The sequence below is a fragment of the Ailuropoda melanoleuca genome, chromosome 8, assembly GCF_002007445.2.
Source record: "Ailuropoda melanoleuca isolate Jingjing chromosome 8, ASM200744v2, whole genome shotgun sequence".
NCBI lineage: Eukaryota > Metazoa > Chordata > Mammalia > Carnivora > Ursidae > Ailuropoda > Ailuropoda melanoleuca.
In genome coordinates, this window is record NC_048225.1 from 13,923,174 (window position 1) to 14,065,152 (window position 141,979).

General features: G+C 50.6%; 4 protein-coding genes across 15 annotated transcripts in view; 2 read left to right on the plus strand and 2 right to left on the minus strand.

Annotated features, from left to right (window-relative positions):
- The window catches only part of TMPRSS13 (transmembrane serine protease 13), a 30,515-nt gene extending 6,460 nt beyond the window's left edge, over window positions 1-24,055 (minus strand). For 2 of the 8 annotated variants that reach the window (XM_034665860.1, XM_019810150.2), the window contains exons 1-11: window positions 23,914-24,048; window positions 13,202-13,406; window positions 12,101-12,205; window positions 9,818-9,856; window positions 9,600-9,722; window positions 8,531-8,660; window positions 6,664-6,756; window positions 5,616-5,659; window positions 4,274-4,436; window positions 3,241-3,413; window positions 514-612 (exon numbers count right to left, since the gene is read on the minus strand). In XM_034665860.1, coding sequence (XP_034521751.1) covers window positions 514-612; window positions 3,241-3,413; window positions 4,274-4,436; window positions 5,616-5,659; window positions 6,664-6,756; window positions 8,531-8,660; window positions 9,600-9,722; window positions 9,818-9,856; window positions 12,101-12,205; window positions 13,202-13,406; window positions 23,914-23,934 — 1,195 coding nt within the window. In that variant the 5' untranslated portion in view covers window positions 23,935-24,048. Of the gene's footprint in view, window positions 1-513; window positions 613-3,240; window positions 3,414-4,273; window positions 4,437-5,615; window positions 5,660-6,663; window positions 6,757-8,530; window positions 8,661-9,599; window positions 9,723-9,817; window positions 9,857-12,100; window positions 12,206-13,201; window positions 13,407-23,913 lie in introns of all 8 variants that reach the window. The other 6 variants (XR_004627025.1, XM_034665858.1, XM_019810148.2 and 3 more) reach the window with 6 other exon arrangements.
- Window positions 24,056-26,180: 2,125 nt separating this feature from the next.
- On the minus strand, window positions 26,181-87,762 carry SMIM35 (small integral membrane protein 35). Of its 5 annotated transcripts, none has more exons than XM_034665865.1 (5): window positions 87,530-87,762; window positions 87,237-87,353; window positions 86,187-86,220; window positions 85,393-85,525; window positions 26,181-26,250 (listed from the first exon to the last, which is right to left on the minus strand). In XM_034665865.1, the coding sequence occupies exons 1-4, from the start codon at window positions 87,642-87,644 to the stop codon at window positions 85,426-85,428; spliced, it is 366 nt and encodes a 121-aa protein (XP_034521756.1). In that variant the 5' UTR covers window positions 87,645-87,762; the 3' UTR covers window positions 26,181-26,250; window positions 85,393-85,425. The 5 variants fall into 5 exon arrangements, with proteins under 5 accessions (XP_034521756.1, XP_034521754.1, XP_034521757.1 ...); XM_034665863.1 differs by lacking the exon at window positions 26,181-26,250 and adding an exon at window positions 74,915-75,186; XM_034665866.1 differs by lacking the exon at window positions 26,181-26,250 and adding an exon at window positions 75,930-76,592.
- Window positions 60,948-74,891, plus strand: IL10RA (interleukin 10 receptor subunit alpha). Its single transcript, XM_011237504.3, has 7 exons — window positions 60,948-61,120; window positions 63,171-63,285; window positions 63,880-64,064; window positions 64,940-65,109; window positions 65,710-65,860; window positions 67,183-67,304; window positions 70,579-74,891. The coding sequence occupies exons 1-7, from the start codon at window positions 61,054-61,056 to the stop codon at window positions 71,494-71,496; spliced, it is 1,728 nt and encodes a 575-aa protein (XP_011235806.1). The 5' UTR covers window positions 60,948-61,053; the 3' UTR covers window positions 71,497-74,891.
- Window positions 87,763-135,384: 47,622 nt separating the features above from the next.
- TMPRSS4 (transmembrane serine protease 4) overlaps window positions 135,385-141,979 on the plus strand; it is a 32,368-nt gene continuing 25,773 nt past the window's right edge. Inside the window, exon 1 of the mRNA XM_034665625.1 lies at window positions 135,385-135,643. Coding sequence (XP_034521516.1) covers window positions 135,641-135,643 — 3 coding nt within the window. The 5' untranslated portion in view covers window positions 135,385-135,640. The remainder of the gene's footprint in view (window positions 135,644-141,979) is intronic.

The following is a 141,979-nucleotide window of genomic DNA, read 5'->3' on the forward strand; positions in this document are numbered from 1 at the left end:
AGCCAAAGGCAGACGCTCAACCGCGGAGCCACCCAGGCGCCCCATAATGGGGGCTTTTTCAATGGAAGAGTTAGTCCAAAGTGCAAGAAACAACCAAGTCTCTGTGAGCAAATGGAGTATGATAGGGATAGCACCGGCTTGGCAGTTTCTACATTATTCTAGACTATTCTAGACTTAGTTCTGTCTATCAGAAATTACCAGGGTGACCCTGGGCAGGGACGGAGCCCCAAAGGTGTTCAGTTTCCTCATTTGTAAAATGGGGAGAATGGGTCAAGGGTGGAACTCGGGAGATTAAACGTTCCTAACAGGTGCTATGAGATATAATATAAACTGGTCCACTGTGTGTGGGGTGAGGTGAGCACACACATCCACACACAGGCCCATGAATCTCTGTGCCCAAACCCTCATCTACGTAGGCCCTCCTCTATACACCCCGACACATCACCCATACACACTCCATACAGACGCACATGTACACACACACAGACACAGCCTAGCATCTCTGCCTCTCACCATCGGTCTCCTTGGTCTTGCCAAAACCTGTGATCCAGCAGTTCTCATTGAGGCTGAAGGTCTGTCCGTGCATAGGGAGGCAGGCAGGGTGGATGTGAGCTACAATAAGACCACAAGACATCAGAGCAGGGACAAGGCTGGAGGTCTCAGCTGGGGTGGTAGTGTGGAGGGACAGGGGTACCCATTCCCTCCTTGCCCCCAATGTGGTTCTGAGTCTTCCAGGGCCTTGAACGGACCACACAAGAAACTCAGTCACTCTATCTTGACCCTCCAGCCTTCGGGTTGCTGCTGGAGTTCCATCAAGCATTCTGATCTCAGTGGACGCCATGTGCGCTGAAGCAAATCCCTCAGAAGCTCCCCTGTGCCACGCAGATCCCCGGGGGGTTATAAGGCTCTCCCTTCTAGGAGTGGCTTTCCTGGCTGAGCCTCCTCCACGCCCGTCCGACGAGGAAGGAGCAGCAGCAGACTAAGCCCCAGCCATTAGCACCATGGCATCTCAGTGGTGTGTCCAGCCTGCTTTGGGGAGAGCACTCACGGGTGGCTCAGGGCCTGAGGCACTTCTCCAGGTCAGACAACCTCCCCAAGTGGGAAAAGCACATCCCTAGAGGCACAGACCACAAAACCACTGCTCACTTGCTCTCATGCTCATTTAGAAGGTACTGCTGTATACTGCTGTATATCACGTCACAGTTCCCTCTGAGGACTAGGATCTTTAGACTAGGGCGTGGACGACCAAACTCCAATTTGCAAGACAAAAATATCAGCTGATAGAGTGTTTGCAGGGCTCTCCATTGTTTGTTATGCTCCCCGCAAGCACCTAGAACAGTGCCTGACACATACAAAGTACTCAGCAAACATAGAAAGGAAGAAAGAAGGAAAGACACACAGGAAGGGAGTATGGGAGAGGGAATGAATGCTTGATTCTTCTATAAATTGGGCTCTACATATCGGGGTCTAACACATTTGTCTGCTAGAGAGTAAACAAACAAAAAAAGATATGAAGGAATGGCATCAATTATTAACCAAAAAATGCAAAACATAATTTCTTAAAATATGCTCATTTTTAAGATGTAGGGTCTTAAAAACAGTGAACACGGTTCTATCCTCCACCCGTTTTTATGGGGGAATTAAACTTATCAGTGAGTTTTCACAAGTTTTCTCAGATAGTACTGTGACTTGAAAGGGCTCGGCCCACCAAAGGAGTTTAAGAAAGTCTACCCTGATTTCTAAACCAAAAATCAGGGCACATGGTCTGACCACAGGACTAGATAAATCTAAGCTGTGATTCTCAGACTCCAGGTGTGCTTCCTGCCCAGGGGCCTATCAGAGTCTTGAGAGGGACTGCCACAGTCTGAAAAGCATATGCAATGTAATAATAGCTTTTATTTGGTTTTACAGATTACTTAATTTGATTTGGAATTCCAAATAACATTAAGGGGGGGTTGGGTGGTGGGCAATCTGGATGGTTAGCCAAATGCAGTCTGGGTTTGGCAAGGCTGGAAAGACCTGTTCTGGTCCTGGAGACTGACTGCCCCCTCTTCGGTGGGCATGAGGGGTAAGCCATGCGCAGAGGACGGCTCCTCGGCTCCTCGCCTTGCAGACCCCAGACTCCACGAAATAAGCTGGTAGGAGAGAGCGGAGGAGGAGTGGCGGGGAGGCTGGTCTGCTGGTGGGCGTGGTCCTGGGCCAGCCCCGCCCAACCGAGCTCCCGCCGTTTCCTCCTCCTCACCCCACTCCGATGACCTAGTGTCTGACTCACGACCGACACCGCCTCTGTAATTAATGTGCCAGGAAAGACCAGCTCACAGGCTCAGAGCACGAGAAAGGCTGGACTAACCTGAGAGCCCTCCAAGGCTTCCGGAAAGCCCGGTCCACCTTAGCGATCCTTCTTCAGAGAAGCCCCATGTGTGCCCCCTCGGCTCCCCCAGCTGTCCCCACCATCGTGTCATTGGCCTCTCCTGGCTGTCTGCGTGTCACGGATTGTATTTGCGATCGCAACCGCAGCGCGCGCTGCAGAGCAGCAGACACACAGTTACGTATTTGAGAAGCGAGCTTGCATGAGTGAGTGAATTAATGGATGAAACCGTCTTTGATCTCCTGACAACTCCCCTAGCATTTCCGCCCTGTCGCCAACCTCATGGCAGTTCACTGTCTGAACGCGTCCTCGTTCTGTGCTCCCAAGTGCAGTGATCGCAATTTAGCATCAGAGAGCCCCGCGCCAAGAGCTTTGCTCGGGAGGCAGACCCACCTGGATCCCATCCTGGAGCGGCCACTTACTACTTCGTGGCCTTGGGTAATTTTCTCTCCCTGAGGCTCCATCTCCTCCAATGTAAAACGAAGCTAATAATAGCACCTGCTCTACAGGATTGGTTGGGAAGAGTAAATGATACCACAGCTATAAAATGCCGACCACAGTGCCCAGCCCCTGTTAAGTGCTCAATAAATATGAGTGAAGCAATTCAATCTATTTATATTGGTTAAAACCAGTATCCAAGCCTAATCTCTGTCACCAACTTGCAATGTAAGATGTGTCATTTGGGACAACATTATTTCCAGCCTCCAGGCCTCAGTTTCCCCAATAGTAAAGTAGAGGTGTTCCATTAAATGACCCCCAAGAGCCTTTGACTTCCACCGTGTGGAGGCTTTGGGACCCCAAGAGGGGTCTATGGACGCGCCAAGGCTGGGCCCCGAGGGCTGCCTGGAGGAGCTGGTGTGGCTATGACTCACCAGACAGCGTCAGGGGCTTGGAGAGCCGCAAGAGGGCGATGTCGTAGTCATCTTCCTCATCCGTGTAGTTGCCATTGATGATGATCTGGGAGATGGAGGCTGCCTCAGGCAGCTGGAGCAGGTTGCTGGTGCCTGCATAGACCTTCCAGCCCTCCAGAATCTTCTCCCGGGTCCTGCAAGAGCCACAGGGAGCATGGTCCAGCTCCTCGACCAGCAGAGCCCCCTGGCAGCGTCTGCTACACACAGGGAGCCGCAGCCGCAGCACCAGCTTACAGGCAAGGGGACGGACAAAATGACCTTGGAAGGGAGCCCTCCATCTTAGCCCAGGGCTCCAAAACCACCCCTTCTCCAAAAGCCCATCCTAAACTGGCCACCCAGCACCTCACAACAATAAGGAGGAACGATGGGCATGACCTCTGAGCGTTTACCCCCACTGTCTCCTCTGCACACCACCAAGCTTCCTGCCAGGTAGACAGGACACATCTCAGAAGTGTTGTCCTCTGCAGAAATAGAGCTTTAGACAGGACAAAATGACCTGCCAAAGACTCACTCACTACTGGGGAAGCCAGTGCCCCTGAGGCCTTGTCCTCAGAGCCTCTTCCTGCCCCCCCCCAGCTCAAAGGGACAAGGCTAGCTGGCAACAGTCAGAAGCTGACCCCGGGACAGCATTCCTGACGCCTCGGGCTCCTCTCCTGGAAGTTGCTGTTGCAGGAAGTGGTAAACCCGAAGCCTTTCTTTCAGCCGGGTCTTCGGTCTTCAGGGAAAGTCTCCCAAGCCCTTTTTTTCTGCCTGCCTCACCCTCCCTCCAGGCCATCCAGGTTCTTTTCTCATTCTGGGCGGTGCTCAGTTCAAGTAACTCCAACGCCCAGCCCCAGGACCAAACAGCAACTGCTGATTATGTCCCTGACCCCGGGGGTCCCGGGCTGACGACCAAAGGTCTCCTCCGAAGAGAGACAAGTCAGTCGGCCATCCTCCCTCCCTGGTGCTCCCTGGCCCCAGGCAGCATGACGTCACCCGCCCCTCGGGCACTTACACGAAGAAGCAGTGGGCGGCGGTGAGCACCCACTGGGCGTCGATCAGCGTGCCCCCGCAAATGTGAGTGGTGCCGTAGTGCAGGCTGATTTGCCAAGGCCACTTGCTCTCTGGGGCCAGCGCCCCTCCCACGATCCGCCCCATCATGGCCCTCAGTCCACAGTCTGCGGAGAAGCAGACGAGATGAACCGTGACCTCTGCTGCTCTCCGAGCCACCCCCATGCTCCCTGGGCCCGGGGCAGGCTCAGGCAACCCCATTCTGACAGCACCCACCCGCCCGTGGGCACAGCTTTGCTCCCTTAAGCTGATGTGGCCTGGCTGTTTGGAAATGCCAAAGCAGAGCTCCCATTTAGTGGGTTAGATTTCTGGGATTACCCAGTGAGAAGTTTTCATCCCAGGCAAGTTCTTCTTTTCTCCCACTCATTCATTCATTCCTTAACTTCGACAAATGCTCACTAAAGGGCCTGAAGTTGGAGGCCCTGTGCCAAGCATCAAGGTCATAAGGGCGAGTCCCAGGGCTGCCATGATGTGCAGGTGGGTCTGTGCCCGTATGGTTCCCCAGTGGGTCATTTAGTGCAACTGGGGACCCTGTGTGTACCTCCAAAGGAACATTTCCAAGCATGTTCTGGAGTTATCCCCATAAAATTGTGGATGAGGACAGTCCTTGGAGTTTGTTTAGACATGTCCTTTTTTCTTTGAAGAGGGGAGAGTGAAGAACCAGCAGTGGTTTGCGGAGTGGGCACTCTGTCCATAGCCCCATGCCCGCCCACTCAGGGGAGCACCCCCACCTGGTCATCACTGAGAGCACAGCACTGGCAGGCTGGTAACAGCTTGGGCTTGGGGGTCAGACCCAAGGTCAGATACCAGCCCCTCACCTACCAACAGTCTGACCTTAAGTGAGGCAAACATTTCAGTCTCTTATCAGGAAGTGGACAGTAATGGTACCTGCCTCATGAGAACCAAATGCGGTTGTTTATCCAGAGTCAGTAAGAGTAGAATGTACTCAGTAAATGTTGGCCCTGGACCTAGTTCCATATCTGTTGATATGGGAGCTTTAAGCTGATCCAGACCAGCCCTCCCAGCCCTCCCCACCACCCAGAATCCATGAGATGAACGGCTTCCCCCATATGAATGAGGTTGCTGGGCTGAGCAGAGTCAGGAGAAGGGGAACCCTGAGACTGTCCCAGGGCCTTACAGGGACCCCAGCCCTGAAGCAGACCTGCTGGTTAAGACCATCTTCCTGGCTGGGACCCCCAGGGTCTCCCCCAGAGGAGTCCCACACCTCTGCTCCCTGACTCCCACCCCACACAGGCCACAGTCCAGGAGGAAGAGCATCTCCTTACGGGAACACTGGAGAGAGACATACCGCTGGGAAGGGCATTCAGACCTGCACAAAGGGACACAGACGATGAGAAAAGGGCACATTAGATACCTCCTCCAGGTAGCTTTCCCTGATTGACTCCTTCTAACTTCCTATCCCATTTCCTTTGCATAAGATAAAGATTCTGATCTCCCTCCCAGAGAGACAGACCCTTCCAGTGCTTTCTCCAGGAATGGGGATGGTTCAGTGTAAACCATCCCCACTGTTGTCCCCAACCCCCAGTTGTCTCATGGTAGACTGCACACATTGGGTAGATCCATGTCCTTTGAACTCATGACTTCACTGTCCCAGCATCTTTCCATAGCTGAACAAGTGGCCTGACCCTCCTGGGCCAATTCCTCAATGCTCCACAAGCAATGTAGCTTGCAAAACACCTAGCACAAAGCAGGCATCCAGGCTACAGCTAATTTCCTTCTCTTCCCTCCCCTCCCTGTCCCTTTTTCTCTGGGAAACCGCTTCTTCTTTCCCTCCCCAAGTTAAACACTGCTAGGTGGAGGAGATCCCCTCAACCTCCCCCTCAGTGGGATTGGGACAAGGGCAGGGCTGCAGTGTAGAGATGACAGGTGGGGGGGCCCAGGAGGAGGCCAGGGCCTCCCAGCCAGGCTCCCTGTCTCTGACCACATGCACCTGGCCCTCCTTCCGCTGCTGCTTCCCCTCCCCCCCTGCTGACCCCAGTGATGTTTCTCCCTCCCCACCCCAAGCCCACTCCCTGCAGCAGCTCCCTGTCCAAACACCTGGCGGACTGGTGGCCCCAAGGTTTATTCATGGTCTCTGACAACCACATGAACGCTTGAGCCACCCCTGACCTTGAGGTTCTCTCTGCACCAAGCTTCAATAAGAACTTTCAAGTCAGGAGACAGGTGGCAACTGAGGACTGTTCTGGGATGCTCAGGACATTCGCAATGGACTTCTGAAGGCTGGGTCCCAACAAGGCCAAAGGAGAAGGACTCCCTGACTAAAGCCCTCCACCGTTTCCCTGCCCACAGGCAGCCTGGCCCACAACACCACACCTGTAGAGGCTTTCCTGGAGGGTGGAGTTGTATTTGGAGATTGAGAAGCTGCTGGCAAGATCCCTATGAGCCACCTCAGTTGTCCGGTAAGCACTGTAAGGGAGGGGAGGGAAAGAAGAATGAGCCCCCTTGAGACAGGCTGTCCCCCTTCCTCACGCCACAGCTGGCATTTGAGTCTTGCTGGCAGAGGCCCGAGGCAGTTAAGGTCCAATACACTCAGCCTGCACCCACGTATTCCATCACTGTCCCCGCTAGCCCTGTGCACGAGCCCAGGAGACAGCATTAATACCCCTGGGAACTTGTTAGAAATGTAAATTCTTGGGTCCTCTTAGCCCTAGACCTACTGAATCAGGAACACTGGTTCTATGTTTTAGCAGGCTTTCCGGGTGATTCTGGAATACACACGCAAGTTCAAGAAACACTAACCGGGCCCTTTTCCAGCCACGCTGTGATCCACAGGCCAGCAGCAGCACCCCGAACCTGCTGAGCCAGACTCTGCATTGTAAAGATCCCCACGTTGTGGCTTTGCCCGTGCAAGTCTGAGAACCTTGTACTCGCTTACTGACCTCAGACCACAGTGTACATAAAACTCACCTTGGGGCATTTGTTCAGCAGGTTTTAAAGCCTAATCCAGAGATTCCGATTTTGGGGTGCATTTTAACAAGCACCCCAGGCGATTCTGATATGGGTGATCCATGGGCCGCTGTGTGACATTTCTGCACATTTCTAGAACATGGTCCACCTTGCATGAGAGTGTGCCTTTTACACATGCTGTTCCTCTCCCCAGGGGCTCCTCTGTTCCCTGCTCTCCACCAGGTGCAGTCAGGTACCCTCTCCGTTGCATAACCATAGTGCTTTGCGCAGGTTCTTGTCATTACACATAGCATTGCTGTGGTTATTGTGTTAAGCCTCTCTCCCCCACACCATACCAGAGGTTCTCGAAGGGCAGGGATCTTGTCAGTGTGCCCATGGTCTCTGGCATATATCAAACCGCAATTATGTTTGTTCTTGGAATAAACGACACTATCTACTGAAGCCCAAGGGAGGTTCAGATTTGCATAAGGTCGTACAACTCAACAATTAAAGATGTCCGTCTTCTTCCAGTCAGATCCCCCCAGTTCCCCTCTCACAGATTGGAACTCTGAGGCTGAAGTGAGGGCACAGGACAGGCCCTAAGTCCTAGCCTCCGAGCCCTGGTTTTCAAGGTGCTTTTTTCTACAGAGAGTCCACGGTGACAGCCTAAACCTCACACACATTGGTGAACCCCAACACTCAGATCAAGAGGGGAGATGGAGACGGCTATGTGGCCTGGAAATAAAGGGAAGAATGGGGCACTCCCTCAAGCAGCAAGGCTGTCCTAACCCTACTTCCGGCTCCACCCGCCAGCATCTGCTTTGCTGTGAAATCTTTAGAGCCAAAGATTCTGAAGACTCTACCACACCTGCCCATCTCCTTCCCCCTTTGATGAGTTCCAGCTCCAGCCACAGCTGCTGCAGCTCAGAGCCCAAGCTTCTAGCTCCCGGCTGTGAGGAGAAGACGAGACTGGCTCAAAGCCTACCCCGTTCACAGGGCCACCGTGATCATGAACTGTGAGCAGGGACACAAGGCCACGTTGAGGCAAGAACGTGCAGGAGTGTCTGTTCCTACTGCAGAGTTCAGATCATGACTTTGGCTTCGTGGGAACAACCTGCCCCCAGACGGGGCTCCCAGGGCCTCTGTCCCTCTGAATAACTCAAGAGCGTCCCGACCTAGAGCCCTCAGCCCTGGTCCTCAAGAGTCCTTTTAATGAGTTGCCCACAGTGAGCCTGAGAGGCCCTTGCAAAGAGCCCGGGCGTCCCTGAAGCTGGGACCCCGGGGGGAGGTTTACCTCACGAAACCCAGCTGCTGGCACGTCTTCTCCGAGTAGGAGTCATTCCAGCTGTCACTGCAGATGGGAAGCCACTGATGGGAGGATCCGGAGTAGACTTTAAGCAGAGACGTGTCCCAGTCAAACCTCACTGCCGGGCAGGGAAAGGGTGGAGCAGGCTCTCAGCACCCAGCTCTGCAGGACTGTGCTGAGTTAGGCTCTGAACGCTCCTGTCCTGAGGCCCCTCGCTGAGGCCTGGGGAACGTCTGGGAGCCAGACGTGGGAGGTAACGATTCACAGCCAGGGCGCAGAAGCCCAGGACACTGCGAAAAGGGCAGAGCCAAGGCAGGGGCTGGGGCAGGGCTGAGAGCTCCCTATGCAACAGGACCCGAGGGACCAATGCTAGGAAAAGGGGTGAGCACTGCCAAGAGCCTTCACCCCAAGAGGGCAGAGACATGCCCGAACAAGACAGTGGCAAGGAGAATAAGGTCAGTGATGTGACTGCGTGGTCAGTCACAGAGTAATGTGGTCCTGGGCAATGACACACACAAACACACAGGGGAATGCTCCCACAGACACCTACACCAGGGTTGTACATCGGCAAGGCATCGAAAACCAGAGGATCAGAGAGCAGAAAGATCTTTGCGCTCATCTAGGCCGGCTGTTTACAAACTGACCTCTATGAAACGGTAGGAGTGCCAAGTCAGAGGTCATCTGCTGGGGCCTGGATGGACGGAGCATGTGGATGGGGCTCTGGACCCCACACCTGCCTCCAGCCAGAGTAGCTCTATTTTATGCGATACTCGGGTGTGGTCAGATTCTGAGAACCACTAATCTTATCCAGTTCACTCATTTCACAAATTAGGAAACTGAAGCCCAGGGAAGGTAAGTGACTTGCCTGGGTCACACAGCACTCAAAGCCAGGTTTCAGACCCCAGTCTACTATGACTGAACCCAGGTCCCAGGTCCTCTGACTCTCTGTGCTTTGCCTCCCATCCGAGCTGATATGCAGTTTGCAGTCACGAGAGTGGACGCGTGCACACACACACACACGTACACACACACGTGCACCCACACCCAGCATCCTTACCACAGCCCAGCTCATCACTCCTCAGCTTACAGTCCACGACCCCATCACAGCGCACAGCATGGGTGGGGCAGCTCTCCACTGGCTCCTTGTACTTGATCCCTGTGTGGCCCCGCCAGAAGTAGACTGGAAAACAACGAAGCAGACAGCCTGGTCACTGCCAGGCCCACAAAGACAAGACACTGAGCAGCCCGAGGCACTGGGGGTTCTGAGACACCGACCTGCAATCCCTCTTGGACTCTGGGGCTCTCTTCCCCCATCTGTATGGAGAGAAAGGCTGCTCAGGAATGCTCCAGAATGCTCCAAAAAGCCCCTGCAAGCAGGGCAGCACCAGGCAGGCTCGGGCAGCCACCCAGAGAGTGAGAAAGAGAGGGAGGGACTACGAGGGAGGGAGGTATGGAGGTGGGTACTATATTGGGAGCTCCCGCGCCCTATATGGGCTAGAGTGGCAACCAGAGAAAGCCCTCCTCCAGAATCCAGAGACCCCCTCAGAGCCCCTCTGGCATCCCTTCATCTCTATTCTCTGTGGGTGATAGCAGAGAAATTTCTGTCTCCACTGTCCAGACGCACAAGCACTACCCGTGCTGTCTTCTCAAAGGCTGTTCTTTCGGTCTTAGAAGCTCCTGGATTTTCCTTCTCCTCCCTCTCCCCTAAACAAGGGATGTCCCCTTTGCTCAGCTCTTGCCCCATTATTTGTCTTTATGCCTTTAAATGTCTTTCCTCTCAACGAGTAAATCTAGGTGGCTGATTCCCAAATGTACAAGCTTTACAAACCACGTGTGAAAGTCAGCCTCGTGACTCCCTGTCTCTAACACTAACCTCTTCTCAAACTAGGGATCCCATCCCTCCTGCCAGAGACACCTTCCCTTGGGTGCCCAAGAAACCTGAGTTCTAACCCTGGTCCTCATCCTCAGCTTGACACCCCGCTTCTCCCGCCAGCCCTCCCACATGTTCTGTTACCCAGGGTGAAGGTCACCGTTGTGTGTCTGCTCCTTCCAGACCCAGACACCAGTGCCCACAGGGCCACAGGTGGAGGGGCACGCTCGATGGTCAGCGGGCTTCAGGACACATGGTGAAACCACAATGGGACTCTAACTCTATCCGAGGTGCCACCCTTGGATGCCGACTCATCCCTCCATGGGTCATTCCCAGCTGCTCTCCCGTGACTGCCAGGCGTCCCCCGGACCAGTGCCCTGCGTGGGAGAGGCAGGAGCAGCAGGGCAGCACCGTGCTGAGGATGCCTTTACGTGCACTGTGACAGCGATGTCACCACCATGTCAGGCGGGTGGGGACACTGAGGCTTGGGAAGTTAATTTGCTGCAGCCTCACAGCTGGCAAGTGGCAGAGCCAGGATGCTACGGGGGGCCATGCCCTTAACCAGCACACTACTGCCTTCCGCGCCACCCTCTTCCTGGAGCTCCCGGCCAGCCCGGTTTCCGCTCCGTCATCCACCCGGCTCCTCCCCACACTGTGCCACCTCTTGAACAGAAGCCTTACCCTCCAGCCTGGCATTTAAAGCTCTCTACCATGTAGCTCAGCCATGCCCAGCCAAACAGACTGCCCCCCAGGTTCTCAAACACTCTCTTCCTCTCTGGCTAAGTGGGTCCCTCCTTCCCCCCACGCTGACCTTGCCCACCTGCCCCCGACATTTCCTGCAGCGGCTCATCCTGCTCAGATGCCCTGCCCACGTGCTCTCCCCTCCTCCGGGCTGTCACCTGACCCTTCGTAAGCTGGCCTCGGCTACCCCATCCCACACAGCTGGCACCTCTTAAGGTCGCATTTGGCCTCAATTATTTCCAGCTAGGTCCAGAGAGATTCCAGTCTCTCCGAGGACAGGGTGGCATGAGGTGTGCTCCCCTCCTGCTCCCTCCTAAGGTTCCCCGCTGTGCTGGTCTGTGCTGGACGCCCTCCCCCCAAGCAGAGAGCCCTGGGCCATGTCCTGAGTATCTTTGCCAAAGTATGTGTGTGTTTGGAGGTTGGGTGGGGGGGGGGAGGGGAGGAGGCCTGAACCCCGGAACACTTTATCCCATTGTCCAAAAATGCCCGAGAGATTTCCCTAACCAATGTTTATATGTTTTTTAAAATAATTAGCATATATAGATTGTGTGCCAGGCACTGCCATTATGTCATTTATGGCTCGTACATAACCCAGAGAAGGCGTTACGAGTGCTGACTGGGCACGTAGTAAGGCGAATGCACTGAAGGAATTGAATCCCACATGGAGATGCAGAAATGGAGCTCAGAGTAGTTAACTAACTCTCCCAAGCAAGATGCACAGGAAGTAGCCAGGATGAGCCCTGAGCCCAGTTCCTCCTAACCCAGCGGCTTCAAAGGGGGCTGTAGGCCTCGTGGTCCACGGCCTTTTGCAGGCGTGTCTGTGGGGCACAGTAGCCAGATGAGTGTGTGTTCCCCACTCCTATCTCCCTGTGGCGTGCCCCCATCCATGGACCCCATTCTGCTGGGCCATGACCAGTGCCCGCCCCTGCTCCCTGCATTAAACTCACGAAGAATGATGAGCGACACCACGAGGGCGATGAGGAGGAGGACACATCCGATGAGTGGCAGCCGCTTCTGGCCCTCCTGCCAGGTGAACTTGGGCAAGCTGCTACCTAGGAGCGGGGGGCAACAGCAGGTGAGGGTAAGGCTGTCGGAGAGGGGTCTGGTGCAGTGGAGGAGGGGGAAGGAAACAGGCTGGTGCCAGAGGGGGCCTCTGGGGACCTCTCCACTCCAGAATATAGCACCACCCCACCTGATAGCGACAGCTCCCTCTAACTGACCATATACGCCGGGCCAGCTAGGCATTTGCAAGTGTTCTCTTATGGAATTCTCAAAGCAACCATGTGAGCTGGGCATTACCATGCTCATTTTATAGATGGGGAAACTGAGGTTCACAAAAGTGAAAGAACTTGCTCGAGGTTACTTGGCTAGTGAACAGCGGAACACAGGGTCAAATGAAGTGTGTCTCGTTCCAAAGGCCACCACACCAGAGTGCCTCACCAGCCCCTGAGAGGGCAAGACTGTGAGAGGGGTCCCAAATATGGGCTGGTGGGAATAGTCTGAAGTCTAGGACAAGAGGAGGGCAACGTTGGGATGGGCAGACACACTGTTTCGTTACGGGCAGAGCCAGGCCCAAGGCCCATCTGGCAGCTCTGACTTCCAGCAGCTGAACCAGATAAGTCAGGTTGGAAAGATGGGGGTCGAGAGTGCCTGCCTGGTCAGAATCTCTCCATTGCCTCCTCACCCCACAGATGGGCCCATGATCAGGACCCTGCTCCAAGACAGATCCCCGCCTCCCAGCAGACCCCCGGAAAGGGCTCTAACCAGAGTTCTCGCTCAAGAACAATGTGCTCTGACCCGCAGCCTCCAAAGTTATAGCTGCTTTCTTCTCCCCTACCCCATTGGCCCCAATTTTCCACTCTCTTGGGTTTGCATGTAATGGCTCCTTTCTGCCCCCACCTCCCCAGGCCCCCCACTGCCTGCCTCTGCTTCCCACACGTGACTATCCAAGGAGGAGGGGGAGAGCAGAGAGTGCCAATTCTGAGATTTCCCCCTCGCCCATCATCTGCTTCCCACTCCTCTTGCCTTCCCTGCAGTGTCCCCCTTACCTGGACTCTCCCCGGTGGCCCTGGTGGCTGGCGGTGACCTGACAGGAGATGCCCGGATGGGCACGGCCCCCACTGGTGTCGCTCTAACGAGGTACACTCTCGTCGGAGAGGATGCCGTGGAGGCTGACCTGGCAGATGATGACCTGGAAGGGGATGACCGGGCCGGGGACGCCCGGGCTGGAGACGTCCTTGCCGGAGAAGCATTCTGAAAGCAGAGTGAAGGGCATCCCTCAGGCTGCTCCCCTGAGAGCCCACCCAGCTTTCAGCCCTGCTGAGCCAGGAGACATATGCGTGGGGCAAGCGGCTAGGTGGGGACCAACCCCCCCCCCATCACTACCACCACCACCTCCCCATCCCTGGCAGGGAAGCATCTGAGAAGAGAGTGTCCTGGGATGGAGCACAAGTTCAAAGAGCCTGCACTCCCCAACTCCCTATAGTCTCTCCCCATCACAGGTGCCTGCAGAGGTGGGCAGACGGCAGTGGGCCACCTGCCTGGTGCTTGGGGGTCCTTCCTTTGGTTACATGTGTCTAGGGACCCTCCCTCTGAGGGTCGCTCAAGGAGATGTGGTCCCCGGTGGGGTGATTGCCCTTTCCACCTTCTTCACTTCCACTCCCCCCCCACTCCTGCCCTTTCCTCTTGTGTACGCCATATAAAACCCCATTCTTACCATGAGCTGTCATCAAAAAGTATGAATAGCATGCTTAAGAAAAGCCCTGCCCTGCCTTGTAGCCCACCATTCTCAGTAACACCAGGCTTGTCCCGCTGGCTCACGCCCCTGCACACGCACGCACATGCACACACGCACCAATGCCCAAGGGCAACTGGAGAGGCAAAATCAGAAGAAGGTATAGGCTGGGGTAAGAGTCCGCCACTCTTGGACAAGATCCTTAACCCAGCTCAGCTGCTGGTGGAGTGGTTTGCTCATCCAGATTTAGCACTCTAATGGATGGTTACAGAGGACTTCACATGCTCTAAGAGCTTTATATGTATTTACTCACTTAATCCTCAGAACAGAATCACTCCCATTCTGCACAGGGGAAACAGAAGCAGGGAGACTAAGCAATGTGATCGAGCCATAGTAGCTGAAGAGGGGCAGGGCCAGAGCGTGAGCCCAGAAAGCCCGGCCTGGAGGCCCGCTCAACCATGAGGCTTTGCTGCCTCTCTGAGGAGGGACGCAGTTGAGAATGAGGCAGCGGCCCTTACTAGGCAATCAGTGAATGCTGGTCCTGTTCCTTCCTGGAAGGTGGAGCCTTTGGGGTGCTCTAAATCTAAGAGAGAGCAGGTGGGCAGTCAGGACGGACAGGAAGTCTGGCAGGGCCCCCACTCATTGTCAGCTCCCTCTCACCCCTTATACCATCTCCACCTCTTCAGCCCCCTCCAGAAGCCCCGGAGCCAGCAGGGCGCAGCTGGGAACGGATCTGGCCCAGGGGCCACATCTGACCCTTGTCATCACTTCAGCTGAGTGCCGACTGGCCCCTCAGGAGGGCAGTCCAGGGGCAGGAGCGGCCAGGATGGTGAGGGCCGCACACCTGTGCTGGGGGCACAGTCGGCAGGGCCATGTGGAGGAGACAGGCTCTGGACCCCCAGCACCAGTTTCCATCCCTCCCCTGCCACTGTGCTTAACACCGGACATCATTAGTAAGCAGACCGGTTAAGAAAAAGTCCTCCTCGTTAGAACATCGGCCCAATTCAACACCATCCTCCCTACCAGGCAGGGGGTTCTTGTTTGGTTTTGTTTCAATTGTTTTAAACTCCCTTTTCTAAGAGTCAGAGGTAATGGATTTGGTCACTTCCTCATTGTTCTGGAGGCTGCAAAATGAATTCAAGGAGGAATCTCGAGTACTGGACCACGCTCGGCTTACCACCAGCCAGGACCAGGAGCCATCATCCCAGGGAGTTGCTGGGGTTCCTTTATGGATGTGGGTAAATACACGTGGATCCAGGTGCCCCAGCCAGCCGAGCAGGGACACCCTTGTGAGTTTTTAGCAACCCGAAGGGCAGCTGCCGCTGCTGCAGACCCAGCTGAACCAGAGCTCGGATCCCCCTCTCCCCGCCATGGTCTAGAGACTACATTTCCATGAAGTGAAGACACGTGAGCCCCTAGATGCTTCCAGGGGAACAGGACTGGGGCTGGGGGCAAGGAGAGGCAGCGAGGATATGTTGAAATGTAGCACGCATCAGCTTCCAGCTTTGGCTCTGGCGTCAGGCAGACTGGGGCCCCCATCCCACGCCCAGCAGTGTGACCTCGGGCAAGACACTTAACCTTCCTTTTTCTTTTTCTTAGTCTGTAGAATGGGACCAATGACCCTGAGGATTCAATGAGATAAAATAGGAAATGTCTTGCCTATGTCTGGCACACCGCAGCTGGGCGGGAAACGATCATCTCTCTCCACCTTTCCATTGGCCCACACAGCGCCCACCTGAGATTTAACAGCCGGGGGGCGTGACCAAAGGACTGAAAGGTGGTGGGAGCTCATCTTAGGGAGAAAAGAGGGTGCTAGACAAAGGCCAGACTAAGGTCCTTCAATGACAGAGACAAACCCAGGCTGTGTAGACCCTGTGCTTCTCACCAACGGTGGTCCGAGGCTTGGCACTTGCCCGGGACCCTGGCACTGGGCACCTCAACTGGCCTGCCAGCCTTCCCTCCCTGCTCTGCTCACACTCTAAGCCTTCCCCACCCTTGGGGCACATTCTCACCACAGGATGCAATAAAATGACAATAGTTCACCGTGTACGGTACTTTAGAATTTATAATAAACTTCCACATCTGTGGTCTCATAAGGTCCTCACTCCAACCCTGAGAGTTTGGTGTTTTTAGAAGCCTATTTTACAGATGAGGAAACCAAGGCTCAGGGCTCAGATTGCCCAGAATCACACAGTTGGGATGCTGCCCCAAGCCTGTGTGTGTCTGAGTCCCCTGCCCTCTCCAGTCGGCAGCAAGGGCCCCCAGAACAGTCTTCTCCAGGCCCCTGTACACAGGATGCTTGTTCCGCAGTTGTGACGTGGTCTGAGAATGGGGACCTGGGGTCTTGTGGGCTGGGAGCGCCATGGGGAGCCTGGCAGTGGGGACAGTGGTCCTGCAGCTATCTTGGTCTTATGGAACTTTCTGGTGGGAATCACAGGTGGGTCCTGGGGCCTGCCGGGACCTGGTGGAGCCCAGGGGGGACAGGAGAGGCAGCATGCCAGGCATCACACACTCTATACCAGCAAGGGACTCTGGGCGGGTGACTCCACCTCATTATACCTCCATTTTCTTATCTGTACGGTGAGCCAATCACCCTGCTTCATAGCATTGTAGTGATATATGGTGTGTGTACAGTAAGGACTCGGGGACCGTGAGCTGTGACAGTGGGTGTTTATCTGTTAAAGACACTAGACTTGAAGTGAAGAATCCGTGTTCAAATACGACTGCATCCATCCTGAATGGGCTGCCCTGGGCAAGTGAGGGAACACGCTAGTCTATCCCCATGCGTGTAAGGTGGGAACAACCTTGCCTCCTTCCCCCGATAACTGCAGGATACACACAGAAGAGCCTGGGCTGTAAACGTGTGTCGCACTGTAATAAAGGCAGCAGCCACTAGGCACTCAGCTTGATCCTGTTTCAACCTCATCACAGCTCTCTACGGCTGGTTTTGTTAGCCCCATTTTATAGATTTTGAAACTGAGGTCCTGGGAGGTTAAGAACATGCCCCAAACTCACCTCTCAGGGCTGAGTGACAGGGCTCAGACCCAGACCAGGCCTACTAGGAGCAAGGAGAGTCTGGACCCACAGTAACACGAGTGTCCCCGGTCACTTCCTTCATTTCCTTGAGGCTGAGAGCACGCAAAGAGCTTCCACGCCCATTATTTCCTGTGATTCTCATAGGGCCTCGCTAGCAAGCTGGGCAGGGACTATGACCCCTAGTTTATCCTTAAGGAAACCGGGGTGCAGGGGACTAAAGAGCATGCCCAGATCCCCTGAACTGAGTGGCAGGCTTGTAGGGACTTATCACAACCTTCTGATTCACATTCAAGAGCTCAGGCTACGTCACCGTAGCAGGAGCAAAGGGGCCCACAGTTGGCGGAGGCCCCAAGGGAGATAGTGCGAAGGCTAGGGGATGCAGGAGCAGTGGGAGGGAGTTAGACCACAGGGGTAGCGGGGGGGGGGGGGCGGGGGCAGGCACAGTGGGAAGCTTGGGGCAACCAGAAAGATGAGGGGGCCTCCTGAGCCTTGCTCAGCCCTCTCCCCAGTCCTGGTTCCACCCCACCCGCATGTAGGACCCAACATGCCCACCCAAGGCCTCCGCCCATAGGAAGCAGGGAGGAGAGGCCCTAGGGAGGTGAGCTGGGGCCAGGCAGGAGACTGCCACCCTGGGTCTCTCTTCTCTGAGTCTAGAGGGAGCCGGGGCAATGTAAAATGGGACTCATCTTGGGCTTGGTACCCAAGGGGCAGGAGGGGGTGAAGAGGCCCCAGCCCTACAGCTGCTGCCTGTAAGCCTCAGCAGCGGTGTCAGGTCTCCCCAGGGCTGGGGCGTGGGGGAGAGGGCATGGAGGGGAAGCGGGGCCTTGCGGGTAGACAGGGCAAATCCAAGAAAGAGCTGGAGGCCATGGAGGGCCTGGTCTCAGTAGAGCGAGCACCCTGGTGTCAGAGTCGGTGGGAGGCACATGCAGAGATCTGGGCCCCAAAGACCAAAAGAGGAGAGGCCTGACCTCAAGGTCCACATGACAGCTGCTGTGTGGGGAACCATGGACCCCAGCAGGATGGACGGGCAGCCCCAAGACCAGAGGAAGGCAGCCTCCACAGTGAGGCCGTCTGCCCCATCCCGCTGACTGAACCTCAACCTGAACCATCACAGAATGCTGAAAAGAGCCCCCTTTTTCAGGGGCCACTAGAATAGATTCCACAGTCATTCTTTATCTGTTTCAAGGCCAGCCACCCCCACCTCCTGGAGGTTCTTCCTGATGTCTGACCTACTATAGCAGTAACTCATTTCCTCTCCTCAGTTCTTGGAGAGCAACTGCTGAGATTCCAGCCTCCCTCGTGGTGGCCTGGCCTCACCCTCAGGGCAGATGCCTTGAATAGGTGGGAAAGAGGGCAGGAGGACATCTTGCCCAGAGCCCCGAGATGCAAGGGTCTGAGGCCAGACCAGAACCAGCCCAAATCCGGGCCTTTGCCAGAGAGCAGAAGACCCTGCAATGGAACTCAGATGACCGACTCCAGGCTCCCCACGACCTGCCTGTGGGCGAGAGGCCCCTCTGCCCATCTGGGGGCAGGTGGGCAGGGCAGAGCCAGAGGGTGGGTGACTGGACCATTTCCCTGGCTAAGCACAGCCAATCATTCTTTCCTGGCCCTTCCTCTCCTCCCTGACAGCCCCTAGGGTGGTCTCTGGGGTTCACCTGTGGGGTAACACATTCCTGAGCCCTCACTGCATTGCAGACCAGGCCTATATGCCGGGTTGCCATGACTCCCACCTGCCTGTGCCTTTGCATTCCCCAGGGGATGCCACACACAACAGGCCCCCCCAAGGTGTTCTGGGGCAGGAGGCGGGCTGGCTGCAGGGCAGGCCGAGCAGGGCTCTGCAGGGAGGCAGGGAGGCAGTGAGCAATGAGCCAGAGAGGGGGGCTGAAAAGAGCAATCCCTGGTTCTGGGGTGCCTTCCAAGCACTTCCCTAAACAGGAGTCGATCAGAATTATTATTCCCATTTTACAGTCAAGGAAATAGAGGCCTAAAACATTCATGTGCTTTCCTCAGAGTCACTTCAGTACATCTTACACAGCAGAATAGAGACTAAAACCCCAAGCTCCTTGCACATAGGCCATGGCCCTCTATGCCACAGCTGCCAGGATAGATACCCCACCCCAGGCTGAATAGGACAACTTTATGGCTTCCTGTGGCAGACCCTGTCCTGTGGGCCTTTACCTGGTGGGGGATGGCAGTGAGTGAGCAAGGACCCCAGGGGTCCTGCCCTTGGCCTCTCTGCATCTCCTGCAGGCCCAGCCAGCCCTGCCAGGAAGATAGGGGTCCTCTGCCGTGCTGAGCCATGTGGCAGCCACCTCACAGATTGGTTTTGTGCGTGCTACCAAGAACTGAGCTCCAGGCATTGCTTAGAGACTGTTCTCCAACCATGGGAGGCGGCCTGAACTCCAGGGTAGTAGCACCATGCGCCGCTCAGAGCCCACGCAGGCAGGGAGAAGAACCTAGCAAAAGGGTCCTGCAGGAATGTCCACCTGGGCAGCAGCTGTGGTAACGTGACTTCGGGACCCAAGGGCAGGTCCACCGCGGCCCGTCTGAGACCAGTCAAAGCCGGCAGGGCCTCCCTCCTGTGCCCTGGGCCATCCCTTCTCGCAGTCTGCACCCAGGGCAGGCTGGGCAGATCACAGGCTGTCAGAGCTACAAGGAGCTTAAAAACCCTCTAGTTCTAGTTCCTTGATCCTACTAATAAGGTGATTAAGGCCCAGAAAGGCAATGCAACCTGTCTAAGGCCACACAGCCAGCTGGGGGCAGTGCCCGGACCCGAAATGTCAATCTTCTGGCTCCTGTCCTTAGGCTCCTGCCCATCACTGTGCTCTCCCAGTGCCCCTTACCAGGCTCCAATAGGGAAGGACTCCTCACCAGACTGAGGCCCCTTGGCAGCTTCTCTCTCCCAGCGTGAGTATCAAGGACATTCAGAGTTGGGGGGCATAGGAAGGACTCCAGCCTGGCCCCCCAGCATTCTGGGCTAGGCAGGAAGAGATGCCCCCAGGCCTCAGTGGAAGCACTAGAGGGTACCAAGAAAAATCAGGAGCTCCCATTGGTAGGACCTAAATGGCCTCCATGCCTGTCAGGACGCTGCGGAGCCCCTGGACCATGGCAGGGGAAGCCTGAACCCATTCTGCTATGGACCGGACTGGACTGAACTGGCCTCCGAGGAACTGGTCTGAACTGGGATGGAGTGGATCATGCTTGTTTTTCCTCCTTACTGCTCAACCCAGGCATCATTCTACCTCCAGGCACACAGGGTTCCCTCCTACTCCCCCCTCCCTGAACCCAAAGAAATTCCACAAATGCAGGCTCCCCCTCAGAGCACAGGCAGATTCCCCAGCACCTCCTTCCACCCTCCTTCCAAACTGGGGAAACCCTGGAATCCAAGTGGGCCCCGGACTAAGAAGCCGAGCGGAGGCCTCCCTTGCCGCAGGCTCGGGAGCCACAGGGGAGTCTTGCTTTTGCTCCTCACCGTGCAGGACCTTGGGTACAGTTGCAGCCCTCTCTGGGCCTCAGCGACCTGAGCTATAAAACGAAGGGAGCGGACAATCGGCTGTCTTCAAGTGGGGCTCCCGGAGCACGAGAGGTTCCATGGAAACGCCTCCGGGACCATTGTAGCAGGGAAAGGGTGTGGAGTGCTTCACCCCACTTCAAACCGAGAAGATCTCCTTGGCTGTGGTGGACAGTGGGCTCCACACACTGTTTCATTTGAACAAAAGAAGCTGCTGCTACAAAGAACTTGGAAATTACTGGCCTGGGCAAGCACTGAAGTTCCTTCTGGTTTACAATGCCTCCTGAAAAAGCCTCAGGGAATCCCCGGTAGACCAGCATCAAAACACCTCCTTGTCCATTCATTCATGTATTCATTCATTCATTCATTTGTTCAGTCATCAAAGAGTTTAAAGAACATTGAGGACCTACTGCTGCCAAGCAAATAATCTTTGATCACCCAGGGTCTTGTTGCCTCAGTTTCCCCCATGTGTCTTCTATGCCAACTCTGGGGCGGAGACACAATTCAGGGCTGGTGCCTCATGGAGGTGCCCTGGACAGTCCTATCAGAGGAGCCACACTCCATGTGGTCCTGCTGGGTCCTGACAAAGCCCCGGGTCCCCCGTGCTGGCTTCCTTCATGCCTCCCCCCAGCACCCTGGCCACCTGGCTGGGCACAGTCCACCCCGCTGTTGCTGTACCAAGAGGAAGCTGTTTTGCCAAAACAAGACACTTAAGCTAAGTGGCTATTGTTACATCAGCCGGCCTTCCCTCCCAGCAGCCCAGCCTGGAGCCCCGTATACACACTCCCACACATTCTCGTCCACATTTGCCAAGTCACAGGGACAATTCAGGGGGAGGCAGGGCAGGATCGGCCAGGTGGAAGGCTGCTTCACGTGACAACACGGAACAGAGAGGTCTCAGGGCACGGCAGCATGCCTGTAGGGCCAGAGGGCAGGTGCCAAGGGTCCTGAGGGAGTCTGCGCTATGGGGTCGATGGCACAGTGACCTGAGCCTACCGATCTGCTATCTTAGGAACCTGCCTAGCCCCCTCAGGGGAGGGCACCTCACCCTGAACCAGCCCTGGGACCGCCAGCCACTCTCAGATCCAGGACATCTGTGGTGTTGGACTGATTGCGAACCGGCTCTGTCACAAGAAGACCTGGTCTACAATGGATTGCTGCTTTAGCAGAGGGTCTGTTCAGTCTTTCCTTAGTAAACATGGCACTTCTGGAAGCATTAAGAATGTGATACCTTTTGAAAAAAACACAAAACACACACTATTGTTCAAGAGCAAAAGCACATATCCAGTGTGGCACACCTGTAATCCCATTCCGTGTAATTCCAAAGACTGTCGTGGAACCAGAAAGGGGTCTGGGGGCAGGGGAAGCAATTTGTCCAGCCCTCGTTTTTGGTAGGTGGAAACACTGAGGCACGGAGAGATTTGTCCACAGTGTTAGAGGAGCCAGAACTAGATCCTAGACGATGGTGATAGGAGGAGTAGGAGGGTAATCTGAATACTCTCTGAGTGTATCTCTTTCTCTCTGCCAAATGCTATTTAAAAAGTCCTGTTATGTGAAAGTCACTATTCTAAGACTCCTTGAAGTACACACTATCTTTATTCCATTTTACAGATGAAGAAACTGAGGTAGAACAAGGTTGATTTGCCCAAAGTCACAGCTGATCTGGAACTTGGTCAGGGCTCTGTCCACATCATGCAGCTTCTTTTGAAGACTGAGAAGCTGAGAACTTTCTGCACCTCCCATCCAAGGTCCCACCTGAAAACCCAACCAGCTCGCACAGGAGCTTCCTCGGGCTTCCGTCCCTTGGCCACCATCTTCCTCACTACTTTATGGAGCCGAAGGACCAAAACCACAGTGTGCATCTCTCTGCCTGGGAGAGAAGGCACGGCCATAGACAACCAGTTTCTCCCAGTCTGCTCCTCTTCGGTCTAACTGACCTGAAGAAATCTGCTGCAGGTAAAATTCAGAGCCCCAGGCAGCTCTCCCTGCCCCCACCCTAGGCTCACTATCTTAGACGTTCTACCTTAAACAAGGGGGTGAATTTAAGAACGTTAAATAAGGAAGTGGTGGTTCAGTTCTTCACTCCAAAGTAAGTTAGGATGGCCTCCGAGGACGAACATGGCACCTAGCACACCACTGAACACTTCTTCAATCAGGAATGAAAAGTCTGCTCTCCACTCTGCCCCTCCAGTGACCTTCCATGTTGGTCCCTAACTCTGGAAAGATAACCATCATAGGCAGGTGTCACCTCCATCACCCTGACCAGGGACTGGCCCTACCATCCTTCAAGACAAATCAGCCCTTCTCTCTATTTAGAGATCATCAAGTTTAGGTTCCCAGAAAGTCACCAACAAACACACCAGATGGCTGTGACTGTGGGTTCACCTTCTCCACACCACAGACAAAACTCCATTCTGCCCCATGCATTGCCCTTACTGCTCACCAGAGGCTCCAATGAGCCCAGGGGCCTAGGATCAAATGATCCTGGGGAGGTGGAGACAGGAACCGAGGAGAACAGTGCAGAGGTCAGGAGGGAAGCCTGAGAAAGAACAGTCAAGAGGGGGCTTGAAGAATGGCGGGAAAGATGATGGTAAAAGTGGCAGAAACGTATCTGGGGTTCAGAATGGACCACAAGCCTCCTATAAGCCAGAACATAGACTTAGCTGATCCTTCTCAAACCCAGAGCTGCCCCATCCTTCCCAGAGTCTCTGATTCCACTACTTCGGTAAAGAATAAAAGGCGGCAGAGAGAAGTAGAAAGCAAGACCTAAGAAGTCAGAGCACAAGAAGAATGTCCCTCAAGAAAAGAAAGCTGAGGCACAATTGAACAAAATCTTTGGAAGCCTTCACATGTATAATTGGCTTTTCCACAGAGGACATTCTAGCTGCTCTCTGCCACCACCAAGAACAGAAGAGGAGGAAAGAAAGAGGAGGGGGGAAAAAACCTGAGTTATGGCAGAAGGAATTATGGTTAGACATAAGGAAGCACTTTCCAAGCATGAATATTATAAAGCCTGAAAATAAGTGACCAAAGGAGATGGGAAAATCCCCTTGAAGATCTTACACATATAGAAAGTCACATTTTCTAAGATGGTTTATGAGTCTAGGGGGTTAGCCAAGATAACCTTGAAGGCCAGTTGGAATGCCAAGTTTCAGTGATTTCTCAAGCCAGCAGAAGTGATGATCTAACAGCCAGGGTGCTCACAGGCCACAGAGCAGGCACCCAAAACTCAGGCACAGCCCTGTGGTGCTTCCTGACCAGATCCCAAATCCCATCAGCTCCTCCCAGGCACCCCTCTTAGAAACTGGGATAAAAAGGGGGCCAAGCAATCTCAATCCCAAAGAGCTTCAAATGAGAAAAGGCATATTCGATTTCCCCCAAAACCTGAGGCATACTGGTGGCTGTGCCCCACCTCTCTCCCAGCCCTATCCCTGCTTCCCCGGCACTGAGAATCTGGCCTGAGGCCCATGGCCACTCACCTGGCTGCTGTCCCTTTCCATGGTCTCCTGAGAAGTGAAGCTTCCAGGCTCAGCTGATGTCCACAGGAAGATCCATGTTGGCCCCTATCTTCCCCGGCATGTGGGGAAAAAGGGGCTGGAAGGATGAGGGCCAGCCCCCACCAGATGGGGCGGGGAAGCGGGTTGGGACGTGTGAGGTAATCTCAAGTATAAACAACACCACAGAACTAGCCAGACCTGTCCCTCTTCCCTCCTCCGAGGCCATCCCTGTTACTCAGCGAATACCAAATACCAAATACTGGGAGTGTGAAGCTACCTTTATGCCTGAAACTGCCCCCACAGAGTCAGCTATGAGGAAATGAGGGGTTCCGGAATGCTTCATTCAGAGGGGCATTCTGAGAGAAGAAGTGCAGGCCCTGTGAAGACAGTCTTAGGCCTGTCAACCTGAACGCCTAAAACAGAAGTTCCCGGGCCCCCTGAGGCAAGACCCTGTTCCTAAAAGGAACGCCCAAGGCCAGGGACCAGAGCCCCACCCAGGGCAGGACGGTGTCAACCTTCATCTCCAAAGACCACGTGTACAAATCCCAAATCAAGGCACACGGCAAAATTTCCATTTTCTGAACTCTATTTCTATGAAAACTCTTACCAAAGAAATTAAAATCAAACAACCTCTAATTATACCCATAATGAATTTCCTCTACAGAAAACAATAAAACGTTATGAAACAACAACACATCAAAAGCCAATTAAAATAAAACATAGAAGTATCTGAATGGAAACCATTCTAAGAAATTGTGAGCTGACTCATAGTCCCCTAGCTATGCCCCATTCTGATCCTCAGAGTCGAAAGAAACAGAGGAAGAGCTGCCTGTCTCGGGGTGCTTAGCACCCCCAAACCCAGCAGAGCCGCTACTGAGGCATTTCAGGTGAGCTTCAGGATGAATTTGCGTGACTGAGCATTTGGGGGCATGGAGGCCATAGAACGGTGTATTTTTTACAGGTTGAAGGAAGCCCAGAGACCATCTAGTGCTTTGGTCCTCTCATTTTATGGATGGAGAGCCAGCCCGAGAGCCTGAGCGATCGCACACGTCACAGGAAACAGCAGCAGCAGGGATAAGGTGCTGGGTCTTCTGCCAAATGCTTTACATACAGCACTGCGTGTAATCTCCACAACGATGCTGTTCCTCTGTCCTTCACTCATTCACCAACAAACACTCCAGTGCTTCTGATGTGCCTGGCGCTGCTCTAGGTGCTGGGGACACGGGCAACAGAGCAGGCAGATACCCTGCCCCATGGCACTAGCATTGGGATAGAGTCAGGGCAGACAAAAATAAACAGGTAAGTGATGATAGATAGATAGATAGATAGATAGATAGATAGATAGATGATAGATAGATAGATAGATAGATAGATAGATAGATAGATATAATAGAACAGTATATAAGAAAACAAGAAGTGATATCGAGAAAAAGCAGGCAAGGGGAGCAAGAGGGCTGGGAGCAGACATACAGTCTGAAACAAGGAGGTCAAGCAGCACTTCACTGGGGTGACCTTTGAGCAAAGACTTAAGGGAAGTGACCACTATTCTCCCCATTTATATGCAAGAAAACAGAAACTTCTAGCTCAGAATAGAAGCCGTCAGCTCCAGCTTCAGGTGTCTTGAGGGAAACCTAATCCCGAGGCAGAGGGATGGAGGAGAGAACTTTCGGAGGACCCAGGTAACTCCAATCTTGAGTTATTTTCGATGTCACGTTCCTGGCTCTCCAAGAGAGCAGAACTTAGCCGCAGGCCGCATCCCCTTCCTGCTGTCTTGACCAGCCTGCCATGGCAGAGGGACCACTCCCACATGGTCATCCAGTCCTGAGGAGATGTCTCCTCTTCGCTTTCTCCGAGGGAGCGCCCAGCTCCCACCCCGGGCACCGGAAAGAGCTACGAGGCTGTTGCTCAGCCTTGGCATTTGTCACTCCATCCCCCAGGCAGACCACTGGCCTCCCAGGATCACCCTCCAATTTTTTTCCCCGAAGGTCCCAACAGCCTCTGGGAAGAACTCAGACTTGGGGTTCTGGGCCAATGGAAGCAGATGAAAACCCCGACTCGGAGGTGAAGGCCAGCTCCACGAACTTGGAGGTCTTCAGATTGAACATCTGGGAAGAGGCGATGACACATCAGACCAGAGAATATGTCCAGCACCAGGTAGGCCCTGAAGAAATCTCAGTTTTCTTTCTTGGTGTTTCATCAGAGACACAAGTTGGCCTGTCCCAGCGTCCTTGCTGCTCAAGCCATTGACCCATATGGAATCCCGCCATCCTCGGTTCAGTTCAGCAAGCATTGGCTGCTCGGCACCAGGCCCCATAGCAGCTATTGGACGAGGGGCAGCAAGGAACAGAAAGGCAGGGAGCCTGCATTAGAAGAACTCAGCATATGTGTTCAGGCTGGGGCAGGGGTGAAACACTGAGGAATCAAGTTCTCTGCTGATAGTTTTATTTCTGGAGGGAAGGGGCAAGAGTGGCGTAAGACCTGGACTCTTCCCCCAATAGAGCTGGCCTTGGAGGCCTGCCCCTGCCCTTGACTTTGGCACCCGAACTTGGCCAGGCTCTGCCTTCTCCTGCCTCCTCGGAAGGAAGGAGACCCCTGTCCACACCATCCTTGCCCCTTCCCTCTAGCTCCCTGGCCCACGACTACCCCCCAACCCAGAGGCTACCAGCAGCACCCTAGGCCCAGGAGTCGATTTACCCTTTTACCGATCCCCAGTGGGGACCTCAGGCGGGCCACCAGGCCCATTCATACCCATTCACTTCCCACTTCCTGCTTATTTCCATCTGAGGTGGAATTTTACATAAAAAATACATTTGCCATGCAAACGAGCACAGGCCTCAAGGCAGCCAGAGGAAGGGAGCCAGGAGTGACAGAAACCTCACTCTTATTTTGAGACTGAAGTCCCAACTCTCTGCTGTCATGACTGCTCCAGCTGCCACCACCAAACTCCTTCCTGGGGCTCCAGATGGAAATGGGGTTCTTGCACATTCCATTCCCACCACCTTGTAATCACTCCCAGATCACCTCCTGAGCTCCCTCCGTGGAATCCCTGAGGACCCTTTCTCCCCTTTGCACCCCACTTCTGAGCTGCCCCATCACTCAGAGCACACCAGAGGGCCTTCCCTCTGGGCCTGAGGGGGCCAGACATAGACCCCATGCTCAGAGGCCAGGCAGGGCAGAGAGGAGACACTGAACCCACCCTCAAGGAGGAGTCAGCAGGAGAAAGGCCCTGAGCCAGATCCCATTCCCCCGCCCCCCAGCCCCTTGTCATTGTGCCCCTCTCTGAGCTCAGAGTACTCCAGCCACTGGCCCGGACCCACACCAGACCTCTGTCAACGTGCTCCTGGAGACTGTAAAGGGAGGCCAGGCAAGGGGGAGGTATTTTTTTTCAAGCCAAGAGAAACTGCCCATAAGACTAAACCAAGTCCCTGGTCCCCAGCTGGCCTCCCAGCCAACCCTAAGAAAGGCTTACAGGGGCCTCTGCTGGTGAAGCAACTCTGTGGCTCCCTATTTCCAGCAGATACTGGGCCTCTCCTCTGGGTAATGGGGACAGGAGATGGAGGAACGACAGGCACAGCCAGGAGGGAAGCCAGAAAATAAACAGGGGCGGGAAGCCTGAGGTTGGCCAGAGGACCCCTGATGACCCCGCAGCAGGGTCTGCACCTCAGAGAGTCTAGAACCAGAAACCCAGGAGCCAGTGTTTCTCTTAGTTGTGGGCTTTACTGCCCCTTTGTGTCTTGTTGGGAAGCAGCAGGGGACAGAGAGGAACGAAGCCCTGCCCTTCTCCCTGTAATTGTCATTGTGCTCCTGGCATCATCAAAAATCCATGATTAGTTCGGATAAACTAGGTTAGAAGTCTCTGGCAGAACCACCAGCACCCTCAGCACACGCTAGTCCCTCCCTTCCCCACCGCCGAACAGTGGGCAGTGGGCACTGGACCCTGCCCCCCAGGGTCTCCCAGGCCAGTGCTGTGGCGGAGTCCTCGTGGGTGGCCCCCCTGGGACACCCCGACCAGGTAGCTGCCCAGCTGTACCAAGATGGTTCCCAGGAGTGGGAAATAACACCATCTGGGAACAACTCTGACTATTTAGATGCCACCTGCTTCCAAAGAAGAATTTGACACAGCTGGTCTTCCTCATGATTCACCCACACCCCTTTCTCTGTAGTTCCCAGTTCCCCTCCTTGGGGAACGTCTGCAAACGTCAAATCCCACTTCCTTGTGACTGCCTTCTCTCACTGAGGGTGACAGTTTGGTGAGCCGGAGAGACTGCTCTCTTCCACCTGAACACACCCCCTTCTTCACTTGATCCTGGCGTGAGGTGATTTCAAGTCCCCTCACCCCCGTGGATTTCTCCACGACCAGCCCCACAGACACTGGGTGCCCTCTGAAGTGTGGGCTCAGAGCCAGGGCCCCATAGCCATATTTACATGGGCTCCTCCTTCAGATAAAACCAACCAGTCGTTCACTGGAACTACCCATTGGGTTGCTCCTATTTCCACAGAACTGGAGCTGCTGCAGACAGACCAGCAATCCCGACAGCCATGTGGGGCTTGAGCCCCGCAGAGGCAAACACGAGCCCACCTGCACACAGCTGGAGTCAAACATTCACAGAGTGAGGATGAACCAGAAGCACACTACAGGGAGCAGGACTCCCACATTCAGACAGGAATGTCTTCACCCCCCCCCTCCAATCCATCTGAGAAGGCTTTCTGCAGGAGGGGGTGAGATTCCAGAAGGTTCTAGAGAGACAAGCAGTAAGACAGCCTGGCATTCTGGGGCTGTCACGGCGAGCTTGATAGGCCTGGAAGGAAAGGAACATTCAGAGCAGTGAGTGTGCAGTGGTCTGTGGAGTGGACTTTGAGATCAGATAGTCATGGATGCACAGCTCTTCCAGGTACATACCTTAGGATACGTCTTTGGGCAAGTTACTGTCTCAGCACCCCAGCTTCCTCATCCATAAAATGGGGATAATTGTTCCTCTCAAATAAAGTATTTATGTCCATTCAGTGACATCGTTTGTTTAAAACATTCGGCACAGGACCTGGTACATAGTGCCCACCGATAAATAAGTCCCCATTATGACATGACTATAATTTCTAAGTTTGGCTGAACAACAAATAGTGCTCTGAGCAGGTGTGGAGAGGATTAAGATGTGTTGTTTGAATCCAAAGCCCAAACAGAAGGGTCCTTCCCTGGCAGCTTGGAGGAGAAAGCCCGGGGCTAAGACTCAGGGCTGAGCTTCTGTTGCAGCTCTCTGACTTCTAAGCAACTTCTTCCCCAGGCCCCCAGAGCTCCGCTTTCTCATCTTTAGAAAGTGAGGTCCCTTTCAAGTCCAAGGAGCCTAGTAATCTCTAAGTAGAGGGATCTGGCACAAGAAAAGAAAGCCAAGACAGGTAATCAGGTGGTTTAGATCTCCTGGTGGAAGAGCAGAAAAACTGAGGATCTGACAGAAACAGGGTCACAGTTTGAGAAGGATGAAAATACCCTCAAATGTTGTCCAGACCAACAGGAGCAGAAAAACGATCAGAAACCAGGCAGAAAGCAAAAACACCTGCAGTGGGCAATAAATGAAAATTTTGAGTAGAAATTATATACATATATTCATGGTGAAAAATAACAAAGGCACCAGGAAATGAAAACTCACATTTTGCAAAGCACTTGAAACAGACAGGTATTATTTCACTTTATCCTCAGAACACAGTTGCACGCAGTTAGTATTACTCTCCCTTTTTGCAACAAAGCAGCAAAGACTCAAAGAAATAAGCTCCCCGGTGGCAACGGCTTATGAGGGATAGAACTAATGCTCAAAGCCCCGCTTTCAGCCACCACCTTTCTCTGCTGTTACCATTATACTTTTAAATGTTCTTGAATATCAATACGCTGTTTTAATAATAAAGTGGAACGTGTTAAGTTTGTGCATTCTTGTTAGAGCCTTCGCATTCTTTACAACCCAGGGTATTTTTAAAAAAATATTTTGATGCAATTCTTTTCCTAGCTTAATTTTTTTTTCAGCTGTTCCAGATGTGTTTTTATCAAAGCAGATGAAAAGTGGGAAGTCACTGAAGGTAAACGCTGGCAGGTCCCCAGATTAATCACATTGTGTTTTGCCAACTGTCACCGAGAGATAGGCGTTTATATTGTCTGCTCAGTGAAAGGGAAATTTATGTATTTTGAATTTTTTTTGCTTTTCAAACGTGAATCATTAAAAAAGATACAAAGTTATCCAGACTTTAAACCTAGTTAACATGAGAAACTTCAGCTCTCTGAGCAGGTGGCTGCATTATTCCATTTCTCCTACAGGCGATTCAAAGTTTAGAAAGAAAACATGAGCTTTTCTGCTTTTTGGCTCTCAAAAGACTTCTCAGTTTAGAGCAAATTAATCTAAAGGAATATGGGGTTTTTCCTATGCATACGGATGTTAAGACTTTGAATAATCACATTTGCAAAGTGCTTTCTCTTTATCTCATCTATCATCTAGCCCTTGGGATATCCAAGGTAGGAGGAATAGGTCAACAGTCTCAGGAAAGCCCAGAGAGGCTCCAAGTCCCGGTAGTGGCCTGGCGGAGACTGGCTGCGGCTGAAGGGCCTCCAAGACCCCACTTCAGAACGTTAATGGTCCATCCCAAACAGCCTGAGAGGCCCTTAGTAACTATGAGCAACATATAATTTGTCCTGATGTTCCTGGTAGTTCCTGTTAATGCCCCTCTAATCACAGAAACACTGAGGTAGGGCAGGATAAGGTTTCCAGAGGATCTCCAGAATCATCCCTGAAAACACCCAGATTCCACTAGCCTTTGGGCTGTGACTGCCCTTTGGACCACCCAGAAGAAAACTGCATTCCAAACTGGAGTAACTCCTAGATCCCTTTCTCGAGTAAAAAAGAAGACTCAGGCCCACTACTTAAGGTTAGTGCATGGATCATTTTGCTGGGATGTGTTCCCTTCCATTTAACAAATCAAAGCCCACTCACTCAGCCCCTAAAATCCTGCTTCATTTTTATAATGTGCAAGCATTTATTTACTGTGCGTCTGTCATGTTCCAAGGACTGCTAAGGCCACTAAAATAGAGCAGGAGAAGCTCAACATTGTAATGTCCTCGTGGACCTTCCCCTCTACCCTCATCCTCCTCATCTTAGGGCTTTGCTACCAGAAAAGAACAGCTAATGTATATTGAAACTTCTTTACGTGCAGCATCTTAGTTAATTGCCACACCAACCTTACGAATAGATATTTTTATTCCCATTTTACAGAGGAGGAAGCAATCGGGTCTCAAAAAGGATAATTTGCCTAAGACCACATAGCTAGTAAGTGCTGGAAATGGGGTTTGAATCCAATCTGTTTGACCTTCTGGAACTACTTTTAATGCTACTCGGTGCTCCCCCATACAGTCTCCCCATTCAGTGCCAACTTCATAGAAGTCTTACTGGTCATTCAGTCTTCCAGAAAATTCATGAAGTTTTAATTAGGTCTGTTCTCTAAGAGATTCTTGGAGAGTGTTACTTGACAAATCTTTGTATAAACAAGTTTGCAATGTTCTCTACGGTTGGTTTTCTGTTCTAAGCTAGCTTCCTTATCTATAAAGCAATATAACATCATGTTAAGAATGCAGAGTAGAATGGCGTGCCTGGGTGTTACACTTGGTTAAGTGTCCAATTCTCAGTTTAGGGTCAGGTTGTGATCCCAGGGTCGTGAGATTGAGCCCCACGTTGGGCTCCACACTCAGCGTGGAGTCTGCTTGGGATTCTCTCTCTCTCTCCCTCTCCCCTTACCCCCACCCCTGCCCCGTTCTCACTTTCTCTCTCTCAAATAAATAAATAAATCTTAAAAAAAAAAAAAAGAATGTAGACTATGGTTGAGAAAAAAAAAGATAACAGCCTAGGCTGGAAATCTGATGATATTACTTACAAATGTACTATCTGAATCTGTTCCTTCATCTGTAAAAGAGAGGTTATAATAATACCCATCGCACAGGTTGTAATGTCCCATTATTGTCCCATGGAGTTTTAATCCTTATAACTTATAACCACCACACTCATAACCCTCTGACACCAGATGTGTGGGTTTCTCCCCTCACACACACCAAGCAATTCTGTGACACCAGCTGGGTGTGCTACAATTTAACTCGATTCTGATGCTAGCTACCTGGAGGTAGCAACACATCCCACAGGTTGAAGGCTCGGTCCCACCAGAAGCCCCCACCCCCAGCTTCAGCTGCCGATCAGAAGTAGCGGGTCTCCAGGTTACACACAGCTTCTGTCCAATGTGGCTGCATATTGGAGGTTCCTGTGACCTCCTTCCCCTCAGATTGAATTATTTGCTAAAATGGCTCACAGAACTCAGGGATAACACTTACGTTTGCCAGTTTATGAAAGGATGCGGAAACGGATAGAGATGAACAGCCAGATGAAGAGATACATAGGGCGAGTCTAGGAGGGGGGAACTAAGCACAGAAGCTTCCGTCCTTATGGAGTTGGGGCACCTCAGCCTCCCAGCATGTGGATGTGCTCACCAAGCTGGAAGTTCCCTGAACCCCATGCAATTGGGATTTAAGGCGCAATCAATTAATACCTCCATTTCCAGCCTCTCCCTAGAGAATAGCAGACGTGTTCTAATCATAGCTTGGCCTTTCTGGCAACCAGCCCCCATCCAGGAGCCCATCCAGAATTGCCTCATTAGAACAAAAGACATTCTTATCACCCAGGAAATTTCAAGGGTCTGAGAAGCCCTGTGTCAGGAACCAGGGTCAAAGACTAAGTATCAGAACAAAAGATTCTCCTAGCACCCCTATTTACAAGGGTTTCAGGAGCCCTATGTCAGAAATTGGGGCCGAGACCAAGATACATATTTCTTACTATTTCCCAACGTATTTCATTCAATCTGGACAGTATGACTTTTATCTGAACTCATTGCCAACATCTAGAAATCCAAAAAAGTCTGGTCTCCCTTCCAAGATTGGCCAATACTTTGTCCATAATGTGCACTCAGTAAATACTCACTAATCAATTGATATAACTTTTCTGCATCCCCCTCACAACGTCTAATACAAGTCCAAGCAATCAGTTAGTCAGTCAGCAAGTCTTTGTCGAATCTCTACGATGTGCCAGTCAGGAATTACTGAATAGCTGAATTGCTCCCACTGATATCCCCATCACAAAACACATCACTGTGAGGAGCACCCACCCACAGGGCCAGCGGAGGATGAACCAGGATGACATGTGCAGAGCCACTGCATGGGCTCAGAGCTCAGTAGATGTTCACCATCAGACTTACAGAACATCAGAGCTAGAAAGAACCTCAGAAAGCCTCTTTTCTGAATCATTCATTTAAACTTCTGAGTCTGGGGTAACCCTCTGACACCTTGTGGTAGAGTCTTTGAGAAGCCAGGACTCAAAAGACCTGCTTCCTGTACCTGGCCTTCCCTCCCAGGCCTCAGCCCACACCTTGGAGTCTGCAGACTGCCCAAGGCTGCTTTGGTTCAACACCAAACCACAGGCCCTGGTATACCAAGATTAAAGCTTCAAGGCAAACCACAAGGTTAACCAGTCAGCTAGCCTCAGCCCTGGCTGGAACCAGCATGGCCCCATCTGCTCTGGGTCCCAGTTTTGGCGTGAGAAGTGTGGAAGGCCAGAGAGCCCTCCTGTGCAGCCACCGCCCCCTCCTCCCAGTGCTAGCTGCCCTGGCTTTCCACTCACCCCAGGCGTCTGGAGGATCTAGTTCTCCCAGTCTGCACTGGGGCCAAAGCCGATGTGACGCAATGCAGCTCCAGTCATCAGCCCCAAGTTCAGTTTAATTATCCACATGGGCAGATGACACAGAGGGGCTAAGGAGGGTAATTACCCGGGTGCGGTGACAGAGCCCAGGTGACTAAGAGAATGCTTTGCTCTAGCTGCAGAGAACTGCAGAGAAAATTGCCAGGAGCCCACCCTGTCTGGCCCTCCAGGACACCGTTCCCGTGAGGTCTTCCACGGCACCCCTGGGGCCTCCATGGGAATAGGATCCCCAAGGGGGCAGGGCCTGCACACAAATGTATGAGTTGCCTGCATCACTTGTGCCTTTCCAAAATAGAGTTCAGTCCAGACACACCAGCCCAGAGACCAGCCCATGGGTGTGTCTTCCCTGATTTGTCTTCCCTAAGAGGACATGCTAAGAAGGAGCATATCCATTCATTCGTTCGTCACACACACACACACACACACACACACACACACACACACACACACAATGTAACTACTTTATTGAGATAGAATTCACATTCCATACAATTCACCCACTTCAAGTGCACAACCCAATGCCGTCTGGTATATTCACAGTTATGCAACTATTACCACAATCAATTTTAGAACATTTTTCTCACCCCAAAAAGAAACACCCTACTCATTAGCGGTACTCTCCATTTCTCCCCAACTTCCTTCTCTCAGTCATAGGCAACCATCAGTCTTTCTGTCTCAGTCGATTTGTCTATTCTGGACATTTCCTATAAATGGAAACATACAATATGTGGCCTTCTGTGACTGGCTTCTTTCACTCATCATAGTATTTTCAAGACTCATTCACGCTATAGCTTGTATCAATACTTCTTCATTCCTGGGGCACCTGGCTGGCTCAGTCAGTAGAGTGTGGGACTCTTGATCTCAGGGCTGTGAGTTCGAGCCCCATGTTGGGTGTAAAGATCACTTAGAAATAAAATCTTAAAAAAAATACTTCATTTCTTTTTATTGCGGAATAATATTCCCTTGTATGATTATACCACCCCTAGTTGGTCTACTTGTCAATTGATGGGCATTTGGGTTGTAGTTATTGGGTTATTGTCCGTTGATGGGCACTTGTTGGCTATTACAAGTCATGCTGCTGTGCACATTTATATACAAGCATTTGTGTGGACTTATGCTTTCAGTTTTGTTGGGCATATACCCAGGAGTGGAATTGCTGGGGCATATGATAATTCCACATTTAACCTTTTATGAAACTTTTCCACAAAAGATTTTGAAGGACAATTTACCACTGTATTTGCGATGAAGGTCACACCCAGGTGGAAGTAAGTTGTATTTGAAGAGCATATTGTATGATGGATAATTTTGCTTTGTCTAACCTGGCGTAGTTAGGTAGGGTCTACTCAATTCCTTCATTTAAAATCTATCTAGAAATCTTTCACTTAAGACATTGTGGAAATGCCATTAAAAAAATGAGCTAAGGATTACTGAATCCACCATATGGAGTGAAAATGGGTAACATAGAACCAACTCCAAGAAGCCAGAAAACAGGAGTTAATATCAACAAGAAGTTCATCTTTCTCCAGGATTCCAGTTTGGATCCTCCATATTCTGTGGTGGTCCCTTCCCTGGGGGCCTCTTTCGAGTGTCTCAAACTACACGTCTCTTAGTTAGACTTCACTATGCAATCACTTACTTGTGTCTAGACTTTATTTTGCTAATCAATGTACATGCTTGATAAAAATCCAGATTTTATAAGAAAATCCACGTCATTTGTTTTGCTAAGGACTTGCTTCTAATCAATCCCTTCTCCAAAAATATTCGAAGCAATCAGTATTATCCCTAGGATATCTCTGCTAGGGTAAATTGGTGTGCAAGTAACAGAAAAACTCACTAGCTTAGGGAAAAAAAACAACAACAACTCCGTAGCATGAAAAAAAATTAAATGATTGAAGCTAGGTGCATGGAGATTGAGAGGTGTCCATGCTTCTATTTCTTGAACAGCATGGTAGTTGCAAGGATGTTCACCCCGGAATAGCTCATTAGGCTAAGTATTAGCTTTGTGAGGTTTCTCTGTATCTGTGTTATTTTTTTTTCCGAAAAAAAGGAATAAAAATAAAATTTATTACCTTACATCAAAGGAAGTCCTCAGTGAGCATAGGCTCCAGAACTGGTGGGTTCAGTTCAACAATGCCATCCTCAGAGTACATACCTTTCAGCCAATTCGCCCGGCCAACATCTCAGCCAGCCCAATAGCATTCTGGGAAACAGAAAGCATGGGCTCCTAAAGCTTGCTTTTAAGCCATCCAATTTGATTCTTCAGAATAGCAGCATGCTGAATAGCACCTCAGAACTTGTTAACAAAAATGTAGATTGTCTGGACTTATCCCAGACCTGCTGGACCAGGAACTCTGGCAATGGGACCTAAGATCCTCTATTTTTCCAAGCTCCATAACTGATTCTGATGGGCTCAGGTTGGAGAACCATGGCGGAGAGCTGGGAGACACTTCCAGGTCCCGAGACCGCCCAACCACTCAGCTTTCACATCTCCAGTAGGTTTTCTCTGTCCTATTAGCCATAATTTGGTCATACGTCTACTCCTGGACCCAATCCCAGTCAAGGGTGGTGGAATTACATTGACTGGCTTTAGACTAGTAATCTGGTATGGAGTAAGAGAATAATTGACTATGTTTCTTCTCTCTTCTCTCTCTCTCTCTTCTCTCTCTCTCTGTATCTCCTACCATTTTGATGGGTTATACTGCTCATCTTCCAGTCAAAGGAGTAACTTCCTAATGGGTTGAACTGATGCCAGAGTTCATTTTTGGAACGCAAAAATTAAGCTTTTGAAGTAACAATTAAACACACTTGTATTAAAAAAAAAAAAAAAAGATTATGAAGGCCTCCTATGTGCCAGGCCCAGGCTGGGTGCTGGGTATTCTGACCAAATCTGGTGAAAATACCTGATCAGACTCTAGTGAACAAAACAGATGTGATTCCTGTCTTCATGGAGTTCAAATTCTAAAAGGAAGACAGGCAGTAAGCAGGTAAAAGTAAGTAAGCAGAATCATTACTCATCAATGGAAGGAAAACCAATGAATCAGGGTGGAAAGAGGGAGTTGCTTTGGATAGGGCAGTCAGGCAGGGTCCCCGAGGAAGAGCCAGTCAGGCAAACTGAAGGCTTGTTTTAGGTAGAGGGAAGAGCTCAGTGAGTTTGAGGAACCAAAACAAGAGCATCATGGTGGGAGTGGGATGAGCAAGGACAAGAGTGGTTCTAGGGCCTACAGATCACAGGCAGCGCTCTGAATTTTATTCTGCGTGCAGTGAAAATCCATTGTGTCCTTTTCAGTAAGTGGCAGTGGGCAGTGCTAGTAGCATGAGCTGATACTTTTTTTTTCTTTTTTAATTTATTTTTATTTTTATTTATTTTTTAAATAAACTCTACACCCAACATGGGGCTCAGACTCACAACCCTGAGATCAAGCGTCACATGCTCTACTGACTGAGCCAGCCAGGCGTCTCCTTTTCTTTAAAAAAATCAGATTTAGTGAACTAGAATTTACACACAATAAACTTCACTTTTCTAGAACGTGAAGTTTGATGAGCTTTGACAAATACACCGCTGTGTAGCTACAACTGCAATCAAAATACACAGTATTTCCATCTCCCCACAATCAGTCCTCTGTCCACACCCCAGCCCCTGACAACCCCAGATTCATTTTTTTGTGCTTTTCTCAAATGTCACATAAATGTGTAATCATAAATATATACTACTTTGTGTGTGGCTTCATTCACTTGGCCTGATGTTTTTGAGATTAATCCGTGTTGGTAGATGGAAATAGTTTGTTTCTTCTTTATTGCTGGTGGTATTCCATTATATGGATATGCCACAATTTGTCCCTTGACTAGCTGATTGACATTTGGATCACTTTTAGTGGCTAACATGAATAGAACATCTATGAATATTCATGAACATCTTTGTATGAACATGTTTTCTTTTCTCTTGAGTAAATATCTAGGAGTGGAATCACTAGGTCAGATGGCAAGTTTATGTTTAAATTTATTTAAAAAAAAATACTAAACTGGGGTGCCTGGGTGGCTCAGTCGTTAAGTGTCCAACTCTTGATCTGGGCTCAGGTCATGAGCTCAGGGTCATGGGATTGAGCCCCGCACTGGGTTACACGCTCAGCGCAGAGTCTGCTTGGGATGCTTTCTCTCCCTCTGCCCCTCCCCCCAACCATGCTTTCTCTAAATAAATAAATAAATATAAAATCTTTTTTAAAAATACCAAACTGTTCTCTACAATGATTTTACCACTTTGCAGCCCCACCAGCAATGGATGAGAATTCCAGTTCTTCTGCATGCTCACCAACACTTGGTGAGGTCTGTCTTTTAATTCAGCTATTCTAGTGGGTGTGTGGTTGTATTTCAATGTGGTTTCAATTTGCATTTCTCTAATATCTGATGACGTTGAGCATCTTTTCATGTGCTGATTGGCATTTCCATGTTTTCTTTGGTGAAGTGTATGTTCAAATCTTTTTGTTCCACCTTCCTATTTTTACCGAGTTGTTTCTTTCTTCATTATTGAGCTGGTAGAGTCCTCTTACAGTCTGAATACAGGTTGACACTCTGGATATATGTTTTCAAGTGTTTTCTCCAATCTGTGGCTTATTTTTTCATTTTCTTGACGGCGTATTTTAAAGAGCAGTTTGTTTTTTTATTATATCCAGTATATGAATTTTTTCCTTTATGGTTTGTGTTTTGCATTACTTATCTAAAAATCTTTGCCTGACCCAAGAGATTTTCCCCCTATTTTCCTCTAGAATTTTTATAGTTTTAGCTTTCACATTTAGATCTATGATCCCTTTCAAGTTAATGTTTGCTTATGGTGTGAAGTAAGGGTCAAGGTCCATTTGATTTTCATTGTGGATGTCCGATTGTTCTAGTACCCTTTGTTGAAAAGATTATCTTTTTTTTTTATATTATGTTAATCACCATACAGTACATCCCCAGATTCCGATGTAAAGTTTGATGCTTCATTAGTTGCGTATAACACCCAGTGCACCATGCAATACGTGCCCTCCTTACTACCCATCACCAGTCTATCCCATTCCCCCACCCCCTCCCCTCTGAAGTCTTCAGTTTGTTTCTCATAGTCCATAGTCTCTCATGTTTCATTCCCCCTTCTGATTACCCCCCTTTTCTTTATCCCTTTCTTCCCCTACCGATCATCCTAGTTCTTATGTTCCATAGATGAGAGAAATCATATGATAATTGTCTTTCTCTGCTTGACTTATTTCACTTAGCATTATCTCCTCCAGTGCCGTCCATGTTGCAGCAAATGTTGAGAATTCGTTCTTTCTGATAGCTGAGTAATATTCCATTGTATATATGGACCACAGCTTCTTAATCCAGTCATCTGTTGAAGGGCATCTCGGCTCCTTCCATGATTTGGCTATTGTGGACAATGCAGCTATGAACATTGGGGTGCATATGGCCCTTCTCTTTACTACGTCTGTATCTTTGGGGTAAACACCCAGTAGTGCAATGGCTGGGTCATAGGGTAGTTCAATTTTTAACTTTTTAAGGGACCTCCACACTGTTTTCCAGAGTGGCTGTACCAACTTGCATTCCCACCAACAATGTAGGAGGGATCCCCTTTCTCCACATCCTCTCCAACAATTGTTGTTTCTTGCCTTGTCTATCTTTGCCATTCTAACTGGCGTAAGGTGGTATCTCAGTGTGGTTTTGATTTGAATTTCCCTGATGGCTAATGATTTTGAACATTTTTTCATGTGTCTGTTAGCCATTTGTATGTCTTCATTGGAAAAGTGTCTGTTCATATCTTCTGCCCATTTTATGATTTGTTTATTTGTTTCTCGTGTATTGAGTTTGAGAAGTTCTTTGTAGATCTTGGATACCAGTCCTTTATCTGTGGTGTCCTTTGCAAATATATTCTCCCATTCCGTGGGCTGTCTCTTAGTTTTTTTGACTGTTTCCTTGGCTGTGCAGAAGCTCTTTATCCTGATAAAGTCCCATAAGTTCATTTTATCTTTTATTTCTCTTGCCTTTGGAGATGTGTCATAAAAAGGTTGCTCTGGCCGATGTCATAGAAGTTGTTGCCTATGTTCTCCTCTAGAATTTTGATGGATTCCTGTCTCACATTGAGGTCTTTCAGAAAAGATTATCTTTTACCCATTGAATTACCTTAGCATCTTTGTCAAAAACTCAATTGACCATCTGAACCTAGAGATCTCTTTCAGCTTCTCTGGTGAGGAGTGAGAGAGGCTGGGAAAGGGAAAGGCCAAGACAGAGGTGGGACAGAGGAAGGGATACCATTGACTGAATCCACACCTAGTGGGTATGCCTGGATGGAATCAATTAGGAGCCCAGGGAGCCAGAGGTAGAAAGACCAAGAGAGCATCAAGGGAGGGAAAAGAGAAGAGAAAGGCACCCTTCTGTCATCGATAGGAACAACGACAGCGACACAGAACAGTGCTTGGAGCTTAGGGATAATTAATTAATGAGTCCAGGTAACTCACCACAGATGAGAATCAGAGCGCAGAAAAGACTTTAGATTACCTACAGCAATGGTTCTCAATCTCGGTCTCATACCAGCATCACTGATACTTAGGTCTCCCCCCAAATGAATCTCTGGAAGTGAATTCTGGGCATTGGTATTTTCAAAGCACTTCCTTGGTTTTAATTAACATCCAGGCCTGAGATCCCCTGTTCTAGTCCCACTTCATCTTACAGAGGAGGAAGTTGAGAAGCAAGAGTGGGGCAGAGGCTAGAACAGGAATTCCTGGGACTCAGGGGGTTCCCAGGATGCAGGATGTTCGGTTCTAAAGCCAGGGGAGTCCCAGCACATGGGACTTTTGGTGCCAAAACCGGGAAAGTCCTGGGTAAACCAGGAGAGTTGGTCATTCTACCTAAAATGTTCATCTCCCTATCTTCAGTAGCTCTTTCCACTTAAAATGATAGAATAGGTAATCAGCGAATCCTGGACAACCAACTAGGTATCTTGCTATTTGATCAAACCCATAATGTGGTAGAGCTTTTGTTTCTAGCTGCGCCTCAGGACGTGACATCTCCCTGATTCAAATACACACAGTCAGTCAATTAGCCTCTGAGCGGCCAGAAGTCAGTGTGGAAGTAGCTGGTCTCAGGAGAGGCCACACCTAGCTTTGCTCGGACATGTTTCCACACTGGCTTCCTGCCTCTGTTTGGGGAAGTAGGGGCTTCTCTCCCATCCCCCTAAGACAAGCTTTCACATTGCCATGTACCTCTCCTCTGAGGCACTTAACACAATCGTAAGCTCATATTTGTGTGATGACCTGTCTGATGTCTGTGGAGATTTTAGACTTGGTGAGGATGGGGCCATGTCCATTTCAGCTCATCACTGCCTCTCACTACTTAGCACACTATCTGGCACGTAGTAGGTGCTCAACAAATGGGTAAATGCAGCCATGCATGCATGAATGACTAATGAATAGCATGACCTATTATTACGCCCAACGAACAACACTGACATGTATCTGTGTATCACCAGGAAATTTCAAACCAGCAGGGGCTAAGTGTTAAGTCCTTGCCCAGTGGGGCCCACACTGTTAGGATAAATGTAATCCACATTCATCTGAAATATAGAGGAACAGGAATGATAATGAGGGTGGTGATGCTTCTCTTTGCTACCTGCTTCCTGAGACATGGCTGCTTCTGCTCAATCCATATTCAGCCCCTGCACCTCCCTAACTCCATGACCTCTGACACCTTTATTAGTATCTGTGACATTCAGGGCTTGCCAGGCAGGGTCACATTCCTAGTACCTCATTGCAGATGGCACACGGACTTATCATCATTATCATCAGATCTTCAGCGAACATCCCTGTGTTCTAGTCACCGTGCTGAAAGATGGAGAAGCAGGGGCTGTGCTGGGGGCCCTTGAGATAACAGTGACAAATAAGGCCAATTCCTGACTGAGCATGTTTTACCATTCTGCCGGTCGGAGAGATAAGATATGTACTTAGAAAAAGCTTATCAGACAGTGGGGTAGTTTATAATAAATGCCAGAGACGTGGTACAGTTGATAAGTGGTGCCCAGTTTAGGGGAGGGAGGGTAGAAGATAAAACTTTGGTTTGGGGGTGGGAGGGCTGGCGTAGTCTCCATCGTGTTGCCCCCATTCTCCATGCTCAGACACCCGTCCTTGGCCCTCATTCCCATCCTCCACTACATTGCCAACTCAAAGGGGACAGGAAAGCGGTATCTTGGAGGAAATGCTTGCCATGTCCCACTGATCAGATGCAACGCCTTGTGCCTTATAGGCATTCATTAGAATGAGTGAGTGAGTCAAGACCACCCCAACTGCACCCATCACCTCAGATATAATGAGGTGATGCAGTCCCCCTGGGGCTCACCCTCCTGAACCTAGTGAGGAACACCCAGGGGATGACTCATCGCGGTGAGTCCTTTCCTGGGAAGTGGCCTGGAGAGCAACCTCCCACGGTGCTCGCTCAGACTTCCAGTACTTGGCTTAGGGCGCCACCTGGTGACCCCTCTAGGCAAAGTGCTCCTGCTCATGCCACCTCCTTCCCCAACGCTGGCCAGCCTTGGAATCCTCCAGGCTGAGAACCATCAGAGACCAGGACCCCAAGGTCCCAGTTGCGCAAAAGAGCAGAATCAACCATCTTCCAACATCCCCTCCTATATTCCTGCTGTGTGGCCTTGGCCCTGAGCAAATTCTTAAGGAAAAATGACACCTGTATGTCAGGTTCTTAAATGTCCCTGAAGCATCCAGCTGTCTGGGGTTACCCTCTGCTTCCCAGGCCATGTATAGGGGGGTCCAGGGGCACTCTCCACATTTCCAAGGATTCTGGAGGAGGACTTACATTTCCCAGCATGACCTCCAGATCTGCACTTTCTTCTGCTGGTGTCAGAACTCACACTCCCTGCTCTGGGTATTACGTGCCGCTCCTTTTCTGTACCATGAACCCCAGTCCCTTTGCTCCCCAAAGTGCCACCTACCTAAGGCTGTGCGTGGAGCACACTTTACAGAAGGTTTAGAGTCAGAAAGGAGGAATCAAGCAGGAAGTTACATTGGCAAATAACTCAACGCTAACCAAGGGGAGGGGAGGGCTAAGGTCCACATGATGCCATACACAGACCTAAATTTGTCCTGGGAAGACAGACTCCAAGGCAGCCCAGGACCTTTCTGGACAAGAGCACTGCATGGACAGGACACCCTGCCCCCATGATGCTTCCAGTCTAGCAGAAGGAGATGGGCGATAAACAACTAGCTGGTAAATAATTACTTCTGTGGCCATAAATGTTAAAAAGAAAATAAAGTAATAGGGAGTGGCTAGTGGGCAAGGGGAGAGGCCTATATAAAATGACGTCAGGGATGACTTCTCCAAGAAGGTGACATGTGAGCCAAGAGCCAAACAGTGTCAAGGAGACAGGGAGGAGGACACTGAACAGTGAGGAAGATCAGAGAAAGGACTCAGAGAAATGGCCCTTCCCCGCTGAGGTGAAGCATCAAAAAGAGACCCCGAAAGCAAGGTAACCAAGGTGACTCTAAAGGACGAGAAAGTCAATGTTCCGTTTCAGCCGGGAGTGCGATGAGGGATACAGTGTGGTCCCTCATTTTTAGTAAATTGATCAAACAAATGATTTTTGCAAGGGTTTTTTTACTTTTTACTTTTGTTTCCATTCTGGTTTTGGTGGAAACCAAGGGAAGAACGGAGATTGCCACCCGTGGAGCAGAACAGAAAACACACGTCTGAAAAGAGAAGCTCAGAGCTGAAGGCAGGTGTGAGTGAGCTCACAGGCCCCTGGTGATTCCTCCCGAGCCGGGCTCCAGACCACACCAGAGCCCGGGGCGTGGGGCACGAGCTCATCTTAGCGAGGCCCCAGGGAGCAAGCAGGCATGGCTGATGTTTAGGATATAACTCCCACGTTTAATGTATATTTACAAGCACTTTACTCCCAACATCGCATTCCATCTTTGCCCCGAGACACACTGTTATTTCCACATTAGAGATGAGGAAGCCAAGGCTGGGAGAGGCTAAGTAACTTGCTGATAAGTGGGGGAGGTAGGATTTGAATTCGGGTGTGACTCTAACCCCATGCTCCGAGCTACGCTCTCTATATGCCACACAGGAATTTGTCTAAAAGTGAATGCTCCAGTCTGCTCGCCCCAACATACAGAGAAACAAGAAATTCCTCACTCCTTTAAATCCATCCAAGCAGTTGGTCTGGTGAAATTTCAGAGAAACCCCAACTACATAGAGCAGTGGTTCTCACCCAGGCCACAACTGGTGATGTCTGGAGGCATTTTTGGTTGTCACAACTGGTGGGGAGGCCAAACACCGCCACGCTTCTAGTGGGAAGATGCCAGGGTGTTTCTGAGCACCCTACAGTGCATGGGATAGGCCCCACCACCAAGAATTATCCAGATCAAAATGTCACTAGTGTGGAGGTTGAGAACTCTTACATAGAACATGTCATCAAGGAAAGGAGCTAGCTGCCCAGCATGACATTATGTTGATGGTTTAACCTCAGTCTGCTTCTCAGCTTGTAGAATGTGGAAACGAGTTTGTGTCTGAGATTCTCTGAGATCATGAGGTCCTGAAGAAATGATTCGCATCAGCACCACCTGCCCAGGGCTGCTGGGGTAGCACCCAGGGACAGATATCAGAAGCAGCCCTTCTAGAAAGATCCAGACCTGGAGATAGTCCAAGAGCCACAGGGACAAAGCCAAAGAGAAAGAGCCCAGGAGTGAGGCCAGACACCACCAGGTGAGACCACTGATTTCTCCAGAGCTGCGCTCTTTAATTAACCAGAGAGAAACCCAGGGGTCACACAGTCTAGAATTTTCTCATTGGCATAGAAGTGAATTCTCTCCCCAGAAGCAAACCCTCAGAAAACCAACTCTCATTTAATGTGGAGGGAATCCCCGCAGGGGAATGGACATAATAGGCTCTTCAAACTTTAAAAGTGCGTCCCTCTTCCCAGGACTGATCATGCCAGACCCTTCTAGAAAGATTCTACTACTGACTCTATGCTTACCTTCAAGATCTGCTTCTCAGTCCCAGGGAGACCTGGATTCCACACTGCCGACCTCCCTCCTCACCGACACGTTCCTCCCCCTGTTGACACACTGACACTCCTTCAGCCTGAAGCGAACAGGTCTCTTGATTTAGCCTGAGATGTGCAGATTTTCTGGTTTAGCCCGCAGAAGACCCTCTCATTTGCTTTGCTTAACAGCGCTAGTTCATGGGGGCGCCCCTCTCCCAGGCTCTGGCCCTGTGCCACTTTCTTTTTTCTTTTTTTTTAAAGATTTTATTTCTTTATTTGACAGAGAGAGACAGCCAGTGAGAGAGGGAACACAAGCAGGGGGAGTGGGAGAGGAAGAAGCAGGCTCCTAGCGGAGGAGCCTGATGTGGCTCGATCCCATAACGCCGGGATCACGCCCTGAGCCGAAGGCAGACGCTTAACCACTGTGCCACCCAGGCGCCCCCCTGTGCCACTTTCTACACCCTGAGTGTGTATGGTGACTTCGCCACTAAGTCTAGGGTTCTTGGCAAGGCAGGAGTCACGGCACAAACTTCCAGTTTGGGCAAAGTCGAGGTGGAGTTACACATTTAACCTTGATGAGGTTAAATCTGCACAGTTAAGGTGCAGATTTAACCTCATCAAGCCTCAGGCCCCTCGTGGGTAATCAGGGCTACTCACCACAGCCTTGTGCGTGGGTGTGAAGATTAAAGGAGGTGATGCATGGCAGGTGCCCAGCATGGCGCCTGGCTGGCGGTGAGCACTCAGCACGTGTAACCACCACCATTGCTGTCACTTTGAACGGAGCCCAGCAAGGGCAGTTGGTAGCTTACACCACACTTCCCACATCATACGTGCCCAGCATGTGTTTGAGACCCAGGGCATCGGCACAGAGCGCCTTGGCACGACTTGTTTCATGCACACGTGCTGGTCTGACCAGTGTGGACTCGAGATCGGAGGGCAGGAAGAAAAGCGGTGTGGTGAGGTGGAGCCTGAGGCCCGGGTGTCCGTGCTGCCCCTGCCGCCTCCCAGCTGCACACCCCCGCAGGCTACCTAACACCTGCCTTTCAGTTTCTTCCTCTGAAAAGTGAGGTGAGACAGAGTGATCCTCATGTCTTCTATTGAACCCAAGATATCCCAAAGCTTATCATTCCAGTGGGTAACCAATTCAAAAAATCGAAGGGGATGTTTTATATTCTTTTCTTGTAATACTAAGTCTTGGAAATCCCGTGTGCATTGCATACGTACAGCACATCTCAATTCAGACTAGCCAGACGTCAGCGCTCAGTAGGTGCAGGTGGGGAGAAGCTACCACCGTGGATGGTGTAGCTATAAAAATTCAGTGAGTTGATGGAGATAAGTTGGTCGCTTCCAAGTGAGTGCGTGGTAAATGTTGGTGTTAGCACTTTACTTGAAATGGACAGCACATGGGTGCTATTTGAATAATTGTGTCAAAGTATTTTTTAATCTTCATTTTTGGACATGAGGGCATAATACACAGTACAGTACAGAGGCTAGCCAACACACAGCCCGTGAGTCATACTGCCCGGGCTGGATCCTGTCCCACCTACTAGCTGTGCAGCCATCGGCAAATTACTGAACATGGCTATGCCTCAGTTTATTCCTCTGTAAAGGGGGTTAGAATAGGACTTGCATCACAGGGCAGTAGCAGAGATGAGATGAGGTCGATGAAGAAGACTGAGAAGACTGTCTGCCACTTGACAACATAATGGGAGGTACAAGCATTTGTGTTTGATGAAGAAAATCAGAGGACAGAGGAAAGTTGGAGGAAAAATGAATCTGTTGACCCCATAGAGTCTTTTCCACCCAAACAATCACAGTTGAAATTTTTCTACAGTGGTTTCTTGATAGCACATGGGGCCCCACCTAGTTCCTCTCTTGGTAAGATATAAAGTACATTTCCCATCCCCTCCAACTCCCCACTTCACCCTCCTCTTCTGCCCTTGAAATCTCTGCCCCCAAAAGCCAAGTGAAGATCAAAGAACATTCCCGTGAATGTGAAGAAAAAAGTGAAGAAATAGACTTAATGTTTCAGGGCAACCCTTCTCCAGTCTGCTGTCCAGTGACAGTCTTATGGGTGAGTGACAGCTTGCTTCCACCAAATGTCAATGGAGACGGGACCGTAGCCCCACAGGGTGGCTCTGTGTGTCCGAGATGGGACACCGCCACCTGTGCTAGGCCCTGGGCCCTCTCTCACCACGCTGGATGGTCCAAGTGCACCTGGGTGACCCAAATATGAACAGAGAATACGTGTCCCTGATTACAACCCCTCCTGCCGGGCCCGCCGCTCCCACCATGGGCTCTCCCTTGTAAGGCAGTGGTTCTCACACTCGAGAGTGTGCTTATGAGAATCATCCAGTAAAAGTGCTAAAATGCGGGTTCAACTGGGTTGACTCTGAAAGTCCAACTTAATAGCTCTGGGGTTACCCAGGAATCTGCATTTTTATACATGCTGCCGAGGATCCTGATGCTGGTGACTGCAGCCCACTCTTTGAGAAACCCTGTAATGTGAGGACAATAATTCTCTTTGCAGCTCACTGGCACTGCAGACACAAAGACTGAGCTAGATACAGTGATAGTGACAGCCACCGTGAGAGAGCGGGGGAGTAAGGGGGAGACAGCCCTGACCCTCTAAGTGTGTCACCCACAGTCCCCTCCTTCAAGGCTCAATGTCTGCCTTCAACCCCAGCATAGACCGCACCATTCACTCTTTTTAAAATGATGTGACTTGGGGCATCTGGGGGCCTCAGTCAGTTCAACGTTCAACTCTTGGTTTCAGCTCAGGTCATGATCTCAGGATTGTGAGATTGGGCCCTGTGTAGAGCTCTGTGCTAGACATGGAGCTTGCTTAAGATTCTCTTTCTCCATATCCCTCTGCCCCTTCCATCTCCCCTCTCTCTCTCTGTCTCTGTCTCTCTCCCCTCTCTAAAAACATAAAATGAAAATAAAAAAATAAAATGATGTGACTAACACATTACATTCCAATGATAATGGAAAGAAATATTATATCTGGAGTCAAATCTTGACTTGGCAACTTATTGGCCGTGTGACTTCAGGCAAGTGTCTTCCCTCTTTGAGTCTCAATTTATTCATCCATAAAGCAGAGATAATGAAGCCATTGTCTTTCAGGATTGCTATGGCTATTACATTGGATCATGCACGTGACCAAACTTAGAGCAACACCTCCTGCATCGTCGATGCTCCTTTTAGTTATTCAACAACTATTTATTGGGTACCGATATGTACCAGGCTCTGGGCCAGCTTTGGGGGCACAAAGTGAACTGGAGGAGATGTCTTTCTGCAAGGTGTCCTCCAGGTGCCAGGGAAGGAGAGCAATGGCTCCTCCACGAAAGAAAAGAAAAACCAAAGGTAATTTGCTACTCATCCACAAGTTGGGGAGTGGCCCTTTGAGACCCAGTTGTCCCCTCTCTGGGGTTGGCCATGGAAGGGACACGGTCATAACCCTCAGCCGCTGTCCCAACTAAAGCTAGTCTTCAGCAAAACTCAAATCTGCTAAGTGAGCCAGGGGTTAAGAGAAGCCTGGTCAGGGTGCAAAACTCTTGCCTTAATGCACGACCTTTAGTATGTTTACATGCTAATCTCCCAGTTCTTGAAATTTCCTCTAAGGAAATGATCTTAAAAAGAGGAAAACTACACATGAAAATGATACACCACCGATTCCCAGAAAAGTTATTTAACAGTTCTATGCCTCAACTTCCTGCCCATAAAGCGGAGATAATGATAGTTTTCACCTCATAGTTTTGCTGAGAAATTAAGCAGGATAATTAGTGAAAAAAAATTAACACAATGCTCTACACTCAGTGTTAGCTATTAATGTTAGCTATCATTTGATAATATGGAAAATACGTATAATATATATCATACCATGGAGGATATATATACGTATCATTTATCCATCTAATCACGTACAATGTATCATATGTATCTCACATATACATGTAGCTATACATATACATATAATCATATACACACAGATATTATACATATATATATATATATACACGGGATATTATATGAACTATAAAAGCCAAATACAAATTAAATCTGTGGTACAGATAAAACCATATGTATTTTTTATTTTTTATTTTTAAGATTTTATTTATTCATTTGACAGAGATAGAGACAGCCAGTGAGAGCGGAAACACAAGCAGGGGGAGTGGGAGAGGGAGAAGCAGGCTCCCAGCGGAGGAGCCTGACGTGGGGCTCGATCGCAGAACTCCAGGATCACGCCCTGAGCTGAAGGCAGACGCCCAACGACTGAGCCACTCAGGTGCCCCTCCATATGTATTTTTTAAAACAGTTCCTGCCAGCAGTGCCCACCCACGGCTTTGCTCATCTGCAGAGTCGAGACAGTGGCACAGTCTGACCAGGAGACTTGGCAGGGTCCCGGTCTGCCTGACTAGGAAGCTCGAAGAGCCTTGCTGGCCCTGGAACCTGCTCTGCCACTGCCCCTGGGCAGGAGAGCTGACTCAGAGTTCTGCCCGCTGTTGAAGCCAGCCTGCAACCCTGCCAGGCAGGAAACCCAATCAGAACTCCTGGGAATCTCGGCAGTCTGCCCTGCAGCCCGATCACAGTGGCACTGGAGTGGAGAACCGGCCAGAGGCTCTCTCCATCCACAGAGCAAAACCAGTGGCCCCATGTGCCCAGGGAGCTCAGTGCACAGTCTTCCTGATGCGGCCTCCTAAGCAACAAGCCGTACAGGTCTTGGGGCCATTCTGCCGTGCGTGCGGCCAGGACAGGGCAGCTCGTTCGCAGCCCCAGCTGCTGCTGAGCACGGCGCCCGGTGCCACGGGGCTAGGAAGCCTGACCAGAGAACCCACACAACCACAGAACCCATCCTACAGCCTCGCATGGGCAGGGACCCAAACCAGTAGTCTTACCCACCTGCTCTCAACCGGGCACACTCCCCCCATTGGAATTTGTTTAATGTTTTCCTCACGGCTATGCTGGGATTATAGGTTTGGGGAAGGTTAAGTGCTATTCTCATCACTCATATCAAGAGTAGGTATTACCAGTATGACTCACCACTATTTTTTTTTAAAGATTTTATTTATTTATCTGACAGAGAGAGAGACAGCCAGTGAGAGAGGGAACACAAGCAGGGGGAGTGGGAGAGGAAGAAGCAGGCTCATAGCAGAGGAGCCTGATGTGGGGCTCGATCCCATAACGCCAGGATCACGCCCTGAGCCGAAGGCAGACGCTTAACCGCTGTGCCACCCAGGTGCCCCAAACACCACTATTGATATCGATTTTGATCACCTGGCTGAGGTAGTGTTTGTCAGGTTTCTCCTCTGCAAAGTTACTCCTTCTCGCCCTTTCCATACTGTCCCTTTCAGAAGGAAGTCATTATGTGCAGCCCACACTCAACGGAGTGGGGAGTGATGCCCGCCCTTCAGCGAGGGTGAAGTGTTACATAAATGATTTGGAAATCTCCTCCGTGGGATTTCTCCTCCTCCTGGTTGGGATTTCTCACATTTTCTTCAGTGTTATCATTGTTACCAGCCAGAGGGTTACTCCCACACAAGCTAGTCCACCATGGCCTGCACTGGATCTTCCCGCAGCGAACACCTGTTGCACACTTACTCTGTACCAGGCACTACGCTGGACATCTTCTGCATACCCTATTTCACTTCATCCCTGCAAAACCCTTATGCAATGAATACTATTCACCCACTTCACAGACAAAGACACGGAGACTCAGAGAGTTTCTCTACTTGGGAAACCTGTTGTATTCCTGTGTATGCTTTGCACACCATACCCTAAAAATTGGAGTGAATTTCCATACCTTCTTTGCCCGCCCAGGTTCTGGGCTGCTAGGTGAGTCCTGGTTTAAATCCTCTCCTTCACACATTGCTCAGCCTCTCTCTGAGGTGACCTCCTCTCTTCCCTGCTGGGCCTGGTTATGTAGTAACTGGGTGCTCACGTCAGCTTGCCCCAGAGCCCACCCCAGAATCCAGTCCCATGATTCCCCATGGTTGCCTGAGTTCTGAAGCACAGATGGCAAGACCCTGACCATGAGAGCTCAGCCCCAGGGCATGAGGAGTCACGGTCCGACACCGTTGCTCACATGGAAAGTTCCCTCCCTGCCAAAGGACAAAAACAACACCTCACACCCATGAAGACCTGAGAGATCTAGAAGCCTGTTTCACACTCTGAACAAAATCCCCCACCCAGAGCAGGGAGGGAGTTGAACACGTAAAGGCCACTATGGTTGGAAAAGAAACCAAACAAGACATTTGAGCGGTTAACCCACCTGCCGCCATGACAGCCCCCGGAGGACGGCATCGCTCAATGCCAGACTCGGTCAGTTTGGGAGAGTTCACCCACTCAATGCTCAAGACTTAACTTCTCCTCACCCCCACCCCAGGTCTCAAATTGGGCACCACAATGGGGTAAAAAGAGGACTTGGGGGCAGAATCTTTTTTTTAAAGATTTTATGTATTTGAGGAGGGGTGAGAGAGAGAGAGCATGAGCAGGGAAGGGGGCAGAGGGAGGAGAAGCAGACTTCCCACTGAGCAGGGAGTCCCACGTGGGGCTCGATCCCAGGACCCCAGGTTCATGACCTAAGCGAAAGACGCTTAACCACCTAAACCACCCGAGCGCCCCAGGACTTGGGGGCAGAATCTCATCCAATTTTTACAGAAGCCCTCGAAGGATGGCGAGACAGGAATTTATATCCTCACTTCACCATAGGAATTGAGACTTAAAGATGGAAATTGATTTGCCAAACACAGTACAGTGAATTGGCAAGTAGTCTGACCCCACCTTGGGCTTTTCCACACATTTGGTTTGATCGAAGAGACCAGGATCACTGCCATTAGCAAAAATCCAGTAGAGGCAGCTGGTAATAGTGGCTGATAAAGATGTGGGTGCAAATTGTTAGCAAAAACAGTACACAAAGTTGGGGGTCGTTCAGGAAGACTAGAATGCCCCTCTGCAGGAGGGAAGAGGAGGCAGACAGAAGGCCAAATGGGTCCCCACTCCCAGGACACACATCTCCTCGAACTGCCATCATCTGGAGCTCTGTGCCTGGTGTGGGGCCCCACGGAGGAACCAGTTGGTGGCATGTGCCTGAGAACCCATTTTGATCAAGCACCACAGACAGCGGGAATAGAGCCGGAGTCCCAGGAGAGGAAACCAGAAATCTCAGTGGTCCACTTCCAGGCAGACACGTCTCTGAGGGTTGGGAGCACTTGGCCTATCCCCTAGCACAGAGCTGGAGCCACAGGAAATGTTTCTTGATTTGAGTTAGGTGCTCCTGAAAGGGACGGAGACAGAGAGGTGTCATTCTCCCAAGATCACACAGCCTGTAAGTGGCAGACATGAGATTGAACCCAGGTCCACAGAGGATTCAGCGCTTAAGCCCTAGTGGGCTTGCTCCTCTAGCCTACAGTCTCTTGCCTCAAGGACCAGAATAAGGTCATTTTCTCATCCTATTCCCCGTAACTTCTGGCACAATGTCGGCCACACAGTAGGCTTGATCAAAGCTTAGAGGTCTGCCCCAACACTGAGCTCAGGGGGTTTCCTTGCTAAACCACATGCCGCGCTGGGCAGGAAATGGAAGGATGGTGCCTGAGAGGGGAGCAGTGAGGAAGGGCCCCTGGATGCTGAGCATGGCCACGGTCTACGATTGGGGTAAAGTGTGGGGAGATGGCACATAATATGGACCCCTACACAGCCCCCAAAACCCAGACCCCTCTCCTCATGGGCTCAGCCCCAAGCCCAGCACATGCCACCCGTGCTGGTCATACCCAGTTCTGCCATCTGTTCCCTCTGCTAGAACACTCTAGAACCCTCCCCTCTTTACCACTTCCCCCAACTTGCCCCTCAGATTCCAATGCAAGCAGCACCTCCTCGTGGACGTTTTCTTGGGCCTTCCTCACCAGGTCAAGTCCCAATTACAGACCCTCCTAGCACTTACTGTGGTGGCGATTTTGCATTTTATTTTACATTCCCCGCATCCTGCAGTGGTCGTGAGTAAATGCTCAATAATCGTATGCTGAGTGAAGGAATGATTGAATGAGTACAGAAATCGACCACTCTCTGTGGTAGAATGAGAAATGGCTCCCCAGAAGATATCCAGGTCCAAATCCCTGGAACCTGTGAATGTTACCTTCTGTGGAAACAGGGTCTTTGCAGATGTGATTGAATAAAGGATCTTGAGGTGAGAAAAGTATTCTGGATTATCAGGGCAAGTCCTAAATGCCACCACATTTAGGTTCCTAAGAAATTTTTGTTATAAACTATAGGCAGAGGGAGATGTGGCCACAAGCCAAGGAATCCGGCCACCACCAAGAGCTGGAAGAGACAAGGAAGGATTCTCTCCTAGAGCCTTGAGAGGGAGGAAGGCCCCAACAGCACCTTGATTTCAACCTAGGGAACGTGATTTCAGGCTTCTGGTCTCCAGAACTGTGAGAGCATAAATTTCTGTTGTCATAAGCCACCAAACGTGTGGTCATTTGTTACAGCAGCCCCCAGAAACTGATACACCTCCCAGGCTTGACCTGCCTCCTCACTCTGATCCCCAACCCTCCTGCACCAACCTTCTCCATGACCAGACCCTTCAGATTTGGGGGGAGGGAGAGGAAAAAAAGAAAGGGGGGAACCAAGAAGAAGGAGGGGAGAGGGGAGGACAAAAAGCTGGAGTGTGAGAGGGTAGGGGGAGTGTATTTTACTCAGATGCTAGAGTCAGGGCCACGAACTGCAGTAAGAGGAGCCTCATATTCATGCCTCCCCTCCCCCTCCCCAGTGAATATTCTCAAGAGGACGTGGAAGAGGCTGAAAGTTCTCAAGTCCTTTGTTTGCCTGTTGGTCACTGGCCATGATCCCCCTAGAAGAGCCAACCTATAGCCAGGTGAACCTCACTCACTGGCTTCCAGCCCCACACTGGTCTTGCTAATCCCAAACATGCCAGGTATGCTCCTACCCCAGGGCCTTTGCACTTGCTGTCCTTCTGCCCAGAATGTTCTTCAACCACATATCCACATGGCTCATTCCCCACCTCTTTCGGGTCCTTGTTCAAGTTGTGAAACCTACCAAGTGAGGCCTTCCCTGACCCCCCTATTTAAACTGCAGCACGTTGGGGCACCTGGGTGGCTCAGTCAATTAAGGGTCTGCCTCAGCTAAGGTCATGATCCCAGGGTCCTGGGATCCAGCCCCACGTCAGGGTCTCTGCACAGTGGGGAGCCTGCTTCTTCCTCTCCCTCTGCCTGCTGTTCCGCCTGCTTGTATTCTCTCTGTCAAATAAATAAATAAATCTTTAAATAAAAAACAAATAAAAAATAAATTGCAACATATTACCCCATTCCCTGTACCCCTTTCTTACGTAATTGTTCCCTGTAGCACTTACCACCATCTGACAGACTACATATGTATCTAACTTATTACTTATTCACATGTCTCCTCCCAGCAGCACGAACCCTCTGTGTGGCAGGAGTTTTGGCTACTTTGCCTAAAATGAAGCCTGGTACATGGTAGGCAGTCAATAACCATTTGCCGAATGAATAAACATTCTCAGAGGGCCTTTCTCTGGGGGAAATGGAGCTGGGAGCTAGATGAGAAAGCCTTTGCTTTGGAAGCTGCCAGCCCAGCCCCTCTTCCGTAGGTCTCAGGGCCAAACACAGACCCCATTGGGGCCTTTCTCACCATTCCTATTCACTTTCATACCCAGGGGGCCAAGAGGCAGTGCAGAATCATCAAGGACCCAGCCCTGGCTTCTCCAGGTTCCAGGTCTCCCCCGGGGGCCACAGTTGCACCTGGACTCCTGCCAGCAGCCTCCACCCTAGCTCTTGGCCTGGCAGCCCTCCAACTGGCCCATATAGCCAGAATCGTCCTACCTGCTTCTTTTTGTCTGTGGCTGGCGGGGGGTGGGGGGAGCTGGGGAGGAGGAACCTGGTGTAGCAGAGTCAGACAGACCCAGGCCACACCATTTGCTGAGTAACCTTGGGGAAGTCACATAACCTCTTGAGATTCAGTTTTCTCCTTGCTAAAATAGGAAAGGCTACCTCATCTAGGACCAGATGATGTAATAGCATATTACCCAACACAATCATGAATGCCAGGCTTCCTTTCCTCCTTCCTTTCCAGCTAAACATCTTCCAAGGCAAACACAGTATCTTTTCCATCTTTGTACCCTGGTGCTTAGCATGGTGGCTGACACATAGCAAGTACTTGATGGATGTTAGCAGATTGACCCAAGACGGAGAAGGGACGAGAGGAAGATGTGGCAATTACGGACTCTGTCTCATTCAAATGGGATGTCAGCAGATCTGAGTTACTGACTTAGGTTTTAAAGTTGTTGGGTTTTTTTAAGATTTTATTTATTTATTTGACACACACAGAGAGAGAGAGAGAGAGAGCACAAGCAGGAGGAGATGCAGAGGGAGGGGGAGAAGAAGGCCCCCCGCCAAGCACGGAGCCCAACGTGGGGTTCCATCCCAGGACGCTGGGATCATGACCCAAGCCAAAGGCAGATGCTCAACCAACTGAGCCACCCAGGCATTAGGCTTTAATATGCGGTGACCAGAGTTGGCCCAGGGAGGAGAAGGGGAAAAATGAAGTATCCTGAGGTCAAGAACACGGGATAATAGAAAGGGACTACTGGACTGAAAGCCACAAGAAGTATCTCATTAGGTGGTTGGACAGGGAGCACCTCCTGGGACCGGTGGGTAGGCAAGCATCCAGCACTCTCATGGAAACCCTTCCGTTAATTTATAAATGTGGGCTCAAGTAGTGACCACCCATAAGACCGTCATGAACCTCAGAGCATTTGTTTACTCCAGCTTTCTAAAATTAGGCTTAGAATTTCTAAAATTTGCAACGTTAAACGTGAGTCACCCATCTGGAACTTCATACTGTCCCTCAAAGTGTCGATAAAAATGGTATATATTTCTGAACATCTGTTACTTAATCAAAGGATTCTTCTGTGTTAAAAATTGATTTACCAAAGTTCTACGAAGTGTAAAAAAATAGCTTCGCCATAGACAAGAACAAAAAAAGCTGCAGAAGACATGCCAGTTTTCCCCTCATGGGTCCTGAGAACTTTCATGTGGGTTCCTTCGGCGTCCTGGGAGTTGGGGCTGGGGCAGGAGGGAAGGGTTGGGTAGTGAAGGCAGGGAGGATGCTGGCTGCTGGACACCCGAGAGACCAGCAGGACGTCATGGCATCAGTTGCCCACTATCGGCTTATGAAAAATAGTTTGGAAGAAGGTATAAAGAGCATGAGCTCTCTTGTTCTCATGTCCTCAAGGTCAGATGGCCACAGAATGATTCTGAGGGTGAGGTGTGAATCTGCCATTGTCAAAATGGGCTCTTCCTCTCTGACTTTCATTTTCTCATAAATTATAAGAACCTCAACTCCAGCCTAGGAATGGAGCTTCCCTCTTCTGTGACCCCCTCCCACACACCCGGCGCCGGACACACGTGCACACTCAGCACTCGGCATCCCCAGCTGACCTCCAGTTACTGTTTCTTGTACTTGTTGTGAATTCTGTGAAAGGGAAAGGCCTTGTTTCCTGGGACAGAAGCAGGAGGACGGATGAACTGAGCTCCACACAAGGAGACCAGGATTCTATGGGGCCATCAGAGTCTCGTAAAGGGACAGGGGGAGCCGGTTTGGGGTTGTGAGCTGGTGAATGTATGCTTGGCCTGGCAGTGAATGAACAGGAGATCCGATCCAAAAAATACAAATAACGAGGGTACCAACATCCTGCATGTGTATTGTACCTTGGAGTTGACAGAACGCTTTCTATCTGAGCTGGTCCTTCTGATATTCTATCGGGGTTATTTATTACAGGTTTAAATCCCCTGAAAGTCCGTGCACCCGATAAGGACAAGTGACTAATTTTTGTACCCCACAGTGCTTAGTTGAGGGTACTTAACAAACACTTGCTTATATTATTCCTACTGGCAACTCGATGAAGAGGTGTCATCCTCATCTCACAGCTAAGAAACCTGAGACCCGAAACCCAGTCGCAGATGACAACAGCCAACTGGGACTTTGAGTGCCCGGCGTAGGTCTTCCCAGCCAGCACTGTCTCCCAGCAGAGCTACAGTGGAACCTCAACTCGAAACTACGAACTGAAGTTTGCCGGAGGGGCGGTGGGCAGGCAGATGGGAGAAGGAGGGCACTTGTGGTGAGAGCACCAGGTGATACATGGAAGTGACGAATCACAGTCCTACCCCTGAAACTATATTACACTGTAGGTTAGCTAACTGGAACTTAAAGAAAAACTTGGAGGAAAAAAAAGTAAAATAAATACTTGAAGCTACCTGTAATGCAAGAGATGACGAGCAGTTTCTACAACACGAAGTAGTAATTAAGATTTGTCTCTAGGTGGGAGACTCCCTCTGTCCTGGTGGCCCTCCTTAGTCATGTCAAAATAAAGTAAGTGCGTGGCCCTTGTCTTGGGCAAAGCCCTGGACATTCGTGCTGGTCCAACTCTGCTGACTCAAGGGAATTAGCTGGGGAGGACCCTCACCTGGGCTCAATATTTCTTCTCTTTCCTCTAGGTGGATGGGCAAGACACCCTCCCCATACTCTTCATAGTTTCACAAGTTTTGCTACTGTGGAATGTCAGGCAAAGAGAGTCGAACTTCAATCTAGAGACCAGGGTTTGGATTCTGCCATTAACTAGCAAATCTCGTCTCAGCTCCTCACCTCCACGCCCTGAGTTTCCTCTTCTGTTTAAAACACAAATCTGCCATGTCCCTCTCCTGTCCCAAACCCTCCAGGGAAGCCTATCGCCTGCCCAGTTGAAATCCAAACAACTCCCTCTTCCCGTCTGTGTCACCGTCTAAACCTATGCGAGAGGGGGCATTCAGAGAAGGGGGTTCTGTCCCTTCTGAGCTCTTTAACGTTCAGCCAGGAGTGAGTCAGGCAGACAATGAATGGAGGTGGACACTAATTAGGTTCTGTACAGAACAGGCAGAAGGCTCCTCCTGGAGCTGGGGCTGGCCTCTGGTGGCCCCCTCATCTTCCATCTATGGTTCTCCTTGATCCAATGACTGCCAAGTGCCCTCAGGCTGTCTCCTTCTCTCTGCCTCCTTCTCGAGGTCAGTTCCGTCTAGGGCTCTTTCCCTGTTATGTGTAGCTCTGACACAGTGATCACAAGGCCTGGAAGTTCCCCAATCACCAGTTCAGGGACAGAAACTACAAGTGTGCCTGTTACCACAATTGAGCACCGACTTCCTACCCTCCCAGATGTCCACCCTACCCCCAGGGATGCCTGTTTAGAAGCCTCATCCTGAGGACCAAGATGAAGTAAAGTGAAAATGAGACAATGCAACCATCCAGAACTCAAAATTTGCCCTAAAAATTTCCCAGTGTGGCCGTGGGGACAAAGCTGTCTACCCAGCTCCACCCACAGGTTCCCTGGGGTTCACCACATTCCCTCCACCCACCGCACTCAGCCCTGAGCTGTTCTTCCTCTCTCTCTCTCTCTCTCTCTCTCTCTCTCCCTCTCACTCTCTCTCTCTCTCAATTCACTACACATTTGTCTTTTCCAGGCGCTCTTCCAAGATGGGAAAGGGCCTTGTTTATATGGTAGTGAAAGCACGAGTTCTGGAGTCAGAGACCTGGGCTGGAATCTTCGCTCTGCCAGTCACCGGCTGAGTGATGCGGACAAGCGACTTAGTCTCTGACCTCACTACTCCATCTGTAAAACACTGGTAACAAAGCCAATCTCGTGGTGGCGGTGGCGGCGGGGGAGGGGTGCAATAGGATTAAATGAGACAACATCTGGGTGGCTCAGTCAGTTGAGTGCCTGCCTTGGGCTTGGGTCATTATCCCAGGGTCCTAGGATCAAGTCCCACAGCCGGTGCCTTGCTCAGGGAGGAGTCTGCTTCTCCCTCTGCCTGCGGTGGCCCCTGCTTGTGTGCTCTCTCTCTCTCTCTCTGAGACAAATAAATAAATAAAATCTTTAAAAAAAAATGAGACAATGTTTGCACCTTCATCAGGATACCTAATGCTAGCTGGTATAACAAAACTTCCCAAATCTCGGTAACTAGATACAACAAGATAACTAGATACAACTCCTCTCTCAAGCCACAGGCTCACACAGACTGGGTGTCTTTACAGAATAGCTCCCCTCCAAGAGGTGATTCGGGGACCCAGGCTCCTTCCATCCCCTTGGAGTCCTTCACTGGATCCCCTCCACCTAGCTCACAGAATAACAAAGACGGAGTTAGAGGACGGGCCAGGAAGTAGCACCCATCGATTCAACTTTACGTTGGTTAAAACCCAGTCACATATTCCACCGAGCTGCAAGGGAAGCAGGGAACATAGTTGTTACGAACACCAGAAATCACAGAACCTTAGCGTGGACTTTTTAGAACACAGAGAATACATAACTGAATTCAAACCAAAGCAAACATACGAATTTCTTTTTCACAAAAGGTATGGTAATCATGTGTTGGACATAATTCCTGTTCTGAGTGCTTTCTGTGAAGCAGCAGGCTACGTGAGGATAGCCTACATTCAAACGCAGGCTCTGCCCGAACAAAACATTAACCTAGGTCAGCCATGGTGACGTTCTCATCTTAAAACAGGAAGGCTAAATTATGCACTTGACAAGGTTCTTCAAAAGTGCCATGTTCCCTCATCTTTAAGTACCTACTTCTGTCTGGAACACCCTCCCTATCTGCTCGTCACCCCACTACCTCCTACTCATCCCTCACTATCAGCTTCGATGTCACCTCCTCCAAGAAGTCTTCTCTATCTTCTACCCCCATTGGGGTTGAGTGCCTGTTTCCTGTGTCCCCACGCTAGTCTGTACTTCCCTTCCCAGTACACTTCTCACAGCAAATTAAAATCTCTCTTTATGTTCTGTCTCTAGCTAAATTGTCAATTTCTTGGGGGAAGGGACCTTGTTCTGGTCACCGTTTTATCCTCTGGTTTAACACAGTATCTGGCCCAAACAGAGTGTGCAGAAAATGTTTGTCATATGAGTGAATTAACAAATCTGACCCTCCTTCAAAATGGCAATGGAGTAAGAATTTTAAACTCTTTTAACTCAACAACAAAAAAAGAAAGTACAGAGGCAAGTTCAGCAAGAAACTGCACAGCGTCCTCCTCCTTCAAAAGGTCAGTGGGAACTGAGAAGTCATTTCAAAAGGCAGCCCCACCCCTTGGGTCATGCCTGGATACCTCTGAGCAATTGGCCACACTCGTCTTCAGTTGAGCAACAGAGAGTGCAGAAAACATTCTCACACATTAAAAACCCTGGAACTCTTTCTCCAAGCTGATTGGAAGGTGTGGCAACAAGAGCTGTCCCCTTAGGGTGGCTCCACTGACCCTGTGTCCTGTTGGGCCTGCGTATACCACTCTCCACTATCCACGTAGCTGGGGCATCCCTGACCTTCACTCATCATCATCAAAAAGTGAGGCCTTCCTAGTCCTAAAGTAGACCCTTGGATCCCAAATAGGAACCCAACCTCAATACAGGCACATACTCTGTGGCAGGCGTCTCGGCGCAACCAAAGTGCGGTGGACAGAGTTTGTTCCCCCCATGCTCCCACATCTTTGGTGCACCTGGAGTGAAATCTCAGATGAGTCAAGTGATATCGAAGCATGAGTAACCGATGATCTGCTACCAGGTTCTCTAAGAATGCTATTACCCACCAGGGGAAAATAGCTCTAAACGTGAGATTTCAGGCAAGCGAGGGAAACCAAAAGGAGCTGAAGGAGGTTGTGGGCACCCATCCAAAACTATTAAGTCAGGGAGGGGACTGTCTATTCCACCGTTGGTTTGGCTCAGAGCCCTACACCGAGGTAGTAAGGCAACAGCAAGAGTCACGCACGTGTCCTAGCAATGTTCCCTGAGCGCCTGAGACAATCTCCTTCCCCAACTCTGAGTAAGCGTCAGGCCTTGGCCACAGCTCCAATCCCAACCCTATTCGCCCGGCAAAATCGTCTCTGACACCCTCAGCGCACCCTCTGCACCACCGCCACTCCCACCCAGGCAGCCCAGGCCTCATTGACGAGATCGCGGCGGGGGGCCTGGGAAGCCGGGAGGGAAGGATTGGTCAAAGCCCCGCCCCCGGCCCGGGACAGCCCAGCGCCCGCCGGGCCGCAGCATCCTCCCCATCCGCGGGGGTGGCCAGCGCTCCGCTGTGCGCAAGCGGCCCCGCACGGGCATCCGGACATTCGGCCTCGGGGGCGGGGCGTCCAGGGGCCCGCCCCCTCTGACGTCAGCCTCGCGGGGCGTGGGCGCGACTGCCAGCCAGCCCCAGCTTTCAGAGGCAGAGCCGCGGAGCCACGGCTGGAGGCGCGCAGCCTGCTCCTTGCGCTGGCTTCGGCTTCGACCCCAGATGATGCGGCGCGCCCAGGATGCTGCCGCGCCTGGTAGTGCTGCTGGTGGTGCTCCTCAGCGTGAACCTCGGCTCCTGCGCGCGCGGTAAGGATCCCAGCCCCCCCTGCCCTCTCCGCGCCCGCCTGGCGGGGCTGAGTCCCCGACTCCTGCTCTTCGTCGCCCCTACGTTAAAGTTGTACGTTCCACGGAGAACCCTGTCTCTGGCTGTCCCTCGCGGGGGGGGGGGGGGGGGGGGGGTCCATTGCCTACTCCCTCCCAGAAGCTCCCTTATTCCGGCAAGCCTGGGTCTCAGGCTCCCCACTGTGGAAGTGAAAGAGCATGAAATTGATTGGGGTGGGTGAACAGAGAAGTTCAATGACACCCACCCACGCACCTCCAGTTTATCTTCCATCCACCTCCAAGCGAGTCAGAAACTTAGTCCTGGCCTTTTTTTGTTGTTCTGGTTCAAGTGGTAAGAATGCTTTCCCCTCTGTGGAATAACTTTGATCCCCCATCTGATTCCACCTTCCCTTAGCCCTCCACTTAACCTGTTTCTTCCCCCATGCCATCCCCCCCAGCCCAGGTATTGCCCCCTACTATCACCTGTTGCTCCATCTAGTCATCCCTGCTCCTTCTTTAGCCCCTAAGTGCTCCCACTGCCACCTGCCTCCCTCTTCCTCCTGCTACCCCTTAGCTCAATCTTCTAACCCAGCCAGCTATCCTGGAAAATTTCTGCAAGGGAAAAAAGTAAAGTCTGGAGAGAGAATACTGGGGCAGGGAGGTGGAGACACGGAGAGTGGAGCCAGGGAGAGCAGGGACTGAAACTGCGTCTACACCAAAATACTAAGTAAAACCTGCAGTCAGGCTATTCACATGATCGAGAGCTGAGTCGGGGATATGGAGCCCCAACACCACAAAGACCCACTGCATTTCTCACTTTCTATCTAACGTTTTGAAATCGAAACACAGCCTTGAGGATCAAAGATAGTGTAAGAAAGAAAGCAAGGGACAGGGGAGATGTACTTTCTAAGTGCAAATGACAATTCTAGAAGAAGCATTACTAGAGAGATGGAGAGAAGTTAGAGAACAAAGGAAGCCCGAGAGAGTGGCTGGCAGATCGAGAGACATGAAGGGATTGAGGAGGAGAGAAGAGGAACAGACTGGCTATTGGCCTTGACCTACGTAATCACACTTGATTGGCAAGACTTTTAGAGTAGGTGTATTTATTACATTCTTACAAATGAGAGGTTCGGTGAGTTAAGTAATTTGCCCAAGTCACACTGGCAAGTGTTAGTTTGAAGCTTCTGAAGTTGGAGTGTCCCAACGGTGAAGGGGGGGGGGGCAGGAGATCGAGTTAGACGGTGGTATTTAGTATCTCACGGCGGAGCCAAGGGTGCTGGCTCTGTGTGGAAATGTCAGCACAGTCTACAACCAGACCTGCTTCGTTCTGTCGGTCCTCACCCAGCCTACAGCCCTTCTAGACGTGGGGGAATGTGGCAAGCATTCAGCTTGGGGTTGCCCAGGAGACCTATGAAGAGAAACAGGCAGATGCCAACAAGCAGGCTATTTGTGTACCCCAAGAACTCCAGAGAGGAGGCCTCAGGCTGGAGCCAAGGCTAGGGCCAGGGTAGGGACCAGGGATGGGGATGGGGGCCAGCCTTGGGATGAGGCTGGAGCAAAGACAGGGACAAGCTTATCTGAGGTGAGATCTCACTGCAGACAGACATAACTTAGCCCTGGCCCGTGCCTTCTCTCCGGGGATACATCAGACTCAGCTTGACTCCTCTTAGCCACCACTTCTATTACTGATCCCAGACAGCAATCTAAGGGATACAGCACTAGCTCTGCAATCAGACACATGTGGATTCACCCTGCCCCTTACTAGCTCCATTGGCCTTGGGCAAGTCATTCAACCTTTCTGAGTCTCCACTTCTTCTCCAGTAAAATTGGGGTCGTAAATGCCTACCTTGTAAGGCTGGTTGTGAGAATTAACTGAAACAACATATGTATTTAGCAGACAGTCCAGTTCATAGTAAAGTAGTCAATAAGTGGAAGCTGGTAGGAGCATGGCCACCACCATCATCACATCGTCACCGTCACTGCTGGGGGTGGGCTCTGCAAACTCTGATACTGACATTCTTCTCCCCGGGGACAGAACTGCCCAGCCCTCCATCTGTGTGGTTTGAAGCAGAATTTTTCTCCCACGTCCTCCGCTGGACTCCCATCCCCAAACCATCAAACAGCACCTGCTATGAAGTAGAGCTTCTGAGGTATGGAGAGGGGAGGATGGAGAAAGGAGGGAGGTGGGTGCGGGAGGGGGTGCACGCATCCCCTTCACTTCCCTGGCACGGGAGGACATACCCATCTTGTTATTGAGGTAACACCGGGAAAGACCCTGGCATATAGCCATCAGTTGACAAGGACTGGTTGAGCCCCATATGTGTTGAGCAGTGTGCTGGGAACTCTGGGATGAGAAAGCCAAGGTATTTCCCTTACCCTCAAGTTTTTTCCATCTTATTGGAAAAACAGGAAATGCACCCACAGTGTAATTAGAAAACAAGGAAACCCTAATAGACTACAAATGTTCATTGGGAGAAAGCCCGAGAAGTCAGGCTGTATTGCAGTGGGAAGCAGGTTTTCCTGGAGGAGTTGGAGATCTGTTAGATATTCCAATCTAAGAAAAATTGGTACGTGGTCCCAGAACCAAGACAGATCCTCTTGCAGCTAGATGCCCGGGATCAGAGAAAATACCCTGCGGGCTGTACCTCATGGGGGCTCTCTCCCTGGGCCCCTTGCTTTCCTCTTAAAGGAGGTAGGTTTGAACTTAAGTTCTTCTACCAGTGCCTTTCCTGATATCTCCCCAGGTATGGGATAGAACCCTGGAAGTCCATCCCCAGCTGCAGCCAGACCCCGGTGTCGTTCTGTGATCTCACTATGGTGACCCTGGACCTGTACCACAACAATGGCTACCGAGCCAAAGTCCGCACGGTGGATGGAAACCAGTACTCCAACTGGACCTTCACCAACACCCGCTTCTCCGTGGATGAAGGTGCTTTTCCTCCCCTGGGCCTAGACGATGGCTTTGGGGATTCTTTCCTGCCAGAAACTCCAGTCTAGAATGTGACTCTGTTCCTGTAGCTCGCTATCCCGCCAGGCTTCCTGGCCAAGGACCTAGTTGCCCAAACATCTAGTCAGGACTTTTGAGAAGACTTAGATGAAAATAGCCAAGTTGTTCAAGATTTAAAAGGGAACTGGAGTTGTTTATCCTACAGAAGAGAAGTCTTGGGGTGAGTTGGAGCAGCTGAGTCACAAGGGCCAGAACTGTGTACTTGTAGGGTTCTGGAAGAGGAAGTGAATCCATAAGCACTTAGCACAGGGCAGCAAACAGTAGGCAGAATTGGATCCAGTCCTCAGTCCCTTAGGGCCGAACTCCCAGTGATCAGGGTGGGAGGCTTTGAAACAGGGAGATGCTACTGAAGAAGGGCTGGGGGTCTCTCTCAGCAGAGGTAAGAGAAAAGGGTAAGCCCCAGACTTGATGGGATTTTTCCATTCTACAAACTGGAATTGACCATGCTCTATATGTGTGTGGTGAGCCAGCTCTGCAAAATTCAGAGTCAGAACCAATGTTCTTCCAGGTCTTTGGGCCAGTGCTCAGCTGGCTACAGAAACATTACATGAGGAATGTGTTTAAAAAATCAATGTTTCCAGGGCCCACCTTCAAAAATTCAAATTCCCTGTGTCTTGAGTGGACCCGGGGCATCTGTATTTACAAGGTACTCCCCAGGAAGTCCTTATGTGCTGCCAGGTTGGAAACTGGAGGCCCAGGTTTTAGGGTGGGTAAAGCTTGACTCTAGAGGCCCAGTGTGGACGGGGCACCCAGACCCTCCCCGGCCTGCAGGCCTCATCATTTTGCTTCCCCACCAGTGACTCTGACGGTTGGCGGCGTGAAGCTAGAGGTGCACAATGGCATCATCCTCGGGAAGATCCAGCCCCCCAGGCCCAAGCTAGCCCCTATGGGCGACACTTACGAAAGCATCTTCCAACACTTCCGCGAGTATGAGATTCAGATCCGCAAGGTGCCGGGGAACTATACGGTAAGGGCCTCCCCAGGGCCGCAGGACATCTGTGTTTATAATGCAGTGGGCTCCCTGGACCTCCCTGTCCCTGGGGCTGGCAGCAATTTGTGCATCCCTGGGGAACCTTGCAGGCAGAGTAGAGGGAGGTCATGGGGCAGGGGAAGGAGCTGAGATGACCTCAGCCCTCAAACCTATGTTCCTGCCAGGTGGCAGGGAAGACACTGCCCACTCGTGTCAGGCACCACGCAAAACATTTAATAGCTACTATTCCTGATCCCCTCACAGGTGGATATTTTATTCCATTTTATAAATGGGGAAATGAGGCTCCAAGAGGCTATGTAATTGCCCATGGACAACCCCCCCTAAGTGGGAGATCTGGAATCTGCCAGATCCATCCTCTTCCCACCATTTGGTTCCAGCCCCTTGGCATCAATAAAATGTTCCTTTTCTCTTTTGGTACAAAAAAGTCATGTCAATCACAGAGATCTTGGGCTGCGTTGATAATACCGGGTTTGTTATGTCAGGGAAAGGACACAGAGGGGGGTGGCCTGGAACATCTCTGATGGCTCTCCTGCTCTCAGCTCCCATGGTCCATGGTCTATGTTGTTTTTGTTTCAGTTCACAAAGGAGAAGGTGAAGCATGAAAACTTCAGCCTCTTACCCCCTGGAGAACTGGGAGAGTTCTGTGTCAAGGTGAAGCCGTCTGTGAGCTCCCGCATGAACAAGGGGGTATGGTCCAAGGAGGAATGCATCGTGCTCACCCGGCAGTGTGAGTCTGCTGTCGGGGTCTGCTGTCTGGGGGCGGGGAGGGAGGTAGCAAGGGCCTCATACGATCTGAAAAGCATCAGTTCAGGGCCACCGATGCCAGGGCCACGCCCCCACACAGCCCTATGAGAAAGCTGCTATTGTCTCCAGAGATGCAGGAACCGAGGCTCCGTGGGTATCAACAACTTTCTAGGGCATGGTGGCACAGCCAGGTCTCTTGATGCTGGTGTTCTGCATGAGCACAGCTGTGCTTCCCAAGAACCACCCCCACCCCCAGGCCCAGGCCCACTCTCCCAGCTTCAGTAGTTCCTATTTGTTACATCCCTCTGCTGTCCTGTCTCGGGGCTGGACACCGAAGGCCTTCTCCTTAGCCCCCCTCCCCATCGGAACTAAAGCCAGGCTCTGCACAGGTGCTGGGGAGGGGAGGGAGAGGAGGGAGGGGAGAGGTCCTGGGATGTGATGGCCATGGTCCTGTCCATGAGGATCTTACAGTCTGGCTGGGGAGACAGGGTGTGCCCAGAGGAAGCTCTAAATAGCAACTACTCAAGGCAGCCTATGTCCCACCAGTCCTGCCAGTCTGGTGTGGGCAAGGCCCGCAAAAACCAGAGTGACTCCCTACATTTCTACAGTCCGTTTCCGTTCATGAAGGACACTCACAAGTTCATTGTCATTTAGCCTCACTCTCATTTAAGCAGAGTTAAGGCACCATCCCTGTGTCAGGCTTTTTCAACATTTACTCACTGGTAGAAGAAATAGTTTGGTATACAGGTCAGGCTTCAAATGTCAGCTTTACCACTTAAGAGGTATATGACTTGGGTAAGTTACTTAAGCTCTCTGGGCTCCAGGATCGTGGTCTGTATAGGGACGATAGTAGTGTTCACCTCTTACTGTTGTTAGAAGGATCAGCTAACCTAAGTTAGGGGAGGTGGTGGACGATCAGTGCTGTGTACTTCTCAATCATGTTGTAGGCACTATTATTTTTCCCATTTTAGTGATGGGGCAACCGAGGCTCAAGAGAGGCTGAGTCAGCGGTGGAGCTGGGATTGGAGCCAGGCCTCCATTCTTACCTGCTATACCATCCAGCCCCCCTGTTCCACGTGCTGTGGTGTGAATTGTGTGCAGAGCTGAAGTAAAGCCAGTGTGTCTAGTGAGGGAATGCCTTTAGGACAGAGGTTAGAAGGCCAGGCAGGGATTTCCAAGGATCCAGAAGCATCTGGTTGTGGCCTAAAGGAGGCCTAGGGGATCACCTGGGCCACGGAGTGGCTCCTGAGAGTGGCTGTGGACTCCCAGGAGCCAGGCCGCAAACACATCTCTCTGGGCCCGCAGATTTCACCGCGACCAACCTCAGCATCTTCTTCATCTTCGTCCTGCTGCTGTGCGGAGCCCTGGCCTACTGCCTGGCCCTCCACCTGTACGTGAGGCGCCGCAAGAAGCTGCCCTCCGTCCTGGTGAGTCTCGGGGGAAGGCCGCTGGCCCACCCTTCCTTGCCGTGCCAGGACTCCAGGAGACGGGAGGCTTCCTCCCAGAAAGTCCCTTCCCTCAGTCCTGACATTATCAGGAGGCCCCTTCATCAAGGACTGTGACGACAGGGGGGGGCATAAATGCAAAGCCCAGTGCTGAGAACATTGCCTCCTAAGGGCCCCCAATAAGACACATACTGAGTGGTCCCAACCCCCCTCCCCCCGTGTCATTTTGTTACTATTTACTAATAATTGACCATGGGCCAGCCCCTATGCATTAGTACCTCTGAGGCAGGGGGGATTATCCTCATTTTACAAAGGAGGAAACTGAGGCATGGAGCAGCTGTGACACGCACGGGGGCCATGTAAAGAGCCAGGAAAAGACAGGACGAGCCTGGGCTTTCCCACCCCTGCCAGCTGGTAATGTTAAGTGCTCCAGAAGAAGTAGAACATGGGGCTGGAAGCCCAGGCCTACGGCTGCTGCCAGAATGGCAGAGAGCAGAATGGGGGGTACTGCCTGGGAGTTGGGGTCATGGAGGTGGCCAGAGTCTCCGCCCCCCTTCCCGAGTGTCTCCTCTCACCACGCAGTGCCAGCAACTGCTGCACTTATGCTAAGCCAGCTTCCAGAATTCAGCTTGCAGCACTGAGCAACATTGCCAAACCCCCACCTGTCCCACCTGGGATTCAGGCTGTTCCGAAGGTTGCCGCCACATCTCCACGGAGCCCATTATGGAGAGGGCCGCAGGCTCTGCTGGGAAGGACCGGCTCCATCAGGGAGGTGGGGGTCCCAGGAAAGGCCACAGCTGGGAAGGCACCCCCCCCCGAGGGATCCCAGGATTACTAGGAAAAATAAGGAGAGAGACAAAGACCCTCTTAGGGTCTTTGTCCAGGCAGCAAAGGACTGTGTTCCTAGCTCCAGTGCCCTGGGTAGAGTGGTATGGCAAGGAGACTGGGGACAGGCAGCCCCTACAGCCTTACAGGATTAAAAAGTTCTTCCTTGTGTCTAACTGAAGTATGTAACTCATTGTCCCTTCTCTGTGCTCCGAGGAGATTCCATCCACAAACACGTATGCATCGGCCTGTGTAACAGGTGCTCTGAGCTGGGCCTGGAGCCTGGATGGGGGCTGCCCTCAGGGATGGACGATGAAAAAGCAAAGGGGTGAGGGAGGGGTGGTCCTGGTAACTGGAGCGGGGATTCCTCATTGGGCATCAAGAAGAGCATCTAGGAAGAGACAGTGAAGTGGCAATCGAGCTACAGTTATTGAGCACCAATGACAGGCCAGATGTGGTCCAGGAAGAAGCTGATTCATGTGGCCCCTGGTCCCAAGGGGTTGATTACAGCCCGGTAGGGCAGCCGGCGTAGAGCCTAGTACTTCTAAAGCAAGCCAGAGAAAGAGGCACAGGTCCAAAATGCCAAAGAGACAACATGCAGTCTCTGGGTTTTCGTTCCTGTGTGCCATGTGGATCACAGAAGTGAGCTCTCCTTGAGAATGTTCTCCTCCTCAAGATAAATGCAGCCCGGTTGCCTTCATCTAATGACAGTGGTCATTACTAACTTAATGAGTAACTTCGAGGGCACAGAACACTTGTGCATTCATATGCTTATTCCCACTCATGAGCTGTTTTGATCAGATCTTTGAATAAATGGAGATTTCAGATCAGGATAGTGGAGTACAAATCACAGGTTTGTCCTTTGCTGCTGTGACTTTGTGCAAGTCATTTCACTTCTCTCCCTAGAGGCTGGAGAGTAAATTTCAATTTGCCCAGTATTTACCGAGTGCTTTCTCTGTACCAGGCACTGTTGTAAGCACTTGCCGTGCACTAACTACAACATGAGGAGGCAAGTACTATCACTATTTCCGTTTTATAGGCGAGGAACTAAAGCACACAGGACAAATAATTCAGCCAAGGTGACACAATAAAAGGCAGAGCTGGGATTTGAACCATGGAGTCTAGCTCCAGAAACAGATATCCTTAATCACCAACCTGTGTGATATTCATAGGAACTCAACCAGTAGGAGTTGTATTCGAGTCCAAACTTAAAAAAGGAATGAGGGCAGGTGTGCAACAGTGAGTAAGTCAGTCAACAAACCTTATGAGTGCCTCATATGTGCCAGCTCAGTTTAAGCTCCGAGAACAGAGTAGCAGACAAAACTAGACAGCTCCTGTCCTCAGGGAGCTTATAATCTGCTTGGTGTGGGGAGTAAATGTGGTTAGATAGCAGGCCACAGTGGGAGGCAGAAAATAAATTTTAAAAGAATTTCAGGAGCCAAGTGCTAAGAAGTAGTAAACCCGGTGAACGTAGAGAGTGTCGGAGCTCTGCTTTAGCCAGGGTGGTCAGGAAGGCCTCTCTGGGGAGGAACGTCTGAGCTGAGACCCAAATGATAGGACGACACAGCCAGGGAAAGTGCTGAGAGAAGAGTGTTCCCACCACAGGGCATAGCACGTGCAAAGGCCCTGAGAGCACTGAGCTGCTGCATGAGCAGAAAGAACCCCAGTGTGGCTGAGACGGAACAGCTAGGGGGAAAGGGATTAAATGACTTTCCCTGGGACTCTGGGCAGGTTGTGGGGAGCAGGTCCTCCCCCGCTGCTAGTTCTGTGCTCCATCCACTGCCCTACGTGGCAGCCACCCTGTGTTTGCACAAGTCACAGCTTGGGGGGTGGAGAACTTAATTTGGTGTCTCACAGCCAGCATTTTAAAAAATGAAATGGACGAGCGAGGATAACAGAGAGGATGGGATAGGACAGAGTAGGACAGACTAGAACAGGAGTAGAACAGAGGAGAGTAGTAGTGTAGATCACGGTACCCAGGTAGTAATGAGAAGTGTTATTTTGTGAAACCGCTTTCAGTTTATGGGATATTTATATACAAGTTATTATGTCACACATTTCTTATTTGGAATCATAGTCCAAAAAAGTTTGAAACACGCTTCTAGATCTATCTAGATGAGCGCAGCTTGCTCTCAGGTTTGGAAAGGACTGCTGCTAGAGCTGAGAACATTTCTCCATTCCTGGCCGGCTCCCGTTCTGCCTGCCATTCCATCTGAGCTGCGAGCACACAGACCTGAGCCAAACCGAGAACTGCGTTAAGAGGAAAGATCGATCCTGAAGCAAAACGAGAAGCACCAGTGGCTCTGTGGGTCCCTCGGTTAGAGCAGAACCCCCTTGAGCTCGCCTCCGGGCCCTGGGGCCTCACCTGCAACACCAGAGTGGGTTCCTGCAGCTGACCTTTGCTTCTCTCGCTCTGCCCTCTCCTCTCCAGGTCTTCGAGAAGCCTCAGCCCTCCAGTTTTGTCAGCCAGCTTCCCTGCCCCGAGCCCCAGGATGCCATCCACCTCCTGGACGAGGAGGCCTTCCCCAAAGTGTCCCCAGAGCTGAAGAACTCAGAACTACACGGCAGCACGGACAGTGGCTTTGGCAGTGCCAAGCCATCCCTGCAGAATGAAGAGCCCCAGTTCCTCCTCCCTGCCCCCCACCCACAGGCTGGGGGGACCGTGGGCAAGGGGGCACCCCTGGAGCTGGAGAGCAGCTGCAGTGGTGGCAGCAGCACAGACAGCGGGATCTGCTTGCAGGAACCCAGGCTGAGTCCTGGCACTGGCCCCAGCTGGAAGCAGCAGGTGGGGAACAGCAGCCAGGACCAGGACGACAGTGGCATTGGCCTCGTCCAGAACTCTGAAGGGCAGCCTGGGGACGGGCAGGGTGGCTCCGCCTTGGGCCATGTCAATCCTCCCGGGCCTGAGGCATCTGGGGAAGAAGACCCAGACTCAGTGGCATTCCGGGGCTACCTGAAGCAGACCAGATGCACAGAGGAGAAAGCAGCTAAGACAGGCTGCCTGGAGGAAGAGTCCTCCTCGACAGATAGCCTTGGCCCCAAGTTCAGGACATGCCTAGATGCCGAGGCAGGCTGGCCTCCACCAGTGCCAGCCAAGGGCTATTTGAAACAGGACCCAGGAATGACTGTCACTCCCTCAGGTACCTCAACTGGACAGTGGGACCAGCCAATGGAGGAATGGTCGCTCCTGGGCTTGACCAGCTGTGGTGACCTAGGAGAATCTGACTGGAGCTTGGCCCATGATCTTGCCTCTCTGGACTGTTTGGCAGCCCCAGGCAGTCTCCTGGGCAGCTTTGACTCAAACCTGGTCACCCTGCCACTAATCTCCAGCCTCCACTCGAATGAGTGACTGAGGCTAAGGGGCTGCTTTTGATTTCAGCCACAAGGGCCCCCTGGAGTCAGAAGTGATGCGTAGAGGCCAGTGTGGGCACTCTTCTGCAAGCCCAGTGGGGCCAGCCCTCGTCAGGCCCAGCAGGGCTGGCTAAGGGGCCCAGGGCAGAGCGAGATGCTCTTGCTCAACTATCGCAGACGCATGGGTGGCGTCGGCCTGCGCTGCAGGAGGGTTCCAGACTCTGGCAGAGCCAGGAAGGGCAGGGCAGACATCTCCCTCCTTGGGGCTCTTCCTGTACTGTAAAAGATTATTTGCTCAGGGGAATCACAGGGTTTTCTGGAATTGTGGGGAGGCCCAAGCTGAAGTCATTCAGACCCAGGCCTCCCCCTTAGACCAGCTAAGTGCCAGGGCCTCCAGCCGGATGGAGGCTTGGGAGGGTGGGGGCTTCCCTGCCAAGGTCATTTCTTGGAGAACAAAAGAGGGAGCAGAGACCAAGTTTGATCTCTGGATGGTCAGAGCTGGTCAGCCTGGGATGGTCACATGGAGAAGCTTCCTAGCTGGCAGTCCTCCCAGGCAGGGAGCTTGTCACGAAAGATCTTAAGATGTATCTGTCCTGGTCAGTCAGTCAGTCAGCCAACCATTGTTATGGAGCCACGGGGGGTTGAAGCCCCTTCCACGAAAAGCAGACTGACTTTTACTGACTACTCTTACTACCTCTACCCTGTTGCCCCCACCACCTTACTGATGGTACCAGAGTAACCAGGTTTCTTTGTACTGGGCAAAACTCAACCCTTCAGATGGTCTCTGGGCTTGGGCACGAGCTCACCTGCCCCAGAGGGTCAGGGTCGGGACCTATACTTGTGTTCACTGCTAGCATCCAGCTACAGACCCACAGGACACGGCCCTGGGCTCAGACCTCTGCGTGCTCAGGTCCGGCTGTCTGAGTTGGCCTAGCCACTTATTCTCAGTGGCCCGCTTATCCTCTGATAACATGGCTGGAGTAATGACTCAATCTCCACTCGGCCGTCCATGCTGGATGTTAACCAAGCTGGTGTCAGAGGTGACGTCTCCAGCCTGGTGTGACCCTGAGCAGGGAGGAAGTGGACTGCAGAACCCATGTCTGCACAGAGCCAGCTTCTTTCTCATGCTGGGGATTAACAGATGGAGCAGAAGTCCGTGTGTCATGCTAAGAGGACTACCCGACCCTGGGCCCAGGAAGGGGACAGGTGTGGGCCCTGCCTCCCTACAGTCCATTTGGATTCTATCTTCAAAGCCAGTTTACAGCCCTCGGGCAAGGAAGCTGGGGGGAGTGACAGGCCTGGGGTCTGTCCCCTTCCAGGGTCACCACTTGGCCTTGCAGTCTTCTGTGGCATTCTGAGAAGAGACACTCCCGCTCAGGGAATCCACCCAGAACCACCCCCAACTCCCCCACCACGTCCTCCCAGAGGCTCTGATGTGCCAGTGTGATAACTGAACTCCCTCGCGACACTCAGGGTTCCCCTGGAAGGGTTATTTATTCTGTTCCCCTATTTATTGAAGCAGCAGCACAGCACAGTGCAAGGGTCCCGGGTCTTTCAAGAACCTGGAGGTTCTTGTTCTGATCCCACCGTTTTAGCGTCTCATCTGTACACCGGAGGGTCTCAGTTTCTTCGTCTGTAAAACCACGCCTGACGCGTTCACAGACGGATGTGAGGCCCCCTCGAGGCAGTGGACCCGAATGTGCCCTGCATGCAAGGCTCTGTAAATCAGCGACGTATGCTTTTTACTTCAATAAACCATCAGGACCTCAGGAATCATGTGAAACCTGTCAAATTTCTGACGACAGGGTGGCTGGTGGAAGCCTCAAGTTGTTGATAATCGAGGTTGATAACGAGTAAGATGTGTGATGTCGCTTTAGCAGCAACGAAGACTTGGGCTCCAGTCAGACACAGGAGTCCTCACACTGACATGAAGTATGGAATGGAATGGAATGGAATGGAGGGTTCTTTCTGAAAGCTGAAAAGGGAACGTATAACACAGTGTTTGGAGTGTGGCGTCTGGCCAGTTGGAAGAGAGACCAGACCTCCCTGGAGCCCTGCCACCTGCTCCCCTCGATGTGGAGGCGCGTCCCAGGGGTGCTTCTCATAAGTGCGGAAGCCATCGGCAACCGATTCTGAGAGCAGCCTGCCCCTTCCACGAAAAGCCACACGTGGGTTTGAGTCTCTCCCCAAGCTCAGCTGTGCGGATGGGGCAAATTCAGGGCCCAGGCCAGTCACCAGGGCACGTTCCTCTTTGTCCCATCCTGGATCCTTGAGGAGGTGGATGGGGACACCTTATCCCCTTTCCTCTGTGTCATCTCCAACGATGCTTCTCCCAGTTTCACTCTGGGGAAACAAATCAGTTCTGGGGAAGCCCGAACCTATCATCTTCAGAGAACTTGACTAATATCATGCCATTTGGTACCGCTCAGACTTTTGCCCTGGAGGCCTCCCTGTCCTATTGGTAAGAGGTATGGGGTCTCCTGGAAATGGGTGTTAGAGATGGCCTCTGCCCCCAGGAAAAAGCCCTTAAGGCACGTTGGATGGAGAGCAGCAGACAGGTGAATACAAAGATGGAGAGAATAAGCGGAATCAGCACCCTAGGCGAGTGGGGCCAGAAGAGACCAAACGCGGAGCAGCTGGGAGAACGGAGTCCGAGGACATGGGCTGTGCTGCAGCCCTCGCCAGCTTTCCTTGGGAGGCATGAACAGGAGTTTGCGCTGGTCAGCCCAGCCCAGGCCCGGCTTGTGGGGGAACGGAGTCCTTCCTGCAGCTGGTGCTGAGACGCTCACGGGCTTCTTGGGAATTGGATTCAAGTCCCCCACAGAAGGTCTTTTGTTCTTAAACTGAGTAATCTCCCTCGAGGGCTTTTCCAGGCTGAGGAATGTGTGATTCTGCGTTTCTATGAGCTAACGGAACTTCCTCTTAGTAAGGAGAGAGGGGAAATGGACCAACGTAGACTGAAGAGGAAATTTCTGGTGAACTGTGTTTTCCCGGCTTTCTAAATAGCTGTATCAAAGAATCTGCCTTGTCTTCCCCGAAGATCTCTACCCCCTCCCCACCCCACCTGCAAGGCACACAACAACTATCCCAGAATACGTGTGGTCGCTGCAGGTGGTCACAGCCCCACGGCACACCGTGCCCTGCTGGGTAGGAGCTGTCGGAGCGCCACGTGGGGACAGGAGACGGGCACCGCAGGCCGTGCCCACCTGGGCAGCACGCTGGTGGCCACGAGAGGCAGGTTCAGGCAGCGAGGGCTGACTTTATGTAGCCCCGACCTAGAGGACACCAGATAGCGGGAGGGATGACTCATCCATTTCCTGTAGTGCTCACAGGTTTCAGGGTTACTTTTAAAGCACAGCCACAATTTGAAATTAAACGTGTTTTTATTAATGATTCACAGCACCTTTCCTCTCTTCGGGGTGGGGTGTTAGACCCAATAAACACTCTGACTAGGAAGGGTTGGGTCTGGTGGAATTTGTGTTTTAAAAGGATAACCCTGGCCAAAGCATAAGGTATGAGTCAGAAGGGACGAGGCAGGATGTAGGGAGACCTGGTTGGAGACGTGTGTAGTCAGCATTTCATTTCTTCAAGAAGCATTTTTAAGCGCCTACTGCATGCCAGATACGGTGCTCAGCCCTGGGTCCAGAGTGAACGAAAGAGGTGCAGCTTCCTAGAGGGAGCCATCTGGCTGTGAAGATAAACATCAAGCTAACAGACTAGCAGATATATCTTTACAATCAGTGGTAAGTGCCATGAAAGGAACTAAGATGGGAAAATAAGGAACGGAGACAAGAGGCAGAGAAACTGAAGAGGAAGCTGTCTTCCTTTGCTCAGGCTGCCATAACAAAATACCATCGACAAGAGACATCTCTCATCATTCTGGAGGTTGCAAGTCCAAGATCAAGGTGCCAGCCAATTTGGTTCTTGGTAAGGGCTCGCTTTCTGGCTTGCAGAAGGCCCCCTTCTCCTTTGTCCTCATGGGAGGAAGAGGGGAGCGGGGAGAGGAGAGAGGAGGAGGAGTGCAGCTAGGCAAGCACCCTGGTCTCTTTTTTTTTTTTTAATTTGAGAGAGAGAGAGAGAGAGAGAGCATGCCCTTGAGCAGGGGGAGAGGGACAGAGAATCCCCAAGCAGACTCCCTGCCTAAGCAAGGAGGCCCAACTCAAGGCTCGGTCCTGGGACCCCAAGATCATGACCTGAGCTGAGACCAAGAGCTGGCTGCCCAACCAACTGAGCCACCCAGGCGCCCCATCTTCCTCTTCCTATAGGGACACTCATCCCATCATGGGGACCCCGCCCTCATGACCTCATCTAACCCCTAACAGCCTCCCAAAGGCCCCACCTTCTGATACCATCACATTAGGAAGGGACATAAACATTCAGTCCATAACAGGCTTAAACAGTAATCCAATCCAATGACAATACTGAGCAGGGACAGCAGGAATGGAGAGCCACGTGACAGATTCAAAAGGCATTCTGCAGAGAGCACTGGCAAGACCCCATGGCAGGCTGCAGTAAAAGGGACAAAGATCCCACTCAAACGTTGAGAACGAAAGTGAAATATGCACATGGAAGGGAGACGTGGCATGGGGGAAGAGGGGAGCCGGCGAGTTCTGGATCCCTATGACAAGCCACCTAAGGAAAAAGTCCTCTGGCAATTGGCAAGCTGGGGGGTTCAGATGTGCTCGCGCTGACCCACCGGATGGGAGAGCCCACACCTGCGTGTGGAGATAAGGACACAGATCTGGCGACGGCCATGTGTCCTGCCCCCCACCTGCCATGAGAATACTCTCCTGTTGACCCCCACCTTGAGGAAAAGCAGGCTACCACCCCTGTAGAGTGACAGGAGCCATGCCTGGCATGCAGACCCCAGCCAGGGGCCTCATTAGTGCTGCAGCCCATCACGAAGGGGAGCTGATGTGTAGAGCTGGTAAGATGCGGAGTGGACATGGGTGGGGGTGGCTGGAGCAGACTGTATGTGATTGGCCAAGCTCTGCGTGTAGGGTAGCACACCCATATAGCCATATAGCTATACCCATATAGCTCTACCTACACAGGGAAGGAGGAGTCGATGGAGGTCCAGCCCTCATGATGGCCCTGGAGGAAGAGAAACATTCTTGAGGATCTTGCTGCCCGGTCACCATGGCCCTGGCAGTATCCCTTGCCTCCACTGCCCAACACTCCCACCTCCCCACCCGCAAGGGCAGCTCTCAAAGGACCACCTGCATCAGAGTCATCTGGGGGGACCTCTCTTCCTGAGCATCTCCCCAACGCCAGGCAGCTCTGAATGCTAATTCCAAGGATCCTGCTTTAGTAAACAGGTCACGGGTGATCAGGTATGAGTGACCCCCATGCACACTGATGTGTGAAGGTTACTCCTTTAGAGACGAACTTGATGATCTGATGTCTATTAAACTCTACCCTTTTCCCCACTGCCCCTAGATGGTCTCACCCAGTCCATGCCTTTAAATGCCTGTGGATGCTGATGACTGTCCCCTTACTGTCCCTTTGCTTCCACACCTGCTGCCCTAGTCTAGCAGGGTGTGATTCATACGGTATGCTTAGTCTAGTATAGCAGCCAGCAAGATTTTTATAAAATCAATTCAGGTCATGTTATTCCCCAGCTGAAAGCCCTCTCCTTTGCTCCCAGTCCAAATGAGAGGCAGAGTTCCAGTGAGTTAGTATCTGCCCCCACACACACACACCACACCCTGCAATCTCCACCTTGCCCACCCTGCTTCAAGCTCATTTCCACCTCGGGTCATTTATTCAAGTGTCTTCTCAAACACAGCCTCCTTGGGGAGGTCTTTGCTCACCACCCTACCCAAGTATCCTCCCCATGTCCATTCCATCCCTATGCCCAGCTTTCTTCCATCAAAGCACTTACTATCTGAAGTTATAGGATCTATTTACGTGTTTATTTGCTCATAGCCTCTCTCTCCCAATAAAGCAGAAGATCTATGAAGGCAGAGACTTTCTCTCTTTTGCTCACTCCTACCGTCCCACGACCAAGATCACATAGTAGATGATTTGTATTTGCTGAATGAATGAGCAAGTAAATAAATTTACAATGTAAGGTGGTAAGTGCAGTCTTAGCCTAGATTGTCCCCTCAGAAGTAAGAACCTGATTCAAGGAGTTGTGGGCAGGTGGTTTATTTGGAAGGTGGTCCCAGGAACAAGAGTGAGAAACTAGGAGAAGAAAAAGCCAAAACAAGACTATGTTATTAAGCTAGTCATGCTGGGATCAACCGGGCCTTGATCCCAGGAGCATGTAGAGGCCTCTTCCAGTGGTCCCCTGAGCACTGACAGGAGAAACCCTGATGCAGCAGCTTCTGAGCTGGCAGAGGCTACCCCCAGATGTGTTACACTCTCAGACTGCTGGTGCATGGGGCTGCATGCCCCCCCCCCCCAGAATACAAGGAGCCAGGGCGGTTAGCAAATGCTGAGCAGTGGGCACTGGAGACGAGATTTGTCAGCACGAAGTGGGAGCCCATTCAGAACTGTCTGGAATTGGGGGTGGGGCCGAGGATGCAAGGCGGGGCACTGGGGCACCTGCTGTTCATGCTTGTGAGGGAGATGTTCCCAGGGGTCACGGGGCCATATGACCCACCTAGGGAGTTCAATGCACATTTTTTGGACTGAATTGAAAGGAGTGAAGTGAGATTTATTAAATTATGCTAAGTGAGGTTGGGAGATGCTCCCCAAACTTGAGATATTATAAGATCTGAGCCCTCCATTCAAACCTGGGGCAACGAGAAGACCCATGTAATCTAGCAGGACTGAGCAGCAGAACGCACGGAAGGCCACAGGACCCTCACGTAAAGGGAGTGTTTGCCAGGCACTCAGACTAACAGACGAGTCCAGAGACAGGCTCACCTGGCAAGGCTGTTGGTCTGGAGATGCCCCACGGACAAAGAGAAAGAGGCGACGGACCCACAGAGTGAAAAGAGTGCTGGGCTGGCCCGGAACTCGGGACAGGTGGGTTCTCAGCTCACCCAGCTCACAGTCATGTCATGTCAACTCGGCCTCAGTCTTCCCAGCCAAATGCAGAGTACTCTTCAGTCTGACTTCTCTCTGTAATGCCCCGGGCATCCTGCTGTCACTGAATGTACCAATGAATGTATGCTTATTGCACCGTGAGCTCTAGAGTATGACTGACTCCCCTCTGTATCCCTGTATCCTTCACACCCAACCAATGCCTAACATACAGTAGAGGTGATCTGTAAATGTGATGAAGACTGAATGCATGAATGAATGGATTTTTCTCACAAGGAAAAGCATATGAAAGGGGTTGAAGAAGTAGGATATCCAAACGTGAGCATAGCAAGGCTGGCGATGGTAGCTTGAAACTGGGGGGTTCCTTGGGAGACATTAGATTGAGCCCCAAAGAAAGCAGGCTGAACACAAATTTGACTTTTTATCTTCAGGTCTGTCGTCGTCTTAGCTTAGCCGTATTATACCAAGGTCATTCCTTTCCCTGCAATATTTACCCTATAGCTCTTAGGTATTGTAGGGACTCGGGGCTAGAGACCAAACAGGAAGCCTAGAGCAAGGGGATGTGGTCAGGAAGCAAGGCAAAGGACCATGAAAATATTCAGCATGCAGTCATTCACTCCTTTAGCAGACAGTCATTGAGCATCTGCCATGGGCAGGCCCTCTGGGAATAGAGAAGGCAACAGTACAGATCCTTCTCCGTGGGTTACAGCTCTGCAGCGCGCATGCACACGCAGGCACACGCAGGCACACACAGGTGTCTCCACTACCTCCCCCCCACCCCCTCCCCCAGCTCTGTGGAGCTGGTCACCACTCTTTGCAACAGCCTCACAGCTGGAAGGGAACTCGCTGTCCTCAAGACCGATGGCAGGCTTACCCAAACAATGCACCTGTGCCCCACCAGCCACTGGGGCTACCACGGAACAGGAGGCTTCTTACATTTTTCCACCCATCTCCTCCCTAATGGCTTGCTGCTTCTATGTGAAAAAACTTATCCTAAGGCTTTGGGGGAGGGGAAGACAACCCCTATGGCTCTGCAGGTAAAATTCCAGGAGACAGGGACCCCACCAAGGCCTTGGCTTCCAGTGTCGCCCCACCTGTTGTTTTGTTGGTCTGTTGCTATCCGGGCAGACAGAACATTTTCACTTCTGGTCCCCAAATGTGAGAATTCACCAGGCCACTGGCTTCCTGTTTTGTACCAGATCTGCTTAAATCTCACTGCTTCTAGACAGCTTTTGATCACTAAGCAGTTTTTTAAATATAGTAATGATACGCCTATGTGCTCCCACTTTGAGGTTCTTGGACCCCTGGGGCAGAGAGCAGGCACCACAGACGCTGGCCCCTGCATGGCCACCATCATGAGGCAAGATCATTACTACACAGGGGAGCACCGCCCCCTCCTCACCAGCTCAGCCTCTTCCTGGGGCTGACCATTCCTTAAGGTAGCCTTTAAACAGAAAAAGTCACATCTGTGTGTGCTCTAGGTCAGGATCTGCATCTGATGACGGCCAGGGTTGCACACAATTGAGGACGGGCGGAGAAAAATCAAAAGCCTTCATTTTCAAAGCACCCAAGACTGGACCAGGGATAAAGTAAAGCCCAAGTTTCCTGAAGAGACTGAGAAATATTCAACATAATTTCCTGAGATATTCCTGGCTATGGCCAGAGCCAGATAAGCTACCGTAGATAACTCAGAAAAGGTAGAAGACCTGAATTTTGCCTGTAGAAAGTACCCATCAAACAGGAGAGAACACAGTTAATCTCAAGAGACACTGGGTGCCTCCACAGTGCCTAGGAGTTCCTGGCACATTATAGAAGCTGCATGAATGAATGAATGAATGAGTACAAGGGAATAATAATTCAGTTATGGGAGCCAGAGAGTATTTGTAATTAAAAGTCAGAAAACAACAGGGCTCCCGGGTGGCTCAGTCAGTTAGGCATTTGCCCCTGCTCATGCTCTCCTTCTTACCGTCTCGCTCTCTCACTCTCTCTCAAATAAACCAATAAAATCTTTAAAAAAAAAAAAAAGTGAGAAGACAACAAGATTTACCAGTCTTAAGGAAGTCTCCCTGCGGAAGTGAAAATTGAGCTGGTGTAAAGAAGGGGCAGAATTTGACAATTTGGAGGCTAAGGGAGGTATAAAAAAAATAAAAGGAAGTATAAGAAATGGACCAGCAAGAAGCTCAGAGCTGAGGACAGGGCTGTTCTCACCACACCAGGGGACCCGGAAAAGAGATTAGAGGCCAGCAGGAGGGGCCTGCTTCCTTGGGGGCCAGGAGCTCAGGGAAGTTGTGAACTTGGACAGAGGTTATAAGTGGCTCACAAGCCATTTTAAAAAAAATACATTCTTGACTGGCCTTCAGCAAATCATTTCACTGGACCCTGACCCCCTGTTCCCCCACCATGAGGATGAGGGGAGACTGCATACGGAGCCCCTGCCCTGCACTCTAATATGTGCTCAGCAAACGTCAGTTTGCTGGTAATGAAGGGTTTGATTGGAAATGGTCCGGTCTTGGATTCTGGTTAGAGTTATCCAAAGTCAAAGAAAAGGTGAGGAATATTTCAGATCCTAGACCATCGGAGTCTAAAGGAACTGCCGCAGTCACCGGTCACCTAAGTCAGAAAGTTATCACTATACTTCGTACTTGTATCTTTTGTTTAGTGAACACCTACTATGTTCCAGGTCCTATGCTAGACACTGAGAATAGAGAGATTTAAAAAAAGGTACGAGGGTTCAGTCGGTTAAGAGTCTGCCTTCAGCTCAGGTCATGATCTCAGGGTCCTGGAATCCAGCCCCGCATGAGGCTCCCTGCTCAGGGGGGGGATCTGCTTCTCCCTCTCCCTCTGCCCCTCACCCTGCTTGTGTTTCTCTCTCTCTCTGATAAATAAAATCTTAAAAAAAAAAAAACCATACAAACAAACAGATAAGATCCTTTTTCTCTTTCAGGTAAAAGAGAAGAGCCTTGGAGAAGTAGTCCAATCCTTCAATACCCAGATGCTAAAATATATGCCCATGGTGGTGAATGACTAACCCACGGCCACAGAGCACAGCAGGGCAGGTCAAGACCAGACCCTGTTCTCCCATGTTCCATCCTCATCCCACTAAGCCTGTGGTCAGGCTACACATGTGAGGCCTCACGCTCTACTCGGGCTCCAGGGCAGTCAGCAGCTGTGCAGCCTTAGGCAAAGCATGCTACCTCTCTGAGCCTCTCTCTCACCAGATGCAGTATGCAGCCAGTAACGATGCCCCACGTCACAAGGTTGCCACAAGGTTCAAGCCACAGTAACGTGCATGAAAATAATTTGTTCTCTGTGGACTGTGTGTTGTGCAAGCAGTTCCTGCTCCTTCTCCGGTCACCAGGGCATCTTTCTTCAGGACGAGGCAGCCTTCCATAGCCACAGTCGGTGTTTCTGCACTCAGCAGCATTTACTGAGTACCTCCTACGTGCTCTACTCTTAGCGGTTACTGAAGACCTATGGGACATAACCCTGCCCACAAAGGACTCACCCTGTTGTTGGTGGGGGCGGGGGGGAGGACAAACCGAGGAATCATGGTCTTTTGCCATCAGGATCAAATGGGTGGCAGCAGGTCTGGCACCCTGAGGAAAGCCACAGGGAAGGGGACACTTGAGCCAACCATGGAGACCAGCTGTGGCTGGGAAGGGTCAGCAGGGAGGGAAAAGGCATTCTGGGAAGCGCCGGCAAGGACACTAAAGAGGAACTGGCTGGCAGAGGGACCGGGAGTGGCCAGTCCATAGAAGTGCTGGCTCTCCGGACTGCCTTCTGGCTGGCCAGTGGAAAGAAGAACAGCTAAGAGGAGGGGGAGGCTCTATGGAAGGTGCTGGCATGGCCATGGGGCTGAATGCTCAACCCAACCAGACCCACAGCCAGATTTCCAGGCACCAGTTCCCCAGTCATCTCTGAACAAGCTGGAAGCTACTTTAGGGCTCTCAACGAAAATATGTTGCATCCTCGGGTGAGGCCTGGGGTGAAGGGTAACACTGTATTAGCCAGCGGGACCGAGTGCGGAAGTCAGGAAAACAAGAAGGAGGCACAGGGGACAGGGAACACGTCAGAGGACCCTAAAAGAGGAAGTAGCCCAGTCTCGGTTCCGCTCCCAAGGATGGGAAATACCCTCCATTCTCCCAGCCCTCAGCAGCTGTCCCTGTGTCCCTACCTGAAGCTACCAAATCCGGGGCGGGACCATCTGGGCCCTGGGCCCCATCCTTTCAAGTTTCCCGAAGGTCTCAGAGTCCTGAGCATATTTAGGGACCTAAGGCAGCCCGATATGGGCTGCAGTCCCAGGATCCACGCTGGACGGGGCATCACTGAGAGTTTCACTGAGGCTGGACACCCCATGGGTTAAGGAATGGAGCCCAGCCCTCAGCACTGAAATTCAAAGAAGGATGTCAAAGTCAGTCCATCCCCCCTCCTCACTGCTCTCCCAATAAAGCTTTCAAGAAAGGGAGGGATCCGAAAGCCACAGGGGGCTCTGCCCCACCCTCACCAACTCAGGGACAGAAACACTGGGGCCCAGATGAAGACCTTCAAATTTAGAGATTTGGTTTACTAAGTCAGAGCTTGGCTATGCAGGGAGAATGGCCCACCAGATCCTGGCAGGAAGTAAGGGGGTAGGGGCTGGTAAGGCCCCTTCTCTCTTTCTTTTCTTTTTTTTTTTAAGATTTTTTTATTTATTTGAGAGACAGCCAGCGAGAGAGGGAACACAGCGGGGGAGTGGGAGAGGAAGAAGCAGGCTCCCAGTGGAGGAGCCCGATGTGGGACTCGATCCCGGAACGCCGGGATCACACCCTGAGCCGAAGGCAGACGCTTAATGACTGCGCTACCCAGGTGCCTCTTTCTCTCTCTCTCTTTTTCCTTTTCTTTTCCTTTTTCTTTCTTTCCTTCCTTTCTTCCTTCCTTCCTTCCTTTCTTTCCTTTTCTTTCTTTCTTTCCTTCCTTCCTTTCTTTCTTTCCTTTTCTTTTTCTTTCCTTTCTCTCTTTCTTCCTTTCTTTCTTTCTTCCTTTCTTCCTTTCCTTCCTTCCTTCTTTGCAATTGGCTAGAACCCAAAGCAAGAAAGAATCCAGGCCCTGGGGAAGCGAGTACTGGAAGACAAATAATATGACTTCTCTCCTCCTCACCTATCACTGTCCCAGGCTCCTGCGTCTCATTGGCCTTGGTGCTGAGACATGCGCAGGTAGTTCTAACTGCAGGTTTCAGCAGTGGCTCGGCCCCTGTCAGGCCCTGTTCCATCCACAGCTGCCCCAGGAACGCAGTCTCTCTGGATGGAACGACTCTGCATTAAGGGCCTACTAAGACAACATCCGGGTGTGGATGCCACCTCGGGTCCAGCAGGGCAGACCAGAGGAAAGAACGATGACTCACAAGGCAAATAGTGCTGCTGTCCACCAACCTACATTTGGTTCATGATTTCCCTTGTGCATTAGCTAGCTGTTGGGTTTTTTTTAGCCTGGCCTGGGCCCCTCCCCAACTCCCACCATTTCTGGTCTGCCCTCCCCATCACAGGGCAAGCCTGGCACGGGAAATGCAGAACACAGGGAGACTGAGCTCTCTGTCCCCAACCCATGCCCACTCATCACGGGAGCCTAGAAAATAAGACCATGTTTCTAGACTGTTTTAAGCACTGACCTCCAAATGGTTTGGGAGGCACTGAGGCCGGTCAGCGGCAGGGAAAACAGAGCCAGGTGGTATAGACAGGGGTATGGGGAGGTTGAAAGTACGTAAGAACAAAGCAACAAGCCGGGCGGGGCAGAGCAAAGGCCAAGCTCAGTCTTCAGCTCTTAGGGGAAGTTGGCTTCTGGTAGGAAGGTTAAAAACAGCATCTGGAATCACCTCCACTCCCACATGACTTTGCCTATTGAAGATATGACTGGTTTTCCGGCCTCTGGAGTCGCCCTTCGAGGGTAAGCGTCTGGGGACGCCCCAGTTGAGCTGGGAGGCCTTTGCTCTCCAGGACACCTGGAACCTCTCCACAGGCTCAGGGGTCCCCTGGGAGCCAGTCTCTACCCCCCCCTCCCCCGGGTAATGCCTGCCTTTCTGTGTGTAGGAGAAAGCCACTGCTACTCTACCAGACTCTGTCAAGAGCCCAGACTCCTCCTGGGGGTTCTCCTGCTGCAGGCCCGTGGTGCAGCCAGAGTGACTCCTCATCATCCACAACGAGGGACCAGGCCAGGCCTTGAAGACCCCGGAGGGTGAAGGCAGCCCGGGGGGGAGGGGCGGGGGCAGGCGCCACAGCAGGAGCCTCCTCCTGCAGGCAAAGCAAAGGAAGGACAACTAAGAGAGGAGGGTTCTCCTAAACCATCGCACCTGGCCAGGCTGCTCCCAGGCCAGAGGAGAAGCTCGGAGAGAAATAGGGTGTCCATGAGGGATTGCTGGAGGGAGAAAGTAGATGGGAAAAAGCGACAGCCATGTTGAGGGGGGATGGGCTGGAAGGCAGGGGAAAGGAAGGTGTGACCCAAGGGTCAGCAGGCCACGAAGCAGGGATGGCTCCTGGGCCTTCAGTTCAAAAATGACACTCCGGAGTGTTGCTTCTTGGAGAGAGTGGCCATCTAGAACCTTCAAGTCAGAGCAAAGGGTTGAGATAGAAGCTGCCATCTGATTAGAAATAGAACACGCGCAGGAAAGAAAGGCAGGACGTGGACTAGGTGCACGGGTGGAAAGGAGCAGTCCGCTGCCAGCCAGTGGTGAGGACAGCATGACCCTGGGCCTTGGTGCCCGAGATCATCTCCCACAGACCCAACCCCCCAGAAGTGGGGGAGGGGGGGATGAACCGAATCATCTCTTGGGTTCCGAACAGTCCTTGGTGCTGGGCTTGAATGCCTGCGCCATCCGAGGACCTTACTAGGACATCAGATTTACTCGGGAGCTCACCAACCTTCCACTCACCTCTCTGGGACTCCAGAGGCTGATGCTCCCCCATCAGACTAGCCTGTTGGAGAACTTCATGTAGCTGCCATCCGAACTGCTGACATGGCCACTGATGGTGAAGGGTGGGCCCACCTCCAGCTCCTTCAGGTTCCTGAGAAAGATGATCCAATCAAGTCTTGGGAGCTGAGAACCTGGCCTCTCCTTGGGAGCCCGACTCCCTAGACCAGAGCATGGGAAGGACTTCCTGGCTGGGACTCCCAGACTGGCCCATCTTCCAGAACAGGAGTTGGCCCATGTCTCAGGGCCAGAGGAAGAGCAGGCCTGCCCTGGGACAGCGAGTGGATAAGATGGCTTACCGCAGCAGCCCTTCCTGACCCCCACTCCCTAAATCCCTGGTGGTCTCCATTTGCTCCTCTTTTTTGACACCACACTGTGCCCGGGATTATATTATTTGTAGTCGGGCCTGTGTCCACCACAGACAGTGAAATGCTTAAAGACAGAGACTATGCTCATCGTACCCCCTAGAAACTAATACCGCAACACCTGCAACGATAGATCCTTCCTGAATAAATGAGTAGATGATGAATGAATGCTTGGTCCCTGCCTGGGGACAAATGTTAAGAGGATCACCATCAGCAGGGTCTTACATAATCCTGTCCATGTTCAAGTTTTATTCATGGTACTTTGTAAACAGACCCCAGCTCCTTCCTTTGCTCTTGTTTGCCTGGAGCACAGGGAGGAGAAAAGGAAGAGAAACCATGTGTTTGGGTTCCTTACCTAACCCCACCCAGATCTGCTCTGAATCTACTCACCGGATCTGGTACAAGTTGAAGACAAAATTAGGCCCTAGAAAGACAATCAGAAAAGAGAGGGTTAGTACCTCCAGGGAGACCTGTCCATCACGCTACTGGGAACAATGGGGCTCCCTCACCCCATCTGGGAGGAGCAGGGTGGCTGGGCTGGACCTCAGGATGCTGGGGGAGGGCCCCAAGCACCTTCACTGCTGCCTGCCCCACGCCCATGGGCGTACCCCATCTTCCCAGACAGAACCACCAGCTTTTGGGGAGCAGATCCTTTGGCTAGGCATCCCCCTCTTTAAGGGCACTGATTACCCTGGGAAAGAGGCAGTCCTAGCGTAGAGCCCAAAAGAAGCTGACCTGGGCTTGAATCCAGACTATACCACTCTCTATCCCTGAGACTGCAGCCTGCCAGCTTCATCTATAAAAAACGGAAACTAAGAGTTCCAACCTTATGTGGAATTTTAAAGAAAATCCTATTAGGCAAAAGTACATTGGCACATAGTAGGTGCTCAGCAAACATTCATGGCAGCTGTGGACATCAACTACAGGTCTGAGAAATGCTCCCACATGCCCTGCCAGCTCTCCCGGGTCCCGTGGGAAGTGCAGATGTGACTCGACGCTGGGGGTGCTGCAGCAAATTCTGGGAGACTCCCAGGTAAGTGGAAGCTGAAGCAAGCTTGAGAGAGGGCCTCAAGACCCACAGGCAGGGGAAGAGATGCATAGGGAGCAACTTGTGGGGGATGCTGTCTAGCCTGCTGCCCCTGGCCTCAAGGCCCACACAGGCCTTGGGGATGGACTCCTATGGGCTCTGAGGGAAAAGAGAGACAGCCTCCGGCTGGGTAGAAGGAGCCCTCCGTGCCTCCGTGAAGGCCCAATACCCCAACCCCTCCTATTCGAGTGCTCCGCCACGCCCACTCAGGTCTTCAACCACTGCAGCCGCCACAGGAAATATTTTTGCATGATGCCATAATGAAGACTTCGCGGCCCCACCCGGCCTTGGCGACTGCTACAGGAGAGGAGGGGCGGGCCAGAGCTGGGCTGGTGGGTCTGGTGCTCACTCACCCTCCCAGCAGTACCCACGCTGGTACCACTTGGCCAGGCTGTAGCCCAGGACTGACACGAGCAGCAGCGAGAGCCCCACGCCGAGGATCAGGCCCAGGGTGCTGACGGAGTCCTCACCTGCAGAGACACACGGCCCCCTCTGTCAGCTGCCCAGGGCCCTCTCAGAGCCCTCCACCTTGTCCCGAGTCTCCTCCCCTCCCTCCCCACTGCCATCAACATGAGGGCTCCCCTGGGAATCATGATCTGAGCCAGCCAGTGGAGCTAAGTCACGCCAAGACAGCAGGGTCTGATACCTGAGTTTTCAGAGTTAATTTGTTTATCCAAAGGAACAGTACTTGACCACAGAGAGAGTATGGAGCTGGGAGGGCCTCCTGAAGCCACAGGCCTTCTGCTTATTGGAAAAGGCATGCAGTTTGGGGGAAGAGCACAGGAGGTCTCTCCTCAGCCTTGCTCGGTGGTCAAGAAGGGCAGCCTGGAGGCCCCAAGAGCAGAGATGAGATGGTAGGGTGTTTACTTTTAAACTCTGTTTGCTGCTTATACTTATCGCTTCTTCCCTTTTTGTGGTATTAGCTCTTAGCTAAATTTAAATTTTATCTGTAAAGCCAAACCAAGGGAGAAAGAGAAGGAGGGAAGGTGAGAGGGGGGGAGAGGGAGAGGGAGGAGGAGGAAGGAAAGGAGGGAGGAGGGAGGGAGGGGAAGGGGAAGAGGGAGGGAGGGGAAAGGAAAGAGGGAGGGAGGAGGAGTGGGGGGAGGAAAAAGGAGGGGAGGGAGCTTGGACTCCTCCAAGGAGATGAGATGGCCTGAAGCAAAAGCAGAGAGGGAAGCCAGCTTTGCAGAAAGAGGCTGGCAATGGGGGCACCATGGAGAGACCCACCTGGCCAGCCAGGGAAGGGAGAGGAAGGCCAGCGCCACTCCTGCTGGATGAGCACCAGGAATGTGGGAGACTCAACTGATCCCCATCTCCGTGGCCCAGGGTCCTGAGGCTCTGGGGGTGTTGCCAGGGGGCCAGGAGGTGTAGTGGTTAAGCACAGCCTTCAACACAGCAGACTCACTTCCAAAGCCCAGGTCCGTCGTTTGCAAAATGTGGGACCTGAGCAACTCCCTTTCCCTCACTATTCTTCAATGTGCTTTTATGGAAAATAAGCACGATAATAAATACAGGTAGAGGTGCTGCGCTGATTCCTGGAGGTGCGCTGCCGAGAGCAGCTAGGAGAACTGGCGTACACTAAGTGCACAAACGATGTGAACTACAACACTGTTGTTGTCATTATCAGCATCACACAGTGTGACTGTCTTTTAAAAATATTTCACCATCTGCCCTGCCCAAGGCTTTCCCTCCCCCATGTCCCCTGGCCCTTCTTCCCATGAAAGAATCCCAGCAAAGAGAAGGTGAGGGCGAAATGCAGAAAGAAAGGTTCTGTCCTAGTTTTCGATTTCAAAACCCCAGGCCCTTAGCAAAATGGAAAGGATTCACAGCTTAGACGAGAAATGAGCCAAAGCAAGACGGCCATCCTTGTCATACTAGGAAAAGATCTCCAGCCTGGGGGAGGAAAGGGGAAAAGCGAGATTAAGAGAAGTGGGGGGAAAAGCACTGGAAAACACTGGAAAGATGTCAGCGGGTCCCACAGAGAAAGTCCTTATTCCCTATCCGAAGCTGAGCNTCAACTACAGGTCTGAGAAATGCTCCCACATGCCCTGCCAGCTCTCCCGGGTCCCGTGGGAAGTGCAGATGTGACTCGACGCTGGGGGTGCTGCAGCAAATTCTGGGAGACTCCCAGGTAAGTGGAAGCTGAAGCAAGCTTGAGAGAGGGCCTCAAGACCCACAGGCAGGGGAAGAGATGCATAGGGAGCAACTTGTGGGGGATGCTGTCTAGCCTGCTGCCCCTGGCCTCAAGGCCCACACAGGCCTTGGGGATGGACTCCTATGGGCTCTGAGGGAAAAGAGAGACAGCCTCCGGCTGGGTAGAAGGAGCCCTCCGTGCCTCCGTGAAGGCCCAATACCCCAACCCCTCCTATTCGAGTGCTCCGCCACGCCCACTCAGGTCTTCAACCACTGCAGCCGCCACAGGAAATATTTTTGCATGATGCCATAATGAAGACTTCGCGGCCCCACCCGGCCTTGGCGACTGCTACAGGAGAGGAGGGGCGGGCCAGAGCTGGGCTGGTGGGTCTGGTGCTCACTCACCCTCCCAGCAGTACCCACGCTGGTACCACTTGGCCAGGCTGTAGCCCAGGACTGACACGAGCAGCAGCGAGAGCCCCACGCCGAGGATCAGGCCCAGGGTGCTGACGGAGTCCTCACCTGCAGAGACACACGGCCCCCTCTGTCAGCTGCCCAGGGCCCTCTCAGAGCCCTCCACCTTGTCCCGAGTCTCCTCCCCTCCCTCCCCACTGCCATCAACATGAGGGCTCCCCTGGGAATCATGATCTGAGCCAGCCAGTGGAGCTAAGTCACGCTAAGACAGCAGGGTCTGATACCTGAGTTTTCAGAGTTAATTTGTTTATCCAAAGGAACAGTACTTGACCACAGAGAGAGTATGGAGCTGGGAGGGCCTCCTGAAGCCACAGGCCTTCTGCTTATTGGAAAAGGCATGCAGTTTGGGGGAAGAGCACAGGAGGTCTCTCCTCAGCCTTGCTCGGTGGTCAAGAAGGGCAGCCTGGAGGCCCCAAGAGCAGAGATGAGATGGTAGGGTGTTTACTTTTAAACTCTGTTTGCTGCTTATACTTATCGCTTCTTCCCTTTTTGTGGTATTAGCTCTTAGCTAAATTTAAATTTTATCTGTAAAGCCAAACCAAGGGAGAAAGAGAAGGAGGGAAGGTGAGAGGGGGGGAGAGGGAGAGGGAGGAGGAGGAAGGAAAGGAGGGAGGAGGGAGGGAGGGGAAGGGGAAGAGGGAGGGAGGGGAAAGGAAAGAGGGAGGGAGGAGGAGGGGAGGGAGCTTGGACTCCTCCAAGGAGGTGAGATGGCCTGAAGCAAAAGCAGAGAGGGAAGCCAGCTTTGCAGAAGGAGGCTGGCAATGGGGGCACCATGGAGAGACCCACCTGGCCAGCCAGGGAAGGAAGAGGAAGGCCAGCGCCACTCCTGCTGGATGAGCACCAGGAATGTGGGAGACGCAACTGATCCCCATCTCCGTGGCCCAGGGTCCTGAGGCTCTGGGGGTGTTGCCAGGGGGCCAGGAGGTGTGGTGGTTAAGCACAGCCTTCAACACAGCAGACTCACTTCCAAAGCCCAGGTCCGTCGTTTGCAAAATGTGGGACCTGAGCAACTCCCTTTCCCTCACTATTCTTCAATGTGCTTTTATGGAAAATAAGCACGATAATAAATACAGGTAGAGGTGCTGCGCTGATTCCTGGAGGTGCGCTGCCGAGAGCAGCTAGGAGAACTGGCGTACACTAAGTGCACAAACGATGTGAACTACAACACTGTTGTTGTCATTATCAGCATCACACGGTGTGACTGTCTTTTAAAAATATTTCACCGTCTGCCCTGCCCAAGGCTTTCCCTCCCCCATGTCCCCTGGCCCTTCTTCCCATGAAAGAATCCCAGCAAAGAGAAGGTGAGGGCGAAATGCAGAAAGAAAGGTTCTGTCCTAGTTTTCGATTTCAAAACCCCAGGCCCTTAGCAAAATGGAAAGGATTCACAGCTTAGACGAGAAATGAGCCAAAGCAAGACGGCCATCCTTGTCATACTAGGAAAAGATCTCCAGCCTGGGGGAGGAAAGGGGAAAAGCGAGATTAAGAGAAGTGGGGGGAAAAGCACTGGAAAACACTGGAAAGATGTCAGCGGGTCCCACAGAGAAAGTCCTTATTCCCTATCCGAAGCTGAGCCCTGGGGAGGCAACAGAACTTCCAGACAGAGCTGTGGGATCTGAGAGCTGGACTGGGCCCCAGAAAGACCAGGAAGGAGTGCTGCATGGAGCACCTTGGTGGATGGAGCCTCAGACAGCCTTGGAGAGTAGCTGTGCTCTCTCATGGCGTGGGAGCAACCAAATGATTTCTATCCCCAGGAGAAGCAGGGAAGTCACAGAGAGACCCTCTAGAGCACAGTCACACAGCTGGGATCTCAGGACACCTCCATGGCCCCCTTCCTGGCTGAGGCTCAAAGCCCAGTCCAGATGATGGCCATTGCCCTGAGTGCCCCTGTGAGCATATGGCATCAGGGACTAGGCACCCTTCCCCAGCTCTTTACATCCCCAAGAAATGGGGGGGGGGAACAGGGATCCCCAAAGCTACTAATGGCATCTTCTCTGTGCCAGGCACTTATACTAGACACTTGCCTTATAGCAAGAAATAAAATGTAAAAAAATCCCTGTTCTCGTGGAAATTATACTCCAGTGGAGGGAGACAGACAATAAACAAAGTAAAGAAATAAATTATATAGCATCCTGGAAGGTGACACATGGAAGGGAGAAAGCAAGCAAGCAGAGGAAGAAATGAAAAGCTCCGTGGGGACGAGAGTACAGTTGCAAATAAAGCAGTCAGGGACGAGCTCACGAAGAAGGTGACAGGTGAGGAGAAGTGCCCACAGTAACTGAGGACACGCCATGCAGGCAGCTACAGTAGAAACGTGCTGGGCAGAGGGGGCGGTGGGTACATCGGAGGCAGGAGCACGCACAGAAGATTCCAGGATGCTGCAGCACCACCCGCAGCCGCAGCACCATTGATTCGGGAGAAGGACGAGGCACAGACAGGTTAGCTGGCGAAAGAGAGTGTGGGTGCAGCGGACGACCGCCACAAGTGATCGCCCCGAACAGCTGCAACCTCACATATTCATTGGCAACAATCAAAAATAATCACAATCCCAATCAAGGAGTAATCCTATTACATTCTAGTGAATAGTAGCGCATCACGGGTAAGGTCAGGGGATCAGATGATGTAATGTTTAGCAAGTGAGGCCTATTCTTAAACATGTTTCCATGGACCCTGCAGGCTATTGTCAAGAGCAATCAGGTTTCAGCAGTGTTCTGCCCTGAAACAGTTGGGCGTTCCCAACTGTTGGACAAGCCCGGCGTTCCTGGCCGCTTGGCTCTGACATTCACACTGAAGCCCGCAAGGTCAGAAACACGTTTTCCTATCATATCCTTGACATAAGTTCTCGGCCAGGGGCTGCTGCACGGGAGCGTCAAGGAGCCCAGAGTGACGGGCAGGGGATGAGGGACAGCAGCAGGAGATGGGCAGCAGAAGCTGGATACCATAGTTCCTCAAAGGCAATAATGGGACTTTGGGTTTTCCTCTGAGCAAGATGGAAAATTGTGCCTTGTCACAAGACAATTCTGAGCAGAGAAATGACATGATGCCATGTATTGAGAGGACACTCTGCTGGCTACTGTGTTAAGGACAGACATGGTAGGGGGTGATGATGAAGGGAAATCAGTCAGAAGGCTATGGTGAAGCTCCAAGCAAGAGATGGTCACTGAGGAAAGCAGTGCAAGAAACGGAGAGGCCGAAGTCCAAGAGACCATCTGTGGGTCACAGAGAGCATGACAAGAACCCAAGAGCTCGAGTCTCCACCAGCAAGGGGGGTGACCCAGGGGTGGTGGACAGATGACTCAACAAGGCATGGGAGGAATATCTGCAGTGTTTGTGGAAGCTAAGGTTTGAAGGGTTTCATCAAAGAAAAGTACCAGGGGGAAAGCACCAGCAGGGAAATCACCAACCTTCCGGAGATCCTGCTGATGAGGGTTGGAGGTGCACCAGCTCTGCTGGCTACCATTCTGTCCCCACCCCCAACAATGCCTTCTGCCCAGGCGGCTTTCAGACACAGGAATTACTCCATTTTACCTCCCTATCTTCCTAGGATGTTCTTTAACTAATACTCTTTTTTTAAAAGATTTTATTTATTTATTTATTTGAAGATTTTATTTATTCCCTTGAGAGAGAGAGAGAGAGAGAGAGAGAAAAAGCCAGGGGGGAGCAGAGGGAGAAGCAGACTCCTGGATGAGCAGGGAGCCTGATGCAGGGCCCCATTCCAGGACCCAAAGATCATGACCTGAGCTGAAGGCAAACAGTTAACCATCTGAGCCACCCAGGCGCCCCAAGATTTTATTTATTTGAGAGAGAGAGACCGAGAGCTAGGGGAGGAGCAGAAGGAAAGGGAGAGAATCTCAAGCAGACTCAGCACTGAGTGGAGAGCTCAACGTGGGGCTCGATCCCACAACTCCAAGATCAGGACCTCAGCCGAAACTAAGAGACAGACACTTAACCACTCAACTGACTAAGCCACCCAGGTGCCCCATCTTTAACCAATGCTTTCCTTATTCTCCCTTTTGTATACCTTTCTATTTTTCTTATAAAATATTTCATGTACACAAGAAGAACACAGAATAACATGATAAACGTTCACGTGCCTACCATTGAGCTTCGAAGAATTCCAAACTTTCACCCTCACTGCTTATTAACTTCAGAGTAGCCTTCTCCTACCTCTCCAAGTAACTGTCCTCTCAAATTTGATGTTTAGCTTCCCTCAGCGTGTTTTTTATACTATTTCATTTTTTTCCCATTATGTGTGTGTTTATGTAATTTTTTTTTGCTCATTTTCAAACTATAAAAATAATGGTAGAATTATTTCCACTTCTGGCGCTACATACATGGCCATATATATATGTACAGAGAGGTGGGACCCAATATATATAGCCATATATATATGTACAGAGAGGAGGGACCCAAAGAAAGTCCAGCAGTCTAGGTTGAGGAGAAAGAGTCTGGCACCCGGGAGACCAACACAGCTCAAATTTATGGGACAAGAACACCAGAGGGGAAGGCTGCACAGAGAGATTTCTAGAAATCTGCAGAAGAGTCCTCTGATATTGTGACTTTAAAACTCTTCTTTAAGAAATCCATCCTGGGGTGCATGGGTGGCTCAGTCGGTTAAGTGTCTGACTCCTGATTTCAGCTCAGGTCATGATCTCAGGGTCGTGAGATCCAGCCCTGTATCGGGCTCCGTGCTGGGCATAGGGCCTGCTTGGCATTCTCCCTCTCCCTCTGCTCCTCTCCCCTCACTTTCTCTCTCTCTCTCTAAAAAATAAAATAAAATAAAAATAAAATCACACACAAAAAAAATCCATCCCTACTCCAAGATATATCCTTTAGTTTTCTTTTAAAGTTTTAAAGTTCTGTTTTTTACAGTTAGAACACTCATCTACCTAGAATTCATTTTTTGGATGTGCTCTAAGGTAAGGATCTAATTTTTATATGGAAAATCATTTTTCCATACTTTGCCCTAATGATATTCATTGCTATCACTTTCACATAACAAGTTTTCCATATGTGTTTGTTTCTTTTCCTGGGCTCTCTATTGTCTTCTACTAGTCTAAATGTATATCACTAGAACACTCCTACATTATCTTAATTACTACAGTTTCATAATAAAAATTGAATCTTGATCACTGATAAAACAAATACTCCTCTTAATTCTCCCCCCAAAACATGTAAGTTATGATGGATACTTTGCCTTTCCCTGTGAATTTTAGAATCAGCTTTTTAAGATTACTGAAAACCTCTATTAGAACTTGGGATTGCCATGGATTTATGGGTTCATTTGGGTAAAACTGATGTGGAGTCTTCAAATTTATAAATATGGCATATATTTTCATTTATCTGTATCATCTTTTTTTAAAATTTTATTTATTTTGTCAGAGAGAGAGAGAGCGAGCACATAAGCAGGGGGAGCAGAGGGAGAAGCAGGCTCCCCGCTGAGCAAGAAGCCCAATGCAGGACTCGATTCCAGGACCCTGAGATCATGACCTGAGCCAAAGGCAGACGCTTAACTGACTGAGCCACCCAGGCATCCCCGTATCATCTTTTATAAGCTATCATATGTTTTGCAATTTCCCCTTTAAAGGTTTTCCATACCTTCTTGCTAGATTTATTCTTAGGATCCAAATCATAGCTCCAGAAACAAAAATTACAACATCCAAGAGAAAAAAAATATGTTGGATGGGATTAACAGCAGATTAGACATTACAGAAGAGTCAGAGCTGTGTACTTGAAGGCACAGCAACAGAATCTTACCCAAAATGAAATACAGAGAGGGAAGAAGAAGAAAAAAAGAATGGAAAGAGCACCAGTGAGGTGTGGGACAACTCCAAGCAAACTAGTATATGTGTAATTGCAGCCCTCAAGGGAGAAAAGGACAGAAGAAATATTTGAAGGGATTTAGCCAAACATTTTCTGAACTTAAAGAATCCAAGATTCCATCGATTATCTACTCAAATAATACCTTTCCTTCCCTATGAGCAGTTCTGGCACCCACGGTTGACATCAAAACCTATTTTCCTTTACATCAGAGAAACCCTGGACTATCTGTAGGAAGACAAGGATTCCATTTCCTTTCTACCAAGCCTCCATAAGAATCGCTATTTTCTTTTTTTTTTTTAAGATTTTATTTATTTATTCAACAGAGATAGAGACAGCCAGCAAGAGAGGGAACACAAGCGGGGGGGAGTGGGAGAGGAAGAAGCAGGCTCATAGCAGAGGAGCCTGATGTGGGGCTCGATCCCACAACGCCGGGATCAATCCCTGAGCAGACGCTTAACCGCTGTGCCACCCAGGCGCCCCAAGAATCGCTATTTTCAACTAGAGTATAGGTATAAGGTGGAAAGTACACTGGACAAGAACATGGTCTCTGATAAGACCTTGGGCAGGGGGTGTGTTTTCCGTGTTGCTTATAAAGGGCAACACCAAATATTTAGAACCACACAAAGCAGATGAATATGGTGGGGTATATTTTCTCAGTAGAAATAAAGAAGCTTCACCCTTCTCTCCTGCGTGATACCTGAGCTGAGGTGGAACCATCTTCAAGCACAGTCAGAGATCTCCTCAGAAATTATTTAGGATAGCTCTATTATAGGAATGATTCAAGATGAACAGGGGAAACCCTAGGATCTCATATAGGGAAGTCGTACATCTTCAAACTCTGATGTGTTGCACTGAAATGCAGGTTTCATGCAAGTCTCCATAACTGTGACATTATGTTAAACTAATAAACTGAATAAAAACTGTTTCTTCTCCATTAACTCTAGGTCTCGGGAAGGGTCAATAAAACAATGGTGGTCCTAATGACGGTGCTATAGGTGAGAATTCCCTCCAATTTTTCAAATAGGCTGTTAGATATGCAAGTCCAAAAAAAAAAATCTACATCACTTTTTTGTTTTAGCTTTTTTAGACTGCAATATTATTGCCTTTCTATATTTTAAGGAAACTGTAAGTAAGAGCTCATAGAAGCTAAATCGTTACCCAAATCTGAGGAGCTCTACACGTCAGAGCGACAGCAAGAACCCAGTTACTTCTGGCTCCAAAGTCCATATCCCTTTCATTATCCTTTATTGTGTAAAAGGACTTGCTCTGTAAGGCTATTAGAAATTTTTAAAATTTTAGATATATCCAAAACTATGATAACACTTTCTTGAATAGTTTATATGAAGCTTCTTTATGTCAGTAGTTAGGTAACAGTATTAACTAGTTACTGAAGCTATCCCCTAATTCAATACATCCACTACCATCAACTTAGAATAGGACTCATCCTTTCCTTATCTATAGCAGGGAGGCATATAGCCACAGGACCCAGAAACATCTTCAAATCACTAAGATGTTTGTTTAAAATGATGTTATTTAAAAAGGGAGTCCTGAGGCTCCTGGGTGGCTCGGTCAGTTGAGCTCTGTCTCTTGATTTTGGCTCAGGTCATGATCTCAGAGTCCTGGGATTGAGCCTTGCACTGGGCTCCATGCTCAGCAGAGAACCTGCTTAAGGATTCTCTCTCGCTCTCTGCCCCTCCCCCCTGTTCATTCTCTCTCTTTCTCTCTCAAATGAATAAATAAATCTTTTTTAAAAAAATTGGGAGTTCTATTTTGTACCACTCATGGCTGTTATTTGATTGGGGGGAGCATTTCTCTCAACCCCCCACTATTATCGTTAAGATGCAGATGTGCGTATGGCTCGGTTGCCATATGGCTAATAAGGAGTATTACTGTGATCTTTTATTATTTCTGATCCCACAAAGGGCCATGGGGCTCTAGGGGAAAAGATGCGTTCAAGACCACCCTCTACATCTCCTTTCCCAGCCTGCTTCACTACTCCCCTGAGTCATGCTGATTGGCTCAAGTTCACTAGTGGGCTGGGTCAGCGAATGTTAAAAGGTCATGGTCATGGCTGTTCTACTCCATTTCCTCCTTCCATGTGTCTGGAACAGTAAGCAACCAGTCTAGCCATCATAACACCCTCATTTATACTCAGGCACTCTCCTTAACGATAGTTCCCTGTCTTTGCAGGCCAGAGCATGGTAAGATTCAGGATTTGGATGTGGGTAGGGAGGACAGAAAAAAAATGCCCCAAGCATCTTCAGCCCTGGTCATTGTTCCAGCCAAGTTTGCAAGACAGATCTGTGGGGACTTGAGACACAAAACCTCTGTTATAATGTTACTTTATCTTACTCCCTCCCCCAGGGGCCAGAGGTTCTCCTCCAAGCTCTGTTTTAACACTTCCAAGTTTTTCCCTTTGCCCTCCCAGTCCTGAGGGTAGTGGCTGCCTCTTAGAATTGCTACCTCCATAACACCTTAAGTGTCCTCCATCTGCCTTTTCAGTTACCTACTTAACAATTCTCTATGATAACTTCTTTCTATTAAAATACTTGGTGTGGTTTCTGTTCCCTTACTGAACCCTGACCGTCCAGGCAGAAATATAAAAATCTCTTGGGGGAAGGGAAGGAGGATGCAACATCATTTAGGCAGACCTCAGGCTTCTTCAAAGAAACAATGTTTAAACAAATTAAACAAATATATTTATATATTTTATATTTCTCAAAAGAATATTTTGTTACATGCATATACTTTATACATATATTTGTACAAATATATTTAGGTATTTTATGTCTATTTTTCAAAAGAATATACATTTTGTTATATGTGTATACATAATTTTCCTGGACAGATACAGAAGAGAAATAATGCAGTGATCTGGCAGAGGCAGATGTGGGTGGTGGTGGGAAGGCGCTTTTATTTTTATTTCCCTTATGGTTTAAATTTTATTACCAGGTACATATATTAGTCTAATTAAAAAAAAAAGAGTTTTCTGTAAAGTGAGATTCTGTACCACTTTTGTTTTTTTTATTTTTATGCATTCAAATAAACGAGTCTGTTAAGCATATGCATGCGTACACGTTTAAAAATGTCTATAATTAGGGTAAAAGTTTAACAAGGGTCAGGTATCTTCAATTAAGTTTTGAACAATTTTGGTAGCAGGAAGACTTTACCCAATGTTTAATTTAATTTTGGCTTTTTAATTTAAAGATCTGAGGAATTTCTCTTGGCGACCAAATAGCAAGGATTCTGGAACGTGTAGACTTCAAGGCAGTTATCTCAGGACCGTGTTGCTGAGGAAAGCAGCTTCTCACTTATCCCTGTAGATCTGTGCTTCCACTTCTCTCATCCAAACTTCACCCTGTACATATGTCTTCAAATCTACCCTCCTACTGGGTTCTAAGACGTTTGACAAGCATTTTCCAAACTTAGATTTCAGACGTAGTAAGTTTAAATAGGGGTTAGATTTGATAAACCCCCGTGTGTTCTCTTCCATATTTGTTGATGTGCTGCCTAATCAGTAGTCAAGGGGCTTTTCCTATGGTTTTTGTTGTGTTTGGCTTCCTGATAATGTCCTCGGAAAATCAAGAAAGTCTACAGCAAGAGAGTCTACTCAAAGGCATAATGTGTTAGTTTTCGGTGATCTCTTGAAAACAGATGAAAGAGAAGTCTCCCTCTCTTGAGGCAATTACAGGTGTAAGTTTCAAAAAGCACTTCAGATGAAAGTTTACATTAAGTTTCGGAAGACCATCAGACAGCAAGAAATCACTTACAGAATTCTAGAATCCCTGGGCAACACAGAACAGAGGTCAAGGATTTGAGTGCTGGTACAAAATAGACATGAATTTGAATCTCAACTTTACTTCCAATGGGTCTTTGAGCAAGATACTTAATCTCTCCCAAACTCAGCTTATTTATCTATAAAAGGACCTACTGCTTCAGATTAATAGATTTCTTTGAAATAATGTAGTTCTACCACAAAGAAAGCACTTAATAAATATTAAACGTAGCAATTGTGGTTGTTGTTGATTGCTTTAAAAAAAAAAATCATCACTGTCTCAATCTATATTCCCAACCTCACAATTCCAAATATGGGTTAAAACAGGCTCAGGGACCACAGTGTCAAGGATAGAAGAAAGAGAGAAATGACTACTTTCTATATGTATCAAGATATTCTTCACAAGAATTGGAATATGTGTCCATTAGGCTGCCAGTTGATAAGACCAGGTCGTAGTTACGAATATTAAAAGGTGAGGAGTTTTCTTCTGAACTTTTCCTCTGGTTCCCTATCAGCTCCAAGTAGAGGCCCAGGACCAGCCTCCTATCCCTGGCATTCTATGCTCCACATAGCATTCATTCCCACACTCAACCGTGCCAGGTCCTGCACTAGATACTGGGCATAGAGTGGTCAAGGCAGACAGGATCCCTGCTTTCATGAGCTCATGCTCTATGGGGAAGAGGTATGTTATACAATCATCCTAGTAATCAGTTGACCAAAAACACACATTCTAGAAAGTATGGTGTGTCAGAGTGCCTTCAAAACAGGGGAACTTGAGCTATTCTGGGAGGTTAGGGAAGCCTCCTCAGAGGAGGTGACATTTAAATAAGGCCTGAATCAGAAGTTAAGAGCAGCATCAAAGGCAAACAGAATTGTGTGTGCAAAGGGCCTGAAATAGGACAGAGTATGGGACATGCACAATAAAAATTGCAAAGATTAGTGTGAGACCAGAGTATGTGTTGGTGTGGGGCAGGGGGAGGGAAGGAAAAGGAAGTGGGGCACAGAGAGAAAGGGGCACAGGAGGAAGTGGAAGAGATAAATGGGGTCTTACAGTACATGTTAAGGATTCTGAACTTTATTGTAAGAACAAGGGGAAACCAATCAAACATTTAAGCAGTGTAATTTTGTGACCACATGTATTCTCAGAACCACTCTGACTGATGTGTGTAGAATAAATTAGGGAAGAGCGAACAGATAGGCAGGGAGACCACTTGGGAGGCAAGAGAGAGTGACCTGAACTTGGGTAATTACCATCTCAGCTATGGAATACATGGAATCAGTAATCCAAACACCCAGCAGCTGAACAGGTAGCTTTGGTGGAAGGGTACAGTATTAAGCCTTATATTCAGTCAATCAGGAATCTAGCTCAGGCCAAAACAGGATTTTACTGCCTTGGTCCAAGAGCTCTGTAACAGCCTCTTTAAGGTTGTTCAAGAATTAAAGAGTCAGAGAGAAAAATGCTAGCATGACAGCATGAGAAGAGCCAGCCACTGACCCTCCTCCAATGAAAGTGGTGAAAAATTAAAACAAACAAACAAAAAAACATTTAAAGTTCTGGAAATGGCTCTAAGGGCAAACAGCAAATGAAGAAACATCTATGCAAGAAAATCTATGAAAATCTGGTAAGAAAGGCAAGAATGTGCTATCTGAACCAAGACCACTGCCTCTCTGCCCTCACTCAGCCCAGCATAGACTCCACTCCAGACTGCTGCGTACAGGAACATATGGTTCCCTCTCCCATCACACCCAGTTAGAGGGCTTTCTTCCCAGGAGGAACAGGCCTCGGCATTTCTTTTTTTTTTTTTTTTTTTTTTTTTTTTTTTTAAGATTTTATTTATTTATTTGACAGAGACAGCCAGTGAGAGAGGGAACACAAGCAGGGGGAGTGGGAGAGGAAGAAGCAGGTTCCTAGCGGAGGAGCCTGATGTGGGGCTTGCCCACAACGCCGGGATCACGCCCTGAGCCGAAGGCCGACGCTTAACGACTGCACCACTCAGGCGCCCCGGGCCTCAGCATTTCTCATCCCACCTCTAGCTACTGTTGCTGAGGCTAAGGTCCGGGTGAGTGCAGTTGAGAAGTGGGGCCTTCCACTTCCTCCCAGCCCCCTTTCATTGGATGGAGGCACTGACAAGGCATGCTGAGAATACTAGGGGCCCTGACTACCTTGCCTGAGCTTATAAGGGTGAGCTTCCACACCAGGAGAGGCAAACCAAGAGGACTTCAGGCTGCTGCTCCCCACGCACTGAATGCTCAGGTCCTAGAGGAGGCTCTCAAAAAGGGATCTGCCATTGTCCCCATCCCCAACTCCATAGCCCTGGCTCAGATTTCTCTGGCAGGTGGAGGAGCAGGCCATAAAAACAAAGAGCTCATAATACCTTCCCACAGGAACTAACTTCCTTTGCAACAGAACACGGAGAAGTTCAAACCTAAGCTTCGCTCTCAGCACAGTGCAGGTTGTAGAGAAGAGCAAATGAAGGGAGATTCAGGGATTTAATGAAGACACAGCTTAATTGTAGGCTAGCTAGCTTGAAGGAGAGAACCAGGGAATAAGACAGCTGGGAGAAACCTTTGCGGGGCCAAAACACATGTCAAATAGACACCTCAGAAACTATTCCTTCAAAGGAGCCACAATTTGATTGGATTCATCTGTAGAGCAATTAATACCCCAGAGCTTGTTGAAAACAGAGCAATCAACCAGCAACTAATGGAGTTTAATAGCTGGGTGTGGTCAAGAAAAGCAAGGGAAAAAGCACTACAGATACCACTGTCATCCCAGGATAACTGTGGGCATAGTCAAAGCTGCATCTCCCTCAAGAGTGAACAGCATCAGAGGCCAAACACTAGTGGGGAAAAGCAGACTTCACGAAAATAATCCAGCCAATCACTACAAAATCAACAAGAAATAACAACAAGCCTGGGGTAGGGGGGGACCAGTTACCAACAGAAGTAAATATATGACACATGCAAAGAAATCGAAAGTATAATGCATACTCCAGAAAGAAAAGCAGGTAACATGAATTGTTTGGGAAAGCAACAAGATGTTGGATTTAACAGAAAAAAACTTCAAAATACCCATTAAAAGTCCATTCAGAGAACTAAAGGAAAGTGTGGTTAAAGAAGTAAAGAAAGATATGATAACAATGTCACATGATACAGAGACTATCAATAAGGCAATAGAAATTATAAAAAAAAAAAAGTCAAATTGAAATTCTGGAGTTGAAAAGTACAATAACTGAAATAAAAAATTCATTAGAAGTGTTCGACAATAGATTTAAACCAACAGAAGAAAGAATTAAAGAACTTAAATCACTTCATTAGCAGACATGATGCAAGCTGAAAAACAGAGAAAAAAAGAATGAAGAAAAGTGAACTAAGCCCAGAGAAATGGTGTACCATTTCACACAAAAAAGTGCACCAACATGCATATAATGGGAGTACCGGAATGAGAGGAGAGAAAAAGCAGAGAAAATAATTTTTTAAATAATGGCAGAAAACTTCCCAAATTTATTGAAAAATAATCTATACATCCAGGAAACTCAATAAACCCCAATATGATAAATGCAAAGAGATCCAAAAACAAATATGTCATGGTAAAAAAGGCCAGAAGTCAAAGACAAGGAGAAAATCTTGAAAGCATCAAGAGAAAAAAGGACAGGTCACTTATAAAGGACCCCCAATAAGATTAACGGCTAGCTTCCCAGCAAAAGCTATGAAACCCAAAAGCAGTGGAATAATAAAATTCAAATTGTTCAAACCAAAAAAACCAAAACAAAACAAAACACAAAAAACCATCGACCAAGAATCCCATGTTCAGCAAATCTTTCAAACATGAAGGTGAAATAAGGATTTTCCCGGATAAACAAAAACTAGGACAATTTGTTGCTAGCCAACCCACCTTATAAGACCTACTAAAGGTTGTTCTTCAGGCTGCAAGCAAATGATCCTAGATGATTATTTGAATCCACATGAAGAAAACAAAGGTGATTATGTAGCAATAAAGGTAATTACATAATTATTTTTAAAGTATAAATGCATATTTCTTTCCTTCCTTCTTATAACTAATTAAAAAGCAATTGTATAAATAATAAGTATATAATGTAATGTTGGACCTATAACATAGCAAAATGTAATATTGGTCAATAACAACACAAAGGAGGTGGGTGGAAACAAAGCTATACTGGGCTAAGGAAATGACTGCAGTTAGAAGAGTAATATAATACATCATTGGGTTTGTAACATTAATAAATGTGATGTGTATAACAATAATACACAAAAGTGGGGGAAATAGAATAGAGCTATATAGAAATAATGTTTCCATACATCACTGGGATTAAGCTAGTATAAATCTAAATCTGATTCTGGTAAGCTAAAATGTATAAGGTAAACCCTAGAGCAACCACTTTAAAAAATAGTGAAAAAAACGTTAAAGAAACTAAAATGCTACATTAGAAAAATATCCATTTGATGCAAAAGAAAGCAGTAAAGGAGAACTAGATAAAACAAAAAGACACAAGCCATACAGAAAACAGAAAACAAAATGACAGATGTAAATCCAACTATATCAATAACAGCATTAAATATGAGTGGATTAAACAATCAAATAGAAAGGCAGAAATTGTCAGACTGGGTTAAAAAAACAACATGGTTCAACTATATACTGTCTGCAGGAGATACAATTTAGAGTCAAAAGACAAATAGTTGAATATAAAAGGAACAGAAGTAGACACATCATGCAAACAGCAACTAAAAGAAAGCTGCAGTGGTTTCACTTATATCAGATAAAATAGACTTAAAAAATGTTACTAGAGGGGCACCTGGGTGGCTCAGTCAGTTAAGTGTCTGACTCTTGCTTTTGGCTCAGGTCATGATCTCAGGGTGGTGAGATCTAGCCATGCATCAGGCTCATGCTGAGTTTGGAGCCTGCTTAAGATTCTCTCTCTCCCACTATGGACTCTGAGAAACAAACTGAGGGCTTCAGAGGGGAGGTGGGTGGGGGAATGGGATAGGCTGGTGATGGGTAGTAAGGAGGGCACGTATTGCATGGTGCACTGGGTGTTATAAACAACTAATGTATCATCGAACTTTACATCAAAAACCAGGGATGTACTGTATGGTGACTAACATAATATAATAAAAAAACATTTAAAAAGAAAAGATTCTCTCTCTCCCTCTCCTCATCCTCCTCCCCCCTCCCTTTCTTGAAAAAAAAATGTCACTACATATAAAGAGGGACTTTTCATAATGATAAAAGGGTCAATCCATCAGGGAAGTATAGTAATTATAACAGAACACCAAGACATATAAAGTAAAAACTAGCAGAAATGAAGGGAGAAACAGACAACTCAATAATAGTTGAAAATTTCCAAGATTGGATAGAACAATTAAACAAAAGATTAACAAGGAGATAGAAGACTTGAACAACACTATAAATCAACTCAACCTAGTCAACAACAATAAAATATATATTCTTCTCAAGTGCACATTGAACATTCTCCAGGACAGACCACATATGCTAGGCATAAAATAAACTTCAATAAATTTAAAAGGATAGAATAATACCAGGTATTTTCTCTGGCCACAGTGGAATGAAATTAGAAACCAACAGCAGGAAAAAAATTTAAGAAGCTCACAAATATGTGAAAATTAAACAACAAACTCCTAAATATGACCCATAACCAATGAGTCAAATAAGAAATCAAAAGAGAAATCAGAAAACACTTTCAGCTGCATAAAAATAAAGACACAACATAGCAAAACTTATGGGGTGCAGCTGAGTCCGTGATTAGAAGGAATTTTGTAGCTGTAAATGCATACTTTAAGACAGAAGAAAGATCTCAATAGCTTAACCTTCCACTTTAAGACACTAGAAAATGAAGGACAAACCAAACCTAGGGCAAGCAGAAGGAAGGAAATTAATGAAATAGAAAAACAACAGAGATTATAAAGGAAACCAGAAGTTGATTTTGTGAAAAGTTCAACAAAATTGACAAACCTTTAGCTAGATTAACCAAGAAACAACGAGAGAGAAAACTCAAATTACTAAAATCAGAGATGAACAAAGGGACATTACCACTGACTTTACAGAAATAAAAAGGATTATAAGGGAATCCTATTTAAAAATGTACACCAGCAAATTAGATAACATAGAAAAAATGGACAAATTCCCAAAGACGGAAATTTCTAAAACTGGCTCAAAAAGAAATACAGTACCTGCATAGACATAACAAGTGAAGAGATTAAATCAGTAATCAAAAACCTACCCACAAAGAAAAGCCCAAGACCAAATATCTTCACTACTGAGTTAATACCAGTTCTTTACCAACACTTCCAGAAAAACAGAAGAGGAGGGAATACTCCCAACTCATTTTTTAAAGCCAGTATTACCAAAACCAAACAAAAATATGAAAATTACAAATATTTCTTATGAATATGGACACAAAAATCCTCAACAAAACACTAGTAAACTGGATCCAGCAACATATAAAAAGGGTTATATACCATATCCAACTGAGATTTATCCCAGGAATGCAAAATTGGTTCAACATCTGAAAATCAATTAATATAATACATCATATCAATAGAATTTTTTAAATTACATGACTATCCAATAGATGCAGAAAAAGAATTTAACAAAATCCAACACCCTTTCATGATAAAAGCACTCAACAAACTATAAATAGAAGGGATATTCCTCAACTCGATAAAAAGCCTTTATGAGAAACCCACAGCAAGGCTCCAGGATCCAAGATCAACACATAAAACTTTGTTGTATTTTTGCAAAGAACAATCCAAAAATGAAATTACAAAACAGTCACTCACAGTAGCATCAAAAAGAAATAACATACTTAGGGGTAAACGTAATAAAAGTAGCATAAATCTTATACTCTAAATATTACAAATCATTGTTGAAAAAAATAAAGAAGATCTAAATAGATGGGAAAACACCTCATGCTCAAGGATCAGAAGGCTTAATTAACACTGTTAAGTTGGCAATACCCTCAAACTAATCTATAGATTCAACACAACCCTGTAAGAATTCCAGATGACCTTGCAGAAACTGAGAAGCGGATTTTAATATTCACATAGGATTGCAAAGAACCCAGAATAGCTAAAATAGTCCTGAAAAAGAAGAAGAAAAAATAGGATCCATACTTCCCAATTTCAAAACTTACTACAAAGCAATGGTAATCAAGACTGTGGTCTTACAGAAGGATAAAAATATAGATCAATGGAATATAACTGAGGATCCAGAAATAAATCCATGCAACTATAATCAACTGGTTTTTTACAGAGATGCCAAGACTATTAATGGGAAAAGAACTGTCTTTTCAACAAATTGTGCTGGGACTAAATGGATAGCCCCATGCAAAAGAATGCAGTTGGGCTCTAACCTCACACTACTTAAAAAACTTAAAATGGATCAAAGATCTAACTGTAAGAGCTAAAACTATAAAACTTTTCAAACAAAATGAAGGGGTAAATATGACCCTGGATTTGGTTAAAGATTCTTAGATAACACACCCAAAGCATGAGCAATAAAAGAAAAAAATGGACTTCATCGAAGTGTAAAACTTTTGTGCTTCAAAGGACACCATCAATGAAGTGAGATTCCCCAAAGAAGGGGAGAAATTATTTACAAATCATGTATCCAAAATACATAAATAACTCTTACAACTCAAATTCAAAAAGACAAACCAATTTTAAAATGAGCAAATGATCTGAATAAATATTTCTATAACAAAGATATACACATGGCCAATAAGCACATGAAAAGATGCTTGTGACATCATTAGTCATTAGGGAAATACAAATCAAAGCCACAGTGAGATACCACTTCACATCCATTAGGAGAGCTAGACTTAGATAATTATGTGTTGGTGAGTATGTGGAGAAATTAAAAACTTCATACAATGCCGGTGGGAATAAAATGGTACAGGCACTTTCGAAAATAATCTAGCAATTCCTCAGAGTTACTGTATGACCCAGCAATTCCACTCCTAACTATGCGGCCAAAAGACGTGAAAACATGACCACAGAAAAATATGTATGTGACTGTTTATAGCAGCATTGTTTATAATGGCTGAAAGACAGAAACAACCCAAATGTCCATCAAGAAACAAGTGGATAAATAAAAGGTAATATATATCTATACGATGGAATACTATTTGGCTATAAAGAGAAATGAAGTTCTGATACATGCTACTATTTAGATAAACCTTGAAAACACTATGCTAAGTGAAAGAAGTCAGTCACAAAAGTCTGCATATTTTATGATTCCACTCACACAGAAGTCTTGAATAGGGAAATCTACAGAGATAGAAAGCAGTTATTGGTTGCTTAAGGGTAGGAGGTGAGAGGGATGGGAAGGTTTAAAGATAAAGGGCATGGGATTGGGTGGGGGTTTTTTTTGAGGTGACAAATATGTCCTAAAATTGACTGTGATGATGGTTGCAGACAGATATGAACACACGAAAAATCATTGAATTACATAATACAAATGGGTGACTTACATGTGAATTATACCTAAATAAAGCTGTTTTTAAAAAAATAAAATGCCAACCTATTTTTATCTAATTATCCCCACTTGCAGCTGGAAAGAGGTCCCTAAATCCTTAAAGTCAAAGAAATGCACTGAAATGTATTTTGTATAATCCAAGAATCATGCAAATATAATGTTTAAAACCCATGCAAAAAGCTGAGGCACCAAAATCCTTACAGTTAGGGTCCCGTCTGCTCACATTCCAGAAAAGAAGTCTCAGTCGCGGGGAAATGTGCCAGGTTTGGGGAAATGCAGGTATTACCCTTCATGCAACACAATGTCTCCTAAACCATGTGGATGACCTAAAACCAGGAAAGTTTCCAAATCATCAGTACACCCACCTACACCATGACCTCCCTCCAGCTGCCCCTCCAACTCCCATTTACCAGTTTATTTTGAAAAAAACACAAAACCAAACACTGGTTCGACCCCTCTCACTTAGAGGGAACCTCTGACAATGGCTGGATCTCTCTAACTTTTAGCTCCATACTGCCAAGGGGTCTTAAAATACATCAAACAAAATCAGAAATTCAAAATTTCAGTATAATCAACCCTGGTGGGAAGTGGTAGGTTTAAGTGTTAGGATTAATACTGGTAAAGGCAGACACGGAGACAACAGGGCCTGGGCGGGGGCCAGTGGGGGCAGCTTTGGCAATAGAAAACCAGATGTCTTGACCTCTGTGAACTTCTGGTAGATCTGGTTCCCTTTGCTCCCCAATGTATCAAGCTTTATGGAGCCTATGTTTCTCTACAGCTGGGACCCAGAGTCCCCCATTTTTTTATTGTTCATTTCATCAAACGATGCAATAAAATGATGCAAAATTCATTTCTTTTTTCTCAAACTGCTTAAACTCATTCTGAATTGTGAACCCCAAAATTTACACTTGACCCATGAACAACCACAGGGTTAGGGGCACCAAGTATAATTTTTGACTCTCCAAAAACTTAACAGGGGCGCCTGGGTGGCATAGCGATTAAGTGTCTGCCTTTGGCTCAGGGCGTGATCCCCGGCGTTATGGGATCGAGCCCCACATCAGGCTCCTCTGCTATGAGCCTGCTTCTTCCTCTCCCACTCCCCCCCGCTTGTGTTCCCTCTCTCGCTGGCTGTCTCTATCTCTGTCAAATAAATAAATAAAAATCTTAAAAAAAAAAAAAACCTTTACAAAAACTTAACAGCCTGGGTACCGGAAGTCTTACCGATAACATAAAACAGTCGATAAACACATATCTTGTAGGTTCTATGTATCCGTACTGTATTCTGACAATAAAGTCAGCCAGGGAAGAGAAAATGTAATTAAGAAAACCATAGAAAGAGAAAATACATTTGCAGTACTACTCTGAAAAAAAATCCCCATACATACAGTGCGCCCCATGGTCCCTCAAGTCTGTCTCTTGCTGCAGGAGTGTTTGGACGGAACAGACCCAGGGAGCCTGTTCCTCCAGCCTCGGGCCCCCCTCCGACCTCCTTTGTAGCAGCAACCTTCGGGGCCATCCTCGCAACCACCCCCTGCCTCGGGCACCAGCCAGCACAGCTCTAGAGCTTAGCACCACTGCCCACCAGCTATGGACTCCCAGATTTGCCAAAATCTTTCCAGCCACGTGGAGGCCATGGCCCGCCACCTGGTCATTCCTGCACCTGGGGGCCCCCTACCCGCCCACTCTCTGGGCTTCCAGATCCACCTCGACGCTGTGGCTCTGGACCTCGAGGGTGCTTCCTCCGCGAGTGGGCCGGAGGCCAGCGCCAAGGCACTGGGAGCCCTTGGGCGCAACACCGAGACCGCACCGCGCCCTCCTCCAGGACAAGCAGAAGCCTCCCAGGACGGACCGGGCAACCCCTGCACTCTGTGAAAGCCGCCCCCGCCCCAGAGAAGAACCCGAAGCAGGCCCTTCTGCATCTGCAAGGCCCGGGCGGTGCCCGCGCAGACTCTGAGACCCGCTGGAGAACCGCGTCCTGGAGCAGCAGGTGAAGCTCATAGGAAGCTAGAGGCAGGCCATCTGCATGGTGAGATATCGTTACTTTGAACAAGATCAAGTTTCACTCCTTGCCTATATTGAAGTGGAGATAAAAATATGAGTTTCACACGGTTACAGTGGAGATGGAGTGAGAGAGGTCTGTGGGGAAGGAAGGTGGTGCACTACGCGCCACACACTGATGCACAGCAGATAGTAAGTTACTTTACTTTGCTGACGGCGAAATCTTCTAGAACAACATTAGAGTGCTGGCAGGTCTGCGCTGATCTATCAGCAGCCTTTACCGCCCCCCACCCCCAGGACAGAAATTAGCTAGGCACCGAGCCACGTGAGCCCACCCTGTTCACAAGTCTGCCTTTGATCCTAATGTCGGAATGAGGGTGGGCAGGAATGGGCTCCACGTAGATCACGAGCGCACATGACAGAAAACAAGGCTGAGTGTTGGGCCCCTTGCTCTTTAAGTGAAGCCACAGGACCTGATGCCACTTTTAGATTAGATGGATGCAGTCTCTCTACACAGGAAGATAAGCATCGCGCTTCAGCTCATGGCAGGGCTTACAGTGTAGGAGCCCTTAAGATCCTCTTGGTCCTGGCAACCGACGGCCCAGGCAGAAATGGCACAATCTCAACATCAGCTGCTTCCCTGCCTACTCAGCCCTGGGCCTCAACACACACCTATCACAGGCCCCAGCTTGAGTCACATTTTCCCTGTAATTTAGGCAAGTTGGAACAGCGGCAGACCAGGTGGTCCCAAATACTTCAGAGTTCCCCCTAAGGACCTCTCCAAGAATGGGGCTACCTGGAACCCCTTCCAGATCTGTTTCCTCCAACTCTGCAGAGTGGGAGCCCAGGAATCTATAATTTTCAATAAGCCCCCAAGGGGACTCTCATACAGCCAGACTGCCACCACTGGGTCTGCAGGACAGGGCAATGGGTCCACCAAAGTCTATTCTAGGAGAGTCATTATAGGGAGTTTCCCAAAGAAATAGTTCCGGTTATCTACACTAAAGAGGAAGAAGGTAAGAGTCATAGTGAATATACCTCAGGTTAGACACAAAGATGTTTAGGTTTGGAAATGTATTGTTTTGAGTAAGACTTGAAGATAAACAAACATTTTAGATTTCTTGGTAGATTCCAGTCCCAAGAATACTTGGTTTTAATACTCCTCTGAGCAAGATAAGGTCAATGAGAAAATTAGAAGCAACCTCATTTCTAATAAGTGAGCCTCAGGAGTAAATTCACTGCTGAGTGTTGGCTGCCCCCCTTACTGTGGTGATCTTGAGGGAAGTGATCCAATCAATGGGTGTCTGACGACAGAGACAGAGAAAACCTACAAAGACTGAGACCTGGCTCTGAGTTGGGGTGCTGAGGCTAGCATTCTAGGGTCTTCCTGGCAGATAACACCCAGAAGCTCCAGTTCCCTGAACAGAGCGTTGGTGGTGTCCCAGTAGAGCCAAGACATCATCCAGGGGGAGGCAGAGATAGTACATCCTGCAGCCAGTCCCAGCCATCCCAGAAATCCCAGCCTTAGACCATCCTCCTCAGATACCAAGGGTTGGGCCCAGCCCCCATGAACAGGGGAAGCAAATAAAAACACTTCGGCTCCCACCAGTTTGGAGTGTAAGTTGTGGTCACTCACCTGGGCGGAGTCAAGCCAAGTTTCCTTCACATCAGCTTAAGCAAGTGGCTGCCCCCACCCCAGAGCACCAGTTTGAGTGCCTACGGTTTGCTGGACAGGGTCTGTGTCTCGGCAAGTGTGGAACGGAGAAAGCATCCCTGAGTGTTTCAAGTCTTATCAATGGTCTTTTAGGAGGTGGCCTTCAGGCTCAGATGGAACCTGGCCAAGCGCTCTCCGTCCAGCCCTCCACACCAGTGTTCCCCAGAGCATGGGTACACCTGCTGGTAATTGGGAGGTGATTATAGCGGGAAGCTCTGTTTCTGTTCAATAGTCATGCACTTATTTCAACGTGTTTAAGAAGAACAATTAGTACATAGCATCTGGATTTGGTGGACTTCATTGCTCAGGACAAGTGTAAAGAAACAAGAGATTTAATTTCAAGAAGTGACTCAGGTTTAAGAAAAATAGTAAATAATAGTACACTTGGTATGGGGGTGAGGCACAGGTCATAAAAGAGCGGTGAACACAGGTCTGGATTAAGCATATGAGTATCAGCCAAGCACCAGGCCATCCCAGAAGAGACAGAGATGCTTTCTGGAAAGGAAAATGTCCTAAAGGAACAAAATGCCAGGGGCCCTGAGCCGGGGACAGGGGGGAGAGGGGAAACCACCCCTCATATTTCCTTCCGCCCACAACCTCATGCCTACCGCCAAACTGAAGAGCTGCAAAAAAGAACAAGTAAAAACCACAACAGCTTTGTCAATAATCCTAACACGATACTTTTGCAACAAATATATTTTAGCTAAAAAAAAAAAAGTGTTATTTCACGAAACTTTCCATGGGACATGGCAAGCATGAGCTGTCATAGCAACAGGAGACAGTGGCCCCTTGACACGGACATGAGAGATCTGCAGGCATGAGGGCCCTCCCCCAAGGGCAGCAGAGTGACCACTGCTCTGACACCAGCAGCAATGGGGGACAGTGTCACCGTGAGCCAGAGACGGGGGACGGCTCTGCCAAGGGGTGGCCAAGAGGGCTGGTCCAGAGAGAGAAGCTCAGACGCCATGTGGGAGTGTTTCAAAAGCTGTGTTCCTGTATTCTTGCACGTCCATTCCCTCCTTCTCCTCTTGAGTTATGTGTGTCTTATTAATGGTCATCTACACTAGAACACAATACAAATACAATTTATAAATTCACAGATATCAGAGTATGCACTCAAAATTGTTTATGCATGGCAGGCAGGATCCAGAAAGTTTGGCAACTACAGCTCTACGTTAGTCAGTAACTACACCTGCCCGGATGGCCGCCAACACTCATTCTGGGTAAACTGTACTGCCCCCAAGAGATGCTGAGGGAGGAAGCTTCGAGGGGTTGCTGGAGGCACCTGTGTCACTGAGTTCATTCCACCTCATGCCGCATCAGGGTTTCTAGGGGCTGGAGGGCCCAGGCTTCTTGGGAGGAGAGGGTACAGGGAGGCTTTGTAAAGTCTATTCAGAAGGAGCACAGGGCTTGCCTTCAGAGGGACATAACCTGAAGCCCCAGTCCTAGCACACACCAGCTCTGCAACCTTGGGTGGGCCATTCTGAACTTCAAGCTCATCTTCTGTCAAACGAAGAGCTAATGAATATATACACCTTATGGCACCGTTGTGAGACTCACTCGAGGTAAGACAAAGGGGCTTTTGGGGTCACAGAGCATCTACCGTCTCCCAGGTAATGTCCCAGGCGTGGGGTGGCCCCAGAGGCTCCAAAACTCCAAAGCTCCGAAGCGTGGCAAGAACAGGTGCCCCAGGGCCAGCCAGGAGTACCTGTGCCGAGGCCCCTGCCCAGACAAAACCAGGCCTCTGCTCAAGAAGATCAGAAGTCATGCATGGCCCAGGTGAGCTGGAGCATTGGCTCCCAGCCACCCCACCAACCATCGGCCACCCACGCTGTCTCCAGGCTCCTGCAGCTGGTGGGAAGTTCAGGGGCAAGGAGGCTTCCACTCTTTGACTCTTCTGTTGTATCTGCCAGATCTTTAGGGGCAGAAAGGGAAGAGGGGAGGTGGCATACGTGCGCGTGCACACACCCATCCAGTGGCAGGTACTTGTTCTGCGCACCCCCGGGGTCCTCCTGCTTCACAGCATCCTTTTCACCCAAGCCTCTGCTTTCTGGCTGCAGCACAGGCTGATTCGCACATATTGTAGAAAACATGATAGACCAGGGCTGTTTGTACAGCTGCAGGTTCAGAGGCTTGGGGTTTTCTGGATCTGGCCTTGCTGCATCTAGAAACACCTGAATCCCTGGGTGATTCTCCCCTTTTCTCTCCCTCGTTGCCCTCATCACCCTGATGTGTACTGAACCCCAGACCAGAGGCTCCCAAAGCTTTGTGTACCTTTTGGAGGAAATGTCCCCACTGACCTCCCCGATCCATTTCCATCCCATGTATCTCCTCCAAGTCCCTGCAAAAGAACTTCTCCAGGAGCAGAAACATGCTTTGACTCAGTGCTCTCTCCCACATCTGATTCTTGCCATTAGGGGAAGCAGGAGAGAGAGGACGGTCTACTGCACGCTTCTGTGAGGACGGCAGGAGGCTCATCTTTGCCTGTGTCTGGGGCCAAGAAAGAATCAAGGGAGGTCAAGGCCACTGCTTTTCACTGAAGCTGGTTGCATGAAAAGCAGAGAAATGGTCCTTCCCAATTTTGTACAGGCTATGTTATGCCTTTTCCTGTTCTCTGCTGATATCCTGAAAGACACTCTGAGCTTCTCATGCCCAGGCCCCCGGACACTCATCTAGCTCCACGTGTCCCCGCCCAGCTCCAGGCCTGGCATAGGTCGATGCTGGAGGAAGCCACAAGGCCAAGGGCATGGCTGATTCAGCTCTAACCTTACGGAGCTAGGCCAGTGTCTAGCACAGCAGATGCGCGGTACTGCTTACTCGATTAAAGCTGCTGCAATTAGCGGCCCCCCTCTCTTCCCGCTGCCCTGGCTGACACGTCCAAATTAAACACAGGCTGCAGACAACCTAGAAGATCTTGCCAATCAGTGCTGAGTCTCAGAGATCCACTGCACAGGTGACAGCCTGAGATGCGGATTTTACCCAGGTGTGAGCTCTCCCATCAGCCCAGGAAGGGTGTAAAGGTGAGAACTCTCTCTCGCCACAGTGTAGACACACAGGGTCAAAAGGCCAACAGCACCACCCTACCTGCATCTGCCTTTACCATCAGAACATGCCGCAGGATGGGAGGGTATCAAAGCCAGCCACATCATTTGGTGGTTTCACTTCTATGGTGAATCACGGCCCCGTGCAGATGCCCAAGGAAGGCCGTCTCGGGATGAAATATTGTCAGGCTGACAGCGACCAAGAAGCAGCTGGGTGAACCGGAGACAACGAAGTGTGAAGTCCACCTGCCATGGTTCAACATGCCAGGTACCCGGGGGCCAATCATGAGCCTTCTGTGGAGAGGGAGCAGTCTACCTGCCTCACTGGGATGCGGTGAGGTGTGAAAAGTGCTTGACAAACAGAAAATTCTCTGCACCTGTGAATTATTTCAGGTGTTCACAGCAGTGGCTGGACAGATTCATGGGCCCCCCCGTGGAAAAATGGCAGGCCACTATTTGCATAGACTCAGTGTGAAAAGTCATCCCCAACCACCTCCCGGCCCCCACCCCCAGCCAAACAGCGCCGCCTCCCTGCCTCCAGAAGAGACCTGGACTCCGGTTCCCTGAATCCAGCCTCGTACCACTGCCTAGGACTCCAGGGCACCCGGGTGGGGAAGGAGAAAGCAGAAGCTCTCTGCTGCTCATGGGAAGCTAGCTGCTGAAGGGCCACAGGAAGTCTAAAAGGAAGGAGAGAAGATGTGAAAGATGTGTCTCCCACGCACAGGGGGCTTTCCAGGCAGCTAATATGCTGAAGCTTCAGGCCTCCCACTTACATGGACCCTTCTAAGCCCCCCTACCTCGTTTTGTATTCTTGTTCTAAGAAGCCTCCAAAACCTTAGAAGTTTCCAGCCTCATAAAACCTGGATTGACCCTGACTCTTCTCTCCCCAACTTTCCCCTCAATCCGATAGCCAACACCCTCAGCCAGCCACCCTCCTCCTACCGGACAGTCATCTGTCTAGCCAGCTTGGACAGGCCAGTGGGCTCCTGACTCCAGGCCTGGACTCAGGACATTCCTCTGATGGGAATGCCTCTTCTCCAACTTTTTGGCCTACTGAGCTCCTATTCACTCTGCAAAACCCACAGCAAATAGTCCTGCCAGTTAGGAAGCCTTTTCCCAAGTCCTAAGCAGAATCAACACTCCCTCATGGGTGCCCCTCACGGCACAAATATGTCATCTGGAAATTTCAGCTTGGAGGGTCAGCTTCCCTGCCAGGCTGTGTGTTCCCCCAACATCCCAGCGGGCTTATCTGATTCTGTATCCACGGAGCCTGCCAGCTCAGAGCTGGCCCCTCCCAGGTGTTGGGAAAACGTTTCTTAAATAAATGAATTGATGAGAGCCGCCTGGGTGGCTCAGTCAGTTAAGTGTCCAACTCTTGATCTCAGCTCGGGTCTTGATCTCAGCTCAGGTCTTGATCACAGGCTTGTGAGTTCAAGCCCCAGATGGGGCTCAACACTAGGCATGGAGCCTATGTAAAAATAAATAAATCAGGGGCGCCTGGGTAGCGCAGTCGTTAGGCGTCTGCCTTCAGCTCAGGGCGTGATCCCGGCGTTTTGGGATCGAGTCCCGCATCGGGCTCCTCCACTGGGAGCCTGCTTCTTCCTCTCCCACTCCCCCTGCTTGTGTTCCCTCTCTCACTGGCTGTCTATCTCTGTCAAATAAATAAATAAATAATCTTTTAAAAATAAATAAATAAATCAGTGAATGGCCCTAGTGCTGGGGACAATGACAGAGTGATTTTGCAAGGTCAGAGTGCGGTCCTGGTGAGCCACCGGCAGCCAGAGTGCGGTCCTGGTGAGCCACCCTTCCTGGGATACCTTACTCAGCCCCTGCCAGGAAGCCCAGCCCTGAGAAACCATTCCTGGAGCCTGTGCGCCCTCGTGTGGCTGAAACAGTCACCGCCCCCTTCCCCCAGAACCAAATGCAACAGTCCCCACACATCCTGCACAGATGTTTGAGGCCCACCCAGATCACTGTGTTTAACCAGGGTCTTATTCACGTGGAGGCTCAAGTCTATAATTCCTTGGCCTGGAAGGGACTAGGAGGACTCATCTCACCCATGGTTTCATACACTCCACTCCAGGCCTAGTTCCCCTTACAGGGATGGTTGGGAGTCTCCACATCTGTTCAGGAGACCTCAGAGAAAAGGGAAGGCCATCCCGGCTTCCTGTGTCTCTGGCCCGACATTCCCACCTGTGGCTTCCAACGCCGGCCTGGCAGCCTGTGAGTGAGCCCCTCAAATCCTAGGGCCTTCCAAGACGCCTGGGACTGGTGCCAGGGCCAGGATGAGCTATGGGGACCGTCAGCACAGCAAAGTCACACCCTAACTCTGGGTCTCTAAAGGAGCATACCTGCTACTCTACTCCAACTGCCTTCTCCCTCCGTAGCACACAGTGCCCCTGCCCTGCCGCCTGGAACCCAGGAGAGTTCAGCCTGTGTTGTGCTGTCTGTCAGTGAGGCATGCCTTCTGCCGCTGTCCCCTGCCCCTTCCTAAATATAGTCATTTCCCTGTCCCCCCTACTCCTGAAGAAATCAAAGACCACCCTCACCCCCACTCTACTCATTCATTCACATCTGCCTTTTCACACCATTTCATAGCTGACTACAAAATGCCACTTAATAATTGCCTCTCCTAGGAACTCCACCTTGATAATTTATTCAACAACCACATGGCATAGTGTTGATGAACAGGCCATGCATACAAGCCCCAGACCTCTGGTGGGGGAGTCAGAGGAGCTGAGATATTATTACAGTGGTTATTATAGGGCAACAGGTGCTTTAAGAGGTGAGCATGGGGGCTCCGAGAGCACTGGGGCCTGCACAGACCCCAAATCTGAGGGTGGTGTCACACAAGTGTTCCTGGATGAGGGGACATGTGCATTGAGTTGCAAAGGATGACTAGGTAGTCAGCTGTGTGCAGAGAAGGTGCTCAAGGAAGAGGGCGCTCTGGGCTGAAGGCAAGGAGAGGCAGGAGAGCCGGCACTGAGGGTTCCATGCGGTCAGAGGCTTTGAATGTCAAGTGGTGGCTAAGGGCAGGTCCCCAGGGCCTTGCTGCTTATCAAGAAGACCATGATCACACTGGCTGCTCAGAAGGGTCACTGTAATCACAGTGTGGGGACACACTGGTAAGGAGCAAGGCCAGCTAAGAAGACCCTTAGGAGCCAGCAGTGCCACCCTGAAGATGGATGCTGGGAGCCCAGTGTGGGGCAGGGGTGCTGGGGAGGCAGCACAGTCTGGCAATCGGCTACAAGAACCGAGTTAGGAAGGGGGGACCCCGCTGACTCCCGGGATGCTGACGTGGCAACAGGGTGGATGGCGGTGCCGCCAAGCCAAAGGAGGTCACGGGAGAAGACAACTTTGTTTTGTCCTGTTGGATTTGAGTTACCTTTGGACTCTCAAGAGGAGATGTTTCCCGGGCAAGGGAAATACAGATTTATCACTTGAAGGGTTCTCTGGACTAGACAACTTCATTTGGGAGATTGAAGCCCCCAGGTGACAGGTGCAAACTCGGAAATGGATGAAGTTCCCAGGGAGAGAATGTAAGAAAAAGAGAGGGATACAGAGGGAGCCCCAAGGAATGCTGACCATAGGTGGAAGGGACAGAGAAGAAGCAACCAGGAGGTGGCGGCAATCACGGTGGCAGAAAGGCTCCAGGGAGACAGGCGAACCCTGCAGAGAAGTCCCGTGAGGCCATCGAACACTCGGCAGTGGGGCGCAACACCAAGGACACCAGGCCGAGACAGGAGTGGTCTGTGCAAAAGGAGGGGAGCAGAGCCAGGCCATGTGAGGAGCAGGGAATGCGGGGAGAGCGCTGACCATGGACACAGAGAGGGAGCATGAGGGGGTGGGGACAGGTCAGCTAGGGGTCGGAGACAATGCCGGAGACAATGCCGTTGCTGGGATCACAGCCTTGAGGCTGAAGGAGTTTCCCAGCACCCAGGTGCAGGCGTGGGTAGCTGGAGGGTTGGCGTTTGGCTGGCCAGGTGCAACAGAAGAACAAAGACAAGGGTGTTGTCGAGAGAGAGGTGTGCTGAGGGCACTGGCCTGGGGGCTGGGTGGGAGAGGACAGAGGGCAAAGCCAAGAAGGAGCTGCTGGATGGAGAGAAACTGGCTGGTCCGGGAGCCAGATCTTTAGGACCCTGAGGAGCAGGCGTGACCAAGACAAGGGAGTGGGAAGGTGGGAGGACAGGAGAGCATGGCTGGAGGAGGAACAGCTGGAGCCAGAGTTTTGTAAGGCCGGGAGGACACCAAGCCATGGACAGCAGGCTGGGCAGCTGGGCCGAGGCCTGGGAGAATGCTGGTCAAGAAATAGGAAGTTAAGGTGTTGGTCAAGGAACATGTGTTCCAGTCACCCAGGGCAGGGGGCTAGACTTACAGGAGGTGCCAGACTTCTCCTTGGAAGAGTGACGGGGTCAGCAGTAAGAAACACAATGGGGGGGGGGGGTTACAGAGGGTANGGGGGGGGGGGGGGGGGGTTACAGAGGGTACTACCCAAAGGCTCGAGTCCCAGAAGTGAGAGGATTGTCTTTCAAGTGAACTTGGAGGTGGACTGTTTAGGCCATGACAATGGTGAGCTGAAGTCATACTGCCCCCTCCTGTTCCCTCCTACCTGCTCTCACACGGGCTGTGGAAGATGAACCAACTTCTGCTGCAGGTGAAAAGAATCCAAGGATCCTCGGGTTTGGGTTTAGGAAAGGAAAGGGGCCTTTCGGACTCATGTTGAGAACACAGAGGAGTCTTTCTCCCAGAATGGGAGCCCTGGAGAGGAGGAAGGGGATGAGAAGTTCCGAGCAGAATGGAGAGAAAAGAGCAGGAGTTGGCCTGCATCTAGCACTTCAATGCGGGTGACCGGGACGGGGGAGGGGGGGTTACCCAGCACTCTAACTTCAGAACAGACTGGGGTCCCTGGGACAGAGGCCTGGAAATGTCAGCCAGACAGCACACCCTTCCCATAGGCTTCTAAACTAAATGTGAGTAAGATATACCATTCATCTCCCCAAGAAATCCCAGTCCCAGGTCACGGGACCAGCCAGGTTGCAGGTCCCCCCCCATGCCTAGAGTCACAAAAGAGCAGCAGATGAAGTGCCTGGGGCTGCCCAGGCCTCTCCAGGAAGAGCAGCTGGTGCCCAGCTGGCTTGTCCATCCTAGAGACCTGTCTTCCAGTCCCTCTCCAACAACCTCCAAGTTGCATGGAATCTTCTCTCCACCTCATCCCTCCCCACCCAGTCTCAGGCACGCACACACCTGCATATACACACATACACTGCAATCTGCTTGTCACCAACCTCTCCCCACCTCCCTCCTTCCCAGCAGTCTGAGGGGATGCAATCACTAGAATGATTAACGGTAAGGAGGAAAAGTGTGCCGAGCACTCACCAGGGCCACGCACAGGGCTAAGGCCTCCTGCCTGCCTTACAACTGCTCCAAGCACGGAGACCTGAAGTCCGTACGTCTTAAACGCAAGGCTTATGCAAGCAGGAATCCGTTGGTGTGGAAGCCATATGCATTAACACCAACAGTCCATTGGAAGGGGCCAACCTGTTGGACAGGAGTCAAATGTGAATCAGCCCGAAGTCACTCCAATTTCCCTTTTTCTAGTCATCCCCCATAAGGTCTGCTTCATGGTGCAATTTTTGTGAATTAAACATGTTTTAAAAATAAATAATTAAGATTCCATTTTCAGTTGATCCAAGACTATGATCTGATAGCTGGCCAGAAGAATAGAGTCATAACAGACTGGGGATTCAACCAGGGACCGACCCTAGGACCTAGCTGGGAGCTGGTTCTTCCTAATTACAACTTTTGTAATTGTTTTTTAAAAAATATGTCAGGTACTGATGCTATGGGGACTGCTGTTATGTTGGAGGCCAGGAGAGCAGGGCCCCAGAAGCAGAGGGGTCGCCGTCACGGGCTCACTTCAGCTGCTGGGTCCCTTTCAGGACTTCCCTGCAGCCCCCAAAGTGGTCCACTGTCTACCTTTCCTTGGTCTGTCCTTCCTTCCACTCAGCTCTCTCTCCTCCTAGCCCAATCTCGGGTTCAGTGTTCACCCCAGGGCTAGGCTTGCCGGGAAGGGGCTGGAGCTGGAAAGGGACCCAGGGAGAGGGCGATGCAGGCCTGGGCAGCTGTGGGGGCTGGGCACAAGGAGAAACAATGGACCTCAGGATGGGGTGCCCAGCAGATGGGTGAGAGGCACATGTGAGGGATCAGGGTAGGCTTGAATGCAGGGTCCTAGAAGCAGGGCTTGGACTAGGGACCAAACCAGAGACCCACTTGCAAGAACATGAGAAAACTTAGACCTTAAGAAACCGAGGTGCAGGCATGTCTACCAAAGCGAGCTGGGGAGCTGAGAATGGGCAAGGCTGGGTCTACCCCAGCCTCCAGGGCAGGAGTTCTGAGTATGTCCCACCTCCAGGCAAGATGGCTCTGGGATCTGCCCAAGAGCCCAGGCTTGGGGACTTGGGGCAGAAAGGGGGTGGGAGGCAGCCTTCTGCAGAGGGGACGGCAGGGGTTTCAGAGTATCTCCCCTACTTCCCTGTCCCTCCCCTGTTCCTCGAGCAGAGCACTGAGCTTCTGAGGGTTCACTGGTAACTCTAGGGAAGCAGGAGAGGTCAAAATAGGGCACGTTATAATTGAACATGTCACCGAGCCCATGGCATAGCTGGGGTGAGGCTGCTCTCAGGCCCGGGGGCCACTGGCTCTTCCCAGCAGGCCCGGCCCTTATCTGCAGAGGTGGGGTCCTCCCAGGTGGGGCCCTCAGACCTATTTGGGTCCTGGCTCAGGCACTTACCAAGGGGTCACCTCCCTCATGTGGGGTAATGACCAGCCTTACTAGAGCTACCTCACAGATTGCTTTAAGGATTCAAGCAGAAAACCCAAGGAAGAATTTTGCCCACTGCAAAGCACTACACCAATGTTTGCTGCCATTGATAAAAATACAAAAAAAAAAAAAAAAAAAAAAAAAAGGTCATGGGAGCTCCATGGCCAAGACAAGCAACATGACGGCCCTTTGGGTCGACTGGGGCCCATCAGGATCCCCAAGCTTCAGCAGGCCTTCTAGATGGAGCTCTGTCCCCATTCGTTTGCTGCTTTGCCCGGAAACACAGTCTGGATTCCCCTACTCGCTCTGGGCGCAGATGAAACCTTGGAGTGCTGTTGGGAGCCCCCAGGTTTGGGGGCACAAGGTGAGGTGCTCAACCCCTACTAGATAAGAGGATCAGTGCCCCCCACACACACATACTCCCTGTATGGCGGGGAGCGCAGAAGGAGAATACTTGCTGTGGGCAGCAAGCTAAGAACCTCCAGGCCCAGAAGGAGAATCTGATTAGCATTTTATCTCTGTGCCGGAGCCTGGGAGCCTGGGGAGCCGTGGAGGCCGCCCCGCCCCGGCAGACACACCTGCACACCCACCTGTGTGGGACAAGAAGGAGGGGCGGTGGGGGCCCTCGCAGGCCGCCAGGGCCGCCCCCACACGAAAGCCTCTCCCTGGGGAGCCAGCCTGGAGTCTCCACCTGGAGCCTAGACAACAACTCCTCTCACGACCGCCCTGGTGAGCAGGGTGCGGAGGGAGGCTGAGGTGTGTTCCTCCACCAAGTCCCAGCCCCTTTCCCTGCTCTGAGTGTGAACGCCCTCTCCCACCTCCCCCACAGCCCTCTTGCAATGAACCCTGGGTGCCGATGACAGCCCTGGGAAATTCGAAAATAAGATCTGTTGGCTCTGGAAAGCATGAGTCAGGGTTCTGCCGCAGCCAATGCCATCACCAATTTCCCTTCCCCGGCCGCCGGTGGAGGCTGGACAGGGAGCCGGTGGGCCGGGAAGGATTCGTGGTAGAAACCCAGAGCTGGCTGCCCCACTTCCCTTCCCAGCTTAGAATCCCGTGTGCCCCTGCGTCCCAGGGGCAAAAGCAGCTGCCACAGGCTGCCTGGAGCCCCTGTCTACACAGCCAGAGTCTACAGGGGACCCTCTTTTCTTTACCTCTAGCAATCCTCTTCTCCCCTCTCTTCTCTGGTTGCCTGCCAGCTCCAAGCCCCCTGAAATGCTGCCTCCAATCTGGCTGCCAAATCTCTTTTTAGCCAGCCTTGAGGACAGCCGCTGGCCCTCACATGACCATCCCTTCTGCTGAGCGGCCCTCATTCTTCGGATCCCTAGGCAGACACTAATGCTGGCCCTTAATTTCCCCTTATTGATCCAAGATTAAGGGATGGTGTGAGCACCTTGTGCTGCAAATCCCACCCTGTGTCCTGCCATCACAGTGGTCCTGGCTGCAGATTTGGGTGACTCCCATGGGGAGGCCCCGGGGCCAGCAGAGCCTCCAAGAGAGGCCACTCCTGCTGAGTCACTGGTTCCAGCAACTGGCCCCAGCCCTGCATGACCAGAGATGGGGTTCCCTTCTCGGGGGGCAGACACACGATGCCCACATTCGGGGGGGATGACTCAGGCTGCACTGGGCCTGGGCTCAGAGCCCAGCATCACCCCCGCCCCCAGCTCCTCCAAGAAGAGAAGAGTGATGAGACCAGGCTTTGGCCTCTGAGAGCTTGCTGCAAACCCTAGATCTGGGCCTGTCTTCCCATTTATGAAGTGGAGGAAAGAATGCCCACCTCCCGGGCTGGTTGGCCGCATCGGGTGACACATTCACGTAAAACATTTAGCAGAGTCTGGTAAGAACTCACTCTGTAAGAGGCATTTCTTGCTGCTATTACGCCAACGTATTGATTTTTTTTAATAGTAAATTATTTCAGGGACCAGCGTGGCGAGTGCCCACCCCAGGTTGTCTTCTTCCCGGCATCAATGTCCCATGGAAGCCAAATCAGTGACTAGGTACCAAATGAACACACAATCAGATCAAGGGAAGTGGGAGGGTGGGAGGGACAATGTCACCTGCGCTCTGAAAAGACCCCACGAACTCCACTAGGCCATGTTCACTAGGGTACCTCTCCACAAGGCACCTGCTAGTACCCCCACTACCCCAGGCCCTGGCCTCTGACCTGGGCTTGTCTGGATCTATGCAGCTTGCTTCCTCTACACCCAGGATCCCCCTTCCGATGACACTTTCTTTGCCTAGACCTGTGAGTGTCACTGACTAAGACAGAGTCAGGCCCCTATCCTCTGGGCCTCTGAGATGCCATTTCTCTTCCTATTATGCGTTAACTTCAAAAAATCAACCCTTACTACGCAGGTTTCCTGCTTCTGCAGCCCACGGCCTGGCTGTCGGTGTGCAAGCGTGCCGCTCACCATGCAGAGTGTGACAGTTACAAAGCACTTCCGCCCACGCACCACCTCGGGCCTGGTTTAGGATGACCCTGTCCTCCTCCCTGAACTGTAAGGTCCTGTGTGACCACCGGTCACATGGCCTTTCAGTTCTGTTCAGTGGCAACGAAAAGCAAGTCAAGAGAAGCAGCCACAGCTTTGACATCGAGGCAGGCCCACTCTCAGTTCAGGGGGGTCAGGAGCACAGGTCAGCCAGGCTCCTCTCCAGAACTTGCTGGAAGGCTCCCTGCCCCCAGCAGCAGCAAAGGTGATGCTGCCTATGACCTCCTCCTACAGCCCAGCTGGGCATCAGGAACGGAGGCAGGCAGTTTGCTGGGGATCTGTGAGCAGCCCAGCTCTGGGCCCCTTGGATTCTGCAATCAGGAAACAGGGCCGATGGGTGGGGAAAGAAGGAAGGTGGGGCGAGAGCTTCATCTAAGCAGGTCTCACACCTCTGCGCCCCCTGCCCTCTACCTCCCTGACATCTCTGAGTTTCTGCCTCCTCATGCCCTGTCTGTTTTCCTGTCGCCAGTCTCAATCCCTCTCTCCTGTTTCTTCCAGCAGGTGATTCTCTAGACACCTTGCTTCTCTCCTGTTTTCTGTCTCTCCTCTTTCTCAGCATCATTTTTCTGTCTTTATTTCTAAATCTATTCCATTCTCTTAAGTTTGGGTTTTGTTTTTGTTTTTTGTTTTTGGTGGTCTATCTCTACCTCTCTTCTTTTCCCTTCCAAAGAAAAATATTAAAATGGGAGAAGATAGCCACCAGCCTCCCAAGAGTGTCACACACCCTGCCCCACCGCCCCCCCCACACACACACACAGAGCCCAGGATCCCACCAGAGGGCCACACCGGTGGTTCCGGGTGCCATCTTCAGAGGTATCACGGACAAAACTGCTCACCTGCTCCACGTCAAGCCCCAGGTGGACTCTCAGACCAGCACATCCTGACTGGGGCAGCATGGAAATTTCAACTCAGAAATGACCAGACCAGGACAGAATGCAGTATTTCTGTGCTAGAGCATGGCTCCCCGTGGGGCCTTAGCGATCCAACACTGGTCTCAGCCTCAGTGTCTGCACAGCACCCACACCCCATCCTGCCCCACCCAGCGCCCCCCCTCCACTGGTTTATCTTAACACAGGAAGACGAGAGCAAGGACACGCCTGGCCTCATCACACTTTCCCAATTACTTTGGCCTGAAGTCCCGTGAGTAAGGAGCCTGATCACAACCCAAGATGGCTCAGAGGAGGAAGAAAACAAGGGGTACCCGCATGTTGGGTGGTTCCCAGAAGTGCGATATGGGGAGCAGTCTGGGTCTGATCCCTGGGAAGGCAACAAAACTGGACAGAAGACACCACTGATGATGTAGTAACTCACTTCATTTCCTTCGAGCACTCACTCACCGAGGCGCTGCCTGGGGAAGGGGTAACTGCAGCCCAAGACCTCCAGACGCCTGACCACGCAGGACGGCTGCACCCAAGGCTCTCCCTGACATCTCTGACTCAACCTGCTCGAATTCAGACTCTTCATCTCCCTCCCCAAACCCACCTGTCACTTCATCGGCCGCCATGGTAAAAACTACCACTATCTGCTCAGTCGCTCGGAGAACAGGGACTCACCCTGGATCTTGCCCCTGCCTTGTTTTCCAAATTTATTAATTGCCGAGTCTAATTCATGTGTAAAATTGCTCTCCCCTCTCCTGTCCCCCTAACCTGCATTCAGGACCTCATCCTCGCTCACCTGGACTTCTGCAGAAGCCTCTACTATTCTCTGTACCCCAGCCTCTCACTCCACGACTGCCAGCGAGGGGATTCTGAAAATAACAAGTCACCCTCCTGCTTTAACACCTTCCACCAGGTCCTGATTGCCTACAGCTAGGATGTCCAAACCTCCTTGATCACTGTCTGTAACCAAACAAATGCTTGTCCCCATCCCTAACATATGTATTTTAATTATTTATGTGTATACTATGTTTCCAAGTACCACCACCATTAACCAATATCTCCAAGACAATAAACCTTTAGAGAAAGAATATTACTGACATGGGGAGATTTCAATCTATGTTGCAAAATTACCTTGGTAATTGGGAATATTTCTGGTCAGCTTCCACTGATTACAATCAGATAGTTACCATTTTCAACTAAAGACGGAAAGATAACAAGGAGCCCTTTAAGAGTAGGGGAGCGACCACCTTGCCATGTTCTTGCTGTCTGCTTGTGCTTACGTCACCCACCTTCTCTCCAGCCCCCGAGTGTCCTTCCACTCACTGAGCCCTTGTCCATCATATGAGGGTCAGTCCGGTTAAAGCCAGATCAGATCACCCATAAACCCACTGCAGGAGCAGGTGTAAATATGTTGTAATTCACTAAAACTAAATCACAAGGCGAGGCGCCCCTGCCGGTTTCATGGAACCCCTCAGACACTCTCTGTCCCCGGCAACATGCATGACATGGGGGTTAAGGGCAGTCACCAGGGTCAAGCCATATGGTAAATATTAGAGAAGCGCAAATTTTTAAGTTTAAAAAATTCACACAAACAAAGGTTAGGATATTTTTTCTCCTATCCCAATGGATCATCTTGCATAATCCCAGGGCTCAAGAACCCTAGCTTGGGAACTTCTAGTGTGTACACAGGGTCTGTGTCCAAATTCCTCATTCTGTGTGCAGGTCCCACCAAAGAAGATGTCTGGTAAATGTCTCATATTCGAGGCCATGTATTATTTATGCTCCCAGGCCCAGCACGAGGCTGGCATGGAGCGGGTCCTCAGTAAATATTTGTGGAATTAATAGCTGGCTCCCCAAACACACTCAGCCTCCTCTCTGTGCGGTGTTTTTTTCCCCTTAGGGCCCCTACTTCACCTGAGCAAGTCTGGTTCATCCTCGTAAGCTCAGTTCAAATGTTACCTCCTCTGGGGAGGCTGCCCTGACCTCTGGCTCTGTTTGCTCTTTCAGTGCAGCACCTACCAGGAGATCAGAGTGTGATCTGGGCCAGGTGACCCCCACCCACCCTGCCACCCCCCCCCACCAAAGAGCTGCAGAGGCAAGGAAGACACTTCATTCATCTGTGTGTCCCCAGCACCCTGTAGGTATTCAGTAAATGTCTGATGAATCAGAGATTCACAGAGCCAGGAATGAGGTCAAGGGATGGTCTGGGCCGCAGACTATCAGGCTCAAGAACTTTCGTTCAGGGTAACGGGCAGGGAGAGGATGAAGGCCATGGGAGATGGTGTAAGGGGTCCCCAGGACCATGTCTGCATGCTGAAATTCGCGAACTGCTGCTCATGATGGTCTTTCAGGCCAGAAAGAAGTCTACTTGGAGGAGGAGCAAGGCCCCAGGTGAGGGGGTGAGCTCCCAGCACACGACACCAGTGCTGGCATCCTGGCAACCCCAGGGAGGCTGATAGCCTCAAGGAGCCAAGCCGCCTCTCCCCAAGCTTCGCTCCGTGGCCAAAAGCACTCAGTCAAGCGAGAGGCACCAGCATTATGAATAAATGATCATCCGTGGGATTTGGCAAGGCCTGGACACTGACGATCTAAAAGCCTTCCCTCTTCCAACGGGGTCAACCCAATGAACTCATTTGTTAATGGCCCGCCGTCAACACCACCACCCACAGAGAAGCCTCAGCCACCCCCAATCTCTTCCTCAGTGGGCACTTTCAGTTCTGTGTCTGCAGTGTCCAAACTCCACTGCCCAGCGTCCTGCACCAGCTTGCGTTCCAGGTCACCCTGCCCAGTACAGGCTGTGGGAACCTGGACCAGTTACCACTGTTCCCACAGCCATTATGGGAACAGGAAGACTGAGTCTGCAAGGCTATTAGGACAGAAGCAGTGACAGTACACCCAGCAGGTAGCACTGGGCAACACAGAGCGGAAAGTCAGAGAGAAACATGTTTCTTCCTTTTCTTCATCCTCCCCAGCCCTGTGGACCACACTGATTAAGGCCTTCTCCATCCTTCCCCTGAACCACTGCAAATGCCTCTTCCCTGTCGCCGTCCTCTACCCTGTACCGCTGCCATGACCATCTTCCCCTGCAGCAGGAGCTGTGTTTTAAACTACATTTACCCAAGCAACGTTTAAGCACCTTTTGTCTGGCAGGTACTGCAGTGGGGCTGCAGATTGAAAGAAAAATGGGGTCCCTCCCAGGAAGCCCAGCGCAGGGTCCATAAGTACTTCAGGCTATTTTAGCTAGAAGGTCACTAAGCTGGGACTCGAACTGAACCACTGGTCTTTCCAGTTCACCACCCCATCTTCTTTCCCAGCCACCTTCAGCACAAGGACTGGTAGCAGGAAATCCCGGCATAAAAAGACCGTCCAGGGGGCAGTGAAAGAAACAGTGACTGGCAAACCTCAAGACTCAAACATCTCCAACACCTGGCTCGTGGCTCTGGTGGAGGAAGTGCCTTTGGGGGATGGTGGGCGGGGTGGGGGGTAGGGGGTCGGTGCTCACTTCCCTGCTCAATATTTCCCTGTAGGTGGCAGCCTGAGCAAGATCAGATCCTCACACAAAAGCAGGAAACCCAGCATCTCCACCCCCACGAGACACGAGCCCACTGCGCCAGGCTTCCATCCAGCCTGCTTGGGCAGTGTTGGTCCGGCCTGAACTGGAAGGCCAAGAGCAAGATCCAGCATGACCCCACACTTCCAGCCTGAGACCACCAGTCCCAGGCTGCAAGGAAAAAAACCCTGTTCCCAACACACAATGGCCCCGTTGCCTCCTACCTCCCCTCCCAGACACCACCACACCTGGCTGCACAACAGGGCACCTTTGGTGTAGCTGAGGTGGTAGAAGAGACTCTGAAAAAAAGCCATAGCCAAACAGGAGTAGACAAGGGAAACTGCCACAATAAATATAATCAAGGTCAAGGATCAAAACTCTCGTCTACATCGGGCACGAGCTGCCAGGACTTAGGAACTCCGTGTGTATAACCATCAAGGAGGGAGAATGACAGGGCAACTCGAGAGGAAAGAGAAAGAACACAGAGAAGAGTAAGACAGAACCTGGGGCAGTGCCACTACCTTCGTTTCCTGGGGCTACAGTGACGAAAGCCCACAAACTAGGTGGTTTAGACAGCAGAGACCTATTGTCCCACAGTTCTGGGGGCTGGAGGTCTGAAATCCAGGTGCTGGCAGGGCCAGGCTCGCTCTGAAGCCTCCAGGGGGGGATCCTGCCTTGCCTCGTCCAGCTTCTGGTCACCCCAGGGGTTCCTTGGCTTCTGTCTCTGTCCCCATCTTCGCACAGTCACGACTCCCTCTGGGTCTTCACATCGTCCCTCCTCTGTGCGTGTCCATCCCTGCCTCACCTCCCCAGTCCTGTTGGATGAAGGGCCCATCCTATTCCAACATGACCTAATCTTAACTACATCTATGCCGACCCTGTTTCCAAGTAAGGTCACAGCCTGAGAATTCAGGTGACTATGAATTCTTAGAGGGTGCTATTCAACTCAGTATAAACACCTACCACCCAGCAGAAAGCTGTCCTGCCCAGCTGTCAAAAGAAAGTAGAAGAAAGTACCATGTGAAGGGGTTGGGGACTGGTCACTTCCAGGCGGATATCTCAGTAGCTGCAGAGCCCTGGAAAAGTCACTCAGCCTCTCTGAACCTCGGTTCTTTGGGTCAACTGCACAAAGTCATTTTGAAGGTCACAGAAGAAAAAGTGCTTTGTTGCTGTAAAGCCCTGTATGTAGACACATGTGATGTTTCCTCACCAGTTCATGCATGTTCTCTTCCAAAACACCAGAGAAGACGTGATACTCTCGCTGCCTCCTTGCTGGATCCACGGTTTCTGCCGCAACGCCCCCTGCAGCCGTGAGGCCTAGCACACTAGTCCCCTGTCGGCTCCCTGGGTGAACAGGGAGCTGCCCTGATCACATCAACAAGCATTCGCCCACGCACCTTTGCAGAAAGTCAAAGCTGGATCATTTTGTGATTTATGACCATTAGACGGCCCCCTTAAGTAGCTGGGCCAGAGGGAACGGGGCGGGGGGGGGGTTATCCTGTAAGTCTCTGACTGGCTCACCTTCTCTGCTAGTTTGGGCCCCTGCTTGCACCAGGCACTCTGCTTCTGCGTCTCTCCAGGGATCAGTCTGTAATCCCGTCCCTGGAGAGGGGCAAAAGTAGAGTGTCGGAAATGAGACGTGGGGGCTGGACCTCTCCTGCAAGGGTCATGAGATATAGAACAAGCCAACAGAATAAGCCCAGCACGTGATGAACAGAACTCAGTGCAGCTCTAAGAACCAAAAAGGAGCACAGGTGCAGGATGGTCCAGCCCTTACCAGAGCAGGTGGAGGGATGACATCCAGGCCCTCGAAATTCTCGCAAGTCCTGATCTGCAAGCAGCAGCTGGCCCCTTACCTTGACAGCGCTCTGGGGGAGGGCAGAGCCTCCCCCGACAGTCATCCCTCATGCTCCCAGCCACTCCATGGGGCAGACTGTGCAGCTCTTTTTACCCTGCAGGTCACGGAGAACCAAAAGGGTAAGGGTCCTGCCCTCAACCACACGACTGGCAAAAGACAGGGCTGCAGGGGCGCTTGGGTGGCTCAGTCGTTAAGCGTCTGCCTTCGGCTCAGGGCGTGATANCGACTGGCAAAAGACAGGGCTGCAGGGGCGCTTGGGTGGCTCAGTCGTTAAGCGTCTGCCTTCGGCTCAGGGAGTGATACCAGAGTCCTGGGATTGAGCCCCGCATCGGGCTCCCTGCTCCACTGGGAGCCTGCTTCTTCCTCTCCCACTCCCCCTGCTTGTGTTCCCTTTCTCGCTGGCTCTCTCACTGTCAAATAAATAAATAATAATCTTCCAAAATGGGCGCCTGGGTGGCACAGTGGTTGAGCGTCTGCCTTCGGCTCAGGGCGTGATCCCAGCGTTATGGGATCGAGCCCCACATCAGGCTCCTCTGCTATGAGCCTGCTTCTTCCTCTCCCACTCTCCCTGCTTGTGCTCCCTCTCTCGCTGGCTGTCTCTATCTCTCTGTCGAATAAATAAATAAAATCTTTAAAAAAAAAATAATCATCTTCCAAAAAAAAAACTGAAAAAAAAAAAAAAGACGGGGCTGGAACTGGAATTACAAACACGCAGTGCTGTTGAAGCAGTAAAGAATGAATGCCATGCACAGAATACGTGGCACACAGTAATCCAAAAACACATTCTGAAGGTAATGATTCATTTAACCTGCGACCGAAATACTCCTCATTTTCACCTTACTGGCAACATTTCCATAAGCACTCTCCAAATGTTAAGTCACTTGATCCTCACAACAGCCCTAGAAGGTGGGGCTTTTTACTGTCGCCCATCTTACAGATGAGAAAAGTAAGGCAGAGAGAGGTTAATGAATGTGCCCAGGGTGACATAGCCGGTAAGTGACAGAGCCCTTATACTCCAGATTTAAAGCTGTGCACGCTGATTATGCCATGTACCAGCTATTGATCCTGGGAATACAAATGTAATAAAGGGTTCATCTATACAATTTAATTTCTAGCCAGATGCTTAAAAAAAAAAATCATCAAAGTCCTATATGCTCATGGTCTCCGATCTACAGCACAGTTAGCGGAAAGGCAATGTCTCCTAGCCCCACTGCCCCTCCCCATTTCTTTCAACCGCCTGCTGCTCCAGAGCGTCTTCTGGAGACAGATGGAAAGAAAGACTCGGCAATAATCTGAACTTCATTCTTCACCTAATTTGCGGGGAGAAGGCTGAACGACAAGGTATTTTTCTGAGACCAATTTCAAATTACACAGGCAATATGGAAACTGCCCCCGGGGCCCAGGCAGGCCCACACAGAGCTCTGGTGTGAGGGGGGCCTGAGTGGCCTTTCGAGGTGTCTGGAGGACTGCAGAGGCCACTGCGGACCCTCTCCATGCGCGATGCACCCACACCCGATGAAGCGGAAAAGGCCCGGGCATCCCAGGTTACACAAACCTGGGGTCCAGCACTCTCTCAGCCTCAGTTTCCCCCTTTGTAAACAGAGGTAATGGCAGCATCCACATCCTAGGGGGGGTCTTGAGGTCTGAGGTAATGCATTTCTTTGCACAGACACAAAAGCTTGGCATGCAGGAACCATTCGATGTGTCAGCAAGGTTTCACTTCTATGGCTCTATTGAAGCAAATGTCTCCCGTCGTTCTGTCAGATATGTCTGTCTGCCCCCACCCCCCACTACCAGCCTGAGAATGATTCACCCCACCAAGGGCCACAAAAGGAAGGTCAGCCCCCACCCGACAGAGATCCACCAGGATCAGGGATTCTCAACATCCCCAGGTCCACTTCGGTACAGATATGGGAGGCCTGATGCCACAGCTTCAGGGCCTAAACCATGTCTTGGGAGAAGGGTTGGTTAGCAGTGAAAATTCTCTCCAGAAAATCATCGAATCAACAGAGAGCTACACTTGCACACCTCACAGTGAGCCAAGGCGCCCCTTCCGTCCCCCCCAGACACGCACTGCATTCCCTACACGCTGCGTTTCAGAGCCCTTGGCTGGGGTGGTGCAGGCTGTTGCCAGCCGGTGGCCGCCGTCTGCATCCTTCTCCTTGGAACTTCTGGGGAGAGGCCCCGACAGAAGGGTCTGTCATTGAAACTGAGCTCAAATTACCTGGGCTCAGAGGAAAGAACCACAGACTGTGCTGGCTGGAAAGAACGCCAAAGGTTCATCTATGGCAAGCTCCAGTCTCTAAATTCAGCTCACTCCAGAAATAACAGCCTCTACCCACTCCTGAGCGTGGGAAAAGATCTAGAACAGCATTTCTGAAACTTTGAGGTACATACGCATCACCCAGGGATCTGGTAATACAGATTCTGATTCGGTAGGTCTGTCGGGGCAAAGGTGGTGCTGAGATTTTCCATTTCTAACGAGCTCCCAGGTAATACACAGATGCTGGGAGCTCCACAGACACACCTTGAGCAGGAAGATCTAGAAGGCTTGCTGCCCTCAGAAGCTCCCGCTTTCATAGGAGAAATGTAATACGTGGGCAGACTGGGCTCTCCAAGACACAAGCTATTTATTTTTTCCAACCACAATTCTAACCACAGTGCCTTTGTTTTTGTGATGATTTTATTTATTTATTTATTTGAGAGAGAGAGCAAGAGAGCATGAATGGGGGGAAGACTGAGGGAGAGGGAGAAGCAGACTCCTCGCTGAGCAGGGAGCCCTAGGTCGGGCTCAATCCCAGAACCCTGAGACCATGACCCGAATCGAAGGCAGGAGCTTAACCAACTGAGCCGCCCAGGTGCTCCATCAACGTGCCTTTTAACACCACAGAAAATTACTTGTTGGGTGGAGGAGCAGATGGATGCTGATATCAAGATCAAGCGTACAATCAGAACAACTGGCAATTAATACACTGTCCTAAAAATGACATAGCTAAATAAAAATGTCCTGGGGGGGAAATGAACGAAGAGGGAAGGAAGGAAAGAAGGAAATTAAGGGGAGGGCAGTAAATGATGAAAAAGGATCTCTGAACCCCCCAAGGGTCTTCTTTCTACCTTCACTAGGACACCTGTGTAAGTCGGTATGATTGACAGATGCCTCGTACCCCCTCCCAGAGGTGTGTGCTTGGCCCGTGTCTCTCATCTCCGAATCCCTGGTGCCTAGCACAAGAGCCGGGTCTCGCAGGAGCTCCACAAATATGTATTTTGTGAAACAAGGATAACTGCTCCATTTATGAAGCTTTTTTTTTTAGGTGCCAGATAGAGATTATCTCCTTTAAACGTCGTAACAACCTCATGAGGTCAGTCCTATCACCATCTGCACTTCACAGTGGAGGAACACAAAGCTCAGGGGGACTGGATAAAATGGCCAGTCACCCAGTCAGTGGTTGGGATGAGGAGGCAGGACCCCAGGCTCCCGGGGCCTGTGCTCTTGACCAAGGGAGAGCCACGTTTTGTGAGGCCTGATGCTTTTCAAGGAGCCCTTTCTCAGAAAAAGCATACCAGAAAACTGCTACACGATTTCCAATAACCTACGTCCATGTGGACAAATGGCTGGGACCCTTCCTGGTCTGGGACAGGCTATGCAAGGGAGGAGGCAGCCGGGGGCAGCAGATGGGGGCTGAACATCTACAGCTCAGGCTGTGTTAGCTTCATGGCAAAACTGCCTCTAACCTTGACACACGTTCTGGAAATGAGAGGGAAAGGAAGAGGAAGGAAGAGGAAGACAGAGGAAGAGATCAGAGAAAAGCAAAAGGAAGGGGGGGGACCAGGATGGGACTCTAAAGAGATGGGTGGAAGAGAGACAGAGTGGTCAGAGGGGGGACAGGAGGAGGTTGAGTGGGGAGCTAAGGGAGCCCCAGGATGGATAGGGAGCCCCGCAGTAGTTCTAACCCGGCCCCCGGGAGGTGTGGGCCCTCTGTGCCTCCACCTGCAGACTCCGCAGCCTCTTCCCCAGGCACTGAAGCGGCCCCTGCCTCTCCCCAGGCTCCCAGACCCACCTGGGAGCCGGGCCCGCAGCTGAGCCAGAAGGGTCAAGGAATCATCCCTCCAACATGGCCCACCCACAGCACTTTGTGGAGGCAGCTACCTCTCTTCCCTGGTTCATCACCTGAGTGCCCTGTGAGGAAATTTAAACCTGGGGCACAGAGAGGAACCAAGGCTAGGGACAGGCCAGTGCAGGGTGGCCCACTGGCCTCTGTCTGACTGGGGGCGTTCTCCTTAAAAGGACATAAGTACCTGCTTAGGTCTTTGCAGCCTGTCCCCCAAACGCACCTGTTCTGACATCATAGGCACCTCACTCTGGCCCAGACTCCCCGTTCTAAAGCCCACTGCCCTACGCGGGGGGAAGGGCTGGTACCATGTTGGCTCAAGAGAGCCTCCAGACCCGCCTCAGGTCTCTGTTGCTCAGAGACAAGTCCAAGGCCACAGCCCACTGAGTGGCTGAGACGGGGCCAACCATCAGTTCAATCTTATCCTCCTTCCAGTCTTCCACGGGCTGTATTTCCCCAGAGCGTGGACCTGTGACTCCACACACTTGTGCTGCATTCAGCCTGTTCACAAGGAGAGCCAGATTCAAGTCCCAACTCTGCCAGCTCTGATTTCCTCAACTGCCCAATGGGAACAAAATGTTTCCTCACGCGGTTGCGCAGGAATCAAAGAGATGGCAGGCACAGTCTCCAGGAGGGTCAAAGCCAAGGAACTGAAGATGTGGATTTGTTCCGAAGATGACACAAATGCACTGTGTGATCTTGGGTACGTGGCTTTGCCTCTCTGGAATTTCATTTCCTCACCCACAACATGAAGAAATGGGAGAAGACAGTTACCCAGGTTCCTTCCAGCTCTCTGGTTCTAGGCTTCAAGGTGTCACCTTGTACATTCCCTGGCCAGGGGGCACTTGGGCCAAGGTATTCAAATCTGTAATCACCAGGAAGGACAGGCAAGAAGCCCTTGGAAGGGATGCTGGCAGGTGCACTGTGAGCCCCGCACCCACCAGCTCCACACCAGGGAGCTGGGGGAGGGCACGTAGCTCATCTTCTCAAGGGCAGAAACCGTTTCGTGAACTTTCCAATCCTGTGCTCCCCACATGCAACAAACTAGTTCTACAGAGCTCCCCGAACTCCCCCACATTCCCACAGCCCCAGTCAGAAGCAGCCACCACTGCGAACTCCCGCAGTGAGGACAGAGAGAGAGCTCCTGACATCTCTGGCTGGGCAGAAGCCATTCAGGCGGGAAGGCTGCTTTTGCAACATCTTAGGCGTGTCCCCTCTTCTGAGGCCAAAAGGCCATGAATGACTCCAGGTGTGTGCCAGCCCCTAGGACGGGTGTCAGGTTACAAGACACATAATCATTCCAGTTTGGCAACTTCACCCATGCTGTGGTTTTAATCAACTGGCCCCACAGTCCCCAAATCACTCCTGGAATACAGCGGTCGAGGCGGCCAGGGCGCTAAGGGGAGAGGGATGCCAGACATGCAGGACCAAGGCCTGCCCTGCACTTAGGCCTCTTGTAGCCAGTGCTGCCCAGCGGCCTCTGACCCGCTAGCCAGCCAAGGCCTGATCCAAGGAGACCCACCTCCTGACGGGTCGCCTACCTCAGCTCCAGCCCGTAGAGAAATCTGGAAGATCACCGAGCCAGCATGGTGAGTGTGGGGGCCCTCTACTCCGAATTCTGGGGGAGGGCAGGTCTCCCCATAAAGGGCCCTTTAGCCTGAGAATTTTGTAACCCCTTCCCAGTTAACAAAGAGGTCACACCGCATCACCCCCACATTCCAGCCTTTAAAAGTCTCAGTACCCACCTGCCTTCCTTTCCCCCCCTTGGCCAACAGCCCCTGCACCAGCGCCGAGGAAGCTGGGACACAGAGGCCAGGCCCCCGTCTCTGACTATCCCCCTCCTAAATCCTGCCTGCTCTTTTGTCCAAGGTCTCCTGGTCAGTTGGCTGGAGGCAGGCACTATTTTGCCAAGGGTGAGGGGCTGTTATGATGGCCCTCTGCCACCTCCCTGGGGAAACGGACTGTTTTTCTTTTTAAAGCAAACAATGGACAGCTGCCTCAAAACAATCCAAGGTGTTCGTGGAGACGCACTTGGTCTCTTTCTGGGCCCTGCCCTCTCTCTTCCTCCTCTGAACACCTAGGGCTTCTTCACTGTCTTGGGACAAACAGAATCAATCCCATATTTCGAGGACAACTGAGGATAGGAAGGGGAAGAAATAACATCTGGGTCTGAGGTGGAACTCGGGGAATCTTCCTTCTCTGAGTCCTGGTGAAGATGCTGCAGCTGCCAGAAAACCAACACAAAAATGAAAGGGGAGGGAAAGGAAAGGAAGGGGGAGCTTTCGGTCCAAGGGGAACAGAGGGGTCAGGCTGAAGTCCCACACATGGCAGTCTCCTGACTCCCAGCCCGGGCACTTCCGATGATGCTCCTCTGAAAAGTCTAGCCGAGCTCTAGCCCCAGTGCTGGGGTAGCTGAGGGTCAGGAAGGGGAAGGGCTTGCCTGCTCTCATCTGTGATTCTGCCAGGACTGAAGCACCAGCTTCCCCCATCCCCATCCAAGGAAGCACCTAGAAGCCGAGCCTGCATTTAGACGCTCCATCCTGCTGCCCGGCTGTGGGCTGCTTGCTGGTGGCGCTGGGGCGGCCTGGGTGTCTCCTGAGGGAGTGACCTAGGAGGAGGGAGTTTCTAAGGCAGTTAACTAGAGCACAAACTACAGAATCGGAAGGTCGACTGGCTGGCTCCCTTCTGAGCGTATTATTCTTGAGACTTTGTTCTTCCTCAGACTTGTTTTCTTCCTCTGTAAAATGGAAACATTATCCATGCCACCCCTGGGCACGCACACAGCTGGCGGAAAGACTGAATGGGCTAATAACGTGAAGCCCCATCCAAGTGTAAGGACATGGGACTCAAGAGGAATCCACTCCAGGAAATGACATGTGGGGGGCAAGGCCAACACGGAGCTTCACCAGCCAGGGAACAAGGCAGGGCACGTGGGCACACTGTGCTGGGGGGCCAGGCCTGAGGCCCCAAAGGCAAGGCAGCAGTGTGGCCAGGATCCCTGGTAGGCCCAGGGAGCTTCTGGCCTCTGAGCTAGCCATTAAACCACCTGTGCCTAATAACCCAGTCATTCCCTCTAATGAGGCTGGGACAACCATAGCTCCCAGCCCTGGGGAGCAGTGAAACAACTCATGCCCAGGCCCAGCCCTCCCTTCCCCCGCCCGTCCCTGCCTCCTCTCACCCCTGCCAGCCCCACCCTGGACAGACTCCAGTCCTGCGTGGTTGCTACCTCATAGCAGTGGTTCTCCCTTGAAAACTGGGCATGACTGGGTGGGCCCAGTGAAAGCAGGAGCGGAGGAAGGCCCTGGGCAGAGGTCTGAGCCCAAGCTCTGTCCCCAAGGGGAATGTGTCCCTTGTTACCTTGGCTGCAGCTGAGCCCCGGAGGGAAGCCTGCGACCCTGGGACAGGCCATCCTGGTCTTGACTCCTTACTGCCCACGAGGCCCCAAACATACCATGAGCCACCAGAGCAGAATGTTAAACACCTGAGGTCAGTCCTGGCCAGCTACCCCAGAGGAAGCTCCTTACCCTCTCCCCCTTTCCTTGCCAGCTGGTTCAGCCCAAGGGGTTTGCTAGGCTTGACTGGGGCTCAGGAACGTGGCAGGTCAGCAGGCCTGCCTGTGGCCGTGGGGGGTCTGGGAGCACAGGCAGGCCCATCACAGACAGGCTGAGTCGGCAGCCCACTTGGCTCTGGAAAGACCCTAGAGGGCAAGACAGGCAAGGAAAGGCTAGGTCCCCGTCTGCTCTCCAGGTCCCCTCACTACCTGGGCTAGGGGCCTGATGCTGTGATCCCCAAAGTAGCTCCATCCACCTAACCACTGACTCAGCCCCTATAATTGGCCAGCCTCCAGATGGCACAAAGGGGGGCAAAAGTGTCCAATGCCTATGTTCTGCCCTGCAGCTTTCCAAAATGCAGAGGAAGGATAGCTCCTTAAGCAAAGGATCATGAGAGAATGTGGCAAGTCCAATACCAAAGGGAACTACAACGTAGCCCTGGAGCAGAGAAGGCAGGGAATTCTCTCGAGGGCAGTCGGGAAGCTGTCCCAGAAGAAATAGTATTTGCACTGGACCTTTAAGGATGAGCAGGCTCTCTCTGGGCAGAGATGGCAGGAAGGGTATTCCAGGCAGAGGGAATGGCATGCGAACAGTAAGAGTGACAGTGTGGGGGGCGGAGGGCACTGTGGCTGGAGCAACAGGCACAGGCGGCAGAGCGGAACACAGCTGAAGGCTGGATCCCCCAGGGTGGTAATGCAGGCCCCGACATGAGCTTGGGTTCAGGGTCCCTGTTAAGCCATGGAGCGCAGTGGGGCCGGGACAGGGAAGGCTCCAGCAGCTGCCGGAGGCTGACACTCCAGGCCGAGCCACGTCCAGAAGTTGGTACAGGCCACCCTTCCCCACCAGACAGGGAGGCAGGCATCCAGCTCCATTCATTCATGCCACAAAATGGGAGCAGGCCTCCTCTGTGCTGGCACTAGCCCTGCTGGGGACAGAAAGCAGACGGTGGTCCTGCCCTCATGGAGCTCAGAGTCCAGAGGGGGTGGACAGCAGGAAGGGACAGTCACAGAAACTCTCGGTTAACTAACAACTGACACACGTGGTGTGTTGAAACACACTGGGAGCTGTGAGAGCTCGGGCAGGGACGTGGCCTCACCAGGGGTCGGAGAGCCTGGGCCGCACAGGAGCCGGAAGGGTGGGGAGAAGGGGCCGTTCCGGACAGAAGGAACAGCAGATGCAAATGTGGAAGCACATCCCGCAGGCCCCCTTGCACCACCCAGGGCTCCTGACAGGGAGAAGCATCTAGAACTCAGGTCTCCTCCATGCCCCTGGCCTCTCTCCCTCCAGCCTTCCTTGTGCACGGCTGCGAAGGCCAGCAGTCACGGGCAGCAACCTGGTCCTTTGACACAGACTAAGAGGATCGGAGGAGTGATTCCAAGGGGGGCAGGAAGGGAAGGCATGGAGTAAGGGGGAAGATAGGGAAAGAAATGAAAAACAGGACTCAGAAACTCTGGACAAACTTTCCAACCTGGGAACGGAGGAGACAGATGCTCTCAGGCCCGAGAATCTGCATTTCAGAGTTCCTAGCAGCCTCCCCTCAGCCTTGCATCTTGCTCGGATGAAAACACCTACTCAGTAAAACCCCTCATCCCACACAACAGTTCCCCAAGACAGTGAATCCCCTTCACAACCTAAAATGTGTTCGTCTGCCACAGTTCTGTTTAAACCTGCTGCCGCCAGACGCTGAGCTTCTTGAGGGCCGGGTCTCTTCCTCCTGTTGGCCCCAAACCTAGCACAGGGCCTGAACAGCAGACAGAGGATACATGTTTGTGGGTGAATGACCAAAAATGACGAAAGACTGAATTCCCATAACCAGCCGATTTATCTGACACTGATAACAAAGTCAGCCAAGTCTGACTGGACGACTGGAAGAGATCCCAGATTCTATCAAAGGTGTTACCAAGGTGTTTCCATCCCAGTTGGGGCTGGGGTGAGGGAGGGACAGGCCCGAGCCTGCCTGGAAACCCCAGGGACTGGAGAGGGGGAGAGAGAGAGAGAGAGTCAGAGTCTGAGGAGAACCAATGTCGCAATCCCTTTGCAACGTGCTTCACACCACCTCCCAGCCTGCAGCTCTGTCACAATCGCAGCACAGAAATTTGTAAACAAGGCTCAAAACCGCAACACCCCTCCCATCCCACTCCGTCCCAAAGCAGCTTCCAGTTCTCCGGTGTAATCTTCATGCAACCTGAAACTCCCACGGGGTAGCGGGTGAATGGAACACTGGAGGGAGAGGGCAAGAGACTGAGGTGGCAGCCATCCAGGGCGGCAGTCTCCCGTCACGACATGGCCTGCACATGGGTCTGGTCGAGCCCACTATCACTTCAGGCATTTGCTGTGGTCCCGGATTTCTTCCTTTATAATATGCATTTGCTCATTCACTCAGCATGTGTTCCTTAAGCATAAACTACATGCTAGGCATTGGCAAGACGCCTGAAGATTCAAAGAAGGATACACACAATCAAAGCTCTCAGTTCCGTATACTCCACAGATGGAACAGAGGCAGGGTAAAGTACTTCCCCCACCCTGGGGCAGAGCAGGCCACTTGTTCGCCCACAGATGTCCACACAAAGACGGTAATGCAGCTGAGGTCACCCCTCCTTGCCTTCATCCCATTCCCACCCTAACGCTGGGGCCTTCGTTCATAATCACATCTCTGATCACCAGGGAGGAGGCACGGCCAAGCTGTCGGGAGCACCTGTCTTGGTGGGTAGGGCTCCCCGGTCGTCTAAAGAGAATGACAACAGCAACATCTCGTCCCTACCTGAATGCACAAGTGCAGCATTTTGCATCTTGAGAAGCACATCCACATCCAGAATCTCCCTGAATCTTGCACCAACCCTTGGAGACGTCGTGATCCTCATTCTACAGATTGGGAAATCCCAAGGCTCAAGAGGTTGAGGACTTGAAAGGGTCACTCAATCAAAAAGAGTCAGGGCAGGATCTCTAATCTCTGGGACTTCAATATCAAGTGCCCAGATTTTCCATTTTGCCCTCCTCCTCCTCCTCCAAGATGTGAGCCCACAGACCTGAACTGGAAACTAGACCTTGAACTTGAACTTGCACTAGGTAACTGCAGAACCACCACCCTACCTAGAAGCTGATCTACTTTATAATATAAAGTGTGTGTTGAGTGAAGACTGTATCGGCTGACACAGCCAAGTGGTGGAAAGATGATGTCCTTTCTGCCAGGAGACTTCAGCCCTCACCACCCTACCAAAGGTCATGAGGAGGAAGTGAACACACAGACAAGGGAAACCAGTGGGCAGAATTAACTTAGACTTTTCTCAAGAAGATTGAGAGGAAGTTTCATACTCAGTGCTGCTCAAGGAAAACAATCCAAGTTGCCATGAGATCATCAAGGATAGAAAACTGATTTAGAGAAGAGGAAATGATAACTAAATCAGGCCTAAGACTAGTCTCCTCCATGGGTCACNCTGTGAGCCTGCTTCTTCCTCTCCCACTCCCCCTGCTTGTGTTCCCTCTCTCGCTGCTGTCTCTATCTCTGTAGAATAAATTAAAAAAAATAAAAAAAATAAAAAAAATAAAAAAAAAAGAAAACTGATTTAGAGAGAGGAAATGATAACTAAATCAGGCCTAGGACTAGTCTCCTCCATGGGTCACGGGGGGGTGGCGGTAGCCCCTCAGGAAAGGACCTTAGAGGTCTTCTCTAAATAGAGGTTGGTGTTTTCACCAGATCTGTTTTAGCCTCAGAGCCCAATCTAACATAGAACCCCCACGTGGAAAACAGCCTGGGACTTCCACCCACTCCTGCCCTGCCTCCCTCCTCTTGCAGCAACCTCAGGGGTCTCCACCAAGTCCCCCGGGATGCCAGAGAGACCTTCTCTGCCCTTGCCCTGGTCTACTGTGGACATCTACACCATCCAGCTTCTACTCACACACTTTCTGTTGCTTAGATGACCTTCCCTTCACTGAGAGCGAGAGGTCTTTCTATAATGTCCCCATTAATCCTAAGCATCCCCTTTGCCACTTCCTTGAGATCTCCCTACCCATTTTAAAGGACCACGTTTGTGCTACCGAAGGTCTTTGTTTCTCTGCCCTGCAGCCTCCTCCCTTTGTTCATAGAGAGGTCACAGAAGCTGTGACATCATCTCAGGACCCCTAACTGCCCTGGCCCCTCTCTGCCCCATGCGCTCCAGGGCCCAATTCCCTCCTGAAGGCAGGCCCCTGGCCCCCAGGGAGTCACAGCAATGGCCACTTGTGCAGTGCCTGGTACGCACGTGGGAGGCCCTCTGCCAGACTCCTCCCACAGATAACAAAGGATTTTTGAGTATGTGCTATGCCAAGCACTTGCTAGGTTCTATAGTCATAGCTACTAATCACTACTAGGAAATAGTAGCATATATGCTTCATGGG

Excerpts from the sequence above, each read along its gene's own strand:
- IL10RA (XM_011237504.3), top strand. The coding sequence starts at position 61,054 with ATGCTGCCGCGCCTGGTAGTGCTGCTGGTGGTGCTCCTCAGCGTGAAC. Across the intron at positions 65,110-65,709 it reads AGGTGCCGGGGAACTATACG|TTCACAAAGGAGAAGGTGAA; the intron begins GTAAGGGCCTCC and ends TTTTTGTTTCAG. Across the intron at positions 67,305-70,578 it reads AGAAGCTGCCCTCCGTCCTG|GTCTTCGAGAAGCCTCAGCC; the intron begins GTGAGTCTCGGG and ends TCTCCTCTCCAG.
- SMIM35 (XM_034665865.1), bottom strand. The coding sequence starts at position 87,644 with ATGCCTTTTCCAATAAGCAGAAGGCCTGTGGCTTCAGGAGGCCCTCCC. Across the intron at positions 86,221-87,236 it reads GCGTGGGTACTGCTGGGAGG|GGCCTAATTTTGTCTTCAAC; the intron begins GTGAGTGAGCAC and ends TTGTCTTTCTAG. Across the intron at positions 85,526-86,186 it reads TTCAACTTGTACCAGATCCG|GAACCTGAAGGAGCTGGAGG; the intron begins GTGAGTAGATTC and ends CATCTTTCTCAG.